The sequence below is a fragment of the Engystomops pustulosus genome, chromosome 4, assembly GCF_040894005.1.
Source record: "Engystomops pustulosus chromosome 4, aEngPut4.maternal, whole genome shotgun sequence".
NCBI classification, from domain to species: Eukaryota; Metazoa; Chordata; class Amphibia; order Anura; family Leptodactylidae; genus Engystomops; species Engystomops pustulosus.
The window spans coordinates 138992949-139137127 of NC_092414.1; the positions used below are offsets into that span (position 1 = coordinate 138992949).

General features: G+C 41.9%; 4 protein-coding genes and 1 long non-coding RNA gene across 5 annotated transcripts; 2 read left to right on the forward strand and 3 right to left on the reverse strand.

Annotated features, from left to right (window-relative positions):
- Positions 1-10242: 10242 nt before the first annotated feature.
- On the forward strand, positions 10243-67980 carry PSTPIP1 (proline-serine-threonine phosphatase interacting protein 1). The gene is made up of 15 exons (XM_072147689.1): positions 10243-10601; positions 27328-27428; positions 33062-33136; positions 34280-34314; positions 35237-35343; positions 39507-39569; positions 48806-48904; positions 53136-53181; positions 54159-54238; positions 54320-54418; positions 55594-55690; positions 60156-60249; positions 66224-66297; positions 66379-66482; positions 67507-67980. Exons 1-15 carry the CDS (start codon positions 10569-10571, stop codon positions 67636-67638), a joined length of 1239 nt encoding a protein of 412 aa, XP_072003790.1. The 5' UTR covers positions 10243-10568; the 3' UTR covers positions 67639-67980.
- Positions 67981-75791: 7811 nt separating this feature from the next.
- On the reverse strand, positions 75792-83307 carry TSPAN3 (tetraspanin 3). Its single transcript, XM_072147692.1, has 7 exons — positions 83150-83307; positions 81792-81983; positions 80739-80813; positions 79572-79673; positions 79318-79470; positions 79140-79223; positions 75792-77639 (listed from the first exon to the last, which is right to left on the reverse strand). Exons 1-7 carry the CDS (start codon positions 83210-83212, stop codon positions 77547-77549), a joined length of 762 nt encoding a protein of 253 aa, XP_072003793.1. The 5' UTR covers positions 83213-83307; the 3' UTR covers positions 75792-77546.
- Positions 82747-87189, forward strand: LOC140127251 (uncharacterized). The gene is made up of 3 exons (XR_011854970.1): positions 82747-82934; positions 85604-85682; positions 86541-87189. It is a non-coding gene; the product is annotated as an uncharacterized lncRNA (long non-coding RNA).
- Positions 87190-98963: 11774 nt separating this feature from the next.
- LOC140127249 (cholesterol 25-hydroxylase-like protein 1, member 2) lies at positions 98964-103368 on the reverse strand. Its single transcript, XM_072147691.1, has one exon. The coding sequence runs from the start codon at positions 103346-103348 to the stop codon at positions 102407-102409; it is 942 nt and encodes a 313-aa protein (XP_072003792.1). The 5' UTR covers positions 103349-103368; the 3' UTR covers positions 98964-102406.
- A 1384-nt stretch (positions 103369-104752) lies between these two features.
- LOC140128473 (cholesterol 25-hydroxylase-like protein 1, member 1) lies at positions 104753-105704 on the reverse strand. The gene has a single exon (XM_072150177.1). The coding sequence runs from the start codon at positions 105702-105704 to the stop codon at positions 104904-104906; it is 801 nt and encodes a 266-aa protein (XP_072006278.1). The 3' UTR covers positions 104753-104903.
- Positions 105705-144179: the final 38475 nt, after the last annotated feature.

Below are 144179 nucleotides of genomic sequence, written 5' to 3' on the forward strand. Positions count from 1 at the left end.
CTCATTGCGCAAAAAAAATGGCATCACATGGCCCAAATAACGAAAAAGCGAAAATTTTATAGCCTTCAAAAGGGGCCAATGAGGAATCTAAAATCCTGGCAGCTGCAGGTCCCTCCTTCCCTTCTGCGTCTCGCTGTGCGCCCATAAAACAAGTAATGGCCACATGTGGGGGGTCTTTGTACTCAGGAGAAATTGCAGAACAAATTGTATGGTGGGTTTTCTCTTTTTATATTTTGGAAATGTGTAAATTTTAGTGCTAAATGAACGTATAAGGGAACAATTTGACCATTCTAAATTTCACCTCCATTTTGATTCAATTACTATGAAGATCTCAAGGGGTTAACAATCTTCGTAAAAGCGGTTTCTGATAGCTTGAGGGGTGCAGATTTGAAAATGGGTTGGTTATATAGGGGGTTTTGATGCTAAATATGTAAAATTTCATTCAAAACTGTATTTATCCCCAAAATAGTCAATTCTGAAAATCCGTAAAAGCGATATTCTTTTTGTAAGCCGCGTGACATCAAAATAAATTATCCAGACATTTCAGAAATTATGAAAATGTAAAGTAGACAAATGGGAAATGTTATTCAGCAACTTATTTAGGTGGTAAATCTATCTGCCTGAAAACGCAATGATTTTGAATTTCGAAAATGGCAAATTTTTCAAAAAATTTATCATATTTTCTTTTTTTTTGTAAATAAACGCAAAACTTATCAGACAAAATTTACCACTAAAATGAAGTACAACATGTGGGGAAAAAACAATCTCAGAATCGTTTTGATAAGTAACAGTGTTCAAAAGTTATAACCATATAAAGCGACGCAGGTCAGAATCCAAAAAATCGGGCTGAGCCTTAAGCTACAAAATGGCTGCGTCCTTAAGGGGTTAAAGCCAACATATACTCTAATAGTTCAACTTACATTGAGAAACATTTATAAATATCTATTTACAACTTGTTTGTTCCTATACATATTTAATCTCACTGTAGTTTTTTGTACATTAATCTTTATAAAACAAATTCCTCAACCATACGTTGTTTATCCACTCTATTAATTTCATTCATAGACCACAATGCACCATTTTCCATACTAGCCAATCCTAATCTACGGTGGGGAATTCACACCATCCAATCCCCAGCCCCGCAGGCGACTCCTACAGCGCCTAAATTTCCATATTATAATTTGGGACTTGATACCTGTGTATCAATCCGACAGGGTGTCCTGTTTTGTTTGCATCATATTTTATCATTACAAAGATGTATTAAAAGGATTTATATATCCAAATTTTATTGTACTCATACGATATTACATCTAATCCTGTTGGGCTTTCCTTTCTCCCTGATGTACAGGGGTAGAGAATACAGCTCCACCACAGTGCCATAGTTTAATTCTATTGGGCCTTCATCTCTCCCTAATGTACAGGGGCAGAGAATACAGCTCCATTGCACTGTTAAAATTCCCACCCTATGTAAACCTCTGAAGAATACGGAAATATACAGTACTTTGATAACCTTATTATCTCTGATCTTTTCAGTGGACAATGTCAAACCTCCTTTAAAAAACATTTAAGTTCGAAGTCTATATTCAACCCCCCTGGTGTAAGTGTTCCCAATTTGTGTATCCAGAATCCCTCCCTTCTACTTAACTTAATATTAATATGTTCTCCTCGCCAATGTGCTGTAGTTTATGAGATATATAAATGAATATAATTTGAAATTTACACATGATGAAAATTCAGAGAGTATCCACTTTTTAGATCTAGAGTTATTTCGACAAGGAGACACAATTAAAAGTAGAAACAATTTCAAACCTGTAGACGTAAATAATTTTATTCAATTTGATAGTTTTATATGCACATTTTTATTGCTCTTTTGTATGTTTTTAACCTAAATAAATCCTGAGTGTTAAACTGTACTACGCTATCTGCGGGGGAATTTCTTCCAGCGATCCACCGCAACATATGTTGCATACGGAGGTCACAAGAAAAAAAACGCAGGAGTGTTGGTCTGAATAGCGGTATATTCTTATCGGAGGATTCAGGAATTTGTGCTGGAGGAGTGTGAACTGCTCTATTTTGTGAGTGACATATTGGAAGAGAAAGACACACGGAAGCAAGAGAATCGGGAGCTCCGGTCAGAACTTATGTTTTACTATTTGGGTTTACTGGATCAACCCATGACTGTTTGTAGCTCCATGAGAGAGGTGTGTAGCACATAGCTGTTAGTGTGATAACACACTGCTGTGCATTGAAAGAATGTGAGGCTCCCTGGGCTGATTTACGATACTACCTATTCCAGGGAAAGAGATATCTTTTGTTTCTGCGATGCCCATGTTATAATTTACTAACCGATGTACTATGGACATTACTTATTTATCCCTAACTAAGGAAGCCCAGGTCCAGCCCCAGTAAAAGTTTCTGTATAATGCTTTGTGACGCGAATAAAGCATCTCACATCTGCCTAGACTTGCTTGGTATCACTGCTCCACAGAGATTGATATATTATCACTTGTGGATTTTATTAGTAATTAGAGAACCTGAGGTCGTGTGAACAAGGGCAGTACTTGACAGCTGGTGCTGAAACCCGGGAACTACATTCGAGGAGTCGAGAGGGCCCCCGGACCGGCCATCAAAGGAGTGTTTTCTGGCCATTCACTGGATTGACTCAAGCTCGATCAACCCAACTGAACACGGTAAGTTCAATGATTTTTTGTAAATCTTTGTCTTACCTGTGACGTTGGTCCAGTGTTTGAGTTAGTTTCATTTCTAAGCCAACCTGAGGGCCGCGCCTAAGTGACAGGTCTCGAACTCTGCTGTGTAGCTCGAAGAATTTATACATTGTTATAGTGTCACTGCCAACCCAGGTTACTCTAAGCGTTCTCCCGACCGGGTGTGGTTATTGCTGCAGCGGTGGAAATATTGAGTTGTGTTCAGGTCTCATATAGCAGACACTGACCGTTATATTTTAATTTTGGGTGTATGGTTATGTAGGGAGGGATAGTGAGGAGTCTCAAGCATTGAAGAGTGAGTAGGGGCTTGGGGCTGGTTTTAAAGAGAGGAAGATTTTATGTGTTTTTCCTCCTTGAAACAAAGAAGAAAATATGGCGCAGATCAGCGTCCTGTTAAACTCCACCCCTTTATCCCATATCATTAGAAGGATGCATTAATGGAGTTAAACAGTTTCTCAAAAACTTAAAGTTAATTGACTATGACTTTACTCTATTGGCAGCCATAGAAGCTGGTTGAGGATAATAAACTTTGAAAATAGCTTTTTTAAATAGTTTCTTGAAATTCAAGAGTAGGAAATGTTAGTGATGTTGTTGAGGGTGAAATTTATGTAGAATGATGGAAAAGTGCAAAGATGACATGATGGAATATGAAGGCTGGTGGCATTGTGGTGGGAAAGCAGGTGCATAGAAAGAACTGTGTTCAGGTGTTATAGAGACAATTCTTGGAGTGGATAGTGCTGTTTGTTTTGTTTATGGTCCTCCTGTGGTTGGAAAAATTATTCCGACAAGGCAGTGGGCGGTAGAAGAAATGATTTTAAAATAACATCTGTAAGAAGGTATTCCCCTGTATTATTTTGTATTACCCCTGAGACTTGTGGTCCGACAGGGGGAGACAGGGGAAAGAGATATAGCTGCAGAGATAAGACAAGGACGGCAGCATTACAGCCCATAGCACAGTGTTATATTGTCTTGTCAGATAGAAGGTTAAAGGGGGAGACTATGAGATTCTCCTCCCACCCCCTTCCCCAACAGCAGAGAAAAGAAAAACTCTTTACAAAATCCATTTACATTTTCTCAAGTTAATAATAATTATAATAATTAGAACTGGTAACCATTAACATTAGAAATTATTTCAGTTGACTTGTGAGAAGTTCATTTGGTTTGCTTTATGAGCAAGTGTTGAGTACTAAAGGATTGTGGTTTATTGTTTCCTAACATTAAGTTCTGTGGAGTTATGTCCTTATCCACAAATGTAGGACAATTCTAGATTTATCTGCAGAAGTTGAAATACATTGGGGCTCACTTACTAAGGGTCCGAATTGAGCATTTTCGTCGGGTTTCCCGAATATTTCCAACTTGCGTCAAATTGCGCATGCGATCAGATCGTGGCGCATCGGCGCCGGTTTTTACGCAACAGAAATGGGGGGGTGTGGGCATCGGAAAACCCAACGGATTCAGGAAAACTGCAGAATTAAAAAAAAAAAAAACTTGTGTAGCAAGATCAGCACTTACATACACCGGGACGAAGAAGGTGAACTTCGGCGGACCTTGGCGCAGCAGCGACACCTGCTGGATATCGGGCGCACGACCTTAGTGAATTCCAGCAGACCCGAATCCTTATCGGACAACGCGCCGCTGGATCGCGACAGGACGGGTTAAGTAAACCATTGTCCCAAAAAGAAAGTGTATCCATCCAGATTGAGGATTTTCTGTTTACAGAAGTAGTGTCCTATGATTATAGAGCCAGTGGTCATCCCTTGATAAAGACCTGCTGCAGTTGAAATGCGCATCGGGGCTGCACGCCAGGTAATACTTTGTCCTCTTTTCTGTCAGTTTAGTGCTATCCTTGCCACCTTTTGCCGATTATTTGTTTATCACTGGTCGTTTGGTGTTTTTGTGACTCTGGGCTTATATCTATTGATAGCATTCATACACTTTTTACATCATTGCTATTTCAGCATTTATATGTATACTGGTTTTTGTATTGTGCTACTTCTGGCCATGCTACATCTGCTCTTCTGACTTTGTACTTCATTATTTATGCTACTCTCTTTATGTTTTGCTTATTCAGGACCTATTACCTGGCGTGCAATGTGTGTAATGTGATGTGATGCACTTATTTTATACATATATTTTATTATTTCCATTTATAATAAAGAAGTTATAATAAAGTTATTTTTGCAGCCTTATCTTCTTTTTCCTCTTTTTTTTGTTCTTCTTGAGTATTTTATGTTATCTCTTAAAGAGGCTCTTTTTTGCTTTTCTGGTATATATTATTGTCACATGACCTATAACATGCATCTTTTTTTTGGTTTATTTTATCCAGTGTCACACCTGTTCGCTCAAATTCTGTACCGTTTGTATTTTGGTCTTGGTGTGATTTCTTTGAGCTCACTTTGTGGATTTTATTAGTAATTAGAGGACCTAAGGTTGTGTGAACAAGGGTAGAACAGTTCAGGGCCGGATTAAAGGAGGGGCTCATGGGGCTCGAGCCCCGGGGGCCCCACCACTTTCACTTTTTAAGGGGCCCCCACCAATTTCCAACAGTCAGCAACTCAGCTCTGTGTGCAATGCACAGCGGCCCGTGGCCGCCCGCAATGCACATAGGGGTCTAGGATGACAGCTGTGGCATTGAGACACAGCTGCCTTTGTTGGGGGAGATCTTCGAGATCACCATTTTCTGCAGGGCACTGGCGGCTAAAGTCTACAGGGGGCTGGTGGCTGTATACTACAGGGGTCTGGCAGGCTATATACTACAGGGGTCTGGCAGGCTACATACTACAGGGGGCTGGCAGGCTATATACTACAGGGGGCTGGAAGGCTATATACCTCCAAAAACATTATTGGATGGGCCCCCACCGGTTTGCGCCCAGGGGCCCCCACCACCCTTAATCCGGCCTTGGTAGAACTTGACAAACCAATCCGCGAAATTGGATTGCTGATAAAGATGGATGGGGACAACATATGAACCAAAGTCAGGACACTTTAAAACGAGAACCAATCCCCAATCCTTTCTGTATAATTTGACAAGTACAGCATCTGGTTTTAATATTGACATACACTTCAAGAACACCTTTTTAATCTACTTGTATTCATTAAATAAATTACTTTTTCAGTATTGCACCCAGGCAGGGATACACCATGGCAGCTGTCATTAGTGGTAAACAGCAGATTGGGATCATCTCTGCCTATACTTATTCATGTAGCATTTACAGAAATGCAATTTACATTTAAGCCACAGGGTGTCCTCAGAGTAAAAAATTATAAAAAGCCCAATAAGTGGATTATCATTCAACCTCTTCTCCCGAGTCCTCCCAATTAGATGACTAGTCCATTATCTGATTTATCTATATCATCCAAACAAATCATCAAACAAATTGTTCTTAGCTTAAAAGATGCATCTGCTCTCCCTCCAGGACAATCCTCCACAACTCTTCCTCGAACCCGTCCCTCCAGCAAAACTAAGCAATCGTGGGAGAAGAGCCTTGGTGAGTGAGGTAAAAAATAACCCAAAGATCACTGCGGCCAAGCTCTAGAGATGCAGGAGGGAGGTGATAGAAAGTTCCACAAAGTCAACTATCACTGCAGCCCTCCACCAATTGGGGCTTTCTGGCAGTGTGTGCTGAAGGTAGCCTCTACTCAGTGCAAGACATATGACAGCCTGCAGACAGTTTACATAAAAACACATGAAGGGCTCCCAGACTATGAGAAATAAGGTTCTCTGGTCTGATGAGATGGAGATTGAACTTTTTGGTGTTATAGGGGTTTGCCCATGAAAGAAAGTTCTCAGATTTTAATCCCCTTTGTAATGCTTACACAATAAAGATAATTTTTGACCCCCTTACTTTAAAATGTTATTGCTGTTTTAGCTCCTATCACTCAATAATGGTCAGTGTAAAATTCCAGAGTCTCGGCAGAGACTCTCTTACAAGACACTTCATGATTCATCTGTACTTTGAGATGCTGTGTGTTGACAATGTGCTTAACTTATCAGGTTCCCGGATTTATATACACTTTTATTTTGCTTCTGAACATTCTACTAGCAAGTGACACATAGAAAAAGAGAGACAGATCAGAGAAGAGAGATAATTAGATTCATGAGATGGATATTAAACACAATGGGCCTTATTTACTAAGGGTCCCGCATTCCCGTCCGGTTCACCAACTTTTTTCGGGGATTTTGGCGCATCGGCACCGGCTTTCATGCAACAAAAAATGGGGGGGGGGGGCGGCCATCAGACGATCAGATGGATTCGGACGGAGCGCAGGATTTAACATTTAATTTGTGTTGCAAGACAATGCACTTACATGCACCAGGAAGAAGGTGAACTTTGCCTGAACAGAGCAGGGACACATGCAGGAAACTGGGCGCACGATCTTAGTGAATTGCGCCGGAGTCCTTGATCGTCAGACAACGCACAGTGGGGATTGCGACTGGACCGGTTAAGTAAATGTGCCCCATTGATACTGTCAGCTCTGCTAACTCACCTATAACACACAAAGAGTCAGATCTGTTATATGTCTCTGTTATATAAAAACCTTGTCTGTCCGTAGCTTGTAGAGTAAGCCTCTGCACTCTGCTTGCCAGCAGGAAGTGTCTTTGTCTGAGCTGGTCGACTAATGAATGATGCCAAGTATAGAGATATCCCAGATGAAAACCTCTTCCAGAGTGCTCTGGACCTCAGACAGGACCCAAGGTATAGCCTTCCAACAAGACAATGACCCTAAGCACAAAGCTAAAATTATAAAGCAGAGGCTTCAGAACACTTCTGTGACCATGACTGTATATACATATGCATCACAGGCATATACATACAAACACTATATATGCATTATTCACATATAAACACATATATTATACAGAATATATTTAAAGTAAAGAAAGTATTTCCCACTGGTGAAATAAAACACTTATTTACTTAGGAGTGGTGCTTCCCTGTCTTGAATATTTATATATTATACACACTGTCACGGCCATACCCACAATCCTCAGTGTGGATTGTGGGTACACCCGTGCCCTTTCATGTGGCGTGTCTCCCCGGTCCACAGACTCTTACCACGAGATTCTCTGACGGTTTGCCTAGCCGAACCGTGACACACACAAAGAACACATTTACAGTATATGCTACAGTTAAACATACACACCATATACACTTTACACACATGAATAAATATCCATGGTGTCTGTCACTTTACAGCAAAACATTGCACTATATTTCTTCACTATTCTCTGGCCCTCATGACACAATCTATGATACTCCATCCCTCCCATCCCCCCCATAGAAAAATTAAGATCTCTCACTCACATAACCCGGAACGAGCCCTCTCCATAGCCGGTAAGTCTTTACTGCATATTGCAGCAAAGGCTTACCGGTAACACCGCTAGCACCGATCACGGGTGTTTTCAAAAAGATGGCGAGGCATGTTACGGGGAGCGGCGATCCGTTGCCATGACATCTTTGGGTCTCACGAAGGCCCGAAGCTATCTCGTTTCAACCCATTCATTACAATGTGCTATTAGCACATTGTAATGAATGAGGAGTAAAATCCCCATATACAGGCGGTCCCCTACTTAAGAACACTCGACTTACATACAACCACTGGATATTGGTACTTCATTGTACTTTAGTCCTAGGCTACAATAATCAGCTATAACAGTTATCACAGGTGTCTGTAATGAAGCTTTAGTGTTAATCCTGATTCTTATGACAACCCAACATTTTTAAAATCCAATTGTCACAGGGACCAAAAAAGTTCGGGCTGGAGCTACAATGATAAAATATACAGTTCCGACTTACATACAAATTCAACTTAAGAACAAACCTACAGACCCTATCTTGAATGTAACCCAGGGACTGCTTGTACTGATATATTGTAGTATGGCAGTATATGGTAGGATCGATCAGACAACCTAGGGTTAAAGTACCCTAGGGAGTCTGAAAAATAGTAAAAGTGAAAATAAAAAAAAGTTTTAAAAAAATTATAATAAAAATACCTAAAAATTCAAATCACCCCCTTTTCCTAGAACTGATATAAATATTAATAAACTGTAAAAATCATAAACACATTAGGTATCGCCGCGTCCGAAAATGCCTGATCTATCAATATATAATAACGGTTTTTCACTGGCTTTAACCCCGTAACGGAAAATAGTGACCAAAGTCGAAAATGGTACTTTTTTGCCATTTTGAAAAATATAAAAAAAAATTATAAAAAGTGATCAAAAGGTCATACATTCCTAAAAATTATAGTAATGAAAACGCCATCTAAAGTTGCAAAAAATGATACCACCCACAGCTCCATACACCAAAGTATGAAAAAGTTATTGGTGCCAGAAGATGACAAAATCCCCCAAAAAAATTATGTACAGGAGGTTTTAATTTTTGTAAATGTATGAAAACATTATAAAACCTATACAAATTTGGTATCCCCGTAATCATAATGACCCAAAGAATAAAGTAGACATGTAATTTGTGGCGCACAGTGAAATCCGTAAGATCCAAGCCCACAAGAAAACGTCGCAAATGCGTTTTTTCACCATTTTCACTGCATTTGGAATTTTTTTCCCGCTTCTCTGTACACGGCATGGAATATAAAATAAGTCACTACGAAGTGCAATTTGTTACGCAGAAAATAAGCCATCACAGAGCTCTTTATGTGGAAAAATAAAAAAGTTACAGATTTTTGAAGGTGGTGAGTGAAAAACGGAAGTGAAAAAACTAAAAAGGGCCGGGTCGTTAAAGAGAACCTACCACCACGAATCTACCTATAAAGGTAGATCGGGTGGTAGGTGGATGTAAGGGACGTGAGGAGAGCTCTTTTTAGAGCTAATCCTCACGTCCCCGCTAACTTTTGGGAAACTTTATTAACCTAATATGTAAATTTAGTTATGCGGCTACTGGGGCGTGGAGTAGCCGTCACGAGGCTACACAGCGAGGCTACTCCACGCCCCAGTAGCCACATTACTCCTCCTACCCTGTTGTGTGCAGCTGGGACTGCTCAGCCGGCGTTCTGCGAACGCCATCATGTCGGGCGAGGGCGCACAGCTACGAGGAGCTGCGCGCCGGACACAACAGGGTAGGAGGAGTAATGTGGCTACTGGGGCGTGGAGTAGCTGCGCTGTGTAGCCTCGTGCCGGCTACTCCACGCCCCAGTAGCCGCATAACTAAATTTACATATTAGGTTAATAAAGTTTCCCAAAAGTTAGCAGGGACGTGAGGATTAGCTCTAAAAAGAGCTCTCCTCACGTCCCATACATCCACCTACCACCCGATCTACCTTTATAGGTAGATTCGTGGTGGTAGGTTCCCTTTAAGGGGATAAGGACACCAATAGTTACACTTCTATACTGAGCATTAATCTATAGGAAACTTGCTAAGCCTTCACCTTTGTGTATTTTACTTTACATCATTTCCGAGAACAGCGTAGATGTTTCTCATCCGCAAACACATCTCTCAGAAGTATAACTTCCTGTGTTACTCTACACTCTAACATTTAAGAGAACTGTAAGTTCTTGATAAACGCCACACCGGTTACCTTCTTTGAACCAAGCTGAAGTCTCTAAGCCTACCCATACTCATTGTGATATTATACATCAAGACATATGTTCTGCACGCTTCCTGTCAGATATTGCATGTTTCTTAAACTTCTTCTTTTTATGTAAGAGGCCAAATTTGTTGTCTCTAGTTTCAGTGCTGCAAACATTTTTGGCTGAATAGGAGAACCTACTGAAAATCTATTGAGTGTTTCTCAAATCCTTTTTTCTTCGGGTGACATGGCTTCAAGCTGAAATTAACCATCTACTGAGGATATAGCCACAGAATTTACTGTGTACTTGCAAGGATGGCAATGTTAAGGTTTAAAGATGCTTTCTGGGTAAGTGCAACTGTTTACTGTCATTTTAAGATTTATGAAAAAGACTTACCTTTATAAAAATAGAAACATATGCAAAACCATGAAGTATATTATGAGGCACATTTACTAAGACTAATGCAAACTGCAGTATGTGAAGTTTGCCTATGTATAGTGCAGATTGCACCAGATTCAGGATTTTTGGCACCTGTTTGTCATGAATCTTGCGATCTCTGCACTGCCCCAACAGAGTTCATCACTCTTTTTTTTATGCACCTTTAAAATGGGCCGTTAACTGTGGTGCACGGTCTGACTGAGCACCGAAACACCGCTCTAAGTGCAGGAATTTGTGTCTCCACAAAATGGTTATGCGCGACACAAATGTGTCTCGAACACTTCTTAAATACCGGTGCAAGCAGTTTGCACTACAAAGAATGTGCAAAGTCCGACAGAAAACTGGCGCACTGCCCTTAGTAAATGTGCCTCATACACATACAACTAACTGAGATTCACCTTAAAGGATTTGGGGCTGAGAGCTTGGCAAGCTTGGTCCTCAGTGTCCTGCAATACTTTAAGCATCTGTGCAGGTATTTGCACAGAGGTTACCATGTTATAAGGCACCATTGGCAGCATCTTCTGCAGGGCATTCGAATATAAAGAACATAGATCAATTAAGAAATCCTTAATGGTAGAGCTATCTGAAAAAAATAAGTATATTTATCAGTGAATGCAGTGTTTTTTTTTAGGTCCACCCACACAGTTGCGTTCTGGACAGATAAGCAGTACAGTGGATTTAATTTTGAGATTTTCATAAAATACCAGATAGTCACCAGACAATTTAATATAGTATTTAGGCTATGTACCCCTCCCTGTCATATAATATATACACTGGAGCAAAACTTAAATGTAATAAGTGTGAGGTTAAAGGTACAGACTTCTACATTTGTTGTGGACATGCCTTAAAATATTTTTTGGGATGTGGTACGCCTAAAATTGTCAGACATGTTTCTGAATATGGAAAGAGTAATTCTGGGAAGGACACTTCGTCTAAGAGGTACTAGGGTACAGAAAAATATTATACTAGAAGGATTTTTTTCTTGCAAAATTTATTTAAGTCAGGAGCTGATAAAGTTTGATAAAGTACCAACAATTAGAGAATGGGAGAACATGTTTGACTGGGTCAAAGACTACAAGAAATCGCGATATTTGGAAAATAATATGGTTTGGAAAGTAGAGAAATTGTGGATGATCAAGAGATCTGAGACCAAGAGTACTTTCTAAGAGGTTTTCATCGAGGATATCTCTGTACTTGGGCGCATTTATTTTTCTCTCAATTGTAACCAGTTGTCCTATCCCTGCAGCTGAAACTCCCCCCTACCCCCAATAGCATGATGCTGCCACCACCATGTTTCCCTGTTGGGATTGTATTTGGCAGGTGATGAGCAGTGCCTGGTTTTCTCCAAACATACAGCTTAGAATTAACACCATAAAGTTCAATCTTCATCTCATCAGACCAGAGAGTCCTATTTCTCATAGTCTGGGAGTCCTTCACTTGTTTTTTTGTAAATTGTCTGCACTGAGGAGAGGCTTCCATCAGCACACTCTGTCATAAAGCACCGGCTGGTGGAGGGCTACAGTGATAGTTGATGTTGTGGAACTTTCACCCATCTCCCTCCTGCATCTCTGGAGCTCATGTGTCCCTTTGGATTCTCATGTTCTCTGACATGCACTTGAGGCAGTGAGGTCTTATATAGACAAGTGTGTGTCTTTCCTAATCCACCTACTGTTCAGGTATTTATCCTTATATACATATATCTCTCAGTCATTGGGTGCTATGATGGCCAGTATGTTAAGTGTTTTTTTCCAGATTTAGAGTCTTGATGCCCAATTTTGATGGTCTATTTGTAGGAGGGCAACATGATTGATCCTTTGCACGTCTGGGTATAAATATATAATCAGATATAGAAGGGACAGAGCTTCTTTATCAAAATGTTTTATCTGTTTTATCAGCAAAACCAATCAGCTCAGGGATTAACCAAGATATGATCCTGCATCAGTGTAGCTACACTATGAAATCAAATAGTAGGTTTCCTTTAAGAGAAGCGGATATACTCACTCTTAAAGTTACTATCAGAAATACAAAGCTGTACATAAAAATGTTTTTTTTTTAGTACAACTTTAAAGGATGGATATCTCCGATTCTGTGCATCTAAACACAATCCATAAATCATATTAAAGGAGAGATTCTTCTGTTTAAAAAGTATGTCTTTTCTGGACGAGGCAAGTGCAAAGAGGACGTTTATAGCCATATGGCAGTAGTGAACAGGTTAAGCCAACACAAGGCTAAATTGCAACTTAACTCTCACAAAATGGTACAAGATAGCTTTCTGTGACAATCTGAGAGGAGAAAAAGGGGAACTAAAAACAAGTATGGGGGAACCAGTCAGAAAAAAAACAAAGCAAACAAATAGAGGTCAGGGTGGAAGGGTTTGCAGAGTTTCTATAGAGCCAGCTAACTCCATGGATAGGTAACTCCTGCTCAACCACATCTTGCTACTCTCAAGACATTCCAATGGTATTCCTGGAAAAAGATTTCCAAGTAACACTGCCAGAATTGGATGTCTAGGATGTACAGTCCATTCTTAGTGGCCCACCATTGCAAATCTTACCTGATAATATTTTGCAAATTTCTACCACCTGTAGTAGCTAGCTGCCTAGATCATACCTCAGTCAGTTATCATTCTGGGGGCCTTGTCAGCATGGTCGGACTGGGGGGCCTAGGGCCTTAAGTGCAACCTAGGCCTAGCATATAGCTAATAACTGAACCTAAAAATTAAAATCATCCCCCATCGCCAAGAAGTTATATGAATATAATTAAACAGTAAAAATCAAACATGTTAGGTATCGCAACGTCCGAAAATGTCTGATCTATCAAAATATAATAACGGAAAAGGCACCTTTTTCCCATTCATGAAAAATAAATTCAATAAAAATTGATCAAAAGGCTGTACAGTGATAAAAATTGTAGCATTGAAACATCATCAAAAGCCCCCCCTAAAATGACACCACCTACAGCTCCGTACACCACAGTATGAGAAAGCTATTAGTGCCAGAAAATGGCAAAATTAAGATTTTTTTTTTGGTACAGGAGGTTTTCAGTTTTGTGAATGTAAGAAAACATTATAAAACCTATATAAATCTGGTATCTCCGTGATCTCACCGACCCAGGGTATAAAACCTGTCATTTGGGCGCACAGTGAAAGACGTAAAATCCAAGCCCACTAGAAAATTGTGCAAATGCATTTTTAAATACCGACTAACTTACTACTAATTATTTTCATATTATAAACGGTTACTATGAAGTGCAATTTGTTAAACAGAAAACAAGCCCTCACACAGCTCTGTACATGGAAAAATAAAAAAAGGTTTAGATTTTTGTAGGTGGGGAGTAAAGAAATTAAAATGCAAAAACTAAAAAGGGCCTGGGTGGGAATGGGTTAATTATACACTATACAGTGGCATAACAAGACACCTGTGAGCCCTGATGTGAACTTTGGATTGGGACACCCATATATCTAAAATTGCGTTGCCACACACTCACTAATAACATGTCCCAGAAGCAGCCTCCCCTCAATAATAAAATGTCCCAGAAGCGGCCTCCCATCACTTATAACATGTCCACCAGTGGCCTCCCTTTACTAATAACATGTCCCAGAAGCAGTCTCCCCTCACTAATAACATGTCCAGCAGTGGCCTCCCTTTACTAATAACATGTCCCAGAAGCAGCCTCCTCTCACTACTAACATGTCCATCAGTGGCCTCCCTTTACTAATAACATGTCCCAGAAGCCACCTCCCCTCACTAATAACATGTCCAGTAGAGGCCTCCCCTCACTAATAACATATCCATTGACAGTCTCCTCGTGGAGTACCATACAGTAGTGGGGGCATAGACATGTCTGCACTATCCCAGTGCATATCTATAATGTCACACAGAGTGCACAGATATGCATGTGCCCGTGAACTCTAATAATCAGTTGTATGTGTGTTATCTTCCCGTAATGGACCAGCAGGTAGCGGGCTCCTTCTATCACGAGGCCTGATTGTTACGCCACTGACACTCTAACTACATATAGCGTAAGTATATACATATCATAGTGTATTTACACGTATAAGTACACCTTAATACAAATGTTTACAGTACACACTATATAGACATGAATACACACTGGACACACTATGTAGACATGAATACATGCTGTGCAGAAATAGAGAAAAACGGGGTCGAGTAGTGAGACGCGCTACATCCAAAGTGTAATATTGATTGTTTTTATTAGAATTGTGACTACGCGTTTCAACATCGTAATGGCGTCTTCATCAGGTCAAACACTGTAAGGTTGCATAATAAAAACAGAAGACAAAACAAAACATAACGTGTCATGGTTAGTGGTTGGTAAACATAAAGGACACAAGGTTTAATAAGCATAAACATAAAAGACACAAGGTTTAGTAAACCAAGGGTTAAAACCAAGCATAAGCATAAAAGACACAAGTTTTAGTAAACCAAGGGTTAAAACCAGGGTTAGAAGAGAGGAAATGTGTATATGCAAATGCAGAGGTAATCAATGTAGCATAGTAGATATGGGCAAGTGCAGGGAGATTGTGGTGGTAATTGATTTAAATAGTTTGAATGAAATTAGGCAGATAATTGATCAATTAGTTAATTAAATGAATTATATAATAAAATATAATAAAGAGATAAATAAATAATTATATACATAATTAATTAATAATAAATAATAAATAAATGAATTATTAGGTATATATATATATATATATATATATATATATATATATATATATAGGCAGGTAGTTAGTATATACAAAAATAAATAAATGAATAAATGGATGAATACCTGCAGGGAATCCTGCTGTATCTGTGGCAGATGCTGTGCTGCCTAGATGTCCGAACCTAGTGGGGGAGGTTACATTTAACAGTTGGAAACCATAATCATAGGTGTAGGTATAAATAGATAAATAAAAATGTATAAATATCCTCATTTTTGGCAAACCCAGGTATATAAATAGATAAATAAATGAAATATATAACAGGTAATTATAGATATACATAGATAAACATTGAACAATAAAACCATAAATATATATATAGTTGTAAATGTAAATATAAATATAGATATAAATGAATATATCCTGGCAGACCCAGGTATATGAATAAATAAATAGATATAAGATATGTAATTGTGTATGCGACATAATACATAATAATTAATAAATGAATAATTGAATAAATTAAAAATTGAATAAATTAAAAAAGGGGGTGGCAGCGGCGTGCATGCACCATAAGCAAAAAGACATTAAAATAGGCAGGGACAGTACAAAAATTATTATTATTATTAGGGGGTGGTCCGGAAATGTAACTAATGGAGTCCAGGAGAAGAGGAGATGTAAATGGGGGTTAGAATGATGTTTCGACCATATCATTTAGACCAGCGGGGGAATGGGTGTCCAATTTGTAAATCCAGTATGATTCTCGTTGGCGGAGTCTCTGGAATCTGTTGCTGGTGGTGGTGGGTATTTCTTCAATCGGGGTGATCCTGATGTCACTGAAGTCCTTGCCATGTTTGAGAGCGAAGTGTCTCAAAACGCTATGTTTCAGGTAGCCATTTGTGATGTTGGACCTGTGACTGTTCATTCGAATGTGTAGTTCCTGAGTAGTTCTACCAATGTACTGCAAATTGCATGGGCATTCCAGGAGATAAATGATAAAGGATGAGTGGCAATTGAGGAAGGAGAGGATTTCGAAAGACTCACCGGTAGTGGTTGAGATGAAAAGTTTTCTTTTGTGCTGGATGTTTGAGCAACATAGACATCTAGGTGTGCCACACTTGTAGGATCCTTTAAGCGTCAGGAAAGTGGTGGATTGGGTTTTGGTTGTCATTTTAAGTTTGCTGGGGGCGAGTATGTTGCGAAGGGTTCTGGCTCGTCTGAAAGTAACTGATGGTCGGTTGGGTAGGGAGAGTTTAAGGTGAGGATCACTGAGTAAAACAGGCCAATGTTCAGTCAGGATGCGTCTGATATTGCTGTGGCTGGTGTTGTATGTTGTAATGAAGTTGAGTGGGGGGGGGGGTTGTTGTTTGGTTGCTGGTGTGGTATTGGCTTTCTTGGTTGAAGGCATTGGTTCTGGGTGAGAGATAATGTTTTGGTGTATGCATCTTGTACTAGTTGTTTGGGGTAGTGTTTATCTTTGAACCGTTGTTTGAGAACTTTGGCCTGGCTGATGAAAGTGGTGGTGTCTGAGCAATTTTTACAGATGCGTTTGAATTGTCCATAGGGGATGTTGCGGAGCCATGGGGTGTGGTGTGCACTATGGAAATCCAGATAACTGTTGACATCTACGGATTTGAAATGTGTACTGGTGGAGAGGGTGCCTGTATTGCTGAGTTGAATTGTGAGGTCCAGAAAGTCGATTTGTGTAGTAGAAAAATTGTGGGTGAAGCTGAGGCCTGTATTATTGTTGTTCAGATAGTTGATGAATTCAGTGGCTGTGTCTATGTTGCCTTCCCAGATGAAGAACAGATCGTCTATATATCGGCGGAAGAAGATGATGTGGTTATGAAAGGGATTAGGGCCAAGGATGTGTTCTTGTTCGAAGGTACCCATATATAGATTTGCATACGATGGGGCGGATCTTGTGCCCATTGCGCAACCTTTAATCTGGCGGTAGATGTTATTTTCGAAAGAGAAAGAATTGTGATGGAGAATGAAGTTGATGCTTTTGAGAAGAAAGGCAGTCTGTGCTGGAGGCATCTTGGGATTTGATAATAGAAAGTTCTCAATGGATTTGGTTCCTAGGGCGTGTGGAATGTTGGAGTATAGTGCTGAAACGTCAGCTGTTAATAGTGACCAGGCTTTGCGGTTCCTTTGGGGGTCGGTGGGTCTATTGAGTAGTAGGAGTTCATTGATAAGTTGGGTTGAATCTTTCAGATAGGATGGTAACTGTAGGACGAAGGGTTGGAGGTGGAGGTCTATGTAATGTGACAGACTGCAAGTTAGAGAGTTAATACCAGAGATAATGGGGTGGCCAGGTGGGTTGGTAAGGGATTTATGGATCTAGGGGAGGTGATGAAAGAAGGGGAGGGGTGGGTTATTGACGGTAAGGAATTGTTTTTCTTTTTTGCTGAGCAAGTTTTGGGAGGAGGCTTGGTGAATCAGTTTGGTGTAAGTGGTGTAATCAGTTGGTAAGGGGTTTCTTGGTAGGGGTTCATAGAAGGATAGATCTGATAGGATATTGTATGCTTCAGCAATATAATCTGGACGGTCTTGGATTACGATGCCTCCTCCTTTGTCGGCTGGTCTTATGATAATGGTATCGTTGTCCTTGAGGGACTTAATTGCTCTTTTTTCTGTAAAGGAGAGGTTGTGATTGGTACCTTGGGGGTTTTTTTGAGGAAGTTTTTTGAGGTCGTCAAGGGCTACGTTATAAAAGGTGTCGATGGCTGGGCCCTTGTGGTGTAGGAGGTAGAAGTGGGAGGGAGGATGGACATGAACTGGTATGGGAGCAAGGGTCGTGGGGGAAAGGAGGGGTGACTCGGGAACTGGGGTGGTGGACATGCGTGTTTCGGTTTGGACAGATTGAGAGCGTGTTGTTGAGAGCGGAAGTGGGTGCTTGCAGCTAGGTTGTGAAAGTCTGGGTGGTCTTCATAGTGTAGAGATTATATTGATCTTTAGTGTTGCTTCCTTTTGGAGGTCACATCTTTTCAGTATAATGAGGTCGATCAGGTCTCGAGTGAGGGTCTCCAAACGGTCATTCCATTTCTCGTTGAAGAGTGTTTGGAAAGGGAGATTTTATGTATACTAAGAGACTTTTGGGATAATAGTTCTCTTTTAGGTAGAGTCGTAGGAAGTGGACATGGATACTATTGGAGGATTCCTTTTTCAATGATTCCTCCAAATCCAGGAAAAGGTTGGTCATTGACCTGGTGTCTTCTCTGGAAAAATGATTCGTAGTTGAGGGTTCGGTGGTGGTTCTTTGGTCCATCCATTGGTCAATGAGATGGTCCCTCTGTGCTTCTCGTGCAGCCAGAAACGAGAGCATTGTGTTTGTTGATGGGGTGATGGGGTTAATGTGCAATGGCAGCCACCGACGGAAGACGGTGCTCGATCCCTCGGCCGGCTGGTTCGGTAGAGCCCGCCCAAAGCCGGTATGGGTTGAAGAGGAGAAGAAAAAGTTGTGGGGGATTTTCTAGAGCCAGGTGCCAATTGGTATGCACAAAAAGGGGGAGGGAGGTATTGGAGTGGAGTTGCAGCATCAGGCCCCGGAGCTGGATGTGGATCTAGATGTAGTGTGCAGAAATAGAGAAAAACGGGGTCGAGTAGTGAGACGCGCTACATCCAAAGTGCAATATTGATGGTTTTTATTAGAATTGTGACTACGCGTTTCAACACCGTAATGGCGTCTTCATCAGGTCAAGCACTGTAAGGTTGCATAATAAAAACAGAGGACAAAACAAAACATAATGTGTCATAAAGGACACAAATATTACACTTTGGATGTAGCGCGTCTCACTACTCGACCCCGTTTTTCTCTATTTCTGCACACTACATCTGGATCCACATCCAGCTCCTGGGCCTGACGCTGCAACTCCACACCAATACCTCCCTGGCTCTAGAAAATCCCCCACAACTTTTTCTTCTCCTCTTGAATACATGCTGGACACACTATATAGACATGAAAACATGCTGGCCACACTCAGTGTTTGGAACCAAAGATCTCAAATTTGGACTCAAATCTGGTCTAATGTCCATTCCTTGTGTTCTTTAGCCCAAACAAGTCTCTTGTGCTTATTGCCTGTCCTTAGCATTGGTTTCCTAGCAGCTATTTTACCATGAAGGCCACTGTACACAGTCTTCTCTTACCAGTTGTTGTAGAGATGTGTCTGCTGCCAGAACTCTGTGTGGCATTGACCTAGTCTCTAATATGACCAGCTGTTAACCAGCGATTTCTGAGGCTGGTGACTGGGATGAACTTATCCTCCATAGCAGAGGTGACTCTTGGTCTTCCTTTCTCATCTGGGGTTTTTGCAACTCCACTTGGGGACACTTTCAAAGTTTTCCCAATTTTTGGACTGACTGACCTTCATGACTTAAAGTAATGATATTGTAAAAGTTGTATAGGGATTAGGCATATTTGGGGAATCTACCATCTGGATTTACTAAGTAGATGGTAGATTTCCTTTAAGTCTCTGTTAATGTATAACTGAGTCATACAGGGCTAGCCAGGATAAGTGAGTTGTAATATGCCGTACATATATCTGAAATTAGTTTACATATTGGGGGAGATTTATTAAAATTTGCGCTTTCTACACCATCTTAGTTTCCATATAGTCACATTTTGGAGCATGCATCATGCCTTGTACAGCTGTTTTATGGCTTACAAACTCTAGTTTGACACAGGTTTTAGCAGAAATCTATGCCAGACAAGACCTGGTGCTGGATTCATATGTGCTGAAATGACAGAGAGGCCAATACCTCTGAATAACTCCTGCGTGTGGCATACCACCACAGTGAGTGGGTCACTAATCTCTGTAGGTTACTAAGCCTAATATATATGTGACAGTGAATCTCCCGCAATGCTAAAACATCATTCCCATTATATAAGGGGTTGGCCTCATGTTTGGCCTCATGTTGACCTCATGTTTTTTGTAGTCTGTGTGTATGTGTAGGAAGTATGATTTTAGGTAATTTAGCAATACATATCTATTAAAATTTCCATACTTTCTCGATATGTAAAGTGAAGACTCCTGTCTTTTACCTCATCAGCCAGACATTCCTGACCATAAAATAAAGTGCGGTACGACCAGTGCTTGACAAATGGGGCAGATTTACTTACCCGGTCCATTCGCGATCCAGCGGCGCGTTCTCTGTAGAGAATTCGGGTCTTCCACTAAGGTAGTATGCCCAATGTCCACCAGGTGTGTCTGCGGCACTGAATTCCGTCGGGGGCTCACTGAACTTCACTAAGCCAGGCCGGGTGCAGGTAAGCGCGTGTCAAGCGTGTCAAGCGAATCCGACGGGTTTTCCGATGGCCAAGTCCCCCAATTTCACGTGCATGCCGGCGCCGATGTGCTACAATCCGATCGCGTGCGCCATAATCCTGGGGCAATTCAGGGAAAATTGTCGCAAAACGGTTAAATTCGGGTAACCCGACGTAAAAAACGCGTTTCGGACCACCAATGTCTCTTCAATTTCTTTTCTTATTCTTTATACATATAGACTTTTTTGTAATTTGTGAAACAATTCGACCAAAAAACTCCATAGCCCGATTTGCTATATATACTTTTAATATAAGACTTACTCACATAAAACAGATACAAAATGTGCATTTTACAAATCCATGAGGATGCCAGTCATTGCCCAACCCTGGGTTTGGCCTCACCGGTTCTTCCAGGGCATGCTGTCCAAAAAATGGCTGCAGATGGAAAGTCATGTGATTTTTAACTGGCGACTGCTGGTGGACAGATAAGATCACATGACCCTCCATCTGCAGCCATTTCATGGACAGGAATGTCGGGCTAAAAGACAGAAGGTTTCATTTTACATATCATAAAGCAGAGCAGAACTGGTCATAGATGTATATTGGTAAAAACTATTGGTAAACTAATATCCTGCCCCCCATACTTACACTCACATTACATAAAACAAGAGGTAAAGTGACCAACCCATTTAACGAAAGGGGACACCCCTGTATTCCTACACATCTGGGAGCATCTCTAAAGAGACTGCAGTTACCTTGCAGTCCGGGAAAATTAAACTGCATCCATCTCCATCAATCAACAACCTTTAGAAAGAGAGTCCTGTATAACCTGGTCACCCATTACCAACCTCAAATGGAGCCAACAGTCCATTGTCAAAGACCACGAGTCATTTGGATGCCATTTTGACAGGCATATGATAAACCCCACCACCACGGTGGATACATCAAGCGTTTTAGATCTCATGATGTATCCGTCAGGTGGCTGCACTGGCAGATAAAATTACCCCAGGTCCGACCTGGGGAAGTTTTGTGTAAAATCTTGCAAACATTCAGAAGTAAATTTTCGCAGGCTCATAGAAAGTGTGCAGGCACAGGTCAAGAAGCAGTGATAAATGTCCCCCTATGCCAGAAAGTAGAGTCAAATATATGATATATTCACATAACCATATATATATATTTAAACATTTACATGCAACTTCCTAAAACTTTATCCACTCAAACCAAAGAACAACCTCAGGCTGTATTTGTAAAACTCTTACACCAAGCATAGCATTGCCTCAGTCCCTTGGTTTCATGAGGTTTCTTTCAGGAAAGGCAGTGAAGCATTTAAAGTTTTGTTTGCAATTAGTTCTCTAACCAATCTAGCCAAGCATACAACCACGAGTAGGAGGTGTGGGATGAAGATTGGTTCAGTTAGTTAAGAGCAAGTATTGTGGAAAAAATGATATAGCTGTAATAAAACATAGATACGTGTAGAAAAGCAGGGACATAAACCTTTGCAAATACCTTTTCTACTCACATCCTTCTTGTTAAAAAACATGATTTGACCAAGGGGGGTAACTAAAGAATCCAGGGCTCTAGGGAAGGTGGATGCTTAGATAATGGCAGTTGGAGTCTCAATCCCATTTATGATGTTGATATGCCAACAACTCTTCAGTGATGTCATTCTTAATCTGTCGAAAGGCGCAATTTGTTGTGCAATTCATACAATTGCCTTTCCCAAGCATGATCAGGACTGGTGTGTTGTTTTGCGCAATTATTTGCACCCATGTAGGCGCAATAGTATAATAAATCGGGCGCAAACATCTGTAAAGAGGCGCAATGTAATGACAAATATGGTGCAACAACACACGGCGAATTGAGGTGTAACATTCCAAAAAAAACGCAAAATAGGCACAAAATAGCCATTACGCAGCAAAAAGGCACAAATACACCAACGGTAAGGGGAAAAAAATGATAAATGACCCCCTATAAACCTTGCAGCTACATATTTCTCTATGTCCTCAGTTACTGACCTCCTGCTATTTCTGATAGTAAAAGGTTAATAATATCCTAAACCAGCAGCAATGTTTGGCAGGTTATGCACAGAGTACGATTGAAGGATTTACAATGTCTAAATTACGAAATGTTAAAAGAGATTGAAGTGATGTACAGTGGATTAAAGACCCCAATGGGTTTGGTCACATCACAACTGCGACCACGGCAACCTTTATAGTTGTGCCGCTGGATTACACTGCCCTGTGGTCCTATGGTCTCTCACAAGTCTTTATTTCCCAAACGTGGCAGATTTGCAATACAAGTTTTGCTAAAATTCTGGAGCAATTTGTAATTTAAAAAATGTCTTAGTTTCGGCACCTGGGTGTTGGGCTTTACTAAAAGCAGACTGACGCACATGGCCGTTTTGCTTCATTAATCTCTATGGAGCTGAAAAGATTGGTGAGCACGGCAATCCTACAGACCCCTCATTTTCGTGATCTGTGGGGGTCTTAGCACTCTCCACGGGATAGGGCCTAACTTTAGTTCATGGGAACAGTTAGCACCTAAAAGAATGTGCAAAGTCCAACAGAAAACTGGCGTAAGGGCCTTAGTAAATGTGCCCCATATAATCTTAGACTATACATTCTAAACATGTGCCATGCTTCTCATTACTAGGTGCTAAGCTTGCCACATTTTAAGACTGTCCATGTCATTTTTAAACTGTATAACTATTAAACAACATCAACCCATTTACCCCATTGACTTAAATTCGCATGGGTTTTCAGCAACTGACATTGCCCAGGTATTACCTTGTTTTGGCCTTTGATCTTCAGGCTCAGTTCTAGGTCAGCTAAGATCTAGGTCATATTCTTTTGAAGACATTACTTTGCTTCAGGAGATTTTTCCACTGAATAAGAAATCTTAAAACACATTTTGTGGCAATTATAGGAAATCTACCATCGAAATCAAGCATGATAAACCAGCAACACTTACTTTTGCTTATTTGTTATCCATAGGCTCCATCCTTTTAAAATCCAAACTTATGCCAATGAGCCAGAAGGACTCTTGGAGTGTCACCAGAGCCCCTCTGTGCCGCAGCTTCACAGGCTGTTACACTGTCTCATCCTCTCTCCTGCTATCCCAGCACTTTGCCCTCCTTTTGCCTGATGTAATCTCAGAGCAGCAGAGGAAGTTTCAGCACACAGTGCGAGGGGAGAAGTGCTCCTTGCACACTGTAACAGCCTGTAATTCTGCATCACGTAGCTGCTTTGGTGAAATCCCCAGAGTGCTTCTGACTCAAGATATAATTTGAAACGTTGATTTTAGAAGGAAGGAGGCCATAACAAATATAAGAAGATTACCACATTCATGGTGCCTGGATCTATGAGTAAGTAGTGTCTCTGGTTTATCATGCTTCATTTTGATGGTAGATTTCTTTAAATGAACATTTTAGTAAGTGAATGACTTATACAATGACTCATGGTATAATGAGGAAGAGCAAAAAAACTAAGGAAACATGATGATTTAAATGGGCACAGGAAGGAGATGTTTATGGTGAAACATTTTCCTAGCTTGTGACATACATACATACAGTTTAGTAAATTGAGTTACCGTATCTCTACTGCGATATCAATACATATCTAATATATAAAGCTGAGTGTATGTGTGTGAGTGTATGTATGTATGTCCGCTAAAGGAATCTGCACCATTGCATTTACAATCACCAAATTTTGCACAGTTGTTGCCTGTGACTCAATACATGTCTTAGAGCATATTTTAAACCGAAATTTTCACCCTGCACTTTCCAAAATCTACTTATTAACCACCATATACAGGAGCCATTGTCTGCTGCTGCTGTGGCAGCTGGAAGCTGAGCCATAATTGGTTGCTGTTCTGTCACAGGTCATTAACCCCTTAAGGACGCAGGGTTTTTCCGCTCTTTTCTCGCTCTCCAACTTCAAAAATCAATAACTTTTTCATTTTTACGTGTACAGACCTGTGTGAGGGCTTATTTTGTGCGTAACAAATTTTACTTTCCCGTAATGTTATTTATTTTAACATGCCGTGTACTGCGAAGCTTAAAAAAAATTCCAAATGTGGAAAAACTGAAAAAACGTCACGTTCTTGTGGGCTCAGTTTTTTCGACTTTGACTGTGCACTCAAAATAACACGTCAGCTTTATTCTTTGGTTTGGTGTGATCGCGGTGATACCAAATTTATATAGGTTTTATTGTGTTTTAATACATTTTCAAAAATTAAACAAATGTGTACAAAACAGAAAAAATTTTTTGCCATCTTCTGACGCTAATAACTTTTTCATACTTTGGCGCACGGAGATGTGTGAGGAGTCATTTTTTGCGAAATGATGCAACGTTTTCATTGCTACCATTCTGAAGTCTGTGTGACATTTTAATCATTTTTTATTTAATTTTTTATGTGATGTAAAAAGGTGTAAAAGTCGCATTTCGGACATTTGGGCGCCATTTCCCGCCTCAGAGGTCACCGCCGGCCGTAAACGTTTTTATATTTTGATAGATCGGGCGTTTTGGGACGCGGCGATACCTAATATGTTTGTGATTTTTACTCTTTATTATGTTTTATATCCGTTCTAGGGAAAGAGGGGTGATTTGAACTTTTAATATTTTATAAATTTTTTTATTTTTTAAACTTTTTTTTTTCACTATTTTTTAGACCATCTAGGGTACATTAACCCTAGATGGTCAGATCATTCCTACCATATACTGCAATACTTCTGTATTGCAATATATGGCATTTTTGCACACTATACATTACAGGCTCATTGTAATGGATATGCAGAAGCCATGTATCCTCAGGTCAAACGAAGACCCGAGGCTACCATGGCAACCGATCGCCGCCCCCGATGACGTTCGGGGGCGCGGCGATCGTAACAAAGATGGCGTTTAAATGTCGCCGGCGACTTTGCAGGCGGCAACGGAGGGGTTATTAGCGGTGGGGGTTTTCTGCAATATGCAAAAACCCCCCCACCTTTGTATGAAGAGGACTTAGCCCGTGAGCCCTCTTCATACACTCCTTATACCTCTGCGCCGTAGAGCTACAGCGCAGAGCGTTAAGGGGTTAATATGAGCTCAGAGCTTTGATTGGTTACTATAGGCAATGAGTGGAAGCTGGCAATGTGTGAGATAAGCTGGATAGGGATACAGAGAGATGGGGCAGATTAATCAGAAGTGTCTGAGGTTAAACTGTTCCATTTGCCCATTAAAACCAATTTAGAGATCAGCTGTAATTTTATAAACAGCTGTGCTGAAACTTGAGCTCTGTTTGGTTGCCATGGGCAACTAGAGCAGTTCTGCTCTCAGACACTTGTGATAAATCTCTCCATAGACAAAGGGACAGTCAGAGACACAGATAGTCGCTGGAATGAAAGCGCCTGAGACCGACAGTCGCTGGACTGAGAGTACCCGAGACCAACAGTTGCTGGAATCAGAGTGCCCGAGACAGACAGTCGCTGGCATGAGAGTGCCCGAGACAGACAGTCGCTGGCATGAGAGTGCCCGAGACAGATAGTCGTTGGATTGAGAGTGCCTGAGACACACAGTCGCTGGAATGAGAGTGTCCGAAACAGACAGTCGCTGGAATGAGAGTGCCTGAGACAGACAGTAGCTGGAATGAGAGTGCCTGAAACAGACAGTAGCTGGAATGAGAGTGCCTGAGACAGACAGTCGCTGGTATGAGAATGCCCGAGACAGACAGTAGCTGGAATGAGAGTGCCCAAGACACACAGTCACTGGAATGAGAATGCCCGCGACACAGTCACTTAAAGAGACTATCAGAGACAGACACGGTCAGTGACAGAGACAGTCAGCGACAGTCTAAGACACTCTATAGATACATATAAAATATTTTGTTAACCCATTCTATTTTGTTACAGCTAAGAGCAGTTATTTACTATCCCGGGCAATGCCCACTGTACACTGCTCAAAAGAATAAAGGGAACACTTAAACAACACAATATAACACCAAGTAAATAAGACTTCTGCCAACTGTCCACTGTTAATCTCTATAGAGATTAATGGAGCAGAACTGTCATATACAACCGTCTGCTCCATTAGTCTGAGGAGCGCCAGGAGGTCAGATCCCAATTTTGTGATTTGCGGGGTCTCAGCACTGAGATCCCCACTGATCAGCAAGTTAGGCCCTATCCCATAGATAGGGCCTAATTTGCTTTTGTGGGAAAACCCCTGTAGTGTGTTTTTTTTTTTTTTTGTGGGTGACTCCAAAAAACAAGCACTCCACAAAAGAAAACAATTGGTGGCACTGGAGTTGTTTCTCTTACACTCATCATCACAAGAACATTGCAGGGAGAAAACAAAAATGAGTGCAAGTAATACTTTATCCAGAAATTGGCATTTAAGTCAGAAACTGGAATTAAAAAGCAAATGAGGCATTCACTTCTCACAGGGTATCTAACAAAACCCTCAGTGGTTTTAAGATACAACTTTTAGATACTTTCATCAAAGCTACAGATCACAATTGTAAAGTTCTCCTTTTACCATGTTGGAGAACTTATTTGCATATTTCTTCTTTAAACATTAATGCTAAATTCTACACTGATGCCAGTGGTTTGGGATATTGTCTTAAATAATCATATTAGTGGTAGATTTACTGATGCTATACATAAAGAATATACTCTTTGTTACACAAGTCAACTCATCTTTTTACATTTTTTCCCTACCTCTAGTGTACAGATTTGAGTCTGAATACGGGATATGAACTGATTTTTCAGAGACTACTGGATGGGAGGAGGTTTTGTAAGGATGTGGAGGATCTTCTGAAACAAAGGTAAGAATGAATATAACACAGTTAAGAAATAAACATGAGGATATTTATCAATCTGTTTACAAGAGAAATCTCTTGAAATTGGCAGCAATTATGCTAATGCCTTGCGTCCTGGTGTTAAAAAAAAATAGCTGGCCTGAGGACTATGGTAAAAAAAACCATATACTTACCTTCTCTTGTGCCCCTGTTGCCCCACGCCACCACCCGTCAATGCCGTGCCCCTGTTTGTTTACAAAGGCAGGCACTTTCTGCTCTGACAACTGGCACACCTACCCATTCCCTGCCGCCATACCTGATACAGCACTCTAGATACACCAACAACCACAGTAAAGGCACATTAAGCCAAAAAAAATAAACTATAAATACTGCAGAACAGCACTAAATACCAAACCAAACCAAATAATGCATTCAGGGCAGACAATAATAGTGCAGACTCCCCGGAACAGACAAATACTGGAGACTAAGTTGAAGACTTAAAATACTGGAGACCCCCAAAGCATAAAACTACAAATACTAGAGACCCCATAGTAGATAATATTACTGGTAACCTCAGAGCCAACAAAAAACAATTAAATACTCTTCTTTCCTGGTTCCTTTTCTCCTCCCTGCCACCACACTGCAGCTTCTTCTCAGTCGGCCCCTCTGCTCTGCGTCCCATGCTAGTTGTATGTGGTGGCATCAGGACCTGAGCTGAGCTACGCCAGGTGCAGGTGAGAACCCAAGAGCAGTACAGTACAGCTTACCGCTCCTGCATCCTCTCCTGCTCCTGGGGGCGCTTTGCTCTAGGTCCTGACCTCAACGCATACAACCGGTGTCAGGAATCGGGACACAGAGTAGGACAGCAGGAAAGTACCCAGGAGCAGTAAGGACATAGGGGCTCATTTACTAAGGGTCCAAACGCCGCACTTTTGTCGGGTTTCACAAATATTTACGATTTGTGGCAAATTGCCCCGGGATTTTGGCGCACGCGATCGGATTGTGGCGCATCGGCATCGGTATGCACGCGAAATCGGGGGGCTTGGCCGTCAGACAACCCGACGGATTCGGAAAAAACACGGAATTTAAACGAATTGTGTCGCAAGATCAAGCAGTCACATGCACCAGGAAGACGAAGGTGAACTCCGGCGGACCTCGGCGCAGCAGCAACACCTGCAGGAACTCGGGCGCACAATCTTAGCGAATCCTTGTCGGACAATGCACCGCGGGATCGCGACGGGTAAGTAAATGTGCCCCATAGAATAGGGCAGCAGGAGAGGACCCAGGAGCAGTAAGGACATAGAGTAGAGCAGCAGGAGAGGATCCAGGAGCAGTAAGGACATAGAGTAGGGCAGCAGGAAAGGACCCAGGAGCAGTAAGGACATAGAGTAGGGCAGCAGGAGAGAAAACGGGAGAAGTGAGGCTGCACTCACCACTACCCAGCCTCCGACATGATTCCTTCAGTTATGAAAGCACTTATTGGGCTCTGACTGTCAGAAGGGTGTGGATCGCAACGACAGCCTGCATGTGACCTGTTGCCGTTGGTTGTGCACCCCGGATAATCTTTTTAGTTAAGAAAAATGTGGCTGCACTCAGGATGCTCAGGAGTGAAGCTCCTGTGCTATAGATCAGAGGCAGGGCCGATTCTAGGGTTCTTGCTGTCTGAGGCGAAAATTAAAATGCTGCCCCCCCCCCCCCGGCCGCCCCAACACCGGACCTCCCCTGCTACCTGGATATGTTCGGCCCACTGAATTTCCACATTGTTAAAAAGTATTTACAACCTGTTAAAAAAAATGCTGACAACATTACTTAAAATTAGTAATTGGCATCACACGTGGTACCACTAGCCGGTCAGTGACACAGACAATAGTGCCATCTAGTACCTCACAGGTGACGATCTGCTCCATCAGTAAGACGACATCATTACATTTTCTCCCACCCAGTACTGTTGAATTTGCTGGCAGATATATATATGTATCTGTGTGTGTGTGTGTGTGTGTGTGTATGTGTATATGTGTGTGTGTGTATATGCTGTATCTACTGTTTGTATATGCAGCATTTGTGATATTTATCAGGGCTTCTATTTTGTACTACGTGGCGGTACTCTGTATGCATTTTATACTACTTGGTGGTACTCTGTGTCTATTTTATACTACATGGTGGTATGCTGTATGCATTTTATACTAAATGGCGGTATGCTGTATCCATTTTATACTACATGGCGGTATGCTGTATGCATTTTATACTACATAGCGATATGCTGTATGCATTTTATACTACATGGTGGCACACTGTATGCATTTTATACTACATGGCGGTACGCTGTATGCATTTTATACTATGCGACACGCTGTATGCATTTTGCATTGCTTTATTTTTACACCAAACCAATATGATGGATCTGTTCCTGACACTCCCTGATATATTACATATATGTGCGGGGGGGGGGGGGGAGGGGGGCGTCTCTCAATGGCTCGCCTCAGGCAGCAGACAGGCTAGGTACACCCCTGGAGATACAACATTACTTTTTACTATGTGGCAAGTCTATGCTGTATGATACCTCACTTGACGTTAAAGGGGTTTTCCCACAAATGAAAATTCTCACATGTCTATCCCCTAGTGATGTTAACACAATTAACATCATTTTAACCCCTTACTTTACATTTTTACTCGGTGTTATTGCTGTTTTAGCTCCTATCTCTCCCTTGGCTGGGTGTGGGCTGGGAATCTCTAAGCAGAAATATTATGAGTCTGACCCATCTAGTTTTGTGGGGTGACAACGTGATTAGATTATTAGGGTACAAGGTGTATATACAATTTCATCTGGCTTCTGAACATTGTACTAAAACACTGACACATAGAAAGACAGATGAGACAGATCAGAGATGCATGAGATTACACAGAGGCTGCCAGACAGAGGCCGACAGACTTTTACACTGTTACACTTTTAGCTTTAGCTACATCTTAGACCTGTGCCTGTGATCTGTTTCATCTGTAATCGGGGCTTCAGTGGATCCCACAGATATAGTAGAAAACTATAAAATAACAATAAAATGTAAAATGTGCATATCCCCAATCATCAGCTTCAGTGGCATTCAGCTGAAGCCATTTGTTGGCAGTGGCCACATGCTTTAGATAGATTTTCATAACCGCAGCCGAAACAAACACCAAAGCAAACCTACAAAGCTATGGTGAAGCAATGCCCAGGTAACTATATGCTCTTTAGGTACCTAATAACATTTCTACCACAATCACATCCATTAGCTGCTCCTCGTTAGTTTTTCGTTTAATCAAAACATCCTTTTAGCTAAAAAAAAAAAGTTTAAAAAAAAAGCATAAATGAAAGGGAATAAGCACCTCTCAAATGCATTAGAGGAGCTGCTTCACCTCCTTTTTTACACCACTTCAGGTTTTGGCTTCAAAAACTGCATCAGAAAACCCAAATTCTAAGAAGATGCATTCATCTTCATGGATGTCATTGACCTGTCTGTCATTGCAAAGCCTTTCTAAAAGGAGTACAATTACAGCTGGAGGATTCGCATAGGTCTATACAGTTGTCAGCTGCCCATACTTGTAAATTCTGCCTTTGTGACAGTCGCTTGCCTGCCCTAAGCCAGCTGCATATTACGGAACCACACTTGGCAACAAAGTAAACATAGAAACCCTTTCCTTACCAGGCCCTTTTCAATTTTTGTGTTTATGGTTTTTCCTCCCCTCTTTCCACTAGCCATATCTTTTTTTATTTTGACAGAGACATATGCAGACTTTTTATCTAAATAATTATCTAAATAGTGCTTTCTAGGGGCACCATTTTATATTTTGTTCACAGTACAGGGAAGCTAAAAAAATTGAAATGCAGTGCACTATTTTATTACGGGCTTTGTTTTTACATATTTTCCTGCGCAGTCCAAATAACATCACAATCACTGAGATACCAAATTTATACAGGTTTTATTATGTTTTAATCGTAAGATACAATTAAAATATTTTGGCCCAGAAAATATCTTTGTTTTGTCATATTCTGACATCAGTAACTTTTTCATACTTCAGTGTAAGGTGTCATTTTTTGTGGGACAAGCTGACATTTTCATTGATACAATTTTGGGGACTGTATGACCTTTTGATCATTTTTTATTTAAATGTTTATTTGAAAAAGTGGTGATACTGATATTTAGTGCTATTTTCCGTTACGGGGTTCCACCGTAAATATTTTTATATTTTGATAGATCAGAAATTGTGAGACGTGTGGATACCTAACATGTTTATAATTTTACTTGTTTGTTAATTTTTATATGTGTATAAGAGTTCTATAACCCTAGGGGTCTGATCACTCATATAATATACTGCATTACAACTGTATTGCAATACATTGGGAATATACTGCCTCTGCCACACTGTAATATACTAAAGATGTCCTAAAGACACATATAGGAGCTTTTCACAGGCTTCCAGTCATTGTGCAGATCAGCACCCTCTAACAACATCGAGAGGGGCACCGAATACCTTTGAAAAGTCACCCTACCACTGGCCCTACATTGACAATTTGTCAATCAAAGTTAGTGTGTTAAAGACTTCTACCTCTGAATTCTTCTCTCACTCCGATCCTTGGCAATCCAGAATTCACCCCTGGTCATGAAGACTTGGTCTTCAAGCAGTGGAGAGGGGCTGGAAGGTTGAGTGCAGAACATTTCATAAAAAAATTAAATTGTATTACAATCCAAGACCTGGGTGAGCTGACTGAACCTTGCCTTCTGGGAGTGTGGAGAACCGGTCAGCTAAAACATTACCTAACTTCATTGCCCCCTTGTGAACACTATGAAAAAGAGAAGACCACCTTTGAATGTCTGTGTGGTAATATAAATGGCTTGTTACACATCTTGTCTCTGACTAACTTATGTCTTCTGATAATCCCACATGACTGGGGTCCTCTATACCTCGGACAATAGGAGGAGGTCCTCAACATCTCATTGACAACCCAGCAAAAGGATAGGATTTTCGAATGTTGTCATTACGCAACTATCAGCTTGCGCTACCAAGAGACGGGCTACAAACTGTTAGCAAGGTGGTATAGAGTACCTACCAGGCTACACACAATTCTCCCACAAGTCCCTGACACGTGCTGGTGATGTGGTGAGAAGGAGAGATCATTTCTATACATATTTTGATCCTGTAGAATACTTTCTCCTTTCTGGGAAGGTTTCGAGAGAGTTATGTCTCTACTGTGTGGAGAGTCTTTTAGGATAGAGCTCCCTCTCTTTCTCCTCCACCACTGTGACATGTCCATACTGTCTCTGGTCCATTTCCTCATCATTGCTGCAAGGGCCTGCATTCTGTTACTCTGGAAACAAACTGTACCACCAACTATGGCAATGTGGACAGCGAAAGTTAACGATTTGATATACATGAAACCTACAAAAGGTTTCACAAAACATGGTTACCCTGGATACAATTTAAACAGACTCCTGCGTATAGAGAGCTATTGTGAAATCTAAGGTGATATATTTTTCTCCTGAGCAAGACATACCCATCCAGTATCAGACCCTGATACTACTCTGCCTGATAAAATTGGTAGATTTAAGTTAACACTGTATTTCTAGGAGTAAATGTCTGACATTATTTCCAACCGAAATGAATGTATGTAACCTCTCTGTTGTTATCAGGGCAATTGCAGAAGAAAAATATGGAAAAGAATTAATTCAAATTGCAAGGAAGGCTTCAGGACTAACAGAAATCAAGTAAGAACTGAAACAACATGATCATTTTTGGTCATTTATGAGTTAGGTCAAATGCTGTGTTTATAGGTTTTGTGAAAAGGAGGCTAGAACACCACTGTGTCTGAAGATCTCCTGCTTAGATTGTAACATCCATGGCAGTGTCTTTCTCTGTCCGCAGAACATTTCTTATTTTGTTTTTGCATAACATTCCTACTGTGAACTGTGCTTTATGTTGTTGGCTGTGTTTGATGTCTAATGTATCACCAAGTTTCCAGTGATCACCCAGTGATCTAGGGAGGGATTGTCTTTATGGTTGTCCCATATTGCTTAGGATACACAGAGGCAAGAAGGCAGGTGACAGTTTGGGGGCTCAATTTAGTAAGCTGAGTTTAGAGATCACTTTTCTGTCTGTCTTCACAGAGTCCTAGTCCCCATTACATAGATACTTCATGTAGGAAATATGGTAATTTCACTGAATGGCCATTAAACTAGTTGTACCAAAGGATAGGGAATAACAGTTTAATGAGTGAGGATCCAACTGCTGGGACTCCCTCCAATTACCAGAAGAGACCTCTGCTGACTATGAGAGGGGTGCTGTTTGGGGTCTATGAGGGGTCCTGTTTGATTAATTGAATTGAAGAGAATGTTAAAGCATGCATCCTGGCGCTCTGTTCAATACTTTGGTCGTGTCGGAAATTCCTAAGTACAGCAGAACATCTCTGGCGCTCCCATTCACTGTCTAAGACATTAATTAGTTTACTGTCTATTAAGGGAATGTTCACAAATTTTAGATTTTTCTAAGGCAAATTTGGCAAACATCTAAATGAGTAACTCAATAAGGATCTTAATGGGTACTCAGACTCTGTTACAATAATGGTCTCCATCGTCCTCCTGAAGACTCATTACTACAACTGTTAAGGAATTAACAATTATCAGAACACTCCAGGAAACGGCTTTATACTGATTCCACAACTACCAATGAAAGCACAATTTTAAAACCAATACCACATATTTACCATCAACCTTTCGTTGATATTGGCTACCCTGGGCTGTACCTAGGTACACAATTTGAAATAAATATGTAACAGAAGATAAAGTGTCTGCATACTAATATATATATTTGAACAATAATTAATTATAATGACTTGTATATCTTTGTTCCAGCAAACTACGGGAATCCTTTGAAATTTTAAAACAACGTAAGTAAACTTATAAACATATTTTTTTCTTTAAATCCCAAAATGTCTTAGAAGTGCATGAATTAAATTTGTTTTCCAGGACATAACTGATGACCTATTACCAGGATAGGTTATCAATATCATACTGGGGTGGACCACCTCTACAGATCAGCTGTTTGAAAGACTTCAGCACACACTGCGGTCTCTAAAAAGCATTGTACAGTGGCTATGCTTGGTAATTGAATGGGCTTATGAAGGGGAAGCAGTGCCCCCGGGATCAGTTGCCAGTTGTTGGACGACCACCAGTTTAGTATTGATGACCTATTTAAATGATAGGTTATCAATATTTTAATTCCCCAAAAAACTATGATAATAAAGTAGAGTATGAGTAGCAACATAGGCAGGCAAGTATGTCTCTATTCATAAAGCTCTTTTCTGTCAAGTTTCTGTTTCCCTTTGATGTTTAGAATTGTACATAATACTGATTTACTCACAGAAAATAGTGAAATTATAGGAAAATTACAAATCAATGGTCCAGATATATGAAAACAGTTGAAAACTGCCTTCGTAAACTTTTCCTCACTAATGTGCAGTTTGTGCCAGATAGTCCAATGGTAAATATGGTCTGTTTTCAGAATCTGTCGAATCACAATAATAAATGTACAGTTTTCTAAAGGTTAATAAATACATATAAAAGCTCCAAAGAACTTCTTTTTTAGTACATACATAGACAAAAAAGCTACACAGTCACAATGATATATCTGGGCCACTGGATTTCTTTGTTATGAAAGTGTCTAAAATTAAAATAGCCATTGTGAATGGTTTGCTATGGAAATGTTGTATACAAATGTGTCTAATCTAAGAAACTGTAAATTTAAGAGACTGTAAATTTGAACATTGCCATCTGCAGCCTTACCACAATATATCCTTGATTTTCTCATAGAAATTGAGAGTATTGGAAACTCCCATATACAGCTTGCAGCAACATTGAGAGAAGAGGTTCACAGTTTGGAAGACTTCAGGCAAAGGCAGAAGGAGCTCAGGAAAAAGGTGAATGTTACGTAAATGGGCATCACACATGGAAATTACATATCAAAACATTCCCGTCCAGAGGAGTTCACAGAAAGTGCATTGTCCGACAATAATGCACTGTGCCGCGATTTACTAAGATCGTGCGCCTGGTATCCTGCATGTGTTGCTCAGGTCCGACAAAGTGCACCTTCTTCTTCCTGGTGCATGTAAGTGCTTGGTCCTGAAACACAATTTGAAAGTTAAATCCCGCGCTCAGTCCGAATAAGTCGGATCGTCCAATGGCACGCCCCCCAATTTCTGTCGCATGAAAGGCAGCGCAGCTGCGCCAAAATCTGATTGTGTGCGACACAATGCCCTATTAAATACCTGCCCGAACATGGCGGAAAGTCCGACAAAAGTGCGTCCGCGGACCATTAGTAAATAAGCCCCACCATGTTTAAAGTCACAGCAGAAATGCTATTCTGTCTTCTTTCCACTCATCCGGCACCATCCCAGTGTTTCCTTACAAAGAGTGCAGCTATGACATGACTTTATACACCACATTACCATTGTACTGAACTACTGGCCTTTGCAATCATGTAAGAGAAATACATTGAACATGAGACATTCACATGTTTTATACAAAGTAACAATATAAAAATCAGCTCTGTATAAACAAACCCAGGTAAATTGGAACACCTACTTCAGAGTCACGCCTCCAAATCACTCTTACTAGACCTTGATAGGGTCACAAAACAAGAGTTCTGGTGCCAGCCCACATAACCTATGACCTGCAAATGTATCCAACAACTCATCGGCGTGAACCTCCCCAAACAATGGACAGTGGTCATATGGTTGGCCAGATTAACTGGTTGAAAGAAATCAAATGACCCAAAGGGGTCACGTGACTTCCTTAAAATGGTGGATGTAAAAAGGCTGACAGACTGGATAAAAGGGATTTGGGCACAGAGGAAGGAAAAGCAGAAGAAAGGGAACCACTGCTCCAGATACCTTTACGAGCAGCATAACACTTGGAATAACATACCACTAATATAAATCCATGTTTATATAAAATAAATAGATGAATAGTGAAAGATTAGCACAATAAATACATGCTTGAACAGTCACATCCAGACGCAAGATAAGCCCCAGTATCCCCCCAGTCATGTGCCATATACAGCTGGGCTAGTGACTTGCTGCTAGGTGTTACAGTGTACAATGCACAATCCATCCAGAAAGTCTTCAGATTGTTTCACTGTTTTCACATTTTGTTAACTTGTGCTAAAGTAAAAATTTCAAAATCATGTTTTAACTCATCATTTTGCATTTAATATGCCACATAATGAGAATGTGAACACAGTATTTTGGAAATTTTTGACAATTTACTTAAAACACAATACTAACATTTTACATGTACAGTATTTCAAATTTTTGTTATCTTAACATTAGCTCTGGAGCCTCCCATTTATCATGATCATCCAGGTACTTTTTATCACCTGCCCAATACCATCCCTACAGTAAGGGAAATTGCTCATAGAGTTGTAACCTCTCTATCCTTTATAGGTGGAAATGGCAACATGCTTACCAGATGTAGCTGTGCAATGTTAAGGTACAACTCTAATTGAGGCATGGGTTTAGGGGTGTGTATTGCTGCCCACACATCAGATCACAGTTGCCACACTGGTCTGGATCACCAGTAATGAAGGAATGGTATTGGAACTCACCGATATCTAGAAGATGGTAGAATAGGATGAATCGATTTTATGTTATGGGAACATGTTCATTTTTATAGGCCGTACCAGGGCATCCTCTCACTAGGGATAGCCTGGGACCGTTCTTGTAAGGGCGGAAGCTAATTTTGGGGTGCTAGGGTGAATGGATGATAGGGTGTACCATGGGCAGTGCTGACATCTGAATCCTGATGAGTTGGACCTACCAATGTGATTCTCCCCATACACTTTTCATTCTACCGGTTTTAACTCCCTACCTTGGCTATCACTGGATGGGTAAGATCCAACCTTTCTTCTACCTTCAGTTGTGTATTTACTAATAGATTGGTTCATTAGATCAGTGATTTTCAATCAGTGTGCCGTGGCACACTAGTGTGCCGCGACACATGGTCGGGTGTGCCGCGGGGAAAGTTCCCCAAACTTTGGTGCCCCCTGTGTTTTGTTTCCCGGCAATGCGCAGCGATGCGCAGTCACGGCTTCTTACAATGTAGGAGACGTGTACAATAACACATGTGCAAGCTTTGAACCTCGCGCGACAAAATGACGTCACCGAGGCCGGCGCATCATCCTGAGAGCGGAAAGACTCTCACATTTGCCCACCGCCAAGGTAATGCCCACCAATAATGCTGACTATATGAGCTTTTGCCTGAGTATATGAACTGTTGGCAGAATACTCAGCATATGAGCTGGTACTTTTAGTACTCCAGAAGTATACTGCATATAACAATGAGAAATGTAAAATGAGAAATACTATAGTCATGAGGCTGGAGTACTACAAGTACCAGCCCATATGCTGAGTGTATGAGCTGGCACTTGTACTCTGGCCTCATAGCTCATAGTACTTCTCATTGTACCCCTTTATTTTGCAGTATATGAGCCACGTAATAATCAGCACCATATACTAAAAACAGGAAGAAACTGAGAACTGTTGAGGAAGAGCTTTGTGTGTGTCTTTCCACCATTCCTGCCAGGATATCCCTTTTGTGTTTCACAATGAGTGAATAAAATAAATTTAGAATCTATATTATTAACTATATGTATAATATGACTGTATTAGTGTCATTTTGTGCTATTTTGGTTGGTGGTGTGCACCAGGATTTTCTAAGTATAAAAAGTGTGCCGCGGATCAAAAAAGGTTGAAAATCACTGCATTAGATCACCCACATGAACAGTATACTATATGCTTCTTAATGGTTTGTACTCAATGGGGCACATTTACTTACCCGGTCCAGTCGCGATCCTGCGGCTGGGTTCTCCGACGCTGATTCGGGTTCTGCCTCGATTCACTAAGGTCCGTGCGCCGATATTCACCATGTTCCGCTGCTGCGCCGAGGTCCGCCGAAGTTCACCTGCTTTTTTCTGGTGTATGTGAGTGCTTGATCTTGCGACACAAATGGCTTTTTAAATTCCGCTGGTTTTTCCGAATCCTTCGGGTTGTCCGGTGGCCACGCCCCCCGATTTCTGTCGCGCGAAAGTCGGAGCGATTGCGACAAAAATCGATCGCGTGCGCCACAATCCCGTGAAATACAGCGCAAAGCGGAAATATTCGGGAAAAACCCGACGGATTCGCGGCTGCGGACCCTTAGTAAATGTGCCCCAATGTGTTTTTAATTTGCATATAATAAAATATTTTATAGTAGCCTATTAATTATTAAAGGGAAATGGACCATTCTCATACAAACTTCAATAAAGTTGATTTATCCTATTCCACAATCTTCTTGCTCACGGATGGCGCTATCCCATCCACTTATCCCTTCACCCCTACAGTAAACATAGAGGTGGCAGCATCATTCTGTGGGGTGTGTATCAGTGGCCCTGGTGGTGCAGGTACTTCCATATTGTATGTATTTTTTCAAATGAGAAGAATAAAAAAAGGGTGTTTTTAACTTCACCTTACACGTGCTGGAGACATCTGTCTGATTCTATTTGAAGTTGGAAGCAGCCAGAAAAGAAAACCAACAGATATTGTTACTTCTGTTATTTCATATCTCCTAAGGCTAGTACATTGTGAAAATTTCCTGCAGTGATAGGTTTTGATCTGTTAGGGACCTACTGTATATTAGTCACAGTTAGAATTCTGTGATACATAATTACCATTTCATTGTGCTTCTACTTAAAACATGGTTTTGTTCTGTTCTCTGCTAAAAATCACATTTTAGTAACTCACAGACAGATACAGTATTAGTAAAAAAAAAAAAAAGCTATTATCACAGAAAACTCATTGTTGTTCACATAAATACCAACTAAGAATATTGGTGAAGGCTGTTGCTCTCTTCATTGACTGTGTATATTGGCTTAATGCTTTCTATTACTGAGCACCAGCATGTCTTAGCCTGTGACCACTACTCCTATAAGCATACGGCCATGGGGAAATTTACCATAAAGAAAAATATTGATGAGTTTTGTTTGTGCCACCCTCACTACAAATATCTTCATTCTTTAGCTAATAACATTGTAATTTTTCCCACACAGTATGAAAATGCTATGGAGCGATTTCAGAAGAATAAAGTGACCATGTACAAGAAGACAGTTGATGTGAGTTCTATTAGGAAACTTTACAACAGGGCAGGTCATGAAAGCAGAATGGTTATTGTACAGCATTTGCAAACTGTTCTGTATACTCTAAATCAAAGATCACCTGTCTCCAGGAATATGATTCTTAGCTGTTGACAGGTTCCAGTAGTCTATGCTATGCTGCCTTTGTCAGCATTCAGAATACTGCCACTACTGTTTGAAACTTTATTTCACATTACCTGTCTCCCTGACAGCAACATCTAGTGCGTCCCTGGCCGATGGTAGGGCCGGGACAGCATTTTTTGTCTTAGTCTCCTGGATACATTTTTCCTCTCTTCCTCACTCATCCAGCTCCCTCCCGGGACTCACCACTCGCTGCTGGCAGGGGGCCAGGTAATGTGAAATAAAGTTTTATAAATTAGTGGCAATATTCAGAATGTTAACCAAAGGTTTTTTAAAATCAGTTTTTTCTGCTCTGCTTCTCAGTGTGGATGGCTTGTTTTGGTCATTTATTTTGTAGAGCCCCACAATATGCAGCAGCATTTGCTAATGGCTTTGTGCTAAGTATCTATAGGGTTCAAAGCAATAAGATACCAGAACGGTATGTAAGGTACATGAGTGTAATGCATGCTTTTATTTTTTAGGCAATAGAATAAAATATAAAACTTACATTTTCAGCATTTCATAATAATAATAATAATCTTTATTTAGCGCTCTACAAATCATAGGGGACATATACAAATAAAATACTACATTACATAGTACAAGCAGACTTATGGATAAATATAGGAGTCAGGGCCCTGCTCTCAAGAGCTTAGAGTCTAAGGCTACATTCACATGGACGTATGAAAACGGCCGTATCCGTACCGTACCGTACCGCTTTTTTACTGATTACATACGGCCACATTCATTTCAATGGACAATACGTCTGACCATTTATATTGCCGTTGTTAACTCCGTTCCGTACCGTACCGTATACTGGCCGTATAAAAATATAGAGCATGTCCTATTTTCTCCCGTATTTCAGTGCCGTATGCCCTAGAAGTCTATGGGGACGTATAAAATACGGGTTACATACGTGATGCATACGGATGAAAAACGTCACGTATATACGGCCCGTAAATACTGGACTGGAGAAATCATACGGTCGTGTGAATGTAGCCTAAGAATGAGGGGATGAATACAAGAGCTTATATTCTATGAGGATAAAGGGGGTGACACAAGAGGTATAAGAGCTTGTATAATGGTCCAGTCATTTTATGACTGACCGTATTAACGTTACCCAACCAAAGTGTACCCCACTCCCCCTTTCCCAAAAACCAACACAACTACAACTCTTGGGATAAAAAACAGGGGGTCGGCCACAGCTTTATTATTTACATAACAGATTAAATGACCTGTGGGAAGAACCCTGACCCTTACCCTAACTTCACCTTGCATGCCTGGCCCCGCCTCCGCGGGGGCATGTCCTAGTTGTTCCGTCAGGTGATTTAACTAACCGCCGAGAGGGTCAAGATTCCACCACAGGCCAAGCTGTGACTACCAACAACAAACATGAATAACGCAATAACAAAGATCAAAGAATAAAAATTAACAAAAACCAATAAAATACAATATTAACATAGGGAGGGTGGGTGGGATCTCTTGAGCGCGGAGCAGTCAAAGAGGCTGGCTAGCTCCGCGCTCAAGAATAAATATCCTGGCCCGCTGCCCCCCAGTGGCCAGCGGAACTCACTGGCCACCAATGAAAATTTAACATCGGAGGAAAGGGGAGGGGGAGAGCAGGAGGGACCGTGCCCCTTAAAGGAGCCAGAGCACGGCCAGTCCTGCAGCCCCCCCGCTTATACAGCCTGCGGGCTGAGCAGACTGACCGTATTAACGTTACCCAACCAAAGTGTACCCCACTCCCCCTTTCCCAAAAACCAACACAACTACAACTCTTGGGATAAAAAACAGGGGGTCGGCCACAGCTTTATTATTTACATAACAGATTAAATGACCTGTGGGAAGAACCCTGACCCTTACCCTAACTTCACCTTGCATGCCTGGCCCCGCCTCCGCGGGGGCATGTCCTAGTTGTTCCGTCAGGTGATTTAACTAACCGCCGAGAGGGTCAAGATTCCACCACAGGCCACTAGGAGAACAGTGTAACCCTACACTGTGCTCCGACCCCCACACAAGAGGAATAAGGCCCTCTCGATGGCGTCCTGCAAACCAGAAAGGAAAATATCCAGGCCGATGTCATTGAGGTGAACACCGTCCTCCCTCATGAGGCCTGCATTATCTCCCTCCAGCTGCCGATGCCTAACCACTACCCCACACCTGGACCTAACAAAACACGCAACCCTCATATTCAGCATCCTCCTCGCCCTTTCGATGGATTCGGGGTTACGGGCACCATTCCAGATTCCTCGCGGCACGATCTCCGACCACACCACCACCAAGTCCTGGAAGAAGGCTGCAAACCGCTCAAAGTCCGACTTCATAACCGAAATCAATTCCGCCAGACGTGTTGAATACATGTCGTTCCCTCCGGCATGCACCACAAGCACCGTCGGACCCGGGGAAGACTTGCTGATCGCCACCACCTCAGGAAGCACTTGCAGCCATTTCAGGCCCCTGATTCCCCTCCAGGACAGGTCCGCATTGGTGAACCCCAAGTTTAAACCTCCCGGCCGAACTGCTGCTCGCCGAGCCGCCCAATATATATAGGAGTGGCCGACCAGCCAAACCCTAGGCCGGGGAAAACCTAAAAAGAAAAAACAATTAGTCCAACAACAAGTTTGGGCGAACATAACGCCTGAAACAATCAGATTTCCATCTGCCAATACGCATTATATCCCCGTCCGAAAGCCCAGCAGCATCAGCTGCCGTTGCAGCGCCTATCCGAAATGAATGTGTCCCAAATTCCGCCGCCGGGACACCCGCCAGGGACAACACTCTCCTAAACAACGAAGTGAATTGAAACTTGGTCAGCGGAGACCCATCCTGATGGCACAAAAAGGCTTGAGCTGAGGGGCGCTGCGCAATAAAACTACCCAGTAAATGAACCGGACAAAATGGGCCACCTACTTTTCCAACCGACAACCAACACCCCGAGCCATATATGTCTGTCTTAGATCGTTTAATAAACACCTTGACAAACTCCCCAACTAGCAGAACATCTCCCTCCCCAAGGCCAGCCTGAACTCGTCCGGAAACAGCCACTAACTCGCTAACTCGCATGGCGCAAAAGAACGCTAACACGAAACTGCACTGAAGCAATAAAATCTCAAACGGTGAAGAGCATACATCCACCGCGACCGCGCATAAGCGTTGCAGCAATGCAAAGGAAATAGGTCTACGGGAATCCCTGCGCACCGGCTCCTTGCCCCAACCCCGCAGCAGCAAAAGAACCTGAACATCTTTAGTAACATCCTGAATACCCCACAGTTTAAAAACAAAAGAAACCCCGGCCAATCGTTTTTTAACTGCCGTGAACGATAGACTCTGTGCACGTAGGCAGGACAGGTAGCGCAATGTAGTAGACTTAGCTACTGTTACCCGATCCCCTCGTTCCTCTGACAGCAAGCTGTACCACTCGCCCCACGCCTTACCATGGCTGTTCCAGGTGCTCTCCGCCAATGAGGATTGGATCAACGGTGTCAACTGTTCACCACCAGGTCCCACAGGAAGGGGGGGCAGGGGTACCCCTCCGGGTCCGCCAGGGGGTGGAAATCCCTGAAACGCTGTAGCTGAAAACGAGATAACACGTCAGCAACCACATTAAACTCGCCAGGAACATGCCTAGCCCTGAAGACTATATTCAACTGCAAACATTGCAGAACCAAATGCCTAAGCAGGGCAAGAACCTGTAAAGAACTGGAGGTGAGACCATTCAGGGCCCGGACCGTACTTTCGTTGTCCGACCAAAAACGAATCCGTTTATTTGCCATCTCATGACCCCAAAGTTCCACAGCCACCACAATTGGAAAGAGCTCTAGCAAGGTCAAATTCTTTGTGAAATCCCTCTCCAACCACTGCGGCGGCCACCGCTCCGCTGACCACTGCTTACCAAAAATGGCACCGTACCCCACCGATCCTGCCGCGTCCGTAAATAACTGTAAGTCAGCGTTGTCAATCTCGTGTTCAAGAAGTGCTGACACACCAGTATAATCCGTCAAAAAGGACCTCCAGACCCGCAAATCGTCTTTCAGAACCACCGTCAAACGTATATGATGATATGGCTTCGAAACACCGGCCGTAGCCAGCGACAACCTCCTAGCAAAAACTCTACCCATGGGAAAAATTCTACACGCAAAGGCCAATTGGCCCAGCACAGACTGCAGTCGCTGCAAGGTCACTTTATCGGACAAAAGGCACAAGTCAATGTCACCCCGCAAACGTTCCAATTTATCAGCAGGGAGGCTGAGGGTCATTTCTTCTGAATCAATCAAAATACCCAGGAAGGTCAGGCGGTGAGTGGGACCCTCCGTCTTCTCTGCTGACAAGGGAACACCGAAAAAATCTGCGAAGTGACGGAACATGTTCAATAGTCTCAAGCACTCGTGAGAGTCCTTCGGACCCACAAACAAAAAATCATCCAAATAATGAATGACCCAATTCGAACCAGCCTCTAAACGAAGAACCCATTCCAAAAAACTGCTAAACATTTCAAAAAACCTACAGGATATAGAGCAACCCATGGGAAGGCACATGTCCACAAAGAAAGAATCGTTAATTCTGCAACCCAGTAGATGAAAACAGGACGGATGCACCGGGAGGAGGCGGAAAGCCGACTCAATGTCCGACTTAGCCATAAGGGCCCCCGGACCGGCTTTATTCAACAGGAGAACCGCTTTGTCAAAAGAAGTGTAAGAAACAGCCACCTCCTCCTGGGGAATACCATCATTGACTGAGTCACCCTCCAGATACGACAAATGGTGTATCAGGCGAAACTTACCCGACTCTTTCTTTGGGACCAAACCAAGCGGAGAGACCCGCAAATTATCAAAAGGCGGCAACAAAAAGGGGCCCGCCATCCTGCCCAACTCAACCTCCTTTAACAATTTTTCCTCCACCAGTGACTCGTTGTCCCTAACCGATTTAAGATTGTTTGACAACATCAGACCTTCACGCGGTACAAACGGAATCACAAAACCAAAGGTAAAACCGTCAAGCAGCACTTTTGCCTCCTGCTTCAGGTGGTAACTGTCTAACCACGGCCGCATCCTTTGCACCCGAACCGGAGTCCTCCCCCCTGACAGCTGTGGAAGATTTCGCAGGGGTTCTCTGCCTTTTAAAGCACCGGAGCGCGGAATGGGCCCCGCCACAAATGGAGCATTCGTGCTTGAACTTACAGGATGCAAAGAAGCGGCAGTGGCCTTCGTTAAACAACCAACAGGATCCCGGACGCTTGGAAGCCGCCCCGGACTGCGAGCCCGAGACGGCTCCCGAAGGAAAGGGACCCTGAGGCTTCTGTGTCATCATAAACTGAATCCAAACATCAGTCGCTTTAGTCGCCCATCCAACCTCCGGACTCGCCGCTAAGCGACGCCGAAACTCCTCGTCATACCTCCACCAAGCTGAACCTCCATGCAATTTATGCGCAGTATATATAGTATCCAAATACACAAACATATCCTGCGCACAGGCAGGCTTCTGTCGCACAATGATACTAGACATAACAGCAAAAGCTTGAAGCCAGTTGCCAAAGGTCCTTGCGACCTTAGGCTTCTTGTCATCACCCTTCTCAAAACGCTTCTCCTTATCTACTGTCAACTGATCAGGAGATAACAATGACCAAATATCAATATACTCAAAATTAACGATTTTCTCCCGGAGGTCAGCAGCCACCCGCGTGCCCAAAGGAGCTACGCCACAAAACAAGGAATCTCTAAAAAGCATCCCTGCTGACCCCGGGGCCTGCACAGGCAGCAACGATGTCGCCCCTGGGGAAGTCCCGGAGGCACCAGCCTCCATTCTTGCCACAACCGCCTTAAGGGCGCCCACAACATCATCACCAGCAATAACAGACTTTTTCCATGCGGTCTCACAGGACAACTCACCCGCTGGAGGAACGACCTGCTGCAGAACAACAGGAGGAGGAGGCGCCATGGGTGCGCTAGGCAACGCTGAGGATGGGACCGTTGGCGGTACCCTCGCCTCTTCTACCCCATGAGGTGGAGAAGAGTGTTGCCGTCTCCGCGACCGCCTCTCTCTGGAGCGGGTGTGGCCACCGCTGGACGAGGATGAAGAGCGCCTGGAATATGTCCGGCCCCAGCTGGATCTACCAGACCGCCTACTGTCTCTGTCACGAGACCTGGACCGCTTACGGCTCACCCAAGTGGAGCGGGAAAAGGAACGCTGTGCGGCCGAGGCCCAGCCCCCGAGCGGTACCCGCGCTGCAGAAATTCCGAACAGCTGCAGGCCACGCTGGAGTGGCTATGACCCCTGTCGCGCCGGTCCCGCGGAGCGCCGGCCGCCGAAACAGCGTGCCGGCGGTCCGCGGGTTCATCACTATCGACCTCGTCACCCGCCAAGGCAGGACCCGAGGGGTAGGAGGGGGGCGGGGGGGTGAATGTGGGCGAAGGGGGGTGTGTGGTGCTTGGTGCAAACGGTGGCTGCTGAGCCACCGCACTATGTGACATGTGTGTGTCGGAAGCGGGGGCTGTGTCAGTGTGTGGTGTTTGCACTGTATTACTGCTGGCACCCAGCCCAAACCACCTAGCTAAACGACCAGGCTGTTTGGGCAGGGAACCAGCAGGGGGAGCAGCTGTAACCTGAGCTGCGCCTGGAGGCACAGCCAGGTTAACTGGGTGAGGAGACGCAGGAGCAGGCGTGCCCTGCATCTCCTCCCCACGCGGGGACATTGTCACTGCCGGCGTCGGCCCGCCTGCTGCGGCCGACGCACGGCTACTGGCCTTAGCAGAGCGCGACATGCGCTCTGCCGGCCGCGGAGCCCAGGCAGGGTTCCGAGACGGAGCCCGCGCTCGGCTCCGAGTCTTGATGGGGGAGGGACTAAGCCTGCACGGCGCACGACCGCGCCGTGCAGGCCGGGCAGCAGGAGGATCGGGCACCGGAGGAGCCGACACGGGGAGAGAGGGAGCCGGCTGGGACAGCAATGGAGTTAGCCAGCCGGAGCCCTCTCTCCTCAGCTTCTCCTCAAGCAGGGCCATCAAAGCGGGGTCCGCCATAGTACTTGCGGGTCCAGGAATCTCTTGAGCGCGGAGCAGTCAAAGAGGCTGGCTAGCTCCGCGCTCAAGAATAAATATCCTGGCCCGCTGCCCCCCAGTGGCCAGCGGAACTCACTGGCCACCAATGAAAATTTAACATCGGAGGAAAGGGGAGGGGGAGAGCAGGAGGGACCGTGCCCCTTAAAGGAGCCAGAGCACGGCCAGTCCTGCAGCCCCCCCGCTTATACAGGCTGCGGGCTGAGCAATAAGGGAACAGAATAAATCAATTTAATAAATAAAAATGAACCGGTCATCAGCCACCATCTTATATATAAAGTCCAAAGTCAATAGGACTACAGAGAAGCCTGGAGCTTGGTATACATCTGGTGTTTGCTGGATAACAGATGGGAGGAGGATGGGAGAAGGATGGGTGAGTAAAGTAAGTGAGTTGAAATTTCATGCAGTTAGCGAGTGTGATAGGTCTGCCTAAAGAGATGGGTTTTAAGAGCATGTTTGAAAGTTTGGAATTAGTCTGATAGTCCAGGGAAGGGTATTTTAGAGAATTGGTGCAGCTTGAGAGACATCTTGTAGACATACAAGAGAGGTTTGAATTAAGGTAGAGATTAATCTAACATCACTGGCAGAGCTTTGTGGATGAGGGATATTATTTTAAACTGTATACGGAAGGAGACGGGCAGCCAGTGCAGTGACTGGGACAGACTGGTCTGAAAGTCAAGCCTGACTTAGATTGGAGAGAGTTTAGAGAATGGAAGACTGATTAGTAAGAAGTTATAGTAGTCTAGTCGAGGTGAATCAGAGCAACAGTTAGCATTTTAGAGGTTTTGATGTTTCTGAGATGCATGTGGCAAGAGCGAGCAGGAGATTGAATATGCGGTGCAAAGGAGCACAACTCCAAGACAGCGGGCCCACTGCCTCGGTGTTATAGTAATCCTACATACCAAGATGGACAATCACTAGTGTTCTGGAGTAAGGCAGGGGTGACGTTACATGTAGAAGTATATAGCTGGGTATCATCAGCATAAAGATCATACTAGAAACCAAATCTGCTGATGGTTTGTCCGATGGGGGCAGTATAGAGGGAGAAGAGAAAAGGACGTAGGACTGAGCCCTAAGGAACCCCGACACTGAGAGGAAGATGAGAAGAGAAAGATCCAGAAAAGGAGACACTGAAAGTGCGGTCAGAGAGATAGAAAGAAAACCAAGAGAGTGCAGTGTCCTTTAGGACAATACAGCAAAGCACCCTTAGGAGGAGCTAGTAGTCCACAGTATGAAACTCTGCTAAAAAGATCCAGAAGAATGAGGAGCGAATAGTCACCTTTGAATTTAGAGGTGAGGAGATTATTGGAGACTTTAGAAAGAGCAGTTTTGGTGGAGTGCATAGTATGAAAACCAGATCGTTAGATGAGGGAGTAGATGAAAGATAATGGGTTAGAAGAGAATAGACCAGGCATTCCAGGAGTTTGGAGATGAAAAGGAGATTAGAGACTGGGCGGTAGTTAATAGCACTGGGGTAACAATTGCATGCTTGAAAAAAGAGGGGATGACACCAGAAGAGATATCCGATGTATATAAGGTATATAGCAGAGCTGTGTATGTTATGGCTGTGATAGTAGTGCTGAGATTATCATTTGCAATATGCATCTCATGGATCTCATCATCTCTCTCTATATGTCAGATACTAGTAAAATCATCAGAAGCTAAATGAAAGTGTATATAAACCTGTACCCTGATAATCTCACCACATTGTCAGCTCACAGAACTAGTGGATTCACTTTGTAATTTTATACTGACCATCACTGAGTTATTGGAGCTAAAACAGCAATAAAACTCAGTAAGATTGTAAAGTAAGGGGCTAAAATGATCTTTATTGTGTAAAAAATCATTATGGGATTGAAATCTGAGAATTTTCTTTCATGGGCAAACCCCTTCAATTCACAGGATATGTAATACTATGGAGAAATAACCTCACTTTATGGCACGGGCACCAGCAGTTTAGATGCAATAAATTACACTTGTCTTACAAATGTATCTTTGTAACTGTTTGTATCTTGACATTTATACAATCTTTCATTTCCTATCTAGTCAAAGAAAAATTATGAGCAGAAGTGCAGAGAGGCAGATGAAGCTCAAATAAGTTTTGAACGTGTGACTATAGCTGGAAATCCAAAGCAGGTGGAAAAGGTAAAGGATATGTGTTTTAGTCACTAATGGCTCAAATTGCACTATAGAATAATACACAGAACAATATGGGTAGAACAAAACAAGTTTCTATTGAAATCTGCACATACTTCCATTTAAAGGTATTGTTGCTATTGTTAATTTATGCTTTTTGCGTTCCTTAGTATTTTGTATAATGAATACATTACATTTTTGTTTCGATAGAACGTAAAAAAATGCAATAAATTGCGTAGATTGTTCTGGGTTCTCCATCTTCTGTGCTAGTGGTTAAGCTTTTACTCCATAAGAAATAGATTATCCTTTGGCCAAGCCTTGGTATAAAATAAGCTCATGCCCGACAGAGGCCCATGTTCTGGCTCGAAACGCATTGCCAACAATAAAATGTTGCTGGAGTGTATTGAGACTTGAACCTCAAGTGGCTTTCGCAGGACACTCTACTGGCATATGACCCATTAGCCACTGTTTCTTTTAACTAGTTCACAGTTTGTCAACAGAGCATGCTTGGTAGACAAACAGGTAAAGGAAGCGGTATGAAGCAGCACTCCAGAAAGTAATGAAAAGTGAAGTATTTATTCCACCATCAATGCGACGTTTCGCCTTGAATGTATAAAGGCATTTTCAAGTAATTTTCATACTTGAAAATTCCTTTATAGATAAGGCGAAACGTCGCATTGATGGTGGAATAAATACTTCACTTTTCATTACTTTCTGGAGTGCTGCTTCATACCGCTTTCTTTACCTGCATTTAGTGGGTCATGTCAGACCCGCTTTGAAGACCTGCACCTGACCTCCGCACGGTGCCGTTCCAACTTCTCTCTTTTTGCCTTGGTAGACAAACTGTATGGGGCATATGGTGTGAGCAATTGTGAAAAAATACCTTTAGAAAGCAGTCCAAAACCATTCTTAGTATACTCCTCCTGATTGGAGGATCCTGGTCCATACTGCAATATTTTGTGATATCTTCAATAATTCTGATATTCACAAACACCCTTGGCATTTTTCATGTTTTGCTACTTCGAACCATTTGGATTTCTTTTCTTTTTATTGTGAAACAACAAATAGGACAGAATAACAGAAAACACATTATACACAACTATTCACCCTATATACTTTATAGATAAAGCCATATTCTGTGGCAATTACAGCAATCTGTAATACAGATACTCAATAACATTACATATATTTTTTAGTTGGCCCCAGGTTGTGAAGGACCTAGGTTAGAATAACTACTTTATAATCTTTGTGCATTAAGATTTGCTATGTATTTGCTAATCTCAATTCTGTGGACATAGCAAACTTCAGGGTTTTAGACATTCAGCTTTTGGTTCCTATTTACAGTTCCCAAAAATGTGTTATTTCCTTTTGTCCAATTTCCTTAACGTTATAGATTTTCTTACCATAAATGAATACCTCCTTGTTGACGGTTTCTTAAAAATGTTCTCAGTCTCTAATGTGCCTGAGAAATTACAACTTTCTCTTGTATATTACCATTATACAGGCAGTTCCCGGACTTAAAGGACATCTATCACCAGATCAAGATTTGTAAACCAAGCACACCGACATACTGGTGTGCGCCCCCACTGGCAGGATCTGCTCTTCTTTTAGATTCTTACACCCTTGTTTTTAAGAAAAAAAGGCTTTTAAAACTATGCAAATGAGCCTGAGGGGCTCCAGTCTCGATAGGAGTTAATGAAGCCTGGAACCCTCAGACTCATTTGCATAATTTTTAAAGCTTAAACCCTTTTTTCTTAAAAACAAGGGCATAAGAAGCTAAAAGAACAGTAGATTCTGCCAAAAGGGGACCACACCAGTAGGTCTGTATGTTTGTTTTACAATCCCTGATCTGGTGATAGATGTCCTTTAAGAATACCCGACTTACAGAAGATCCCTAGTTAGACGGACCCCTCTGCCCCCTGTGACCTCTGGTGAAGTTTCTGAATGCTTTACTTTAGCCCCAGGCTGGAATGATCATCTGCAAGGTGTCTGCAATGAAGCTTTATCTCTTGTCAGCCCAAATTTTTTTTAACTCTTATTGTCACAGGGACCAAAAAAATAATTTGTCTGAAGTTACAATTATAAAATATACCTGATCCAACTTTCATACAAATTCAACTTAAAGGACATCTACCACCAAATCTGGTGGTAGACTGTCACCAATGTCATGCTCATTACCTTAGGGGTTAAGTGGTGCCAGTTTTCTCATCTTCGCAGTATTGCAGCAACACCTGCCTTCCGCAGCCGGCTGGAGACCAGCCTGGTTTCATTGCACAGCGGCACTGGCCTCCAGTGTCACCGGCTGTCTGCAGCCCTTGCGGGTGGTACAAAGAAAATTTTTTTATGAAGGATAATTGATTAGCGGACTGAGCCAGGCCTCCATCTCCATTCCAACTGAGCGCCTCCAGGTCATTAGCATATTTTTATAAAGTTGTTTCATCATGTAAAGAACGCTCCGGAAGATAAGAAAACCAGTGCCACATAACCTCCAGGTAACAAAGCATGACATTGTTGACAGTCTGCCACCAGTAAATCTGGTAGTAAATGCCCTTTAAGAACAAACCTAAAGAACATACATATCCCAGGGACTACCTGTACTTCAAAACTACAGGCTATCTTGAAATATTCCTCTAAACTTCTTCCAAATCTTCTTGTATATTTGTTTTTGTCTGTTATTATATATGCATATTTCAAACCTGCCTTCACGATCTGCTGTGTCTTTTATACATTTAAAGAGAACCTGCCATTTAAATAAGTCCACCCAAAATAAATAGTTAATTAAAAACTATAATTTATAGTAATATGGTAATGTATCCAGTATATGCAATGTACTGGATCCAGTATATGCAGTGTCCACTGCACTGCCTCCTTGTTCCTGATTAACAAGTCACTGCTAGGATATGCTGCTGTATGGAATATTACGTAGATGTCCATGGAGGCATGTTTTTATTTCATGAGATCAGATAAATACATGGGGTATACCTTTCAAATGCAATTGGGTAAAGGACTTTAAATGACATCACCCTGGTCATGACATGTTGAGAAGTTTTAGCTAAGGGAAGGATGCAAGGTAGTTAAGAGGGGGCTACCTGTCGCTAGCTGTATTTGTGAAAAGTGCTTTGGCGGGCATGTAACAACCCTTGCTCTCCATGGCGAGATTGATCAGAAGTGTCTAAGAGCAGAACAGTTCTAGTTGCTCATGGAAACCAATCAGAACTCAGCTTTCATTTTATTAACAGCTGTGGTAAAATGAAAGCTGAGATCTGAATAGTTCTGCTCTCTGATACTTCTGATATATCTCCACCCGTATGTCTAAAGTTAAAAGAACATGTTTTGTCTTTAGTTCAGCAGCGCAAATCCTTTATATACGTAAAATTGACTGGTAGATTTCCTGGTAGATAAACCGTCATTGCTCATGTGTATAGACTGAGGCAAGATTCAGGTTAACAAAATAACACATTCTTTAATTTACTGTTATTAACAAAAATACAGCATTTCATAGAAGTAATTCCAACCTGTGGTTATGATTTTGGTTGCCCCTGGTTTGGACCGTAAAATCTTCTGACTATGGTCAGATTCTTCTCATGAATAGCTTCTCTTCTCTGCATAGCTGCAGTGCTCTCTGCTTCCTGCCTCTCCCCCCTTCATTACATGACCAGCTCAGACACACTTATGCTACAAGCTACAGAGAGATAAGGTCTTTATCTGAGGGAGGCATATAGCGGAGCTGACTGTGTGTGTGTTGTAGGTTAGTAAGCAGAGCTGAGAGTGTCATCGTGTTTTATAAACATGTCATGGATCTCATCATCTCTCATCTCTGACCTTTCTCATCTCTCTTTTTCTATGTGTCAGATAGTAGTAGAATGTTCAAAAGCTAAATAAAGGTGTAGATAAACCCTAATAATCTAAGCACATTGTCAGCACACAGCATTTCATAAATGTCACAGTGGAATAACAATCACAAAATATTCCTAACCCCAGGCATGAATAGGATCCTGTATATAAAGAACAGGAGATGCTTTAAGGCCAAGTCACAGACCCAGGGAGTAAGTGGAGGACATAAAATTCAGTACCCTGCCTATGACTAACATTAGTTTACAGTGGACAGGAACATGTATAGTACTAAGGTCCAGATAGATTACTTTTTGTAGTATAAATGTACTGATAGATCACATGCTATAGCACCATCATATACACTGTAAAGAATGAAAGGAACAATAATTCTTGTTTTAAATTTCAGATTCAGAACAAAGTGAAACATTGTAAAGAAGCTGCTCAGGATGCAGGTACATACAATGATGTTAGTCTCTCTGCTGAGAAGTTGTAATTATCTTACATTCATAAGTAATTGTAAAAAAAAGTATTTAAATAAATTACCTGGGTGAATGAGCCCATGAAATTATAAAAGTAGGAGTCCATGTTCAAAAGATTCTTAAAAGAAATATAAATTCACAATGATTAGAAGCTATTTAATAAAATAAAAGGGGGCGTCAGATGCACAATTAAACATACTCATTTACTAAGGGCCCCGGGGACTGCACTTTCATCGGACATCCAGACGATTTCCATTTTGCGCCGCTGGGACAGAAATTTAAAAAGTATTTTTGGCGCACGCGATCGGATTTTGGAGCAATCATGACGGCTTTCATGCGACACAAATCAGGGGGCAGGCCTTTGGACGATCCAACGGATTCGGACAAACCGTGGGATTTAACTTCAAAATTGTGTCGCAAGCCATGCACTTACATACACCGGGAAGAAGAAGGTGAACTCTGGTGGACCTGAGCGGGGAAGCGACACATACAGGATACCGGGCTCACGATCTTCATGAATCGCGGCAGAGTTCATCCTCGTCGTCCGGACAGTCCGGATCAGGGATCGCGCAGGGACCGGGTAAGTAAATGTGCACCACTGAGCTTTTCTATTAATTGTTAAAGTCACTGAACTGTGACATGTCACCTTTTGTGTAACTAGATATGGCTTCACCATCCACCTTGCATTTCTCAATTGTGAATTAGACTTTTCTATAGTACATATAATTTGTCAACCTTGACTTTTTGATTGAAACCAGTTTGTGATGCCAATACATATAAAACCCAATAGCAAGTTGTGGTGGCACAGCAGAAAACTAACAAAAAGACATATGCAATAATACAACATATTATAGCAGTTTAGTACACTTTAATCTTTTTGTCTGTAATTGTTGTCATTTCACAGTAGTTACCTGGCACAAATACATTTGTTTCTGTTTGATATTATCTAGACCGATCATACTTGCAGAATATTACTTTACTGGAAAAAGCTCGACTAGAATGGGAGACGGAACATGTTAACACCTGTGAGGTACTTCCACTTCATTGTACAGCAGCATTGTGCCTGTATGCTCGCGTGTGCCATGCATCAATTATGTATTGTGTACTTCAGGCCTTCGAACAGCAGGAGAAAGACCGGATCACTATTTTACGCAATTCCCTGTGGGTTCATTCCAACCAGTTTTCCATGCAGTGTGTGAAGGATGATGAGGTAACAGCAGCATAATGTTATTACATCACACTCCACTGTCTAAGCCTTCTCATAGAAAAGCAACAGTTGTCCTCCAGAAAGCCTGGTAGATTTTCTAAGTTATTTGTATTTTTTAGATGGTTTGGGGAAATTAGCATGTTTATGATTTAGGCCTAGCAATGTTATTATAGAAGGTTTAGTAATTATAAATAGCAGACCACCTTCCAACCTCTGGGTTGAAGAAAGAGGGACAAATTTTTTTTGCGTAATGAACCACATCCCTTTCCCACCCCCCTAGTATGCCTACACAGTATAATAACTAGAATAATGGCTTACACAGTATATTCTCACCAATGCCCCATTCCCCCTCCCCTCCTATTATGGTCCATTTCTCTGCTCCTTCTCTTAGTATCGACCAGTCTTTGCTCCCCCTCCCCTTTCATTGTTCCCCATTTCTCTGCTCCCCTTCCTTATTATGACCGTTATCTGCTCCCCCACCTATTGTGCGCCCCTCTCTGCTCCCCTTCCTTATTGTGCCCCCTCTCCGCTTTCCTTCCTTATTATGCCTCCCTCTCTGCTCCCCTTCTTGTTGTCCCCCTCTCTGCTCCTCCTCTTATTATGCCCATTATCTACTCCCCCTCTTATTAAGCCCATTATCTACTCCCCTCTTATTATTCACTCCCATTGACCCGCTCCCTCCGCCTTGTCATCTTTGAGCAGGACTGTGGAGAAACATTGGAAAGGTAAATAAAGTTTTTTGTTTTTTTTTTTTTAAAAAAAAGGTTACCTCCGTACAACACAATTTTAATATCACAGCAGCTTACCTCCATACAACACAACTGTGCTATCCCACCAGCTTACCTCCATACAACACAACTGTGATATCCCACCAGCTTACCTCCATACAACACAACTGTGCTATCCCACCAGCTTACCTCTATACAACACAACTGTGATATCCCACCAGCTTACCTCCATAATACACAACTGTGATATCCCACCAGCTTACCTCCATAATACACAACTGTGATATCCCACCAGCTTATCTCTATACAACACAATTATGATATCCCACCAGCTTACCTCCATACAACACAATTGACATTACACCAGATGGAAACATTTTGGAAAATGTGCATCCTGCTAATGGTAATTCAAACAAATATTTTAAATTCCATTTTCTTCTGTCATTCTAGATGCTGGAAGTTGTCAGACAGAGCCTGGAACAATGTGATGTCGAGGCAGAACTGAATCTATTCATTCAAGCCAAAACCACAGGACGGATCCCACCTGGTAATAATATTAATTAGTATATATTCATATTCTGTCATTGAAGTAAACATTAAGGGTCAGTTTTCTATCTTACTATGCACATGTATTTATGAAGTGTTTGCGCTAGTTTTCTGTTGCGGCTGCACAGTGTCCGCTACTCCACAAAACTCCACAAAAAGGGGCGTTCCGTTGCAGAGTTGGAACGGGCGCCACTTTTATTACACGTAGAAACAGTAGTGACCGCACACCATGTATGGGTGGTGCTCAATGTAGGATTCTCAGTCCATCCATAATCCACATAGAGAACATGGCACCCACCAAACTGGTTTTCTTTAATTTTTTTATTTTTAGCTTTTTCAACGTATAATTCACACAGTGGAGCCTTCACCGTAGAAATTGAACAAAAGTTATATACAGATCAGAGGTAATATACGACGTTTCGGTCATCACGACCTTTGTCAAGCATGATCTGGCAATGTCTGCAGTAGTAGGTAGGAGAGTGGTGAGGCTGCCACTTTTATTACAGTGACTACAGCGACTGGACATATTGAAGACAAAGACAGATTACTGAAGATAGAGTGCGCTAGTATTCAATTATCTGGTGCACTCTGCACATTGTGCAGTTTGTCTCACTAATGATAAATGTGGCCCTTTGACATTTTGGTGCCCAAGGCAGACAAGTAATTTTGCAACTTAGAACTACAGGATTTATATAGTACAGGGCCTAGTAATATAGCAATGTAGCACGAGACCCCCCCCCCCCCCCTTACTGATATAGTACAGGGCCTCTTCTTTGCGTCCCCTCTATGACACTGGAGTAGCCAATGATATCATTGCTTAGTTGACGGCACTGTCTTGGTCTCACAGAGGGTGCTGGCTGGGTTAACATTGTGCTGCCTGCATCCAGTAATCAGTCTTAAAGATGGACATACCATTTTAGCATAGTGTCCAAATCATTCTATTCTGAAAGAAACACTGAACTCTAAACAGAGTTGTTTCAATTTCATTTTAGAACATAACAGGGCTAGAACAGAACAGATTTGGCTAGGTAAGAGGCCATGGAACCTCAGCAAAGTATGCATTTACTATAACGCTCTGAACAGGGAGCTCAATTTCTGACATTTACATGGAGGAGTCAGACAAGATAGCTATTCAGCCAATCTTAAGTAAATGGCCAGGTTACAGTAGATGTATAGAAATATTAAATCCTTCCCGACGTGTGCCGTAATAGTGCAGGTTTGCACTGAAATTATTCTAGATCCCCACCCTTTTTTTCTTTTTATGGTTTAGTCCATAAGCCAAACCCATTTTTAGATGAAAAAATATTATAAGACCCTGTCTAACTTTCAGAGAAACATTTGAAACTTCACCTAGCTTAGCTATCTATGCAATTTGTGGTAGGATCATTACTGCCTTCAGGAATTCAGGGCAAACACACAATCAAAATTCGTGACCCCTAAATATATATATATATATATATATATATATATATATATATATATATCTATCCAAAGAAGAGGCAGCATTCCAATATTGGTGAAAGACAAGGTAAATCTTTATTCCATAGCGTAGTTTCAGTGATATAACACACCTTTCTCGAGCATATATATATCTTGCTCTAGAACACATGAATAAACAATGCTGGAGGATATTGCAGGAAGCAGAACATTCTCCACTGCTTCTCCAGTCACACATGGTCAGTGTGAACAGGCTCTTGTCTGTGGAGAGCACAGGGTTCCATTTTGCTCATTCTGGTGTTTTCTGGCAAATGCCAAACACTGTGCACAGTATTAGGCCCCTTTCACACTTGCGTTTTTCACACACGTTTTCTACGCGTGCTTTTGACGTGCAGAACTTGCATTGTACTCTGACCCATTGTAATCAATGGGTCTTTTCAGACTTGCATTTTTTTTCACGCACAAATCTCGACATGCTCTACTTTTGCAAGTCACGCGCGTGAAAAACGCACCATACAAGTCTATGGAGATGCATCAAAAACGCATTGCACTCTGAGACACTTGCAAGTGCAATGCGTTTTTCACGCATCAATTGCCATAGAAAAGATAGAGCTCAGTCCTGAGTCCATTTCACGCGCATTTTCTGCGCGTGAAAAACGCATTGAAATTGCATTGAAATTGCATCGATAACGTGCGTGAAAAACTGAGACACTGAACAAACTCTGACTGAAAACTGATTGCACTCTGATGCAAAATGTGCGTTTTTCACTGACCAAAAACTGATCGCACCCTGATCAAACTCTGACGTGATCTGCAACGCAAATGTGGAAGGGGCATTAGGCCTCTTGCACACTAGCGTTGCGTTTCACGTCAGGGTGCAATGCGTGAAAAACTGACGTTTTTGCTGCGTTTTTGTTTCATTTTTGTTCGCGTTTTTTTGCGTTTTCGGTGCGTTTTTCACGCGCGTTTTTTTAAGTCAATGGGACTTTTTCAAAGGGACCAAGGTTCGGGAATAAAATGTTTTATTTAATTGAAAAATAATGTCTTCTGATAAGTTGCAAACATCTGCGATCTATTCTTCACTGTTCCGCGCGCGTATATTATCTCCCGACAAGTTAGCAGATGTGAAGAACATTGAAGAATAGAATAAAACCAGTGAACACAGTGAAAACAGTGACCACAGGATCATTTAAGAGAAAAACACAGTGCAGAACACAGTGCAGAATAGATTACAGATGTTCGGCACATCTGCTTACTTGTCGGGAGATACGCGCGGAGCGGTGCGAACAAAATAGCATGTGAAGAACAATATATATGTGTGAAGAAGACATTGCAGATGTATGGAAACATCTGCAATGTGTTCTTTACACACATATATATTGTTCTTCACATGCTATTTTGTTCGCACCGCTCCGCGCGTATCTCCCGACAAGTAAGCAGATGTGCCGAACATCTGTAATCTATTCTGCACTGTGTTCTGCACTGTGTTTTTCTCTTAAATGATCCTGTGGTCACTGTTTTCACTGTGTTCACTGGTTTTATTCTATTCTTCACTGTTCTTCATTGTGTTTTTTTAATTAAATGATCGTTCGCGAGCAGGGGAAATACTGTTATACTGGTCACCTAGCAACCCTTACGTTTAAAACGCATTGCACTCGCATTGCACTTGCAATGATTGCGAGTGCAATGCGTTCTTGATGCATCTCCATAGACTTGAATGGGGCGTGAAAATTGCGCGTGACTCGCAAAAATAGAGCATGCTGCGATTTTGACGCGCGTGCAAACGAACGCAAGCACGCGCGTTGAAAACCACGCAAATGGAGAAAGACCCATTGAATACAATGGGACAGAGTGCAATGCGAGTTCTGAGCGTCAAATGCACGCGCAGAACTCGCGCGTGAAAAACGCCAGTGGAGAAGGGGCCTTAGGCTTTAACCACATCACTGACTTGTGGATGTTGGGCCCTCATACCGTCTTCATGGAGTCTCCATGTTCTTTACACTGTGTTGACAAACCGAGCTTATGTCCTTCCTTGCCACAGCTTGCCATCCTGGATGAGCTGCAGTAACTTCTGTGGGTTGTAGACACCACCTCTTGATACCTCCAGGGTTGAGAGCAATGGCAAAATGCAAAAGTGACCAAAACAACAGTCAAAAAGGATGTGAACAGATAAATTGTGCAGTGGTCACCACCTACAGAACCATCTTGCTAATTGCAATCATTTCTACAACAACAACATTTGCACAACAGCAGGAGATACTGATTCACAATCTGTGATGGCAGTTATGGCTCATAACTGGACAGATTGATTTCACAAAAGTGTGATTGACCTGGAGTGACATTTTGTTGTTTATTATTTTGAGGAGTGTATATAAACTTTGTGTCTGCCTGATTGGACTGTCCCAAAAAATAAAAGGATGTAACAACAGAGGTGGATGGCTCTGTAAATGTAAAACTAAAAATTATATAATACAGTAGTGTGAAACCTCCTTCAATTATTAGTCCTAATTGTACATCCGCAAGGAAACCTTATACGCATGGAAGTGAGGAAAAAACATCATAATACTATAACACTGTAATTGGTGAGAAAAGTGTCCACTTTAAAATCCCCTAAGGGCTAATAATAATTAACTAAGTTCCTTTGCTGTCACTAGTTTTGCAGGGTCAACTAATGCAGACCCATGATCTTGGTCTCTGCAACCCTCTCCTTCTTGCATATCCAGTCAATATAAGTAAAGGCAGAGCACACAATAACCACTGTCTTGTTTCAAAACCTTTTAAGATAGAAGAAATGAGCCGCTATCTATAGCTTCATCTTATACATGTTTTCTGTACAGAATCCTTGCATCTCCATTAGAAATGAATGGAGTGGTGGTTACATTTGCACACCCCTGCTCCATCTAGTAACTTGAGGACCCTGTTTTGTTACTGCTGCAAGTCTCAGCTTTCAGATATAAATTCATAACCTGTGAATAGAAAAACACTTTTATATGAAAAAACCTGCTATCATATTTTTTGTTTCTCTCCAGGGCCGGTGTTGTATGAGAGCTATAATACTGATTTTCCTTCAGGAAATGGTAATGGAATTACCCCCTTTGCAAACAGCAATAAAATGCTAAAAAGGTAAGATTGGTATGAATTTATGAAGTAGTATTATTATAAATTATGATTATAGCTTCAACAAAGATATAGTATGTTTTTTTTACTACTTGTAAAAACATTGATTTCAAAGCAGATGAAATAATTTTCTGCGACTTTTCCTAATATAGGTGCATGCACTAAGGAAAGTGCACAACAATCCTAAAAGCAGATTTTATCCCTTAAAATGAACGTTTGTGGATGTAAGGCTACAACACCATGTCACAGCCCTCAGTTTTAGGGATAAGTCTTGAAAGCCAGAGGAACAGTTAACAGCGGCAGTAGACAGTTGGCTTCTGCCAATGTTCAGGGTGCTTCTTACATTGATGTAACTCTGCTGATGTAGCCCAACCCTTAATAAAATGTGCCAAAATATGTTATAAATTGGAGAGAAAATGAGTGTTCATGTGTATTACAGCGACCACAATGTGAATTGGGTCACACTGGAAGCTGTTTTCCATGTGTTGGTCTCTTGGAAGACCTGGTACAGGACTCTAATTGCTGGAGTGAAGACAGAAGTGTGATCACTGCTCCTGACCAAAGCTTCCACATTACAAAGGGTCTGACAATGCACCAGGTGTGCAATCCCTGGGTGTGGAGCAGTCAGAAGTTGCTCTCTCTACCTGGAGACACAGAGGCTGGACTGTGTGAGAGCCACACATGAGTGACACAGGGTTACTGAACATATGTTTCATGCTGGCAGGGAGAAGCCCTCCAGTGGCTAGTGAGGGCCGCCAAGTGTTTAGTTAGAGCCGGACTATGTTTGATACTGCTATTTTTTGCTGGAATAAATGCCCTGTTTTAACTTGAATCCTGCTGTCCATGAGAGCTCATTGCCGACCCCCACATTTGAGCTGAACCCCTACAATATGTACAGCATTATTCCATCACCATTTCAGATGCAGAGGGTGCATGTATTTCTGTTATGCATTTTACTTCTATATTCAGCTGACAGGCTGGAGGGAGGCACACTTCAAACGCCTGTATCTCCTATACCCTGCCACCTAGAAACACCTTCCCTTTTAATATAATATAAGGATTGATGTTTGGATGTTTAACATCCACTCTTCATCCGCTCTTAATATCCACTCTTAAAGTTACAATCGGAACTAAAAAGCTGTACATAAAAATGTATTCTAAATATTTATAATATAAATATAAAATACAACTTTAAGAGTTCTGTTAGCCCCTTCCCAACGTGCACCATAATAGTACGGCATGCGTCGGCTGCGGGTGCTTGGAGGGGACTCACGGGTTGAGCCCTCTCCACGGGTTGAGCCCTCTCAATGTGCGATTCGCACATTGTAATGAATGAGGAGTAAAATCCTCATATGCTGTCATTCTGTAATATGGCAGTATATGGTAGGATCAATCAGACAAGCTAGGGATAAAGAACACTAGGGGGTCTGAAAAATAGTAAAAATAAAAAAAGTTTAAAATATATATACTGTATATACTCAAGTATAAGCCGACCCAAGTATAAACCCTAATTTTACCACAAAAACCTGGGAAAACCTATTGACTCGAGTATAAGCCAAGGGTGGGAAATGCATTGGTCACAGCACCCCCAGTATATAGCCTGCCGGACCCTGCCCCATAGTATATAGATAGCACCTGTCCCCCAGTATATAGCCTGCCAGCCCCCTGCCCCAGTATATAGCCAGCAGCGGGGGAAGCCAGAAAGGTGAGTTTTGATATATTTTTTTACTCGAGTATAAGCCGAGTTTGGGTTTTCAGCACATTTTTTTTGTGCTGAAAAACTAGGCTTATACTCAAGTATATATGGTATATTAAAAAGCCCTAAAAATTCAAATCGCCCCCCTTTCCCTAGAAGTCACATAAATAAACAGTAAAAATAATAAACAGATTAGGTATCGCTGCATCCCAAAATGCCAAATCTATTAAACGATTTTTCTCCGCATTTAACCCCGTACCACACAAAATAGCGCCCAAAGTTGAAAATGGCACTTTTTTTGGCCGTTTTGAAAAATATTAAAAATTCAATAAAAAGTGAACAAAAGGCCATACAGTCCTAAAAATAAAAGCATTGAAAACATCATCAGAAGTTGCAAAAAATGACACACCTACAGCTCCGTGCACCAAAGATGGAAAAAGTTATTAGCAGCAGAAGATGTCAAAATTAAAAAAAAAAAAATTGTACAGGAGGTTTTAATTTTTGTTAATGTCGGAAAACATTATAAGATCTATATAAATGTGGTATCCCCATCACCATACGACCCAAAGAATAAAGTAGACATGTCATTTGGGGTGCACAGTGAAAGCCGTAAAATCCAAGCCCACATGAAAGCGTTGCAAATGCGTTTTTTTCACCAATTTCATTACATTTGGAATGTTTTTCCCACTTCCCAGTACAGGACATGGAATATTAAAAACCATCACTATGAAGTGCAATTTGTTACACAGAAAACAAGTTGTCACACAGCTCTTTACATGGAAAATTTAAAAAGTTATAGATTTTTGATGGTGGGGTTTGCCCATGAAAGAAAATTTTCAAATTTCAACCCCCTAGTGATGTTTACACAATGAAGATAATTTTAACTCCTCACTATACAATTTTACTCAGTTACCCTTATCTGCGCGTTCCCCGATCCGGAGTGTCCGTCGAGAATGAACTCTGCCGTGATTCACTTACAGTCATGGCCATAAGTTTTGAGAATGACACAAATGTTATATTTTCACATGATCTGTTGCCCTCTGGTGTTTGTCAGATGGCAGAAATACAAGTGCAATGATATTATGAGTAACAAAAGCTTTTATTGACAGTTAGAATGAGTTAATGCAGCAAGTCAATATTTGCAGTGTTGACCCTTCTTCTTCAGGACCTCCGCAATTCTCCCTGGCAGCTCTCAATCAACTTCTGGACCAAATCCTGACTGATCGCCGTCCATTCTTACACAATCAATGCTTGCATTTTGTCACAATTTGTTGGTTTTTGTTTGTCCACCCGTCTCTTGATGATTGACCACAAATTCTCAATGGGATTAAGATCTGGGGAGTTTCCAGGCCATGGACCCAAAATCTCTGTTTTGATCCCTGAGCCATTTAGTTATCACCTTTGCTTAATGGCAAGGTGCTCCATCATGCTGGAAAAGGCATTGTTGATCACCAAACTGCTCTTGGACGGTTGGGGGAAGTTGCTCTTGGAGGACATTCTGGTACCATTCTTTATTCGTGGATGTGTTTTTAGCCAAGACTGCGAGAGAGCCGATTCCCTTGGCTGAGAAGCAACCCCACACATGAATGGTTGCAGGATACTTTACAGTTGGCATGAGAAAAGACTGGTGGTATCGCTCACCTTGTCTTCTCCGAACAAGCTGTTTTCCAGATGTTCAGAAAGGGGATTAATCAGAGAAAATGACTTTACCCCAGTCTTCAGCAGTCTACTTCCTGTACCTTTTGCAGAATATCAGTCTGTCCCTGATGCTTTTTCTGGAGAGAAGTGGCTTCTTTGCTGCCCTCCTTGACACTAGGCCTTGCTCCAAGAGTTTCCGCCTCACATTGCGTGCAGATGCACTCACACCTGCCTGCTGCCATTCCTGAGAAAGCTCTGCACTGCTGGTAGCCCGATCCCGAAGCTGAAACACTTTTAAGAGATGGTCCTGGAGCTTGCTGTTCCTTCTTGGGTGACCTGGTGCCTTTTTAGCAACAATGGAACCTCTCTCCTTGAATTCCTTGATGATGCGATAGATTGTTGACTGAGGTGCAATCTTTCTAGCTGCGATACTCTTCCCTGTTAGGGCAGTTTTGTGCAGTGCAATGATGACTGCATGTGTTTCTTTAGAGATAACCATGGTTAACAGAAGAGAAATAATGATGCCAAGCACCAGCCTCCTTTTAAAGTGTCCAGTGGTGTGATTCTTACTTAATCATGACAGATTGCTCTCCAGTCCTGTCCTCAACACCCACATCTGTGTTACTGGAGCAATCACTGAAACTATGCTAGCTGCTCCTTTTAAGGCAGGCCTGCAATGAAGTTGAAATGTGTTTTGGGGGAAAAAGTTAATTTTCTAGGCAAATATTGACTTTGCAATTAATTGCTGTTAAGCTGATCACTCTTTATAACATTCTGGAGTCTATGCAAATTGCCATTATAAAACCTGATGCAGTAGACTTTGTAAAAATGAACATTTGTATCATTTTTAAAATTTCTGGCCATGACTGTACACTGTGCGCCCATTGTGCCCATTGTGCTTCTCAGGTCTGCCAGAGTTCACCATCTTCTTCGCGATGCATGTAAGCGCTTGGGCTTGCGACACAATTTTAAAGTTAAATCCTGCACTCAGTCCAACCCCCCCCCCCCCCCCCGATTTCTGTCGCATAAAAGCCGGCGCGGATGCACCAAAATCCGATCGGCACAATAGCGCGAGCCCAGGAAACGGTGTTGGAAACCCTGACGGAAATGAGGACCCTTAGTAAATAAACCGCATTAGTGCAGATTTATCAGGCTGTCTGAAAGTCAGAATATTTCTAGTTGCCCATGGCAACCAATCGCAGCTCCCTTTTAAACTGTTCACGAGCACCGGTAAAATGAAAGCTGAGCTTTAATTGGTTGCCATGGGCAACTAGAAATATTCTGACTTTCAGACAGCTTGATAAATCTGCCCCTATGTGATCCCTCTAGTGTTGTGAACTGACAATGTGGTTAGATTACCAGGTACAGGTTTATATACACTTTCATTTATCTTCTGAACATTCACTAGTATCTGATACATAGAAAGAGAGAGATGAGACAGATCAGAGATGAGAGAAGATGACATCCATGAGATACATATTACACATGCTTTTCTCAGCTCTACTATTACAGGCATAACATACTGTATACAGCTCTGCTAAATTTCACCTATAAAACATACTTTCTGATCTGCTGTGTCTCCACTGGAGAAAGATATTATCTGTCTGTAGCTGTATTCTCCTCACAAGCTGCCAGCAGTGAGTGCGTGTGAGCTCCTCCTGGAATGCAAGGGTGTGGGCCGCTGCAGGGAGCACAGAAATGCTCAGCTCCACAGCGTCATACAAGATGTCTGCCGACTCTTAACTCAGAAGATCTAGGGTCGGAAATCAGGGGCAACTGAAATTGTGTACAGCAGGACTGATAGAAATAGGCAAGAATTATGTCTGTGAAATGCTGTATTTTTGTTAATAACAGTGAATTAGAGAATATGTTATTTTGTTATCCTGAGTATATTTAAGAAACTTAAGTATCCACAAACAATCCATGTAACATTTAAAGGGGAGATTCTCCTATTTAATATTACACCACAATGATGTTTCTTGCTACAAGGGGTTTAGAAGATACTGTATAGCCATTTGAAGTTGGTTACTGTCATGACATTTATAAACATCCTTTCTGCATGGGGCATTTGCAAATAGAGCGTATATAACCATATGGCAGTCATAAAGGGGTTAATAAGCCAGCACGGTTTTTAGCTCTCCATGTGATTTTAAATTGAGTAGAAACGGAGAGGGGTAATACGGTTATCCCCAGCCGGTTGTACAAAGCCTCCAAATGTCCATGCTGGGTGTCTTGTGCATGTAGTTTGAATCCTTTAAAATCGACCGTGGAACAACTCTGTGGCTTGGAAGGTTCCTGCCAGCTACACAAGGCTTTGGATAGACCAGATCCAAAAAATAGTGCAATACTGTTGTTTTTATATAGATTAAAATTCTTAATTCTAAAAACAATATTTTTTATGATGGCCTTTTTAATTTTTTTTTTACTTTTGTGAGTATTTAGAATAAAGAATTTTAATCTTTATTGCAACAACAATATTGCACTATTCTTTGGATCCGACCTATCCACAGTGAACTGGCAACACGGTGTAGCAGAGTTGTCTGGCAGAGTGCATTAAAATAGTGATTGGAGATACAAATGCAAATTGGCAACAAAGTCCCTTTACGTTATTGACTGAAAGGTCTAACATTCTGTGATTACTTTCAGAATATCTAACCTCATTCATGGTTGTGGTGGAAGTACCAAAGACCTTTCAGAAGTGAATGACACTCCACCTGCAGGTGAGGTCAGGAGAGAATTTATTTCAGAAAAAAACAAAAAGCACAAATGTTTCTTGATTTAACCATCATTTACATTAACAGGGGATTCAGAATATGCCAGTGTACCCATAGTTCCTAGGGAAGAGCCCAGTGAGCTGGACACAGGATTTCAAGACTACACTGTGATGTATGATTATATTGCCCAGGTAAGGGATCTGAGCAAGCCGAATGGTTAGTGTTTTATATTTACCCCTGATAATAATTTCAAATCCCAGGATGCTTCTACAGCTACTTTACTATAACTTTATAGGAAACAGCAACCCAGCTATTAACACATATACTGATTAGGTTATTTTAAGGAATATCCAGAATTAATAGAGTCATTTACATGTCACTGAACAGTCACTGATTCTATGATGAACATGATCAGAACAACCTCTAAAACAGGATACCCAAGCTCAGGGTTGGTGTTAGGGGGCAGCAAACTGAGCATTTGCCCAGGGCCACCTATCCTAAAGGGGGCCCCTGTGTGTGGACTTTTGTGGGCAGAGGATGAATCTCCTGTAAATCTATATAAAACTATATCATCTTTCATATTTCTCTTTATAGATCATAAATCTACCATCTCTTACAGTCCCATATTACAGATTGTCTTACCATACTACTGTATAATATAAAGTATTATTTTTGTGCAGGGCTAAAGGAGCCTCCTTCTGACTGTGACTGTTCATAAAATAGTTTTATTGTGGAACCATAACTGATTTAATGAGCCATTCGCAGTTTCACCGTAAAGAATAGTCAGTACTTAGACATACATGGCTTAATCTTTAAAACAAGCGTATACTACTGGCAGGATATTTTAGTTTTGCAGAGGGCCCCATCTTGTCTAAAAGCCTCTCTGCCTGGGCTAAGAAAGGTGTATCATAAACCTCAACTTACTAATATTAAAGCAAAATCCATATCTCACTGCCGTGGAATGAGACAAGGAAAGGGTTCTGTCTGACATTTTAATATGGATGCATATTATTCTCCAAACATTTCGGTTTATCTAGCATCAAAGTAAAAGTGTTTGTCTAATTAGTTAAATAATTAGTGATTATAATTATTGAGATCCATTTCTCTGACACATGGATGGTAAAGTTTAGACAGGAAAAAAAATATTTTTCATCCATAATAATGCTTTTTTTTTTGTATTGCCGTTCTCACAGTGACACTATGTGATTCTTTCAGAGCACTGATGAGCTGGATATTATTGCTGGAGATGTGGTCCGGGTGATAGAGGAAGGAGAAGATGGATGGTGGACAGTGGAGAAAGATGGAGAGACTGGTCTTGTACCTGGGTCCTACCTTAATACACTTTAGAATGTTAGGCTCATTTCCAGGTACAGATAAAATTATATGGTGCCAAGAGGTACTGTGTTATTTTATATCAATGTTTCATGTGCAGGTAGATGTTTATTCATTGTAAATCTAAACTGGAAATTATATTATGAAGAAGAACTGCAGCTTTCTCTGAGCGTTCCAGATAAATATTTCCTACACAGAAACATACTTGTTATATGTAAACTACCGTATTTTCCGGACTATAAGGCGCACTTAAAAGCCTTGGATTTCCGTGGAAATCCAAAGTGCGCCTTATAGTCCGGTGCGCCCTATCTATGGCACAGGGCACAGGGCAGCGCACCATACTTACATAGGTCCCCGCTACCGGAGACCGGAGATCTCCAGCGGGAACTGCAGACCACGCGGCATGAACAACTTCTGCCGCGTGGTCTGCAGTTCCCGCTGGAGATCTGCTGTCTCCGGTAGCGGGGACCTATGTAAGTATGGTCCGTTGCCCTCCTCCACCTCCCCCTCACCTTCCCCGCTCACCTTCCCCGCGTTCCCCGTCGCGTCTCGGCGACATATATAAGACGCATCGGACTAATGCGCCTTATAGTCCGGTGCGGCTTATAAGTCGCAAAATACGGTATACATCAAAGTGTAAATTGCATAAGATCTTCAATATATGAAATATCAGAAGCCCAAATATGTTAAAAGAAATCTTCCATCAGAATTATTGTTGGTAGACCCCAAACACCAACATGTGTGCTGGTTGTATTGTCCTGGCCACTACTACAGGCAGAGAGCTGGTAACATCAGCCGGCTCTCTGCAAATCTCATGACTTGGGTTTCTTTGCAGAGCTGCAGTACTAATCAAGATTATATTGCACATGAGCAAGAGTTGCAGAGAGCTGAGTGATGTCACTGTCTCTTTGCCAAAGGCGGGACATGGTGACGGAGTGGAGGAGAAAATAAATTAATAGATGGTAGACCACACAGGGGCTCCATTGAAGCCCCTATAGCCCCTCAGGCTCATTTACATATTTTCTAAAACTCTTTTTTTTCTCTAAATTGTGGGCATAGCTGGATATAAAAAACGCAGCATAGGACTCCATTTTATCGGACGAACATGTAAGTGTTGGGCATTTACCATTAGCTGGTAAATTTACTTTAACTAAAAACTGCATTGACACTGGTTAATTAAGAGGAATGTTTTATCAAAAAATTATCAATTGCTTCTACAAAGTTTATGTGTTAAACATATTTTTGGAAATAAAACAATTTTTATTTTATAATTTTGTTATGATAATCATGTTCATATCTACCGTAAATTAGATTTAATCTTTTAAAAGTCTTATAAAAAAAACTTGACACTTCCTGTCCTATAGAGACTACTTTTCTACAGTTATGTCATGTATGGACCTGGTGCATATCCTGCACACATGCACATTCAGATTTAGCCCCTGAGCACATCGCTGATGTAGTGAAACATGTCGGGGGACTATTTCTTGTTCCATTACAATCAACAGAGGAGCCCATTATTATAACTTCAACAAACTAGAGCAGCCTATTCACAATTAGTAATAGGAGGAATGTGACCGTTCTCTGAGTATTACTATATAGACAAGCAGTCAATAAAGGCAATAGTTTACATAATTTAATGTTGCAGCAAGTCGATTAGCTGTGAACGGCTTCACGATTGGTTGTTTCTGAGGTTTCCTTACACCGAGTGGCACAGATATATCCCACTGTAGGCTTTTACAGTGGTATACATGGCCCTGGGACCCCTCTTCGCAAAGAAGTGCTGAAGAACAGCAGCAGTGGTGTCCTCCCTCCTGCTGAGTGACGTATCAGCTCAGTGGCTGGGGCAATACGCCGCTTCCGCTCCCCATAGTATTCTCTTATCTCCGATGAGCCTACACGTTGCGGATGTAGCTTGCTACGTCTTTCCATCCTGCTTTTTTCAATGGATGCATCATATATTCATCAGACAGAGGCAACAACTATGTCTCCATCTGCCATTATATGTTAATGTATACAATCAGCATTTACGTCAGGGGCTTTCTCAATTCCAAACGAGATGTGAACCAAGTCTAAGTCCTTAGGGTCTCCCTTTTTGGTTTTGTGCTAAAGAAAATCTACCATTTGATTTCATGCATTATGAACCAAACATACCTTGAGAATGCTGTATCTACACTGATGCCGAAGGATATCATGTTTAATCCCTGAGTTGCTGAAAAAACTATTCTAAAATTCAGGACCTTGGGAAAGCACTCATACAAAGCAGCTGGGGGATGGTGCAGCAATTGATTATTATGCCTGGCAGGGAGAACATGGATTGCACCATCCTCTGGTGCAGTGCATAACTAATGTGAAGGGAAAAGCGTGGAGTCCGGGCACAGAGCTTCATTATCATAATTTTATAATTTTTTTTTTCAGCAAAACCACTCAGCTCAGAGAGTAAACAAAATATGATTCTGCATCAGTGTAGCTACAGCATTCTCAAGGTATGTGTTTGGTTCATGCTGCATGAAATCAAATGGTAGATTTTCTTTAAGTTTTCAACCAACCAAATGGTCTGCACTTCATATATGTGAAGGACAGTCACTGTCACAAACTGATACAATATACCATGTATAGATTCAGTTTATGCCTCTTAGAAATTCTGGAGTATGTTTTTATCAAATCATCTATTTTTTTTCACAATGTTTTCATTGTAGGGGGATGGGGTGGTCCACAGTTGGAAACTAGGCATGCACAACAGCAGTAAAGATGCTTGTATGTCTGTTTTTTAACCACCAATAAAAATATAGATAAAAATTCAGCATGTCCATCTCACGATGCATGTATCTATCCAGGAACTCCCACAGGCAAATGGCAATGGGTAATACGATTTAGGCTTATGCCAGAATCTACCAAAAAATGTTTAACAAACAAAAAAATATTCCTAAAATTAATACCTTTCCTTTTTTAACATTCCAAAATCCAGCTCATTGCTCATTCTCATAACATGCCATTAGTCCTGAAATACCACAGTAATGCCAATTAGATGTGAAGGGTGGAGATGATAGATGTCGGCTTTATGAATTGCAGTTAGAACCCTTTTCCAAATCTTCCAGCAAAAAAAGGTGTGTAGACCGAACACTACGTAACATTTCAAGTCTTTATTTCACCTGCGCTGAGAGCAGTTTCTGAGTAGGAAATAGATACGTGAATGTGACACACTAAATAAATGTTGATAAAGGGCGAGTTTCAAAGAAAATGCCTCCAGCTATGAACTTTATACTTTTACACATCAAGGCTTAACAACACTACATACTAGTGGAGTCCTGGTTGATACAATAATAATGGTCAAACATGTAAAACTAGAACATGTAAAAGCTGTATAATAGGAAATACATATATTGAGACAAAAAAATACAGGCACACTTGGAGCAGATTTCACCATCGGCGATACATTTTTGTAATGTTTCAGACGTTATATGGATTTAAAAATCTGCAGTGTTCCTTACACCCACTGCAGATTTTTAAATCCATATAACGTCTGTTTCATTACAAAAATATATCGCAAATGGTGAAATCTGCTCCAAAGCTGCTTGTAATGTGTGTATTTTGCATTTTTGAATTAGTTTACATTAATGTAAATTTTTGGTCACAATTTATATGTAACCTCTACATTATATGTTTTACACATACCATTATATCCCATCAAAAAGTTAAACTTAGCATTTTCAAAATATTCAGATTTACAAATCCAGACATCTGACCTACAACAGGTTTTTCATGGTTTTTTTTATACATAAAATATATTAATATCTAATTTTTATTGAAAGTTTTAACTATATTTCATCCACCATTTACTCTAGCCTTTTGCCCATTTTTATACACTATTCCTTTTTTCCTGATGGTCTTGAGATGTTCTGTCTTACAAGTGCCTGAATCTTGGGAAACCAGAGACCTATGACCTGCATCTGCTGCTTAGGCAGAAGTCTTCACCAGATATAACAAAAGTACATGTCAAGAGAGTTTGTGTGGAACCCCCAAGCTCCATAGAAAAGCAAACTGATAACAATAGAATTGTGCCTTGTTTTCAAAGAGTACAACATAGCATTCCCAAACACTAATGTAGTACAAGAAGCTGTTGCGACGGGCATAATGCAGCTGACTTCCACTGGAACATTCGAGATTTTAAGAAGATAAATCCATAAAACGTAATGAGATTTTTTTTGTCTTTTACCATCATTTATACATTTATTTTCAATATGATAGTTTGATCATTTTAATTCAAATATTTATGGTCGGAAAAAGTGGATGGAAAAATCGCTATTTTCTGTTACAGTGTTCATTGCCAGAAGTAATCATTTTTATATTTTGATAGAATGGGCATTTTAGGATGTGGCGACGCCTAACATGTTTCCACGGGATATGATGTACACAGGTCAGATGGAGGCAAAAAGGGTACCAGTATATGTCTGTGTATACACCAGGAGCTTTCCAGGATCATACAAAAAAACTAGGTCATAATTATTTTACATACACATCAAGAAGTGCTATGTTTTCACAGTGCCATCACGACTGCAAAATGTTCTTCAGCTGAGTACACCCATGAAGAGATCTCAAAATCTTTATTTAACACTTTTTTATATTATATTTATTTTCCAATAAATTTAAGGTAAGATATTCTCAATAAAAGGATTTATATGGAAGTAAAAAAAAACCAATCCAGCTCTAGATAGCCTTCTGGTTTGGTTCGTCTAGTAATCTATTTCTGGAGTGCAGAGATTCAATTGCACAAATGGACCTAAAATGAAGAAGGGGTCTACTAATATTGATTTTAAAGAAACATAGCACAAAAGAATAAAAGGTTAGAAAAAAAAAGTATGGAATGTAATAAAATCTGAAAATTCAAGTGAAATGCAACTTGTATAAACAAGCTTATAATATAAATAGTAAAAATACTATGAGGAGTTAGCAAAATACGTGATCAAAATGTGAAAAGGAAAAAAGTGAACCTCTTTCACTGTTTGAGAAATGACACAAGGAGTTTCGGCCAAAAAAACTTCTCTATCAATTAATAGCAATAGGACTATTTGCTGCATACAAGGCAATTTTAGGCCAGAGTCTGATCAGAGAGCGATCAGGGTTTGGTCAGTGAAAAATTGACATTTTTCATCAGAGTTCAATCAGTTTTCAGTCAGAGTTTGTTCAGTGTCTAACTTTTTCACGTTTTTTTTTTTTGTTATTTTCAATGCGTTTTTCACACGCAGATAACGTGTGTGAAAAGGACTCAGGACTGAGCTCTATCTTTTCTATGGCAATTGATCAGTGAAAAATGCAGTGCACTTGCATTGGACTTGCATGTGTCTCAGAGTGCAATGCGTTTTTGATGAATGGCCATAGACTTGTATGGTGCGTTTTTCATGGATGTGACTTGCAAAAGTAGAGCATCTTTTTGTGTGTGTGTGAAAAAAAAAATGCAAGCCTGAAAAAACCTGTTGATTACAACGGGCCAGAGTGCAAAGCAAGTTCTGCACGTCAAAAGCACGTGCAGAACATGTGCGTGAAAAACTCAAGTGTGAAAGGGGCCTTACTCCAATGGCAAGAAAGAGAATTTAAGCCAAGCATTTGAAACACACATGGATACCATAACAGTTAAGGGGGGGTGGGGGAGCTGTAAACGACGGGATTATGTTGATCACTCCCCCCTCATTTAACTTCTTTTGCTTACTTTTTTACAGTTAAACTGATTGATTATGTTTATAGTTTAAAGAAATAAAGAGTTGTAAAAAAAAGGAACGTGAATCGCTATAGGCCCATGGGAAGACCCCGTAGGCTTATACACAGATATTATGATTCTATATATCCATATCCTTTCCTCATGCTATTTCCCTGATCATTGGATTTGGGTCCTACTTTGGCCAACTAGTCAACATGTCCAAATCTTTCTTCATTCCCCTGGGTCCCTCCCTGTCGAATGGTCCAAATGTAATTGAAGTGTCAAGGTACTTACAAAATTAAAGTATCAAAACCTTTAATTCCTGGTGCTGGCCACCAGCACCAGGAAGCACATCATTATACAGCCTCACATCATTATACAGGCTGTCAGTCAAGCACTGGGGGTGTGGCTGTGCCTCCCACTCATGAATAGAGTGGACAGCTTGAATATGCTAATGCTTCATTGGACATTTCACAGGTCATTTGCATACAGCTTTAGGACCTCATTGCTTAGGTTTACAGGCATATAGAGGGATAATAAAGGGATAGAGGCAATGCTCTCTAATGGCAGTTTATGAAAATATATTTAGTTTAGGGGGGTTATTCTGCATGACGGGTTCTCTTTTAAATGAATTAGTCTTCCAAAATGTTTATATATACATGCAGCACAAACACTCACTCACTGGAGTAGGTCCAGATCTCAATAGTCTCTCCAAAATGCAGTGTCCTAGAGGCGGTGGGTACAGCTCATCCTGCCTTCTATCATTACTACGATGCAGGAGGAGTGGATGCAGGTCAGGAGTTGCCCAACTCAGAACACCACCTACAATCCTATCTATGCATTATGGCTGATGCTAGGCAGGTTTGGAAGGGTGCTAAATCGTCCTCTAACTTCTCAGAAATGATAGCCGAGACCCCACTCTTGGCAAAATTCAACTCCCGACATTTACAGACACTAGAATGTTCTGCTCTATGGGGCGGTAAAAGGATAAAGACTTTTTTTTTGTAGGTGACTACATAATGATCTTGACATTTAGGAGTTGTGTGTTGTTCTCTAATTTTGATCTCCATTGTATAAACCCATCTCATTAGACATAAGCTAGAAGTCACATCACTATCGGTACTAGACAGCTTTAAAGCTAATGTCGCCACTCTGGATGAAGAATCAACTACAGCATGACCTTGAGGTAGTGTTAACCCATCTCATCATATTCTTTGATTAGCATATATAGGACCCCCAGGGGACTTATTGTGGCTTTACACTGGAGAACAAGGCTAGAGAACAATGTATGATCTAATTTATGTATGTTTTAATTTAATCTCCATTAATCAACATTTGAAGAATTCTTTGTGCTACTAGAACAGTGTTTGACAAAATAACCAAAGTATATGAACTTGAAACCTTTATTTTGCAAAAAAAAAAATGTGATGATCATAGTTAGAGAAGAACAATGACTTCCACAGTTCTGTGACTGTTGTGGGTTTCTTGGCCATAACCAAGGATTTTTCAGAAGTGTTTTTTATTGTTTTTCAATCAGTACTCACCCTTACATTGTTTTAATATTTTCTGTTTCAAGGAACTGACTTATCCGTTTTGTTGAGGGATAGGGGGCATTGTCCTGCATGAAAAGTGCTGGCTGATTAAGCGATAAAGGAACTAATTGTTGAAGAAGGTTCTGATACACATGTGCATTCATGTAGCTGTATGAGAGATGCAACTCCTGCTGCATTTCCCAAACTATGACACTTTCTCCACCACCTTTCACTGACTTTTTACACACTTTGGGTTCACTCTTTCCCTAGTTTGTCGAAGAACATTTTTCCCATCTGACCCAATTAAATTAAACCTGCTTTCTTGACAAAAAACGGTGTGCCATTTCTCCTCTATCCACACGACATGCCCCTCAGCAAAAGCAAGTCTGGCCTTTCGATTCTTTCTGCCAATGAGATGTTTCTTTGAGTCCAAATGCTCCTAAAGTTTGTGAACAGTATGAGGAGACAGCAAACAATTCCAGTTGCAGCGTTGAAACGATTACCCATGGAGATTCTCCACATTATCCTGTCCTCTCTTGCATTTGTCTTTCAAGGGTGACTTGAATGAGTTTATAAAATGCAATATTCCAGAAACTCTGCCCCCAGATTTAGAACTGCAATAAATAGTTTACACATCAGTACTAAAATAGTTATAGCTATATAATATGGGGAAAGCATCCCCTTATACCTTCTTTATTCATTTACTTTTCCATCGTAAAATGCACTCACAATAGGGTTGCAGGAAAGATTCCAGAGTCTTTAATGTTATCAAATTTCCTCCCTAACCCCACAGCAATGTACCCATGCATTGTAGTTCAATAAGCTTGTGGTCTTCATATTGTGCCTTGAATTGTCTTTTTGCACAGTTTTTTTTTTTTGTCATGTCCTCCTAAGAATGTACTTGATATCTCAGGCACTTTTTAATACAAAAAACAAAACAAAAAGGTACTTGTAAATTTTATTGAATCAGTCACTATTTACAGGTAAAGTTCCAGTTACAGAATTGTTGGTTGTTCTAAGTGGAGACAACACTAAACTTCTAAATATAGACGATTGCAAACAAAGTGATTTTTTTATGTAAAAGACTTAAAAAGGCTGTCAACAATGCTGTCCAAAATTAGAAAAACATGGATACTTTGTTCCACAAATAGCACCACTTCTGTCCACTAGTTTGCTATACTCCATCTCAGCCCCATAAACTACAATAGGGATGCACTCCAATACCATATGCAACCTATGGAACAGGCATGTATCTGGTTTTGGAAGAAAGCAGCAATGTTTCTCTATAGTTTGACAACCCCTTTCAAGCAGACTACTTGTGTAAAAAATAAAAAGTTACATTGCATCATTTTCAGATTGTGTATGAAGCCAGGAACCCCACACAGTGTGTAGGGGCTGGGTTGGAAGAACAAGCTCCCTCCCATCTGTAGTGTGTGTGCTACTGTAATGTTCTAAAAACAATTCACTTCCCAAAATTTCCACTACATAATTCAGTCTCATTGGAGAGCAGAAAACTTGCTCCATAAATGTATTCTTATCAGTCATGATGGTTTTCAAAGAAACCGTCAAGACAATAAAAGGAATCATTCAGGTGTTTGTTATACGTTAATAAACAATGACATGAATGGATATCTCATTTACACCTTTGGATATGGGAAGCAGCAATATGTGCAGAGGTAAGTTTATGCTGATAGTTCTTGCTGGAGCTGTTTATGCTTCCTTTCTGGGACATCAATACTACAGTAGGATTTACAAGAAATGGACTTATGATACAATTTGACATAGTTGTAAAGTGACCAAAGCACTGCCTTTACCTCCATATATGGCAGTGATGGCGAACCTTTTAGAGCCAGAGTGCCCAAATTTTAACCAAAAGCCACTTATTTATTGCAAAGTGCCAGCGCAGCAACTTATTTCTCCTTGTTCTTTGACAACTTTCAATCGTTCAGCCTCCTAAAGACACCAACCCAGTTGAAAGAAGGAAGGCAAATTCCCCTATCATTGTAGGAAGATTCTGTAGGAATATTCTGTGAGTCCTGTCTGGTGAACCTCATGCTGGGGTAATGTCCTGGGTGCCCACAGAAAGGGCTCCGAGTGCCGCCTCTGGCACCAGTGCCATAGGTTCGCCACCACTGATATATGGGATGTGTAAAAGTTACTATACATGAGCACTATTTGGAAAATACTGGCCATGCTTGCTGCACAAGTCTGTCCACAGAGTACAGTATAATAATACAACCGTGTATAGGATGCAGGCAAGTAATAACCTCTCTACAGCCAAAAAGGAAGAAGATAACGCCAAACAGCAACATGTTCTTAAGACATTGCTCAGCGAGTTGTATCAGGCTTCCTGGTACAAATTGAATTTGTACCAATGCTACAATTCTGGTACAAACTGAATTCTGAGCAATGCTACAATTACTATGTTGCCTTTACTTTATTAATATTCTTATAGCAAAAGACACCAGCTGCTAATGCTAAAACCTACAAACCTGCACAAAAAAAGAAAAACAAACCCTATTAAAGTGACAGGTGGAAGGTAGAGAACAGTCCAGTGGCAGGTTACCCACTGTTAGCTCATAGCTGAGGATCAGCATTGTAAAATCTAGGTGGACAAGGAGAGTCTTATTCCAGAATGGATTCCTTGGGAATAAGGGCTGAAGGACCCAAAGCACAGGGGGCAAGGTGACCAGGAAGGTTTATGCATAGGTTCCACCAGTAATAAGAAGTTCATAGGCTGGATCACGAGTTCTTCTACAGAGCACAATACACGCACACAGCATACCCAGGAGCTAAGAAAGGAAGCAAACACAAGACATATAATCTGTTAAAGAGAAGTTAAAAGCATTTTGTGGAACAATAATATTAAAGTATAAAATAATGCCCAGACAGATCTAGGATTCAACAACACAAACCCAGCAAACACTGAACACAGCAGTCATCTAGAAGCAATAGTACTATCAGTCCGCCCTTCCCCCCTGTACATATAAGAAGAGAATCGCGATAGATTGTAAGCTCATGCGGACAGTACCCTCATCCTATTGTTTCATCGGATCATGTTGTTACTCGAATGTCTCATTTTATTTGTTTATTTACCCCTTGGAAAACGCTGCAGAAAATGATGACGATACAGAAATAGAGATTGCAATCCCCATGATAGAACAATTATAATGTCTCTCCTCTTAGCGCTCCCCATGTCAGTGGGAAGTGTCCACATGCTGTAGATATACAAAACATTTTTTCTCTAGCAAATTATTAAAATGAAATTGTGGATTGTATATAGTAAGGATATACTACATCTTCCAGAGGTCAACTAGGTATGGAAGATGTCACAAATTAGCTGTGTATGGCTGAAAGTGACCAACAATTTGAAGTATTTGGTTAAGTATGTGAATAGTTATTGTATGAAGCCTGAATGGCACTATATAACAAAGGTTACATTCTATTAATACAACAAACCAAACCTGTTGTTCGGGTTCTCAAGCAAGTACAGTTATGCGTGCTAGTCATTGTACAGCATAAATACATCTGGTTGGTCATTTTCTGGCTGCATATTTGCTTAATGGGTTGAGAACTTGAAAGCATCCAACACCTGGTAAAGCAGCAAGTTTATGTGCATAGAAATAAAATAAATTCATCCCATGCATGACCAGCTGATCATCTAATGTGTGTATTGGGTCCTCTCCCACACCAGATATTGGATCAGGTCTTCGGGAGATAAGCCACTGTAAAGGAGCTAGTAGGAATCCAGTATGCATGTGCATGGGGAAATGGGTTCATTTGTCCAAAACTCTCTAAACATTCAGTCAACAGCTAGCTGACAGTGTATAGCAGCCTATTAATTATGATGGAAAAAAAGCCAACAAGTAAATAGTAAATGAACAGAAAGGGTACATTCACAAGGCCCCTCCATAGAAAACAGCAGCGCACAGCTGCACATTTGGGGAAGGATAGAGCATGCTCTATCTTTTCCCGGTGTGCATCGCGGAAAGGTGCCATGTACTACGCCGTGCCGCCATTGCCGTCGATAGGGACTTATATACATCCCCACAGAGCCGTCTGAATGAGCCCTAAATGATCACCATCAGAAGTTTATGGTAGAATCTATCAAGTCAATCAATGAATAATATAAAAAAAGGAATAGGACCTGGCGAGAGGCCTTCGAAAAGCTTTAAGTAAAATTCTCTGTATAAATAAAGCTATATATGTGACCAATTATATATTGTACCAGGTAAGATCTAGTCATTTCTAAATAATTGTAAGGAGTTATCCATAGCATAAGAAAATATTACCTGTATCGCAGCAAATGCCAGTGCAGCCCATATTACATACATCATTATTTCTTGCAATTTTTCCACCACCAGTGCCTCACAGCCCTAGAAACAAATATCACAAAATGGTTTTATAAAACTATATATTTCTATTACACCACAAGCAAAGTGTACAATTTTTCTGGTGTAAGTGTCTTACCTCAGAGTACAGATCTCCAGGTCTGCTCATGATGCCTGTGCAGTTAAAAACACTATCTCGGCAGCAACTTAACGGGACACTGTTATTCTTTGATTTATTATACCATGGTGTTTTCTCCCAGTCTGAATAGTTGTGAATCCCACAACAGTGAAGCTGAAAACAGACAGACAATTGTCCAGTTAACATGTAGCCAAGTAGAAGTAATTTCTTCAACACATGTATAAGAGAAATAATAGAATGATAATAAGTCTCACCTGTCTCTGAACATAATCAATGGCCCGACTTGCAGAATCAGAGGACACGCCATTATACTGATTGAATACATTGGTAATGCTCTTGTCAACTTCATCTTCAACCTTTAAAAAAAAAAATGATATAGTATTAGCTCTGCATTATGTGAACATGGATGTGCACGGTTTCTCCCTCAGGGCTCATTCTGACGGGCGTTTTTGAGGGCCATATGCTACCCTTTTTTTTGCGGATGGCATACTGACCCATTGATTCCTATGGGTCTGCGCACACATCCAGTCTGAATTTAGAAATAAACTATTAAGACAGAGAAATTGAGAAATGGTGCAATAGAAGAATATCATTAGTGACTAGGCCCTTTTTCTGTCAAAAGCCATAACACTTATTTTTCCATGTAAAGAGCTGTGTGGCGGCTTGTTTTCTATATAACAAATTGCACTTCATAGTGACGGTATTTAATATTCCAATCCACAAACTGGGAAAATAAAATTCAAAAATGTGGTGAAATTGGTTAAAAAATGCATTTGCGTTTTCTTGTGGGCTTGGATTTTACGGCTTTCAAATAATACATCTACTTTATTAAGTGGGTCGGTGTGATCACGGAGATACAATATTTGTACAGGCTTTATAATGTTTTCATACATTTACAAAAGAATTTAAAAAAAAATCTTTATTTCGCCATGTTCTGACGCCGATAAATTTTTCATACTTTTTTCCGACTTTTGATCACTTTTTATTGAATTTTAAAATGTTTCCTGCTGACCACTATTTTCTGTTACGGGGTTAAACGCTGTGAAAATACATTATTATATTTTGAAAGATCAGACATTTTGGGACATGGCGATACCCAACATGGTTCTGATTTTTACGGTTTATATCAGTTCTAGGGAAAGGGGGCAATTAGAATTTTTGTAGGTTGGCAATTTTTTAAAAAAATCTGGTAACAATAACATGATTATGAAGAAAGCTAACTTGTACAAGTGCTAGTAACAGGATTTAGTGATCTTTCTTACAGCAGCCTTAGGCCAACCTCACATGTAAGGGGGGGGAGGGGGGGTGCACCACTCACGCAACGAGGACAATAAACAAATATACTAAGATTTTATGAATTATGGATAACGTGGATTTTTTTTTTTTTTTTTAAAGGTGACAATAACATATCTAACAGTTACCTTTGCTCTGTAGATGTATCCAAGAACAACAACGACAACTTCAGTCACAAAAACCAAAAGCAGGATGATCACAAACTGACAAAAGAAAAAAAAAGTAACAGTTTATATATATTATACATACACTGTAAACTCTGACTAGATTCATCACTATAGGTGGCTGCTGCTATACAGGTACAGCGATCATGGATTGATGAGTAGTTGTGCGATTTCTGAATGGTAGGCAAAGATAGGATGCAAAGCATGGCTCACAACACAGAATACATTTTCATAATCATGAGCAACAGCTACACGAAGCAGCAACCAATCATGAGGGTCTCAGTCATCCCTCCGTTATTCCTTTTAAATGTGGTCCAAACAATTATGAGACTGCACACTGACACATCTTATTCTAATGTGGAAAATCTTAAAACCAGTGTGCAGTCTGAGTAATGGGTCCATGTGCTGTCCTATTCTATTCTGTCAGGGGGGATTCATATATGTAACATTGAACAACCTGTGGATTAATTAACAATCTTGCAAAGAAACCTATAGCACAGAGCACATGGAAGGTTTACCTATCCAGCTTTTAGACCCCCTGCATTGTCCTGCTGCATAAATTTGTTAGTGCTTCTGTGTCTGTTTCTAAATGAATGAATAAATGCCTTTCGCAATGTAAACACAAAGATAAAAGTTCCTGGACAAAGTAATCCCTACACAATCTAAATATCAGCAGGGCGATTATCTCGGCTCATCTTATGTCCTAGAGACATGTCTGGCAAGTATTCTGCCCTCTTATATGCAAATGTGAGTAAATAAGATAACCCCAGGCCCTGTGTTTGGAAGCTTTGTGGCCCTATCACACAAGCTGATAAGCACCATCTCCTATCACACAGATCTTCCCATTCAGCCATGAACCATTGTCATCAGCACAACTCCCTGTACATACAAGAAATCATCTGCTGATACAATTAAAACTGGAAGGGAATGAGAGACTGGAATAAACTGGCTTTCTGGAAAATTCAAAAAAATTGCTCTCTACTTGTACACTTCCAGCAGCCGTCAATATTCACTTACTGTTGCAAGGCCACAGCGACTTTCTCGGATGGTAGCACAACAACCGATGAGGCCAATGATGAACAGGAGAGCGCCTGCTGCTATTATTATAACGCCAGGAATCAGGGTGTAGACATCTTCAAAAAAGTGGTCGTAGTCATCATAGGTGATGAAGACATAAGCCCCCACGTAACACAGGATCCCTGCTGCAGCCTGGAACAGAGAGAAACAGTTGGTAACAAAGTCTCACAATACTGTACAGTGGTTTTCTATCCTCCATGTATAGATTATTAGCCATCACAGGCAGGGTCCTCCTTCCACTTGTTCCACATCTCAGTAGTTTTTGTACTTTATGTAGTGTATATGACCCCTCACTGAAATAATACTGAAGAGAAGGCTGACAAGCCAGAAGGGACGTCTCCAGCACTTAGAGCATGGAGCGCTGGGAAGCCTATTACTGTTTTCTAGTCCCCCCAACAGCAGCATCCACCAGACATGTCTCACAATGTACATCCTGTAAAGTAACATGTGAGGCCAAGTTCACACCCGCGCTCATCAGGTTACACAACCACTGAACAGCCTGGAATAACGGATGTAGAAAGGTCTATTACAGTCTATGGGGAAACCTGAGAGCTTCCATCCAGCTTCCAGTACACTCCTCTTAGGTAGAGTGTGAACTGAGCCCTTAGTTGTATCCCCTAGACTCCTGTAAGTCAGTGCTCACATTACATGACTCCTTACCTCTGCATATAGAGTGAATGCAATGTGCCACATGCCTTACTTTATTATCCAGGACTTGTGATGGAATTCTTATCCGAGTCTCCTAGTGAACACAATGGGGGAGATTTATCAGAAGTTTCTGAGGTAAAACTGTTCTAGTTGTCTATGGTAACCAATCAGAGCTCTGCTTTAATTTTATAAACAGCTGCGGGAAAATGAAAGCTGAGCTCTGATTGGTTTCCATGGGCAACTAGAGAAGTTATGCTCCAAGAGACTTATGATAAATCCACCCCAATATGTCAGACTCCTAACTAAGCAGACACATCCCAGCCCCGCGTCCTGTCCAGCCGCCTACCAGGGACAGGTCTATTCAATCTCTTCTGGGAAAAGAGCGAGAACTATTGAACAACAATGATGAAAACCACAACCCAGGCCGATGCTGAGGTAAAGTAACGGGAGATGGCGGAGGAGCCGATCCCTGTGCGACGCCTCAACTATCCATTAAGAATTCCCCGCACTAGAAAGGACCGCGCCACACAAGTGGTTAATCCCCCGGGTAGGACAGCGACGGCAGCTGCTCCGTCACATCTCACTACCGCAGCGGTACCGCGCCCCCTACCCAGTGTCTCCCTAGGTGCCCCCGCACCGCGCGCTCTTACCCAGAAGATGAGGTTCAGAAAGACCAGGACGGTCTTAGACGAGATCACCTCGCACTGCCCCATCTCTCCGCTCACAAGATGGCGGTCCCGCTGTGTGACGCAGCTCCCGGCTCCTGGGCTCCCCAGGCAACCACTGCCACGCCCACAGCTGCGCACGGCCGTAACGTGATACCGCTCCGTAGCCGCCCACGTGAGATAAGCGCGCCTCCATCTTTGTGTAGGGAAACAGATTATACAGATATGTGTGTTGTCCCAGTTACCGCGCTCTCATGTTATACACTGAGGGGGTCACACGAGAGATCAGCATTGGGGGATGAACCCTACAGGGACTGGGTCTCGTGCTTCTTTATTGTCTGAACATTAGCCTCAGCCTATTTTGGAGGGAGGCCACTTTTGGGCTTGTTTGATTTATCTTAGAGTGTGTTGAATTAGGCACAAGGGTTTATTTTCTGATTTGTTTTTTTAAAGCTCAAATCTTTTTTCTATGCTATCAGGGGAGTGGATTTTTTTTTAATGAGAAAATTAGCCAATTTTGCCGCCTTTTCACACAGTTGTGTCTTTTTAAAAGAACAACAGTTGGGTTCCATGTATAAATCAGGCACAGAACTAGAAAACTCGGTTCCAGCGAACTTTGCTAGGTGGGGGAAAGAGTTGCAAATCCACCAATGTACCCCAAAAAATAGCAAAAAGAAGTGAAAAAAAGTAAGTCTTCCATAGTGAATACTTATCACGAGTTTGTCACTTTAACCCCTTACCGACATGTAACGTAACTGTACATCGCACGTTGGCTGCAGCATATTGCAGCAGACACCCACTGGTAATACCAGTATCAACCTTAACCCTTTGAGGGTGTGGTCACACGTAGCGCCTATGCTGCCATCTTGGCTGAGATCTGTCGCCATGACAGCTTCGTGTCTTTATGATGATGTATAAAATCCCCATATACTGCCATACTGTAGCATGGCAGTATATGGTAAGATCAATCAAAGAACCTAGGGTTAGAGTACCCTAGAAGGTCTAAAAAAGAATGTAAACAATTTAAAAAGACCTAAAATTTAATTTCTTCGAACGCACTTACTGTCCACACTATGAATACATCATCTACTTATCTTCAATATCTTCGCACTTTTTGTGAGTGGTAGATTTCCTTTAAAGAAACTGCATTTGAATATGCCACCATATTCTGAGAGCTATAATGTTTTTACTCCTCAAACAAAAGAGGATTATTAGGGCTTGTTTATTGCGGGAAAAGGTAACGGTTAGATTGGTACTATTAAAGGGTACATCTGACTTTTTGATTGCTTTCTATTTTATATTTTTGGGAGGTAGGAAACACTGAAATTGCAATTTTGAATTAGTTTTTTATTTTTTAATACCCTTCACAATATGGGTATAATAATGTAATATTTACTTGATGCTCCCCTTAGCTTTGATTTCTGCAGTTATGATGAAGAAGTTGAGCAGATCAGAGGCATCAATGTTTAATTGGGGAAGGGCGAGTCTGGCTTAAGGACCAATGACTTGTTTGGAAGTAACCGCAGCTGCGGCTCCCATACATAACACATAGCCTGGCCATAAATGATAAATCCTGGATAAGCCTTTTATCTATGGGCTCTGCTTGAGATTTTATTATTACCTAGGTGCTGCAGTTCATGAGGGATAAGAATATACTGTATATACTCAAGTATAAGCCAACCCGAGTATAAGCAGAGGCCCCTAATTTTACCACCAAAAACTGGAAAAACCTATTGACTCGAGTATAAACCGAGGGTTGGAAATGCATTGGTCACAACCCCCCCCCCCCTAGTATATAGCCAGCAAGCCCCCAGTAGTATACAGCCTGCCAGCCCTTAGTAGTATACAGCCAGCCTGCCCCCTGTAGTATACAGCCAGCCTGCCCCCTGTAGTATACAGTCAGCCTGCCCCATGTAGTATACAGCCAGCCTGCCCCATGTAGCATACAGCCATCTCCCTATATTATACAGCCAGACCACCCAACACTTAAAGAAAATAAACGCATATACTTACCCTCCGGTGGCCCCGTTACCCAGCACAGCTCCCCTATGTCGGCAGAGACGTGGACATGCGCTCTGCCGGCAGGCGCATACTATGATGCAGCCGCTGATGACGTCATAGTATGCGGCGGCCATCAGATAACATGGCCGCGTCTTTGCCGGCTATAACAGAAGACCAAAGAAAGAAGAGGAGCTGCGGTGAAGACAGAAGAGGAGGCGCGTCGACCTCGGGGAGCCGTGCTGAGCATCGGGGCCGCCAGAGGGTGAGTATATAAGTTTATGTTTTTATTGATTCGTGTATAAGCTGAGGTGAGGTTTTTCAGCACATTTTTTGTGCTGAAAAACTTGGCTTATACACGAGTATATATGGTATCTAGCTGACCTGGAAACAAAAATTTATGATTCATTCATGCAAATTTTTTTCTCTTTATTATTTTAGCATGAGTGGGAAACTTTAATTTTCCCTGCAGGGAGCTGCATGAGTGTGGAGAAGATCGTGCAGTTGTGCAGGGAGCCAGGTATTGTAAAACATAGTATTATAAACTTTTGAAATCATTCAGAATGCTGAAAAAGGCATTTTGAATATCAGCATAGCATAGGCTATAAGAACCTGCCACCAGCTCAATAGGAAAGCACAAAGATCCAGCAGGGTGTGCAGGGAGAGGCAAGGTTAAATAGGATTTTGGGTAAGGCAGCGCCAATCAATGGCGTGCTGGCCCTTTAAATCTTCTGAAGCCAGTGCGCGCACCCTAGAAGATGGGGACACGCGCATGGCCGTGGTCCTGGAAGCAGGAGCGAGGACGGTTGAGCAGCTGTGGCGCGGAACAGGGGCACATGGAGGTGCACGGGTGAGACCTAAGACATGGGTAGCAGGACTACCTTTGACACTGGTGACAGGTTCGCTTAAATTTTTTTAATCCATGTGATAAAAACAGAATACTGACTATTTATTAGTACAGCAAACTTTTTTAATAGTATTTTTTGTTTTTAAAAAGAGTTGAGATCTATGGACATATACCTGATTTTACTAATAAATACATTGATTGTTAAGGCATTTACATTTAAAACAGAGCTTACTTTTCTTGACTACCACAATTTATAAAAAAAATTGAACCCCAGAGTTGATATATTCATCATTTCACACCTGAAATCCCAAAGTTAATTCAGAAAGTTATGTTAATTCAAAAACCAAAAGACTTCCCCTAGATTTTAGACCCAATATCAGAACCTTAGAGGAAATCTACCATCAAAATCAAGCATGATAAACCAGGGGCATTTACTCATAGATCCAGGAACTCTGACTGGTAATCTTCATCTTCTTCTATTTTTCATCCATGGCCTCCTTCCTTCTAAAATTAACTTTTAATTTTAAATAGGGTGCAGGAAGAATGGTGAAATGGTGTAACAACCTGTGAATCTGCAGCATGGAAGTCCTCTGGTAACATTACTCCCTAGAACCCTGCTGGGCCACTAGCGCAGTGAGCCCTAATTCTGAGCCCACCAAACAGTCCCTGTCTGCTTATTGGGTCAACCCTAAAAGATAGGCAGTAACTAGTCGCCGGCCCCTGCCTGCACAAAAGTGTGAACATGTAACAAGACACAAACAAATAACACAAAGATGTTTGACAATCCGGATCAAAACAAGATAGCAAGTAAAGTACAATATTGAATTGACAGGAGAATAGTTCAGTACATAAGCCAGTATCGAAAAACTAGAAGTACAGATGAATGTCAAGAAAACCACCAACAGAAAGCTAGCAGAAAAAAAACTGTTCAACCAGCAACACAGGGCTCTGTAGGTGAGAGAGCCTTAACCCTTGTTGGACTTCAGCAGCCCAGCAAATAGAGCACTGTTCAGACTGTCAACAGAAAGCACCAAATGGAATTCAGCACATTCTTAACCTGGCAACACAAACTACAGAAGACACAGGGCATAAAGATCATTACCAGAGACCCTTGTACACTGCTAAGAGCCATATCCTTTCAATGAAAAGTATTATAATTCTAAATCACCATGGATAATAACAGGAGCTAGTGGTTTAGGATTAGGCAAGACAGAAGAAATGTATTTTTTCATTGCAGGGCAACTGCAATCTAAATGAAACAGGATTTATAATCTCGGCGATCACATATGGACCCACGTAGTGGAGGGAAAATTTTCCAGGGCAAGTATGAAAAAAGTAAGCCTTCCCAGCACTCAGAAAATGTAACAAAGTAGAAATATCTTTATTCAAACATATGAAAATTTGTGCACATACAAATAAGGAAAAGGTAGGCGGACCCATGTTTTCACGAGAAGTTACATCTTGATCTTAGTCATGGTCCATGATCCTGACCATTGTTGCAAAAACTGAGATAAGGCATCAACATTCTTTGTGTCAGGATTATATGTGATGACAAATTCAAAACAAGTAAAAAACAATGCCCAATGAGCCTGCCTGGGAGATTATCTTTCAGTATTATCTAGATACAGTAAAGTCTTATGGTCAAATAATCAATGTAATTTGGTGTTTGGCCCCTTCTAGGAAGTGTCTCCATTCCTCAAACTCCCACTTTATTGCCAAATGTTCACGGTTGCCAACATCATAATTACTTTCTTTAAAAAAAGGCCAAAGGGTGAAGGTTGGTAAGGGATTCAGGAACCTGGGAAAAAGAGCTCCCACTCCAACCTTCTAAGCATCAACCTCTACAACAGAAGATTGATAAAAAAAGAATCAGGCAAAATCAAGACTTTCGCATTCATAAAGCTCTCTCTTTCCCTGTATGAACACTGACTGGCCAATTGGTTTTATCAGCATCTTTCATAGTAAGATCTGTCTACAGCTTAGATAGTACAGAAAAACATTTAATGCATTTTTGATGCTAGTTAAAAACTCATGAATAGTGGGTTGTTCCCAGTTCTTAATAGAAATGAAATGTTGTATATGTGTGGCCTAGGAGGAGTAAGGATAAGGATATCATCCAAATAAACAACAAAATACTGACTCCGCAGATCCCAGAACACATCATTAACTAACTGTTGGAAGACAGCAGGAGCATTTCACAAGCCAAATGGCATCACAACATATTCAAAATGTCAGGAGTATTGAACTAAGTCTTCCTTTCATCTCCCTCCCTGATCCAAATCAGATAGGGGGCCCCAAGAAGATTGATCTTGGAGAACCAATGGGCACCTACTATCTTACTGAACATGTCGGGGATCAATTGATGAGGATATTGGTTTTTCACAGTAGTTTTATTGAGCTCACAAAATAATAAAGTGAAGCAGCACTCTGATGAAAAAAAATAATTCCCTTTATTCCACCATGTATAACAGGAAATGTTTCGCCTTCTTTATGAAGGCATTATCAAGAAACAATGTGAGTGTATACCAAACATTTATAGTAATATAGTGATTTTGACATCATCAATCAATATAGTATAAACTTGTAACCCCTTACTGACACGTGTAGTAGTACGTCGGCTGCGGGTGAATGATGAGGGCTCACAGGCTGAGCCTCCATAGCCAGTAAGTCATTGCAGCATATTGCAGCAAACACTTACCAGTAACACTCGCGGTGATAGCATTGATTATGGGTGATAATCCGTCCGTCGCCATCTTGGTGAAGATCGCCACTCCCCATGATGTCATTCAAATCACCCCCCTTTCCCTAGAAGTCATATAAATAAACAGTAAAAATTATAAACACGTTAGGTATCGTTGCGTCCCAAAATTCCCGATCTATCAATATATAATAACTTGCAAGCAACAGACGTCAAATGCATGAATAAAATTATGGGTAGCAAAAGCCGTAGGGGCAGCAGAATCGAATAGAAGAGGGGGAGTTCTCCTATTGGTAAATAGAAGGTCAGCGGTCACAGTAAAATCACACTTTATATCAGATGATAACAGAATCCTACATGCAGTACCAGGCGTGCCAGCTGGGGAAATTAGCATTTACAATGTATATGCGCCCAATACTGATCAAAGCCAATTCTATCAATCCCTCCTGGAACGACTGACCATAGACGCACTCTATCAACTGATCGTAGCAGGGGACTTCAATCAGGTTGTGAACCCTATAGAAGATAGGTCATGCACAAATATAGCGACCTTGACCCATACAGATAGATACAGAACCATCGATACTTTTTTTCCAGGGTGCACCACACCTGGCCAGGTTGGATCATTTACTTGTCAATATTGCTGTAGGAGATAAACTGCTTTCGGCAGACATTGAGCAGCAAGTAATATCTGACCATGCCCCAGTCTTTGTGACAGTGGCATATGCTTTCAAGCCATGCTCAGACTATCTGTGGAAATTTCCAATGTATTTAGCCAAGGACAACTCCTTTCTGCAGTTACTAAGAGGGTGGTGGACAGAGTATGAACACTATAACATTGACACAAAAGATGGGTCAGCTATATACTGGGAGGCGGCCAAAACAGTCCTTAGAGACCAGATATCAAACCATTTAGCGACCGTAAAAAGACGCAACACCGGATATTATTATACCAGCAGTGAATCACTAAGGAAAGCTTACATGCAATACTTACTCCGTCACAAACCAATCTTACACTATGGATGGAAGCTAGTCAAAGATACGAGGCCATACTAGAAAAACATGAGCAATTTAGGCACACTAGAGCTACAGGGAACCTCTTTCAATTTGGTAAGAAATCTGGGCTCATCTTGGCCAACCTAGCGCTGGTTCAGAGACCCCCAAACCCCATGCTAAGACCGGAGCTTTGCAAGAAGAGGTGCAGAAAGTACTTCAAATATTACGCAAGTTCCTTACAGAGCTGTACAGTGACACTGAAAACTATGACCGCGAAAGAGAACAGAATACTTAAATAAGTTAAATTTACCCAAGATAACCGAAGAGCACAGGGCAACGTTAAATGCGGATGTAACGCCAGAAGAGCTAGCAGCAGCCATAGCTGAACTGGATACCGGCAAAGTATCGGGACCAGATGGCTTTCCAGCAGAAGCCTTCAAGGGAAATCTCAAATATCCCCAACATTGGTAAACTTCTTTAATGCCCTTCTCCTTAGCACCCCGATGGCACCCTCCTCAAACCTACCGTACATACACATTCTGACAAAGTTAGGAAGAGACCCGCAGGCCCCAAGCTCCTACCACCCCATCTCACTAATAGACCAAACTAATAAGTAGCCCACAAGTTGGATTCGTCAAGAAACGAGTACTAGCGACATTAGACACGGTGAAAAGCCAGCCACCGACAGCGGGCAGAGAGTCCTAGTGGCATTAGATGCAGAAAAGACTTCGGACAATGTCCGCTGGTGGTGGCTGGACCAAGTCTTAGACAGATATGGGATAAAAGGGGCATTCAGAACATTGGTGACCACATTGTATACGGACCTGCAGGTGGCAATTTTTCACCTCGAGAAATATATCAGACAGGTTCAAATTACAGAGGAGGACTCAGCAAGGGTGCCCACTATTACCCCTACTATTGGACCTGGCATTGGAACCATTGGCACAAATGCTGCGGCACCCAGAAATTAACCCAGGCATCGAAGTAGGGAGGGAAAGGGTGACGAATGCACTGTTTGCGGATGACATACTCTTATTTGTATCAGTCCCCGTCAAATATATCCCCAAAATATTAACATACCTAGGCAACTTCAGGAACCTCTGCGGCTTCAAAATTAACAAGACAAAAAGAGAAATCTTGCATTTAGACCCATTGGTATTCTCAGCGCAGGCAACACCTAGGACTACATATTGCAAGAGAAAGCAACAAATACTTAGGTATAAGTATTGGAAAACACCAAGCACTCTTTATAGACTAAACTACCCCCGCCCCATCATAAAAAAATCAAGGCAGAACTGACCAGGTGGAAATCTCTGCTGTTAAATATAGCAGGAAGAGTACAGCTGATCAAAATGATCAGTTTTGCCAGGTTACTTTATCCGCTGCAGACGTTGCCCCTGTTGATAAAAACTAGCTACATCAGAGAAATAAATAATGCTTTCACATATTTTGTCTGGCAGGGCAAAAAGCATTGTATCTCCTTACAGAGACTAGTAGTGCAAAAACACAAGGGAGGCCTCAGGAGGCCTCAACTTCCCTGACATTCGCAGATATAACTTGGCGTGCCTTGCCCGACACATAATAGATTGGATGCATAACACAGATTACTATTCCAACTGCAAATTAGAGCAAGTGTTATTGCAGTCTTGTGGCCTAGTAGTAGCATAGCATATACCTTACGCCAGTGATGGTGAACCTTTTAGCGAGCGAGTGCCCAAACTGCAACCCCAAATCTACGCTACCCCAAATCTCCCTTGTTTATCGCGAGGTGCCAACCAAAAATTAAAGCAGTAACTTATTGCTCCCTGTTCTTCAACAACGTTCAATCATACTGACCTCCTGTGGACAGCAACACAGTAGAAAAGGGGGGGGGGGGGATTTGCATCATTTTGCATCAATTCAGCTCTATCTATACATTCTCCCTCTTCCTATAGTACGTATCACTTTAAAATATGACTGAAAGCATGAACTGCAGGAAAATTCTTTGAGTCCTGTCTGGTGTCCTGGGGAAATGGCCCGGGTGCCCACAGAAAGAGCTCAGAGTTCCGCCTCTGGCACCCATGCCATAGGTTTGCCACCACTGCCTTACGCAAAACTCCCACAGACAGCAAAACAGTCAATACTGTTAAGGGATACAATTGCAGTATGCAAAATCATACGGAAAAAATTTAAACAGTCTTTCCAGCTACCCAAACACCTCACCCTTTGGGACAATTTCTGCTGAGAGCAGACTATTTCGGACATGGCAAGACTGCCGCATAACCACCATGCGGCACATCCTGCATCCCAGTGAGCCCAGAATAAAAACACTAGAGGAATTAAGAGAATTTAGTGGGGAGACAAGTATACCCCCATGCCCAGATTCACACATACTGCACATCAAAACTAAGAAACTTAGCAGGAGAATAAATGCCAAATAAATTTGATCAGATTCTAGGTAGCTGTACATTTAAACGATTCATTTCCCTCCTCTACTTACTAATAAACCCCAAAGAGAAATACCCAGAAGGAGGACTTGCCTTCCCATATTGGGAGAGAAGGCTTGGGGGCAAATGAGATCTCAGCTCGAATCCTACAGGGATGAACGAGCATAAGGAGACACGTAATTAGTGAAACATGGAGATATTGGAAGGAAATCCAATAATTCCTGTGGATTTCTTACCTTTGCAACCATTGACTTTCCTCTTCCATTCCCCGTCTCCACTTGAGGAGGAGGGGGATTTACACCTATCCCCTATCATTCATATACTCCTATTGATAGCAAAAAGCTGCTTATTGGACCACTGGCTAGTGGTGACACTGCCAGCGGTCAGTGAAGTAATGTTGCACACGAAAACACACTTAAATATTGACAAAATGGAGGCGGAAATGTTGGGTGACAGGCGAGTGAAAACTTTCTTTCGCATATGGAAAGAATTCATAACGATTAATTTGACTTACTGGGAAAATTTATGATGTTAACAAATTAAAGAAAAGAATATAACAAACGTATAATCAAAAATGAAAAATGTTTATTATGTATCATGAATGTTAATCACCCAAGAAAAAACTAATTTGGAAAAAAAAAGAAAGAAATGAAACATTAGGCACTCAATGAGGATGTATTTGAAAGAGACAACTTAAAAACAAGACTCAACCCCACCCCCACAGGTATGGGTTCGGGTTCTGCTTGTGGGCCCCTACAACTGATGACCTCACCCCTGGCCATTCCTAACTCCGCCCTCTGATTACTCTGTTCCCGAACTTCAACTCTATCTGTGTCCTCCATTGGTGTAGAAGCAGTGGGATAATCGCGAATTCTTGTGTAGTGCAATACCCCAACTCCATGTCATGTGGGTATGGGAGGGCGTAGTGGGGCGCTGCCGCAGCTGGAATGGGCGGCATGGGCCGTTCCCACCCCGTGCCTGCATTCTTTTGCAAAAATTTGCTGACTGTTACGCAAAACTACGACAGGTCCGCTATCATGATAAATTATAAATCTTTCCCATTGAGTGTATCTGCCGCTATGTGCAGCAGGAAGGCAGGCACAATATCACATATCACTTCACCATCCTTCCTGCATAATAGAGAGGCATACTCCACTCTACACAATGCACTTTCCAGGTAATTCTTCCTGTACCCTCTCTTACTTTCCCATCTTTTGAGGTTCACACCCTCAGACTTTTCCTCCCATTCTCTCTTTGTGTGGCTGTAGTATACTGTCCTCCGGGCTCACCCTATCAGTTCCTTGTCCACTTCACCTCTTGGCTCTCTCACTTTCTATCCTGTGACATTCCAACCATCATCATGGGAGACTTCAACATCCCAATTAACACTCACATTTCCCCTTCTGCCTCTCAGCTCTTAGTACTAAGTACTTCTCAAGTCAAGTCAACTAATTCTCCCACTCATAATGAGGAAAACATCCTTGACTTGGTCTTCTCCCAACTTTCTTCAATATCTAATTTTACCAATTCTTCCTTTCCACTTTCAGACCATCACCTCCTTTCTTTTACTTTCAATAATCCTTCACCTTCTCTGAATCCTATCACTCATCGCCCATACCAAAACCCACGTGCAATAGATGCTCACCAGAAACCTTACAGTCCAAATCTGGCTACTAACCACTATAATCATACTGTCAGAAGCACGCTAGATGGCACCACTCACTATCCGAAATTTTTAACACAGACGCATGCAAACTTGGCCCACCGAACAAACTTGTTTCCTTTGGCAGTGCTCCAGGATTGCCGAACGTCTGTGGAGAAAATCGTGCACATCTGCAGACTTTTTACATTTCAAACTTTTGCTAAAAACCTATAACTCTGCCCTTCACCTTGCTAAACAGGTCTATTTTACTAATCTAATATTGTCTCTCTCTAACAACCCTAAAAGGCTCTTTGATACTCTTCACTCCTTACTAACACCAAAGGTGCAGCCACCTGTCACAGACCATGGCCCTGGAGATCTGGTCACCTACTTTAAGGATAAAATTGATTGCATTCGTCACTAAATAATTTCTCAATCCACTCACCCCACTAATCCCCCTCCCTCCAGTACCGTAACTTGATCACTCTCTTCCTTTGAGCCAGTCACAGAAGAATAACTGTCCAGGCTCCTTTCCTCTGCTCGACCCACTACCTGCATCAGTAACCCCATCCCCTCACATCTCGTACAGTCTCTCTCCCCAGAAGTCACTTCTCACCTCATTCAAATCTTCAACCTCTCTCTTCTGGTGTCGTCCCCTCTTCTTTCAAGCATGTTGTTACCCCCTTACTAAAGAAACCTTCAGTGGACCTATCCAATGCTACTAACTACAGACCAGTTTTTAACCTCCCTTTCATCTCCAAACGCCCGGCCTATTCTCGACTGATCCGCTATCTCTCAGCTAACTCCCTCCTTGACCCCCTACAATCTGGTTTCTGCTCTATGCACTCCACTGAAACTGCTTTTTCTAAAGTATCTAATGATCTCCTCACTGCTAAATCCAAAGGTGACTATTCGCTCCTCATTCTTTTGGATCTATCGGCTGCATTCAATACTGTGGACCACCAGCTCCTCCTCAGGATGCTTCGCTCCATTGGTCTAAAGGACACTGCACTCTCTTGGTTTTCTTCCTATCTCTCTGACCGCACTTTCAGCGTCAACTTTTCTGGATCTTTCTCTTCTCATCTTCCTCTCAGTGTCGGGGTTCCTCAGGGCTCAGTTTTAGGTCCTCTTCTCTTCTCTCTCTATACTGCCCCCATTGGACAAACCATCAGCAGATTTGGTTTCCAGTATCATCTCTATGCTGATGACACCCAGCTATATACTTCTGCATGTAACATCACCCAACTTAATCTTTCTAAGACTGAACTTCTTTCCACCATCTACTAACTTACCTAACTTTGACCTCTCCATCTCGGTATGTGGAATTACTATAGCACCGAGGCAGCAGGCCCACTGTCTTGGGGTTGTGCTGGACTCTGACCTCTCTTTTTCAATGTATATTCAATCTATTGCTCACTCTTGCCGCATGCATCTCAGAAACACCTCCAGAATCCGACTATTTCTGAGAATTGAAACTTCTAAAATGCTAACTGTTGCACTTATTCACTCTTGACTAGACTACTATATCTCCCTACTGATTTGTCTTCCACTCACTAAACTCTATCCTCTACAATCTATTCTTAATGCAGCAGCCAGGCTCGTCTTTCAGACCAAACGCTACATGGATGCCTCCAGTTTGTGCCAATCACTGCACTGGCTGCCTGTCTCCTTCCGTATTCACTTCAAAATATTAACCCTCATCCACAAAGCTCTTAATAATGCTTCACCTCCCTATCTCTCTTCTCTCATCTCAGTCTATCGCCCTTCCCGTGCTCTTTAATCTGCCAGTGATATTTGATTAATCTCTACCTTAATTCGAACCCCCCATGCACATCTCCGGGACTTCTCCTGAATTGCTCAAATTTCCTGGAAAGCCCTTCCCCGGACTCTCAGACTAATACCCACCCTCCAAATCTTCACACATGCTTTTAAAACCCATCTCTTTAGGCAGACCTATCATACTTGCTAAATTAAATGTCAACTCTCCCTTTACTAATCCATCCTATGTCCTATCTCCTGTCTGTTATCCAGCAAACAGCAGACATATACCAAGATCCAGGCTTCTCTGCAGTCTTTTTTCACCTTGGACCCTGTAAATAAGATTGCAGCTGATGGCTGGTTCAAGCAGCAGAATTTTTATTTATTAAATTATTTTATATTGTTCCCTTATAAATAATGACTGGACCATTATACAAGCTCTTTTTCCTCTTGTGTCAACACCCTCATCCTCATAGACTGCAAGCTCTTGCGAGCAGGGCCCTCACTCCTATTGTTCCATATGACTGTTTGTACTCTGTAATGTAATATTATATTTGTATATGTCCCCTATGATTTGTAAAGCGATTTGATGGCGCTATATAAACAAAGATTATTATTATAACAGCTACATACAGCAGCAGAGAAGAAAGAAGAGAGGAGAGCTACTGGGGAATGTAAAAAAGCTGAGTATTTGTTATGTTATAATTAAACTGTAAAGAGGAGATGGAGGGCAGACTTAAAGGGGGGAGATATGGGGAGCCACAAAAATAGTGTGTACTATAAGTGGGAAGAGATTAGAGGGGCCACAAATGAGAGGGGAATTGGAGGGCCATGAGATGAGAGGGGGCCACAATAATAGGGGAAGATGAGAGGGGGCCAAAAATAAGGGGCAGATTAGGGGGTCCATTAGAGGAGATGAGAGGTGGCAACAATAAGAGGGAGAGATTAGAGGGTTTCCACAATATAGGGAGATGAGGAACCACAATATAAGGAGAAGATGAGAGGGGCCAAAATATGAGACAGAGTATAGAGGGCCATGATATGAGAGGTGGCCAAAATATGAGATGGCAGTCACAAGTAGCACTTGCATTGCATTTACAAACACAATTCAAATGCCCGGGGGTGGGGCTCTATAAATAATGACTGGACCATTATACAAGCTCTTTTTCCTCTTGTGTCAACACCCTCATCCTCATAGACTGCAAGCTTTTTCGAGCAGGGCCATCACTCCTATTGTTCCATATGACTGTTTGTACTCTGTAATGTAATATTATATTTGTATATGTCCCCTATGATTTGTAAAGCGATTTGAATAATAAAGATTATTATTATAATAGCTACATACAGCAGCAGAGAAGAAAGAAGAGAGGAGAGCTACTGGGGAATGTAAAAAAGCTGAGTATTTGTTATGTTTTAATTAAACTGTAGAGGAGATGGAGGGCACACTTAAAGGGGGGAGATATGGAGAGCCACAAAAATAGTGGGTACTATAAGAGGGAAGAGATTAGAGGGGCCACAAATGAGGGGGGAATTGGAGGGCCATGAGATGAGAGGGGGCCACAATAATAGGGGAAGATGAGAGGGTGCCACAATAAGAGGGGAAGATGAGAGGGGGCCAAAAATAAGGGGCAGATTAGGGGGTCCATTAGAGGAGATGAGAGGTGGCAACAATAAGAGGGAGAGATTAGAGGGTTTCCACAATATATGGAGATGAGGAACCACAATATAAGGAGGGGATGAGAGGGGCCAAAATATGAGAGAGAGTATAGAGGGCCATGATATGAGAGGTGGCCAAAATATGAGATGGCAGTCACAAGTAGCACTTGCATTGCATTTACAAACACAATTCATATGCCCGTGGTGGGGCTCTGCCTGATCGCATCCGCGTTTTCAGTGAGACGCATGTAATTGGTAACCAGCATCCAGTGTTTTGCATTTAAACAATGTAAGACAGTAGGTGTTCATTATTGTTTGCATGCTTTTCTATGGATTTGGGGGATTTGGCTTGTTTTCTAAAGGCAATGCAAACGCCACGTGTGAACATGGATTAAGAGGTTGTGTCTCATACTGAACCTCACCAGTGGGTTTATAACACCTTAAACAAATACAGCGGGGCTTCCTGCTGATACCCTAATGGTAAATATTGAAGGTACGGTAAGTTACAGAACTTACTATCCAAATTGTTGTTCTATGACTGCAAACAGCTCAATTCAGAACAGTGTGGTTTTTGGCAGGTCTGCCATCAAAATATATCAGGAGGGTATGTGTGCCTATAGGTATATAAGAGGTACACCAAATATGTGTAGCTTAACTGCCACTGGAATATATATATATATGTAGTGGAGGGTAATGAAGCCAATTCTGAATAATAGTAGTATAGTATAGTATTGATTTGAAACATGTACAGAGGACACCCCATAAAGCAGCGATGGTGAACCTTTTAGAGACCAAGTGCTCAAACTACAAGCTAAATCCACTTATTTAGCGTGAAGTGCCTACATGGCTTTTTAAGCAGTAACTTATTGCTACCTGTTCTTCTACTTCTTTCAATCGTATCAGCCCCCTGAGGCCACCAATACAATTGAAAGAAGGAGGGCAAATTCATACTCTCATTATAGCTTCTCTCCAGGGTCTCTCTATAGAGGAAGAATGGTGGGTCCAGCAGGAAGACCTCCAAAGATATTGCCGTTCTGTCAACACCTTCTCACTTTTCCTGCAGTTCCAAACAGCCAATGAAGTGTCACTTTGAAATAGCATTTAGAGCAGCATCTCTTAAGTTGCCTGGGACTGCAGGAAGATTTGGTGGATTTGGTCATATTTGGTGAACTGGGGCAATGGTCTGAGTGCCCACAGAAATGGCTCCGAGTGGCACCCGTGCCATAGGTTCGTCACCACTGCCATAAAGGATACATTACAAAAAAAAGGCAAAGTGTAATTGTTCATTTAACCCTTTGGGAGCAGTTGTTCCCAGTTACCACCCCTTTTGTGGGTGTTGTCACCTAGGCAATCTCCTATTTCCTATAGAGTTCCCTGTAAGTATTGCATACATATTCTAAGCCACACTTACATAGGGCTTTTTATATTACTCTTTTACAGTTAATGTAGTCCCTTATAATGAAAGCCTTACCTGTCACATTGATGATGAAGGTTCTACATCAATGTCCCACACTTGGAAAAACCATTAAGTTTCTTGTCCAGCAGTATGCCTGTTGCTTTAGGGGCCTTATAATGACTTTTGACCAGCCTGGCTTAGAAAGCCCATGTTTTTCTGTATGACACTAGTACTAGTAGGACCTGAAATATTGGGTAGGCCAATATCTTTCCAGCACTGCTCTGACCTAAACATCTCCATTCTTAGTATTTTTCCATTTTAAATGGCATCTTAAAAAAACTGAGTTTTCTCATATCAATCTGAAAAGTATTTATTAGCCAAGAAAACTGAATGGACATCAGCACACACAATTACTTTTATCAATAAATTGTGCAGAATAATCCATCACCATTAACATCTACATGATTATCATTTATAAGAAAGTACATTTGGTATAAAATTCTTAGAATCATCCTGTTTTATTGGTGGATATTTAACAAGGGAATGCATGTGCATATTCCATGATAATTGTATGCAATAAGCATTTAAATAATTGTCACTAATAATGTTTTGGTCCTCCAGACCCAAACTTTCCAAAGTTATAATCTTTATTAAGGTTTGACCTGTGTTCAAGGTGAGAATTGACAACCTATCATTGGGATGAGCAATGAAGTTAAAAAACACTGAAATGCTCCTTTAAAACATACCTCTTTCTACTTTCTATATGAAATTGTCTTTGGCATAACATAAATGTGAAAAAATACCCAACCTACCCCCATTCTAAAATTTTCTACAGCACCTCCATACATGTTCCAACATATTACAGTTTTTGTATTAACCTGATACTGACCACTTTTAGATGGCCACTTTTAGATTAGGTGTGTGTCCTAATGCTGCAGCAACATTTGTGGAATTCCTGCAGATTCTCAGATTGGGTCCCTAACAACCAGAGACCCTGAAGATAAGACAAAAGCAGGTTTTTTTAACTTCCTTTGCTTGCTCCGTAGTGCATGGGGGCCGCAAGACCAATAATATTATATATTAGAATGGCCATAACACAGTAGGGAATTAATTTATGATATTCTTTTTTGTGGTAAAAATTAAATAAAAATAACTTACCTACGTTGCAACAGTTTTGTAATGTTAACCCCAAGGGCATGTTCACGCGTTCCGCTAGCGCCGCTTTGATAACGCGACGCTAGCGCACCGGGGGCGGAGTTTGGGGCGATCGCATATGCGTTTCCAGAGAAACGCATGCGATCGGGTTATTAATCGCCCCATAACGCGACGCTAGCGGAACGTGTGAACGCGCCCCAAATAAAACAAAAAATCTTTATTAATTAGTTATGGGGTTTTGCAACTTCGCAAATAAATTTTACAATTCTGTATCAATTCCTCATTATTTTCTAGATCTCTGCTTCCTGTCATTCAAAAAGTAGCTTTGTTGCTTACTTCCTGTAGATAAGCACTGGTCCCAGGTCATGTAATTTTACACAGGTGCACAGTTCCTCATAACAAACAGCTCTATTTATTCTCTGTGATATAATGAGCCATGCACCTGTGTGACATCACATGACCATTGACTGGCTTTTATCCACAAAAAGTAAACAATGAGACTTCCTATAGAATATAGACAGCAAGCAGAGATCTAAAAGGCGTGACAAATTGATTCAGAAAGTATTTAAGAAAATTGTATAACTTTTCATAATACCTAACATTTATTTGCTGAAAGTGGACAATTGCTTTAACTCGTCCCTGACTGCCCACTGGCTTTAGCCATCTGCAGGCGCTGATCCCGACGTCTTTAGACATTGCTGAAGTTTGTCCTGCTCCCACGCTTATCACAGGACTGGTGCAGCCAGAGACCCTTGGGAGAAGGCAGAAGCAGTTAATAATCGCTTCTACCTTCTCCTTTCTTCACTGCATAGCGCTATACAGTGAATGCAGTAGCCAGTGCTGTCAATAGTTAATCAGAGCTGCTGGGTCTAATCATACACAGTACAGCTTTGATCAGACATTTCCCCCCACGGGTGGTCGTTTCCCTCTGTAACTTGTAAATGGAAAAAAATAAAAAACTGTGGAAATGTACCCCAGGGGTCTTTTATGTCCTCATGTGGGACATATAAAGTTAAAAAAAAAACATTCACACATAACATTCTAATAAATATATACACATAAACATTGATATTCCCCAATAAAATAAAAAACAATCCCTCTTTACACTATAGACTTTACATATTATATATCAAAATGACCGTCACACACTGGGGAATTAATTTATAATGGTCATTTTGAGTTAATTTGAAAACGGAAAAATATTTACTATACATTCCAAAAAAAATAATCTTTTTCTTCGGTTTTTGCAATATTATACCCCCAAAAAATAAAAATTAAAAAAGGTCCTTTAAAATTTTGAACTATCCTTATGTGTCACAAAAAAAATAGTGCACAAATGTATAAGTTATTGCACAAAAAAAAAAATAATAACCCTTAGACCATTAAATATGAAAATTCATTAAAAATGCCCCGGTGAAAAAGGGGTTAAACTACTATGTCCACAAATTTCCCCCTATTTATGTAGACTTATTGTTTGATCACAATCAAGTTTTAAGATACGTACCTAAACAAACCCAAATTGTATAAGGCCTTTCATGAACTTTGCTGACAGGCAGATTCATATTTTCAGACTGTAAAATTATTATAAATACAACATGCATATACTGTACATACTGTACATTTTTCTTAATTGAAAATAAAGTTCCTGTTTTATAGTAGCGTGTAGACTGTACATAAAGTAATATCCAATTACATCAAACAGCTGTTTCGGTTAGTAGTCAGCACAGAGACATCATATTCTCTGTGTAATGTGTTTTTCAATACAAGAAAAAAAATATTGCATATTTTGGAACATGCTGCAGGATTATTATACTTCACTGATTAAAGGAGAACATGTAACCACTGTCCCTGTTAGTCACTGTAGCAGATACACAATTACATTTGGGTGTACTTTGGCGCTGCTATTTAACTTTGGCTATGAAACTTAATACTTCTCATTTACACATGGATGCAATGCTTTTACCAGTTATAGTATTTTATTTGTTGAAAAATGTTTTACTTGACACTATATATCCCTGAACAACTGAGTGTTGTAATTTTTGTTACAACAATACTCATTAGGAAGGTGTATATATTCACTGTACTGTTTGTACAATGTGAACAATCCCAGATATTAACTTACATGTTTTTTTCTAAAAGATAATGTAATATTGTAACACCACAAAAGAAACAAGAAAAATTCTGTGTCCTCACTGATTAAGGAAGTTTCTATTGGTAAGAACAGACTCTTTCATTGCGTATTCATTGCGTATATTTCTTTACAATCACATTTACTATTGTGGTCATCATGATGTTTGGCAATGAAAATATTTATGACATTATTCACACATAATATTATTTAGCTGTTCATATAGATATGCCTGAAAAACCACAAATCAACACTTGTTTTCTTGCATCCCTTCTATAGGTCACTGAAAAGATAAAAGCAGTGTAGGACCGCAACAGAAAATTCACACACTGTTCGAGCTGATCAGTAGCCAAAAACCTGAACCACATTGTAAGTCTTTGTTTCTGATATATTGAAAACTCAATTTATCATAAATGATCACCCCAGTGTTACAAAATACACATGTTCTCATTTACAACCTGAAAAATACTCACTGAAAAATAGCAATAAACACATTAGTATCAAATATAGAATTGTGTAGCTCTCTGTACATGGTGTATAGTTTAAATTCTCCTTTCTTCAGCAACCCTATTTGTTGGCGGGACACTTTCATCATAAAGGTTATCCTCCTTTTTACTAGCACAACAAGTTTTATTAGGCATAGCAACCTCCAGTATACCCTTGACAGGATAGAAGTCAGCATGCGTGCCAAAGATTTTGTCCCAATGTGTAAAGTGGGGGGCATAGTTGCTCATGGGTTTTTGGTGGTGTAAATCATGCTTTATTGGCCCCCCATATATCCCAAAAGGTATCAAGCGTGAAGTGGACCAGGGGAAATCATAACCACAGTGGTCTTCTACAGAGACATACACATGAAAGACCATAAATATCCAGGTTGTGAGAATATGGCACCTGAAGATTATAGGGTTTATTGTGGTCCAGAATCCAACAGTCACCAGTTCCCAGCCCCCAAGACACTGCGTGGCTAAGGAAAAAGGAGCCATGTATTCATGATGAATGGCATGAAATGTTTTGTACAGCCACCTGTTCCTGTGATGGATCATGTGCCAGATAAAATACTGAAAGTCAAATAAAAGAAGGCTTGCCATCACGCCAAACACTACATCCAAAATGCTTGGAGCATCTTCTGGCAATGGGCATGGAGGTCTCCAGTACCACTGGGCAACAGAAGCTGGGAAGATAAAGAACATGTGGTTGTATAGAGTCACTCCGAGGCAATGTAGAATCATTGGTCCAGTTGGATTTCTGTCCTGTTGGATCTTATACTTGTGAATAAAAGGCCACCTTCTGCCCATGATGTTGAATAGAAGGTAAGGTATGCAAAAGACAAGGTAGCATGATACAGTAAGGACTACAGGAAAGAGTGGAGACCTAAGAGTATCAGAAAAATGAAGCTGCAGGTAGTCCCACAATGGCTGCAGAAGTAGTTTGCTCTGAAGGTATGTGTCCAAAACATGGGACAGGCAGGAGAAGGCTTCCATCATCAGAACCAGCTAAGCTATAATCTTCAAGGGAAATGCTGCCTAAGATCTTCCTTTTTATTATTCATTTGGATGGCGCTGAGCTGACTCCCCCTCCCATTCAGCAGCTTTCACAAACCCAACAATTCAGACCCTTTCCAGCTCCCTGACAACACAGCCTGGATCCAGGAGGATAATGTGACTGCTTTAAAGGGACCACAATGGACAATCAACGGCATATAGTTAAAGCACGGAAACATGTTAGTGGCATCGCATGTGTGATAAAACGCACATCCATTAAAAATATTTGCATCTGTAGTAATTGTCATTCCTAACAAAATAGAGGTTTAATCCTATTGACATGAAGTAGTGTAAAAAAAGTAGTATTATATTACCATTGAATTATTTACCTGCTGAAACTGAGCACTGCAACAGGACTTTGTACTGTAGACTTCAGTGTAAGAAATATATTGTGTGAAATTTAAATACACAAATGATGTATTCTACAAACTATGATTAGTAAAAAAAAACATCACTTCCAGACATGAGTTTACTGAATTATTTTCTCATTTAATGCTGTGTTTTTGGCAGCATTGGTTTATGTATGGTACCTTTCCTGCATCCTGCCTATGAAATGTATGGTGTAATGTCCCTCTGTTATTCCTCCTACCAATTTATAAGTAAGTCAACAACAGTTAAAGGAACACTCCAGTCACAGCCATTTCATTGAATTATACATTGGGAGTGATGGGAGGAGCATGACTCTAGACTCTGCATTATTCACTAAATTAGCTTTGACTGGAGTGTTCCTTTAACAGTTGCTGGTGTATCCCTGCACAGTCATACATTGTCTAAACAGTCGTACCACCAGTCGTAGCAGATATATTCCTTTAACAAAAATCTTAACACCCATTTGTCAATTTACTCATAAAAATTGACATGCCCTCTGCTTAATTATGTTAGAAAAGTAGTTATTTTACACATTTGTCATGTGTTACCATTATCATAGGGGAGCATCCCACACAGTGTGACAACACTGACAATGCTAGACTATACCAGGGGCACACCTCAACCAGCAAACACCTAGTTATCAGTTCACTAATTTATCATATAAGATGCTTGTATACATTGTTATATTAGGGGGAACACAACCATTTACTAAAAAAAACCACATCAGGCAAAGTCCACATCAGCAGTGATCCGAACTGTCTGAGACAGCTACTTATCTACGAAAGACATTACCTAACCTTCTATTTTCCAGTGCAGTATGAATGATTTGTGTTATTAAAAAAGCTATTTTATACTGTATAGAATAAATATTCACTTAATGTGATAATAATAACAGTTAAGAATCACATACTGACCTGAATAGGATGTGAGAACACAGCACTAGATTGCACAGATGATACTGTATCCATCTGTGTGGGAGGATCTGAATGAAATCCACAGAGGAATATTTATTAATGTAAAAGCACATTCATAAGATCACATCCTAAGTGTACAAGTTTCCTTTTGGTCTACTCGTAAAGGCTAATACAGGCTAAATACACAAAATAAATAAATAAAGCAACCTTTGTTTTTATAATGAAAGTTCACCAAGAGAGGAAGCAGTTCCACAAATTAAGTCCCAGTGTCGAAAAAATGGGGCAAAGTTTGTTCCTGGTTTCTGATGATGCAAGTCATGGGCTAGAGCCCCCCCATATAAGCCAAGGGGGAATATATGGTGAAGGGACCAGGGAAAACTGTATCCTATGTGATCATCAACAGACATCCAAACACTAAGCAGGTTACAGATCCATGATGTTAATGGATGACATCCTAATCGGTTGGGATTTATAGTGCTCCAAAAGCCAACGGCCATCAACTCAAAGCCACTTAGGTGCTGGCTAGACCACGAAAATGGTGCAACATACTCATGGTGAACAGCGTGGACCCTTTTGTATAGCCAGTGGTTTTTATGGTGCAGAAAATGCCATATAAAATATTGGAAGTCAAACAAAAGCAGACATCCTAAGACCTCTCCTAGAAGAGTAAAAACTGAAGGAGCACTTACTGGCAAAGGTACAGGTGGCATCCACAGCCAATTCAGAAACACATTTGGAAAGACATATATCACATGGTTACACACAGCTTTCCAAAGACAGAAAATCATCATATTTATTGTCGGTCTTCTGTTCTTCTGAATTTTATATTGATAAAAAAATTGGCATCGATCTCCCAGCATGTCTATAACGGCAAATGGCAAACTGAAGCACAGATATCCAGAAAATGCAAGCAAGACTGGGAAAACAGGACTATTTACTGGACCAGCAAATTCTGTAAGGATGTATTCCCAAAATGGCTGGAGAAGAAAATGTTGCCTGGAAGTAGATGAGTTCATTCTGAAATTTGTGTTTAGAAGCGCTCACTGCCCAATATATCTAACAACTAATCCACTAATCCATAGATTTTCTTTTTTGATCTAGTGGAACAATCCCATTATGTAATGACAAAATAAGCAATTGTTCGTTGGCAGATTATTTTCTAAGAAGGAGATAAAATGTCTTTGAAAGCTGAAAGCTGGAAAAGGATACGAATCCAGAAATAAACATAGCTCATTCACCTTATTCAGGTCACGTTTATCCAGCTGATATGAGAGTAAAGATGTAAAACATCTGATGTGAAATATCAAATGGCAGTATTAAACAGTGTACAATGGGCAAAATCAGCTCAGCTTATACCAAAAGGATCCTTATTTATAGCAGAAGCATTTACACTTAAACTGTTATAAGAAAATACATTAGATAAGTAGAACAAGTCACACCTTTCTCCGAAAAATCTAAACATTTTGTGTAAAAAGTTAAAGGCAATTTTAGACACTAAACCACCCATAGGTCCTTATGGACTAGTGATGTAGTGTCCCAAATCACCCTGTTTTAGGTCTCTCTATACTTACTTAGAGATGAGTGTGATGAGACCTATCACATCCATCTCTGGTGCTTCCCGCTCCTGCAAAGTAATTCAATGAAGTCGGAGCTTCGCTGCATAAGCGTTGTACCCTCAGGCACACATCCCAGTGAAGCTAGGGTGTAGTACACCGGCTTCATTGTATGACTGTGCAGGCGCCATGAGTTCTGGACTGAAGTAAGTATGCAAGTTTTTTAGGGAAAAACTAAAGGGCAATTTAGGACTCTAAACCCCAGGTCCAAAAGGACCTGTGGTTAGTTAAGTGTCCCAAACTTCCCTGACAGGTTGTCTTTAAAGGGATTGCAAAATTAGTGTAGCTTGCTGACCAGGACCAACTCCCTAGAGACTCTGCTAAAGGTGATGGTTGATACTCAGGACCTTTAGTCAACTGGCATAAGGTGCCTCTTTCTTTAGTAGACAGCATTGACACCACCCAGATCTCCTAGTCCTCTAACCTGATGAATGTAGAACAGTTTGTGTATTTGTGGGTAGTGATCCACAGGGAGGTGTCTACATTTGATGCCCATAATATTTTTCCCACTATGCAGTATGCAACAATGAAACTCTGTTTCTATTGGGCTCTGGCCCACCAAGACTTGCCAGGGAAACATTGAGGGTGCCAGTTGACTTTGGTGGTCTGGCAATTCCCCACATGCATGCATATTACCATATAGTACAATTAACTTATGCAATGTGGTGAATTAGGACTGGCACCAATAATCCTGCTGTTGTTCTAGGGGCACCCTACTGGGGTCATATGAAGCCATGACTAACTTTGTGATGGTATGGTACAGAGTGGTGGATTGTCATTGTGATGAAACAAAGTCATGGTCGGCAGTCACCCCCTTCATAAATGCTTTTGACTTCTGGGCCAGTAAAGGGGGTTAAATACCTTGTGCAGCTTTATCAAGATGGGCCCTTAAATTGTTTGCAGGAGTTTAATATGACCGCAATGGCCATTTACAGGTTTCCCCATCTCCATTATGCTCTCGGTGGACAGTTTGCAGGGGAATGTCTGAAGCTTGAGCATGGACCTTTGATAACTATTGTGTGCAATAAGGACCTCACAGAATCTACCTCTGCTTTCTAAAAGCAAAACATTAAGTGTATCTTATCCCCTGATAGCTCAGACAAATGCATAGACTCCCCTCTGACATTCACACTAGATGTTGACAGGCTATTGGCACCATTTTCAACATGGTTTTGGAGTGACCCTCAATTCAGGCTTTTTGGATGGACATCCATCCTATATGAATGTAGTTGGATCTTCCTTGTTTCTGCTTCCCTCGGGTGTCTATCCTGTGACTAGTCAATGGCGTACTCCAATTTACATATGATCTTTGTTAACTAAAAGCCCCCAAAGGTTTCCACCTTAACTTGGTACATTGCCTTGATAAATGCAGACCTCTGTGACTATAAACTTACTTACGCTGTTAGGCACTCTGGATCAGTTATCATTGATCTGGGATGTGTGGATTTGGCACTCCCTTTCAGCCACAGCACAGCCCATCACTGCCAACCTGTTTATATACTGTTAGAGATTTTATCCAGGGCTCCAACAACCCTCCCTCAGTTGTAAGGTGATCTCCAAATTATATGAGTCTTTGTTCCCAGCGCTGGGATGAAACAGCACAGAAAGACACATACATGTCATAAGCTGCGCTCAATCACACTTTACTAAAATACTATAGGTTAGCATGAATATACTTTGAGCACCTGCCCTTAAGTTACTTTCCCAAAATAATGCTGATGAACTCTGTTTATCGTTTCTTTTAAAAAGCACTGTTCTCAAGGGAACAGGATCTTATTGCTAAATGTACTGTAAAGGCTCCCCACTAGTCAAAACGTGACCTTCATGCAGGAGCTGCAGAGTAAGACAGAAGTCAAAGACAAGCAGGTAGATTACACAGGATGGTGACTGAATCATGAAATGAATGACAGTGAACAAAATGGTGTCTGGTCAACAAAATGGCCTCTCAAGATAAATATATATCTCTCACAATACGGAGGCCGACAGCCATTCGCCTGCTACAGTAGGGGTTTCAGGCTTGCGACTGTTTATATAGTTTATATAGACAGAGGTCAGCAGTGAAGTGGGGGTACCACAGAAGCATCGGAGGAGATATCAGCTCTTTATTATTTTCTTACCTCCCCCCTTGAACCATGTATAAAAGAACCAATTTTGAATTCTATTCATGAGTTGTTTTTTTTATTTAAATAGAATTTTAAAAAATCAATAATAAAGTTTGATGGTGTAAAGAAGCATGTGGTACAGTATACCAATAATTAGGCTACAAAGTGTTGCTCAAATAGTCTGCTGAAACAATATTGATCCCACTTAGGGCATAATATCACAAGGAAGATGAGTTTTGGAGGCCACTACTGTATATTCATGAGAGTTTGCTGTAGAAAATATGCCCATATGCCTTTGGATTTGTGCCCTCTTTTTCATCAGCATCATCATTCTAGAAACATATTTGGTATTTATAACAAAGCATAAAATTTTTTTTACAGAAAATGATTTACTCACCCCCATTAAAAGAATGATTGTCATTGGGAGATAAATGATTTAGGGAAAAAGTAATTTATACAGACAAAAGGTTTTTATTTTTATTCCATTCAGGTTAGCTGTTAGAATATGATGATGATTAATAGACTAGTAAATTCATTCTGGCTCCTACGATAAAGCAGTTCTCATTTTCTGAATCACTTGCTGGCACTGCATAAAGATACATCCACTCAAAAGCTGTTGTTCCATTTGCATAATGATTTTTAATCTCTTTATTCAAAGGTGATGCCTTATTTGCTAAAACACAGAATCTGGACAGCATAGGAGGGGCATGGCAAACTTTTACGCCATTACTCCATTCATAAATAATATAAAGTCAGTTCCCTGCTTGTTGCATGAGCCGGTACCTGCAGCCCATTAAGTTTGCACTGTTAATCTAGCATATAGCAAGTCATGGGCTGTTACATGAGTGTCATTGGCACTCCCGTGATCCATATCACGGATCACAGGTGCACCCGTGCCCCGCTCTGCGTTGCAGGCCCCGCTCCCATGGACTTACCTCTCCAGGTTCCCACTCCCGTCCAGACTAGTCCCCGCTCCCCAGGGCGCGCACGGCCAGCGCACAGGTGATTGGCGCTGGCCACTTCCGGGTCTGCATTTAATGCATTGGCTCCCATCATTCCCTGCCGGATCTTCAAGCCATTCCTGTGAAGAGAAAGCCCTCCTGCGAATACGCGTTCCTGCGTATTCCAAGCGTTCCTGTGTGTCTCAAGCATTCCTGTGTGTCTCCAGCGTTCCTGTTTGTTCCCGTATATCCTGCGTTCCAGTTCCTCCTCCTGTGTTTCCGTGGTCCTGCTCCTGCATTCCTGATCCTTGTGCCAGTACGTTCCTGTGTTCCTGATCCATGTGCCAGCTCCTTTGTTCCTAGTCCTAATGTGCCTTCCTATTCTGTTTTCCAGCTCTCACCGCGAGTACGGACTGTCTCCTGTATTACTACCTTTGCTGCCACTGCCGGCTAGTCGCACCTGTGGAAACGACCTGGTGGTACCCCGCCGCAGCAAGACCATCCTGCTTTGTGGTGGGCTCTGGTGAAGACCAGGTGCCACTAGACTCCGGTCCCAGGTATCGGCTAGTACCATCTCCCGCGTTGGTCCAGAGGGTCCACAGACTCTGAGCCCTGACAGTAAGATCCGGCCATGGACCCTGCCAAGGAGCCACGTCAGATACTGGCTGAACTTTCCAGTGTTAAAGCCTAGACTAAAACTATCTATGCCTGATACATACGATGGCGATCCCAAACTGTGCAGAGGATTCAAACAGTGCTCCCTGCATATTGAGCTAATGCCATCTCAGTTTGTCACCGAGCGCTCCAAGGTGGCATTCATCATCAGCCTTCTCTCCCGGAAGGCCGTGGCCTAAGCTACTCCTCTGTGGAACAGGAACGATCCAGTTATGGCCACCCTTACTACTTTCCTGGCGGAGTTCCGGTCCGTGTTTGAGGAACCCGCACAAGCCTCCTCAGCAGAAACAGCACTACTGAACCTATGCCAATGAGACTCATCTGTGGGTGAATACACTGTCAAGTTCTGCACCTTGACGTCTGAACTCTCTTGGAACGACGTGGCCTTTTCTGCGACCTTTAAAAAGGGACTGTCCTCACGGGTCAAAGATGCACTGGCTGCCCGTGATCTGCCGAATACTCTAAGTGGTGTTATCATCTTGGCCACTCGGAAAGACGTGCGGCTCTTGGAACGAAGCGAAGAGTTGCGGCACAAGTGACCTCTAGACCAGCTTTCACGTCTGCCTCGGTTGGCTGCGGTCTTCCAAAAGCCGCTCCAGCCTCTCGTCGCACAGTCTGCAGGTGAACCTATGCATGTTAACAGAGTCCAACTCACGCCTGATGAACATCCAGACGTTTTCAAGACATGCCAGTGCTGTGACAGTCCCAAGCACCTCATCAGGACTTCCCAGTCCATCCCCAACGTCCAGGAAAGGCCAGCACCTAGGGCTTCTTGGAGAAGCGTTCCAGTGCTCCTCAGTGTCGATACCCGCTCTCCCGTGCAAATCTCAACATTCCTGGACACTGGTTCCTGGAACTTTGTAGATGCCGCTCTGGTCTCCCGGCATCACATTCCGGTGGTTCCCCTCAGGTCATCCCTAGTCATTTCTTCAGTAAGCAGACAGCCTCTTTCCAATCCGATCTGGTACCGCATGGAACCTATCCGACTTCAAGTTGCAGTCCTACACCAAGAAAGACTGGCTTTCTATTTCCTGCCTCGCTCCACATCAGCTCTTCTTCTGGGTCTTCCTTGGCTTCAATTCCATGCTCTTGGCCTCAATTGGAAGACTGGTCAGATCCTGCGTTGGGGTCCTGAATGCCAATCTCGATTGTTACCGGGACTTTGCAGATGTTTTTTCTAAGAAACAAGCAGAGACTTTGCCACCGCATCGTCCATATGATTGCCCCATGGATCTCCTTCCGGGTGCCAATCTTCCCAGAGGCTGTGTATATTCAAGACCTTTTCCCAGCTGAGAAAAATGATTCAATTGGAGACAGAGAGCTGTTGGCCATCAAACTTGCTCTGGAAGAATGGCGGTATGTTCTGGAAGGAGCTCTCTCTCCCATTAGTGTTTACACTGACCACAAGAACTTACTGTACCTCCAGACAGCCCAGCGCCCAGCCCAGGTCATCTGTCTGACAAGAATGTCAAGGCTGATGCCCTGTCCCGTGCTTCAGATGTTGTTGGAGAAGAACCAGTTCTTCGGCACATAATTTTTCCTGAACAGCTTGTTGTTGCAGCTCTGGTGGATCTTCGGTAGCTACCTCCCATATGTTAGACATAAGACATATGTTAGACCTGCTCTCCAGAAGAGGATTCTGTCTTGGGGACATTCTTCTCATGTGGTTGGGCACCCTGGGGTGCAACGCTCCTTGGGCCTCATCTCCCGCTACTACTGGTGGCCAGACCTAGTCAAAGATGTTCGGGAGTTTGTGGGATCCTGCTCCTCCTGTGCCCACAACAAAGCCTCTCGCCTCAAACTGCCTTGAATGTTACTTATGTTGCTGATACCTCTCCAGGTTCCCACTCACGTCTGGATTAGGCCCCTGAGAGCGGGCCCGTTCCTTAGGGCGCACGCGGTGGTACGTCAAGATTTAAAGGGCCAGCGGACAGGTGATTGGCGCTGGCCACTTCCGGGTCTGCATTTAATCCGGTGGCTCCCATCATTCCCCCCTGGATCTTCAAGCCATTCCTCTGAAGAGAAAGCCCTCCTGTGTATTTCAAGTGTTCCTGTGTATTCCAAGCGTTCCTGTGTGTCTCCAGCGTTCCTGTGTGCCTCTGTGTATCCTGCGTTCCAGTTCCTCCTCCTGTGTTCCCGTGGTTCGGCTCCTGCGTTCCTGATCCGTGTACCAGTCCGTTCCTGTGTTCCTTATCCGTGTGCCAGCTCCTGTGTTCCTGACGTGAGTCCTAGTGTGCCTTCCTGTGCTGTTTTCCCGCTTTCACCGCGGGTACCGTCTGTCTCCTATATTGCTACCGTGGCTGCCACCGCGGGCTAGTCGCACCTGTGGAACGACCTGGTGGTACCAAGACCAGGTGCCACTAGACTCCGGTCCCAGGTGTCGGCTAGTACCATCTCCCGAGGTGGTCCAGAGGGTCCACTGACTCTGAGCCCTGACAATTAGATTAGCCAGACAAGGCCTTAGAAGGGCACCAATTCAGCAGCAGCAACATTATCTGCCACTTGTTTATAAGCAGAAATCCGAAGAGAACTGTGAGTACACCTGCAGTGTACTGGTGGGCATGTTTCAGACCAAACTGTCAGAAAGAGACTCCATGAGGGAGGCAGCCCTGATGTTTTATACTAGGAGCAGTGCTTACATGTCAGCATCATGCAACATTTGCCAAAGTGCACCACAAATCGCAGGCCTACCACTTGCATCTAATTCCCTTCACTGGCAGGAGCATCTTTTCTTAGGGAAAGCTGGGTGCGAGTTTGAGCTAATTTTGTGTGCAGGTGTTGCTGGAGGTGGAGGTTGCTGAATATTGCAGTCCTACTCTTTGTCTTTGCTTTTGCTATATCTTTGCTATTCTTTGTATCTTCCCTCAGCTATATTTATCCATTATTCTTTCGCTAAACAATTCTGTGCCTAACCGCCATCTTAGATTTGATTTGGTTTTGTCTGACTTTGCTATTACCTGTTGTTTGTCCCTTGGTGTCTTGTCTTTCCCGATGTGACCCTGCCTTCTCTTACTTTGACTAGTGTTTGGTTTCGCTTGACATTATTTTGTGTACTTGTGTGAACACTGGTTTATCTCTGGTTTCCTGTTACCTGTCTGCTCCACCATTGAGCAGCTGCCAGACAAAGTAAGTTCCCCTCTCACTTTGCAGGGTCTCTCAGGGTCTGTTAGCAGGTTCCTGATACCTGGTTCACCCCCAGAAAGCTGGTATGTAGTTGTTCTGTTTGCTGGACAGGTTTGTGACAGCTCGCATATAAAATATTTGAAGAAGATACCATACATGATTTATTTCAAGTGATGTTGTTATGCTTTTCGCTCACTGGCACCCAATTCACCAATATCTCAATATCACCAAATTTTGCACAGTCGTTGCCTGTGACTCAGGGAACGTCACAGACCATGCTTTGAGCCAACATTTTCAACCCGCACCTTCCAAAATCCACTTATTAACCACCATATACAGGAACAATTGTCTGCTGCTGCTGTGGCAGTTGGAAGCTGAGCCATAATTGGTTGCTGTTCTGCTACAGGTCATTAATATGAGCTCTGAGCTGTGATTGATTACTATAGGCAATGAGTAGAAGACACTTATGCATATAAACAGCTGTGCAAAAATTAAACTTGAGCTCTGATTGGTTGCCATGGGCAAGTAGAGCAGTTATGCTCTCAGACACTTCTGATAAACCTCCCCATAGACAAAGCGAGAGTCAGGGACAGAGACAGTCACTGGAATGAGAGTGCCAGCGAAAGACAGTCACTGGAATGAGAGTGCCAGCGACAGACAGTCACCAAAATAGACTGCCAGCCACAGGCAGTCACTGAAAGAGACTGCCAGAGACAGTCACTGAAAGACACTGCCAGCGACAGACAGTCACCGAAAGAGACTGCCAGCAACAGACAGTCACCAAAAGAGATTGCCGGCAACAGACAGCCACCAATAGAGACTGCCAGCGACAGTCACTGAAAGAGACTGCCAGCAACAAACAGTCACTGAAAGGGACTGCCAGTGACAGACAGTCACCAAAAGGGACTGCCAGGGACAGTCAAAAAAGTTTTTAAAAAGGGACGGTCAATGATAGACAGTCAGAGACAGTCTGAGACAGTCTATAGATACATATAAAATATTTTTTGTTAACCCATTCTATTTTGTTGTAGCTAAGAGCAGTTATTTACTATCCAGGGGAACACAGGGAGCTACAGCTAGTATAAAATTGTAAAAAACATTAGGAAAAGTGATTTGGTAAAAATGCCTCCATCTGCCAGTATGAGTCTATGGTTACTCAGTTTATATGTTGGGAGCTTTCCTGGCATATATGCTGAGTGTATAAAAAAAAACATGATGTTAACCTAGCTTTAGCTATCTTGCATGACACAAATGTGTCACAAAGTCCTCACCTTCCAAAGGCCATGACTTTTTTTATTTTGCCGTCTACTGGTACAATTTAATATTCTATGCAATGTTCTGGGACGGTGGAAAAATATTTCATATGCAGTTGAATTTACAAAAAAACATATTTAACCATTTTCTTTTTTCTTTTTTTTTTACCTTTCATTGGGTGGTCCAGAGGACACATCATGTTTATTTTTTGGGTCAGTTCTGTCACGTAAATACATAAATGTATAGGTTGGTTATCTTTTAGTACCTTTTGAAAAAAATAGCTGTTTTGCCATATTCTGAAATCCATATCTTTTACACACTTCTGTGTACAGACCGGAGTAAAGATTTTATTATTTGTATAATTTTATCTACTACCAGGATGAAGCATTGTAAACCAAGCACACTGACCAAGAGCCTGAAGCCCCTCAGGATCACTTGCATAAGCTTTAAAGCTTTAAAGTATAACTGTAAAATTACTGATAAAAAATAGTTTTAGCATAGTTGGCCAACAATTCGATAACGAATACCTGTATCATGCTTCTGGCTTCTTCCTATCCTGAGGTATAGGGCTAATAGATATATGAGGCTATCTGTAAAGCACTCTCAGCTTCTCTTGAAGGAGGCGGGACTTCCTGGTTGTGATATCAGCTATGGGCAATAATGCCAATAGCACTCAGGGCATTGATGTGAATGTGTACAAACAGCTCAGCCAATCAGGATACAGAATCAGTGTCCCCCCTTGTACAGAGATGCAAATGTCTGTTGAATTTGTTTTAGGGTTGTTTTTAGAAATTTTTTTAGGATGTATGTGAATTTTTGTATTTAAACACCAGAGATTGCATCAAACGCCATGCCCCGGAAGAAGCCTGAGGAGGCGAAACCTAGGTCTGGCAAGGTGTTTGGTGTTTTTAACACTGTTTTTATATTTTTCTTTGTGAGCATATTCAATAAACTATTCTTTCTTTTACCGGGGTGATCTACACTATCTGTCCACAATCCTTAACACCAGAAGTGACATCGGACATGGAGGTGAGACGGGGTCCAGTCTTAGATCCAGTGGAGGTCTTCCATTTTTTTTCCAAAAGAAGGTTGTGAGACTGTTCATTGATATTTATGGTCGTGGTTTTAATATAGAGTAGAGCACTGATATTTTTGACTATTGTGATTTCTTGGCTTTGTGGGAGTAAGCCTTCTCTCCTAATTTGCGACTTAATTTCCATTCTTCTGAAAATTCTCTGTTGATGTATCCGGCGTTTCACGGCCTTGGACACCCAAGTAAGTTGTTATATGATGCTTTGGTGTATTTTTCCCAACATTGCGTGACTTAAGCGTTGCGTTATATCTCGCTAAAAAAAGAACGCAAAAACGGTGTCTATGCAAAGATTTGCAGAAATTATACACCAAGAAGCTACATACAATCACTGATAAATCTCCCTCATTGACATCTTAACTCCAGTCACACTGCTGTTATGCAAAATAAGTGTTTAGAGCAAACATCCAAAAGTGACGTTTCGGTCAGGAAATGGACCTTCATCAGACTCTATGAATATATTATGGGCGAGAATCAGAAACAAGCAGGTTCAAATTAGGATGTGAAGAGACAGGCACAGGTCTGTCATTAGCATATGTCTATTTGCATGCCTGTTAGTTATAATACACTCCACTACATAAATTCACTTTAAAGGGGTTATCCGGGTTTAAAAATTTTTTTATGGCCGGGCTGGGGAGGGCTATTTAAACACAATAAACATGTACTTACCTCCGGTCCGCGATGTGGACGGCTCCTCCCATCCGTCCCTATCTCTCAGCGTTGTAAGCGCTGGGAGATGGTGCGCATGGGAGCTTCCGGCCGGCTGGAAGCTCCCTGTGCGCCCTTGTACTGAAACCGGCGCACGGAGAAGACGGGCCGCGGCGCGGGACATCAGCGGCACCGGAGGAGGTAAGTACATGTTTATTGTGTTTAAATAGCCCTTCCCAGCCCGTCCATAAACATTTTTTTAAACCCGGATAACCCCTTTAATAAAGTGCAACATAAAATAATATTGAGTTCCCACAGAATAAGTTGTAAAAAAAGGGTAAAAAAAAAACCCACCTTGCAAACTAAAAAAAAGATAAACCCAAAATTGGTAACAAAAAAAACATCAAGATTGTCATAATAAAAACAAACCCAAAGATAGCAAAGCAGAAGATAAAGGGGCTTATTCACTAAGGGTTGCGCTGCTCACTTTCATCGGACTATGCAACGTTTTCGGGTTTCGCGCAGCTTTGACAAGTATTTAACAGGTATTTGCGCTGAAATTGTGTCACACGCAATGTTTTTTTGGCGCAGCTGCCCTCGCTTCCACGCGACAGAAAACGTGGGGCGTGCCGTCGGACAATCCAACTGATTCGTACAGAGCACAGGATTTAACTTTCAAATTATGTTGCAAGATAATGCACTTACATGCACCAGGAAGAAGAAGGTGAACTCTATCGGACCTGAGTGGGGAAGCGACACATGCAGGATATTGAGCACACGATCTTAGTGAATAGCGGCAGAGTGCATTATAGTCGGACAAAGTGAACTCCTCAGACCGGGAAAGTAAATGTGCCCCATTGAATTGTATTTTGGGTGCAATGACATGTTGTGAAAATGTGAAAAAACATACAAATTTGGTGCCTCCAGAATGTTTCTGATCCAGGGCACATTATAATTTTAATGTTATTTAAAATGTTAAGAAAAGCATCAGAATTACATTTATCAATTACCACCTCTTTTTACCATTACCATTTCACATTCTTATTTCACTTTTTCAATTTCACAGATTTTTTTATACAAAGTTCAAATCCTTTCCTTCTTTCACCTTTCATGATTTCCACCTGGACATAAAATAACTGCCTTTTGGTAGTGGACGGATAATGACATTTACTAGAAACGAAAACAGATATATTGGACAAATATTATCCACACTGTAATGAAATCTTTGGAGGGACAAAATATTGTATAATTTAACATCTCTGCAAGTTACCTCTACACCAGCAGGGTCTATGTGTATGTCTAACCCCTTAGGTCTAACTCCTTAGTCATAGTGTTTTATACTTTATTCATTTATTAGTTTCAACAAGATTTTATTGAACTAAAAGCATAACCGTGCCTTACAATAGGTCATGGCATAACATATGCCCCTCGCAGGGGGATCTCATAGAAGTGATTTTAGAGTGATGCATAACTAGCTACTGTATTAAACAAACTGAACAAGTGAATGGGGGAGGGCAAAGGGTTGGGTGGGGGTGGGGGGGTTGGATTAACCTGAGAATGAGTTAGTACAAGATCAGTATAGGTGGTCGCTAAAGGTGAGCGTGGTAACAATTATTGGTGAGCCATGTGTAATCAACCAATGTCCTTAAGAAGACAAAGTCAGAGCCCTCTCAAGGGTAGGTGAACCCTGATACTTTATTCAATTCTTAAAGGAACTCTACCACTGGTAGTTTATAGTTGTTTTCAACCTTTTTGCTGCTGGGTAGTCCGTAGCAGGGTGAATACAAGCATACGTTTATTAGGAGTTCTGCTCCTGTAGTCTGGTTAAAAATTAACACCTTAAAGGACATCTGCCACCAGGATGAAGAATTGTAAACTAAGTACACTGACACACTGATGTGTGCCCCTCCCCCCATCTTCTGCTCTTCTCTAAGCTTCTTCTGCTCTTGTTTTTAATAAATAAAGGTTTGTAAAATTAGGCAAATGAACATTATAACTATGTCTGACTGCTTTCTGCATTAGCAGTTGTACTGTAAGGACTCCCAAACTACATTATATTACCACATAAATTACTGAAATCACAGTGTTTCAGCATGGGCAGAATAAAGTAGCTGGGAGGGTCCCTAGAAACAACCAAACAATACTCATAATTTAATAGCACTCTTACATACCAGTTTTTATCTATTTTCCTGGATTTACTTCTTCTGTTACAGGAGAAGGATATTTTATTATGTCTTATATCAACTGCAATACTTCAAATAGAGTGTCAAATAATGTGCAGAGAATCTTTAGGGATTTTTTGCGCACCAAAACCTGGGCAGAAACCTGACCCTGATTGACAATATACTGAATAGTTTCTGCGAGAGACTACCCAAATATGCCCTGCATGGCAGAGTTCCAAGTTCCAAAACCACCACTGAGCAAACGGCTTGTCTCAGTTTTGCCAAAAACATCTTGATGATGCCCAACATCTTTGGGAGTTTGTGGACTGACAAGATAAAAGTTATGTTGGAATAATATACATATAATATATTATATTCTATTATTTAACCCCTTCCCGACGCGGGCCGAGCCCTCTCCATAGCCGGTAAGTCTTTGCTGCATATTGCAGCAAAGGCTTACCGGTAACACCCGCGATCTGTGCTAGCACCGATCGCGGGTGTTTTCACCGTGATCGCCGCCGGCAGTGCTGCCGGCGGCTTCAAAGAGATGGCGTCGCATGGGCGCCGCCATCTTGTCGTGGATCGCTGCTCCCCGATGACGTCACGGGGAGCGGCGATCCATCGCCATGGTAACCTCGGGTGTTCCGAATACCCGAGGCTACTTCGTTTTAACCCATGCATTACAATGTGCTAATTGCACATTGTAATGCATGGGGAGTAAAATCCACATATACTGCCATACTGTAGTATGGCAGTATATGATAGGATCGATCAGACTACCTAGAGTACCCTAGCCCCTTAACGACTTGGCCTTTTTTAGTTTTTTCACTTCCATTTTTCACTCACCAACTTCAAAAATCTATAACTTTTTTATTTTTCCACATAAAGAGCTGTGTTATGGCTTATTTTCTGCGTAACAAATTGCACTTCATAGTGATGATATTTAATATTCTATGGCGTGTACTGGGAAGCGGGAAAAAAATTCCAAATGCAGTGAAAATGGTGAAAAACCACATTTGTGACGTTTTCTTGTGGGCTTGGATTTTGCAGCTTTTACTCTGCGTCCCAAATGACATGTCTACTTTATTCTTTGGGTCGGTACGATCACGTGGATACCAAATTTGTATAGGTTTTATAATGTTTTCATACATTTAAAAAAATTTAAACCTCCTGTACAAAATATTTTTTTTTTATTTTGCCATCTTCTGGGACAATAACTTTTTCATACTTTGGTGTACGGAGCTGTGGATAGTGTCATTTTTTGCGAATTTTGATGGCGTTTTCATTACTATAATTTTTGGGACTGTGCGACCTTTTGATCACTTTTTATTAATTTTTTTATATTTTTCAAAATGGCAAAAAAATGCCATTTTCGACTTTGGACACTATTTTCCGTTACGGGGTTAAACGTAGTGAAAAAACATTATCATATTTTGATAGATCGGGCATTTTCAGACGCGGCGATACCTAATGTGTTTATGATTTTTACTGTTTATTTATTTTTATATCAGTTCTAGGGAAAGGGGGGTGATTTGAATTTTTAGGTTTTTTTATTATAATTTTTTTTTTTAACTTTTTTTTATTTTTACTTTTACTATTTTTCAGACTCCCTAGGGTACTCTAACCCTAGGTAGTCTGATCGATCCTATCATATACTGCCATACTAAAGTATGGCAGTATATGTGGATTTTACTCCCCATGCATTACAATGTGCAATTAGCACATTGTAATGCATGGGTTAAAACGAAGTAGCCTCGGGTATTCGGAACACCCGAGGTTACCATGGCGACGGATCGCCGCTCCCCGTGACATCATCGGGGAGCAGCGATCCACGACAAGATGGCGGCGCCCATGCGGCGCCATCTCTTTGAAGCCGCCGGCAGCACTGCCGGCGGCGATCGAGGTGAAAACACCCGCGATCGGTGCTAGTACGGCGCGCATCGGGAAGGGGCTAGGGAGTCTGAAAAATAGTAAAAGTAAAAATAAAAAAAAGTTTAAAAAAATAAAATTATAATAAAAAAACCTAAAAATTCAAATCACCCCCCTTTCCCTAGAACTGATATAAAAATAAATAAACAGTAAAAATCATAAACACATTAGGAATCGCCGCGTCCGAAAATGCCCGATCTATCAAAATATGATAATGTTTTTTCACTACGTTTAACCCCGTAACGGAAAATAGCGTCCAAATTCGAAAATGGCATTTTTTGCCATTTTGAAAAATATAAAAAAATTAATAAAAAGTGATCAAAAGGTCGCACAGTCCCAAAAATTATAGTAATGAAAACGCCATCAAAATTCACAAAAAATGACACTATCCACAGCTCCGTACACCAAAGTATGAAATAGTTATTGGCCCCAGAAGATGGCAAAATAAAAAAAAAATATTTTGTACAGGAGGTTTTAATTTTTTTAAATGTATGAAAACATTATAAATCCTATACAAATTTGGTATCCACATGATCGTACCGACTCAAAGAATAAAGTAGACATGTCATTTGGGACGCAGAGTGAAAGCTGTAAAATCCAAGCCCACAAGAAAACGTCACAAATGTGGTTTTTCACCATTTTCACTGCATTTGGAATTTTTTCCCGCTTCCCAGTACACGCCATGGAATATTAAATACCGTCACTATGAAGTGCAATTTGTTACGCAGAAAATAAGCCATAACACAGCTCTTTATGTGGAAAAATAAAAAAAGTTATAGATTTTTGAAGTTGGTGAGTGAAAAATGGAAGTGAAAAAACTAAAAAAGGCCAAGTCGTTAAGGGGTTAAAGGGGTATTCCTATGACAATTCTTAAATGTACTCAGGGTAACAAAGTAACACATTCTCTTTTTCTAAATGTTATTAACAAAAATACATTATTCCACAGATATAATTCCAATCTGTCTCTATGTACACAATTTTGGTTGAACCTGGACTCGACCCTGGATCTTCTGACTTTAGTGTTGGCAGACATATTGGGCACATTTACTAAAGACTTTGTGTCAGTTTTCTATCGGACTTTGCACATTCTTTCTAGTGTAAACTGCTTGCACAGATATTTAAGAAGTGTCTGCACCACAAATGTGTCACACGCAACCATTTAGTGGTGCAGCTGCTCTAGCCTCAATGCGACACAAATTAGAGGGCGCTCCGCCGCTCAGTCAGACCGCGCGCTGGATTTAACATACAAAGCCTGTTGCACGCCCTATGTTAAAGGTGCACCACAAAAAAGTTGGTGAACTCTGTCGGGCAAGGAAGCAAAAGATTAATGATTGGAAATGGTACGGTATGGTGCACAATAGGGCCATTCAATGGATGAGCTTATTGCCCATATGCTACCCGTATATACGGCCACTTATGTTCGTGTAAATGCAGCTTTAGGCTCCATGCACACTGATGTATGGGCTACAGTCAGGCGAGCATAAGGGAGGTTCTCTGGAGAGGAGGAAGGAAGAGAGCTGCTCACCCCTCCCCTCTACGTAGGAAATAGTGCCGCATGGCCGTCCTTATGGCCAAAGATAGAGCATGCAAATTAATCTTTATTTATTTAGCTCCTTAAACAGTCGTATCAAACAATAGAAGTGAGGGCCCTGCTCACAAGAGCTTACAGTCTATAAGGATGTGACACAAGAGGTATAAGAGCTTGTATAATGGTCCAGCCATTTTAATAAGCGTATGTTTATCAAACTGAAATGCACTTTGGCTGTGCAACAGGACAATGATCCAAAAAGCACCAGCCACCTAGAAAAACAAAATTAAGACTTTGGAGTGGCCTTGCCACAGTTTTGACCTTAATCTGACTCAGATTCTGTGGCATGACCTTATTAATATGTTTTATGCACTAAAACCATCCAATGTGGTCAAATTACAATAGTTCGGTAAAGATGAGTGGCCAAAATTCCTCCAGAATGTTGTAAAAAAACTCAACAGCAGTTATTGCAAATACTTGATTGCAGTTGTTGCTCCAAAGGGTGGTCGAGCCAATTATTAGGTTTAGGGGGCAATTACTTTTTCACACATATAATGATAATGACCTTTATATAAAAACTACATTTTGTGTTTACTTCTGTTATGTTTGTCCCACATGACCGCTGCATGTAAGGAGAATGTAAACGTTATTTGGACCCCTCCATGGCGCTTACTAGGGAGTCCGCTTCTCGAATGGCAGCCCCGGGGTCTGGCAGTGGCCTGGGGTTGCACAATGTTCCTCGTGAGCCGGGTCCCTGACTCCTGGCAGAACCTGGCTGCAACATACTGAATGACACTGTGTGAACGATCAGAGCATTGCTTGTTCAAGCTAACCTGTAAAAAAAAAATGTTAAAACTCTTAATAAAGTCTTTTTAATAAAAATAATTAATTAAATAAAGTGAATGTCCCATAAACACCAACATTCCCTATAGACATTTAGTAAAAAAACACAAAATCAAGAACCCCCCCATATTTGGTATTGCTGCGTCTGTAACAATCTGTACAATAAATCAGTAAAATTATTGGACCGGATCGGTGAATGTCGTGAAAATAAAATTCAAAAAACTTTAACTTTATTAATGAGGTATCACCGTAATCGTAGTGATCTATAGAATAAAGATATTATGTTATTTTTATGGTTTTGTGTACGGCCCCAAAAAAAAAAAAAAGAAAGGAAACCAAAATAGACGATTTTCTTTTTTCCATACATTCAAGAGTTAATAAAATCTCATCAATAAGCTAAAGACCCACTACAATGAAGCATTTGTAAAGTGCATCTCATGTCACAGAAAATAAGCCTTTATTTGTCCAAATTGTAAAAAAAAAATAAAGATTGTATAGTCATTAAAAAGTCACAATGCAAACCTGCTGTGAATGGTGCACCTTCCATTCAATGCCCTGGTGCTTTCCCATACAGCAGTTTACCACCACATATGGGGTAATTTTTTGAAAAACACATTCATTTAGCCAAAAAAATTAAATTGTAAGGGGTTAAATTTGTTTGATGAGCTGAAACATTTAAGTTTGAAAAGGATTAAGAAATCAGGAAGGGGGCAAATACTTTTTTACACCACTGTATTAAATTGTGACCTTGTACTACCACTAATATGTGAAAGAAAAATTCAATTCCCTCAGAATTTTTTTTTAAATTACAAATTGTTATTTCTGTATTCTTACAGCAATACATTTAATGCAATTAAATTAATAGCAGTGTATTAATCTTTCTGAATAAATGTGAAACTAATTATCCACACAACAATATCTGTTAGAATGCAGATGGTTCTAATTAATTTTGGCCAAATAGAATTAATTCTCTGTCAGTTATCTTTCTCTAATTAGCTTTCTAAGATCAAAAGGGAAAACAGGGTCACACAGAATAGGGAGCATTGTGTACAAATCACTAAAGCTGCAATAAGTTTGTAAATCTGAAGAGAGGCATGTGAAATCCATAACACCAAGATTATCCTGGAAATACAGAACCCCCCCCCCAGTAAACTTTGGAATATGAAAGGTAAAAATATTTCAGGGATTACTTACTTCCTGAATTAAGAAACATCTCATGGGAACCATAAAGGAGAGCAACTCACCTATCAGACTTACAATCAGATATCCCTTCATGCTAACACCAGGTGCAGGCCCTCGGAATGCTTCAGGAAACATGGAATTTAGAAATATTTAATGGAATATGTTGTAGTTTCTAAAGAGCATTTCTAGGACCAGGATTTTGATGGTGTCTCTTTTCAACAGATTTGTTGTGGTCTCTGACAATCAGCTGAGACCCTATATTCTCAACAAAAATTCAGATTCAATTGTTTATTGTGAAGTGAACAGCCAATTACCTAGTCTATGCTGTCTAGAGATGAGCGAACACTAAAATGCTCGGGTACTCGTTATTCGAGACGAACTTTTCCCGATGCTCGAGTGCTCGTCTCGAATAACGAACCCCATTGAAGTCAATGGGAGACTCGAGCATTTTTCAAGGGGACCAAGGCTCTGCACAGGGAAGCTTGGCCAAACACCTGGGAACCTCAGAAAAGGATGGAAACACCACGGAAATGGACAGGAAACAGCAGGGGCAGCATGCATGGATGCCTCTGAGGCTGCTTAATCGCACCATTATGCCGAAATTATGGGCAACAGCATGGCCATGACAGAGTGACAGAATGAAGCTAGATAGCATGTAAAACATCCAATAATTGACCCTGACACTATAGGGGACGGCATGCAGAGGCAGAGGCAGCGGCAGCAGGCTAGAGAGTGGCATGGCGACATACCCTAATTGGACTCAGGCTTCAAACCAATGGGTGTCAGAGAGGAACCAAAGGAGGTGAGCAAGAAGCGCTCAAATAATATCGGTACATGATAAAAGTTTGCCAGTATATTTTGTGGATTACACAGCAGGGTGGCGACAAAGTTAACATGGAAGCCATGAAAACAACCCAAAATTCTGCCTGACACAGCTCGTTTGATAAGGGGACCATGTATGCTTACAGTTCATGCCAGTCGCTGCACTGGCTGCCAGTCTCCTTTCGAATACAGTTTAAAATAATAATAACCCTCATCCATAAAGCTCTGTATAATGCTGCACCCCCCTACCTCTCCTCTCTTATCTCAGTCTATCGCCCAACCCGTGCTCTTAGATCCGCCAGTGATCTTAGATTAACCTCTACCCTAGTGCGGACCTCCCACTCGCGTCTCCAAGACTTCTCTAGAGCTGCACCAATTCTATGGAATGCTCTGCCCTGGACTATCAGACTAATACCTAACCTCCAAAGTTTCAAACGTGCTCTTAAAACCCATTTCTTTAGGCAAGCCTATAACACTCATTAACTGCATGAAGTTTTAACTCTTCTACTAACCCGTCCTGTGTCGTCCTCCCATCTGTTATCCAGCAACCAACAGGCACCAGACTTCTCTGCAGTCCCATTCACCCTGGACCTGGTATATAAGATGACGGCTGAGTGGTTCAAGCGACAGCAATTCCATTTATTATATTTTGTTCTATTCCCTAAGAAGAATGGCTTGACCGTTAAATATTCTTTTACCTCGTGTTACCCCATCATCTTCATAAACCGTAAGCTCTGGCGAGCAGGGACCTCACTCCTGTTGTTCCATACAAATGTTGTGCTCTGTTACAATACATTTGTATTTGTTTCCTATGATTTGTAAAGCGCTACGGAATATGATGGCGCTATATAAATAAAGATTATTATTATTATTATTATTATGGAGGCAGTGAACTAGTAGTAGATTAAAGGTGCTGCAACTATGTTAGTTGGATCTTGGGATGGAGCTGGCGCTCTGCAGCCAGGCGAGCTTTTGCCAATCCAAGCCCCTGTCTCTAGGCTACTCCCCAAACAGCACTTCTAAGAACCTTTTGTATAAGATCAAGTGTAGTAGCGTTCTTATAAGTTTAGGATATGGCGGGTGAGGGGAATGTAAACAGATGCGCAAGAAGCGCTGAAATAATATCCCTAAATGGTAAAAGTTTGCAAGTATATTTTGTGGATTACACAGCAGGGTGGCGACAAAGTTAACAACTTTGATGTGGAATGCCCTGTAATAGCTCTTGGGCGGTGTGCCTTTTATCGCCTAGGCTCAGCAGTTTCAGCACCGCCTGCTGTCGCTTAGCGACGGCACTGCTGCTGTGCCTAGAGCTACCGACTGATGGCGCCATGCCCACGGATGGTAATTCGGAGGAGGAGGAGGTGGAGGAGGGGTGGGAGGAGGTATAGTAGGCCTTTGAGACCTGGACCGAGGTAGGCCCCGCAATTCTCTGCGTCGGCAGTATATGACCAGCCCCAGGGTCAGACTCGGTCCCAGCCTGCACCAAGTTAAGTGTAGTAGCGTTCTTATAAGTTTGGGATATGGCGGGTGAGGGGAATGTAAACAGATGCGCAAGAAGCGCATGATGCGCATGGAGCTGGCGCTCCGCTGCCAGGCGAGCTTTCGCCAATTCAAGCCCCTGTCTCTAGGCTACTCCCCAAACAGCACTTCTAAGAACCTTTTGTATAAGATCAAGTGTAGTAGCGTTCTTATAAGTTTAGGATATGCCGGGTGAGGGGAATGTAAACAGATGCGCAAGAAGCGCATGATGCGCATGGAGCTGGCGCTCCGCTGCCAGGCGAGCTTTCGCCAATTCAAGCCCCTGTCTCTAGGCTACTCCCCAAACAGCACTTCTAAGAACCTTTTGTATAAGATCAAGTGTAGTAGCGTTCTTATAAGTTTAGGATATGCCGGGTGAGGGGAATGTAAACAGATGCGCAAGAAGCGCATGATGCGCATGGAGCTGGCGCTCCGCTGCCAGGCGAGCTTTCGCCAATTCAAGCCCCTGTCTCTAGGCTACTCCCCAAACAGCACTTCTAAGAACCTTTTGTATAAGATCAAGTGTAGTAGCGTTCTTATAAGTTTAGGATATGCCGGGTGAGGGGAATGTAAACAGATGCGCAAGAAGCGCATGATGCGCATGGAGCTGGCGCTCCGCTGCCAGGCGAGCTTTCGCCAATTCAAGCCCCTGTCTCTAGGCTACTCCCCAAACAGCACTTCTAAGAACCTTTTGTATAAGATCAAGTGTAGTAGCGTTCTTATAAGTTTAGGATATGCCGGGTGAGGGGAATGTAAACAGATGCGCAAGAAGCGCATGATGCGCATGGAGCTGGCGCTCCGCTGCCAGGCGAGCTTTCGCCAATTCAAGCCCCTGTCTCTAGGCTACTCCCCAAACAGCACTTCTAAGAACCTTTTGTATAAGATCAAGTGTAGTAGCGTTCTTATAAGTTTAGGATATGCCGGGTGAGGGGAATGTAAACAGATGCGCAAGAAGCGCATGATGCGCATGGAGCTGGCGCTCCGCTGCCAGGCGAGCTTTCGCCAATTCAAGCCCCTGTCTCTAGGCTACTCCCCAAACAGCACTTCTAAGAACCTTTTGTATAAGATCAAGTGTAGTAGCGTTCTTATAAGTTTAGGATATGCCGGGTGAGGGGAATGTAAACAGATGCGCAAGAAGCGCATGATGCGCATGGAGCTGGCGCTCCGCTGCCAGGCGAGCTTTCGCCAATTCAAGCCCCTGTCTCTAGGCTACTCCCCAAACAGCACTTCTAAGAACCTTTTGTATAAGATCAAGTGTAGTAGCGTTCTTATAAGTTTAGGATATGCCGGGTGAGGGGAATGTAAACAGATGCGCAAGAAGCGCTGAAATAATATCCCTAAATGGTAAAAGTTTGCCAGTATATTTTGTGGATAACACAGCAGGGTGGCGACAAAGTTAACAACTTTGATGTGGAATCCATGAAAACAACCCAAATTTCTGCCTGACACACCTCGTTTGATAAAGGGACGATGTATGGAGGCAGCTATATGGACGACTTTTGGAGGTAGCAATGGAGACAACGTGTGGAGGCTGCTATGGAGACAATTTAATTTGGATAGTGCCTGTATGTGGCAGTCCCAAACATTTTTCAAACCAGAGGAGCAGGTAGGTGGCCCTCCAGTAAAATGGAATAGATTGAGTGCCTGTATGTGGCAGTCCCAAAAATGTTTCAAACCAGAGGAGCAGGTAGGTGGCCCTGCAGTAAAATGGAATAGATTGAGTGCCTGTATGTGGCAGTCCCAAAAATGTTTCAAACCAGAGGAGCAGGTAGGTGGCCCTGCAGTAAAATGGAATAGATTGAGTGCCTGTATGTGGCAGTCCCAAAAATTTTTCAAACCAGAGGAGCAGGTAGGTGGCCCTCCAGTAAAATGGAATAGATTGAGTGCCTGTATGTGGCAGTCCCAAAAATGTTTCAAACCAGAGGAGCAGGTAGGTGGCCCTGCAGTAAAATGGAATAGATTGAGTGCCTGTATGTGGCACTCACAAAAATTGTTTCAAACAGAGGACCGGGTAGGTGGCCCTCCAGAAAAATTAAATGCATGAAGTACTATAGCAAGAGCCAGTGGGCCCTGTCAAAAAATAGCCATTTTCCTCTGCTTTACTGTACAAAGAGGAGGAGAAGGAGGAAAATGAGGAGGAGGAGGAGTGGATCAATTATTCAGGTTGAGCTTCCTTCACCTGGTGGAGATTGGAAATTCTGAGAAATCCAGCCTTTATTCATTTTAATAAGCGTCAGCCTGTCAGCGCTGTCAGTCGACAGGCGTGTACGCTTATCGGTGATGATGCCACCAGCTGCACTGAAAACCCGCTCGGACAAGACGCTAGCGGCAGGGCAGGCAAGAACCTCCAAGGCGTACAGCGCCAGTTCGTGCCACATGTCCAGCTTTGAAACCCAGTAGTTGTAGGGAGCTGTGTGATCATTTAGGACGATGGTATGGTCAGCTACGTACTCCCTCACCATCTTTCTGTAAAGATCAGCCCTACTCTGCCGAGACTGGGGACAGGTGACAGTGTCTTGCTGGGGTGACATAAAGCTGGCAAAAGCCTTGTAAAGCGTACCCTTGCCAGTGCTGGACAAGCTGCCTGCTCGCCTACTCTCCCTCGCTACTTGTCCCGCAGAACTACGCACTCTGCCGCTAGCGCTGTCAGAAGGGAAATACTGTTTCAGCTTGTGCACCAGGGCCTGCTGGTATTCATGCATTCTCACACTCCTTTCCTCTGCAGGGATGAGAGTGGAAAGATTTTGCTTGTACCGTGGGTCCAGGAGAGTGAACACCCAGTAATCGGTGCTGGAATAAATTCTTTGAACGCGAGGGTCACGGGATAGGCAGCCTAGCATGAAATCTGCCATATGCGCCAGAGTACCAACGCGTAAGAATTCACTCCCCTCACTGGCCTGACTGTCCATTTCCTCCTCCTCCAACTCCTCCAACTCCTCTTCTTCTGCCCATACACGCTGAACAGTAAAGGACTCAACAATGGTCCCCTCTTGTGTCTCACCAACATTCTCCTCCTCTTCCTCCTCATCCTCCTCCACCTCCACCTCCTCCGATATGCGCTGAGAAACAGACCTGAGGGTGCTTTGGCTATCAACAAGGGAATATTCTTCCCCTGTCTCTTGTGACGAGCGCAAAGCTTCCGACTTCATGCTGACCAGAGAGTTTTTCAACAGGCCAAGCAGCGGGATGGTGAGGCTGATGATGGCGGCATCGCCACTGACCATCTGTGTTGACTCCTCAAAGTTACTCAGCACCTGACAGATATCAGACATCCACGTCCACTCCTCATTGTAGACTTGAGGAAGCTGACTGACCTGACTACCAGTTCTGGTGGAAGTTGACATCTGGCAGTCTACAATCGCTCTGCGCTGCTGGTAAACTCTGGATAACATGGTCAGTGTTGAATTCCACCTCGTGGGCACGTCGCACAACAGTCGGTGAGCGGGCAGTTGGAGGCGGCGCTGCGCTGCCCTGAGAGTGGCAGCATCTGGGCTGGACTTCCTGAAATGCGCACAGATGCGGCGCACCTTCGTGAGCAAATCAGACAGATTGGGGTATGTCTTGAGGAAACGCTGAACTATCAGATTTAACACATGGGCCAGGCATGGCACATGTGTCAGTCTGCCGAGTTGCAGAGCCGCCACCAGGTTACGGCCGTTGTCACACACAACCATTCCCGGCTTGAGGTTCAGCGGTGCCAGCCACAGATCAGTCTGCGCCGTGATGCCCTGTAATAGCTCTTGGGCGGTGTGCCTTTTGTCGCCTAGGCTCAGCAGTTTGAGCACCGCTTGCTGTCGCTTAGCGACGGCACTGCTGCTGTGCCTAGAGCTACCGACTGATGGCGCCGTGCCCACGGATGGTAGTTCAGAGGAGGAGGTGGAGGAGGGGTGGGAGGAGGAGGAGGCATAGTAGGCCTGAAACACCTGGACCGAGGTAGGCCCCGCAATCCTCGGCGTCGGCAGTATATGAGCAGCCCCAGTGTCAGACTCGGTCCCAGCCTCCACCAAGTTAACCCAATGTGCCGTCAGCGATATATAGTGGCCCTGCCCGGCAGCACTCGTCCACGTGTCCGTGGTCAGGTGGACCTTGTCAGAAACGGCGTTGGTCAGGGCACGGATGATGTTGTCTGACACGTGCTGGTGCAGGGCTGGGACGGCACATCGGGAAAAGTAGTGGCGGCTGGGGACCGAATACCGAGGGGCGGCCGCCGCCATGAGGTTGCGAAAGGCCTCGGTCTCTACTAGCCTATAGGGGAGCATCTCCAGGCTAAGCAATCTGGAGATGTGCACATTAAGGAGGGGGAAGGAGCAGTGGTGTGCACGGCCGGAGGTGAACGGGCTTGTTGCCACTGAGTGGGGTGTTTAGCATTCATATGCCTGCGCATACTGGTGGTAGTTAAGCTAGTAGTGGTGGAACCCCTGCTGAGCCTGGTTTGGCAAATGTTGCACACCACAGTCCGTCGGTCATCCGGTGTTTCCTTAAAGAACCTCCAGACTTCTGAAGATCTAGCCCTCGCCGCAGGAGCCCTCGCCACGGGAGCTTCACTAGTTGACACATTTGGCGCTGATGCACCAGCTCTGGCCCTGCCTCTCCGTCTGGCCCCACCACTGCCTCTTCCAACCTGTTCTGGTCGAGGACTCTCCTCCGTCTCAGAAGCACTGTGTTCACCCGGCCTCTCAACCCAGCTTGGGTCTGTCACCTCATCATCCTCCGATCCCTCAGTCTGCTCCCCCCTCGGACTTCCTGCCCTGACAACAACTTCCCCACTGTCTGACAACCGTGTCTCCTCATCGTCGGACACCTCTTTACACACTTCCACTACGTCAAGAAGGTCATCATCACCCACAGACTGTGACTGTTGGAAAACCTGGGCATCGGAAAATTGCTCAGCAGCAACCGGACAAGTGGTTTGTGACTGTGGGAAGGGTCCAGAAAACAGTTCCTCAGAGTATGCCGGTTCAAATGCCAAATTTTCCTGGGAGGGGGCAGACTGGGGGGGAGGAGGCTGAGGTGCAGGAGCTGGAGGAGTGGCGATTTCGGTGACATGGGTGGACTGCGTGGAAGACTGACTGGTGGTGGACAAATTGCTCGAAGCATTGTCAGCAATCCACGACATCACCTGTTCGCACTGTTCTGGCCTCAACAGTGCTCTACCACGAGTCCCAGTAACTTCAGACATGAACCTAGGGAGTGTAGCTCTGCGGCGTTCCCCTGCTCCCTCATCAGCAGGTGGTGTCTCACCCCGCCCAGGACCACGGCCTCTGACCCCTGCAGTAGTTGGACGCCCACGTCCCCGCCCTCGTCCTCTACCCCTAGCCCTCGGGTTAAACATTTTTAAAATGAGAGTTATAACTTTATTTTTTTTTTTACTTTTTTTTGTTTTTTTTTGTGTTTTTTTTTTTTTTTTGTGTTTTTTGTTTTTTTTTGAGTTTTTAAAACCAAACAATGCTATCCTATTGCTATGGCTATTTTCTAGCCAAGTATCAAAGCACACTACTATGCCAGATGAGATGACACTGAGTTATTGCCTAATAGAAATCCAACCCCTACTAAATTTTCCCACTTCGGTCTTTGCTATGGATATGTGCGTCACTAAGCGCAGAACACAGCGGTCGCAAGTCTCACTACAAATTGCTCAGAATTGGCTAGTACATGCACTGCAGAAAGTACAGCCACCAGCAGATCAACCAGAAATCAAATATATAGAACGCTACTGTATGCGTAAGTAAGCTCTTTGTATTCTCCTATGGCTATTTTCTAGCCAAGTATCAAAGCACACTACTATGCCAGATGAGATGACACTGAGTTAGTGCCTAATTGAAATCCAACCCCTACTAAATTTTCCCACTTCGGTCTTTGCTATGGATATGTGCGTCACTAAGCGCAGAACACAGCGGTCGCAAGTCTCACTACAAATTGCTCAGAATTGGCTAGTACATGCACTGCAGAAAGTACAGCCACCAGCAGATCAACCAGAAATCAAATATATAGAACGCTACTGTATGCGTAAGTAAGCTCTTTGTATTCTCCTATGGCTATTTTCTAGCCAAGTATCAAAGCACACTACTATGCCAGATGAGATGACACTGAGTTAGTGCCTAATTGAAATCCAACCCCTACTAAATTTTCCCACTTCGGTCTTTGCTATGGATATGTGCGTCACTAAGCGCAGAACACAGCGGTCGCAAGTCTCACTACAAATTGCTCAGAATTGGCTAGTACATGCACTGCAGAAAGTACAGCCACCAGCAGATCAACCAGAAATCAAATATATAGAACGCTACTGTATGCGTAAGTAAGCTCTTTGTATTCTCCTATGGCTATTTTCTAGCCAAGTATCAAAGCACACTACTATGCCAGATGAGATGACACTGAGTTAGTGCCTAATTGAAATCCAACCCCTACTAAATTTTCCCACTTCGGTCTTTGCTATGGATATGTGCGTCACTAAGCGCAGAACACAGCGGTCGCAAGTCTCACTACAAATTGCTCAGAATTGGCTAGTACATGCACTGCAGAAAGTACAGCCACCAGCAGATCAACCAGAAATCAAATATATAGAACGCTACTGTATGCGTAAGTAAGCTCTTTGTATTCTCCTATGGCTATTTTCTAGCCAAGTATCAAAGCACACTACTATGCCAGATGAGATGACACTGAGTTAGTGCCTAATTGAAATCCAACCCCTACTAAATTTTCCCACTTCGGTCTTTGCTATGGATATGTGCGTCACTAAGCGCAGAACACAGCGGTCGCAAGTCTCACTACAAATTGCTCAGAATTGGCTAGTACATGCACTGCAGAAAGTACAGCCACCAGCAGATCAACCAGAAATCAAATATATAGAACGCTACTGTATGCGTAAGTAAGCTCTTTGTATTCTCCTATGGCTATTTTCTAGCCAAGTATCAAAGCACACTACTATGCCAGATGAGATGACACTGAGTTAGTGCCTAATTGAAATCCAACCCCTACTAAATTTTCCCACTTCGGTCTTTGCTATGGATATGTGCGTCACTAAGCGCAGAACACAGCGGTCGCAAGTCTCACTACAAATTGCTCAGAATTGGCTAGTACATGCACTGCAGAAAGTACAGCCACCAGCAGATCAACCAGAAATCAAATATATAGAACGCTACTGTATGCGTAAGTAAGCTCTTTGTATTCTCCTATGGCTATTTTCTAGCCAAGTATCAAAGCACACTACTATGCCAGATGAGATGACACTGAGTTAGTGCCTAATTGAAATCCAACCCCTACTAAATTTTCCCACTTCGGTCTTTGCTATGGATATGTGCGTCACTAAGCGCAGAACACAGCGGTCGCAAGTCTCACTACAAATTGCTCAGAATTGGCTAGTACATGCACTGCAGAAAGTACAGCCACCAGCAGATCAACCAGAAATCAAATATATAGAACGCTACTGTATGCGTAAGTAAGCTCTTTGTATTCTCCTATGGCTATTTTCTAGCCAAGTATCAAAGCACACTACTATGCCAGATGAGATGACACTGAGTTAGTGCCTAATTGAAATCCAACCCCTACTAAATTTTCCCACTTCGGTCTTTGCTATGGATATGTGTGCCACTAAGAGCTAAACACAACGGTAGCAAGTCCCCCTGCTAATTCCTCACAAAATGGTACTAGATGCAAATTAAAATAAAAAAAGTAGAACGTTATTGTAGCCCTAAGAAGGGCTGTTGGGTTCTTTGAGAATCACTCCTGCCTAACAGTAAGCTAATAGAACACCCTAACGCTTTCCCTGACCAGCAGCAGCTCTCTCCCTAGCGGCATCCAGACACAGAATGATCCGAGCAGCGCGGGCAGCGGCTAGTCTATCCCAGGGTCACCTGATCTGGCCAGCCAACCACTGCTATCGACGTGTAAGGGTACCACGTCATGCTGGGTGGAGTGCAGAGTCTCCTGGCTTGTGATTGGCTCTGTTTCTGGCCGCCAAAAAGCAAAACGGCGGGAGCTGCCATTTTCTCGAGCGGGCGAAGTATTCGTCCGAGCAACGAGCAGTTTCGAGTACCCTAATGCTCGACCGAGCATCAAGCTCGGACGAGCATGTTCGCTCATCTCTAATGCTGTCCTCAATCACTGTCAGCAGGACTTGCAAGGGACAAAAGGCAAGATTAGTCTTCAGCATCTCATGCCACCAATGCAGCAAGCAGTAGGAGATGGTGGCATTTGCAACACCACCGTCCGCCATAGAAAGAGAACAAGGTTGTCAGATCATGCTGCCTATATAGTCACAGTGGCCCCACACTACTCCAAAGTCACAGTGTTTCCACAGTAAATCATAGTCAGGCCATGCTGCTACCCTACTTTTGTCTCTGACAGTAGTCCCAAGCTCCAGCACCTGCTAATCACCTGTGTGGCAATGCTATACTGCTGCCTAAAAGTTTCTTGTTGCTTGAGCTCAGCATCATGTTCCTCCTCTGATAATAATATTATTATTCATATTATATTTCGATTTTTCCTTCTTGCCTTTCTTCCAGCTCTGCCAGTGCCCTATTTTTTGTTTTACCTGTCTCTTCAAAAATCATGTTATTAAACAGATTCATATTTTGTGTGGGTAGGACAGCCCAATTGAGAGTATTTCTCCACTAGAACTACCATATTTTTCGGACTATAAGGCACACAAAAATTCTTTTGATTTTCTCAGAAATCAAAGGTGCGCCTTATAGTCCAGTGTGCCTTATATATGAACCGTACTTACAGACAACAGATGCCTTGAACTGTGCACAGGTCTGCCACCTGCTGGTCATTCATCCTTATAATCAGGTGCGCCTTATAATCCGGTGCGCCTTATATATGAACCTAGACGTTTTAGCAGGCATTTATTGATGGTGCGCCTTATACTACGGTGCGCCTTATAGTCCAAAAAAAATCGGTAATAAAACTTTATTTATATAGCGTCATCATATATATGCAGTATTTTACAGACATCACAGAGTAATACCATGGTCATATGAAACAAAAGGAATAAGGGCCTTCCTTGCAAGAGCTTACAATCTATGAGGAGAAAGTGGCGACACAGTAGGTATAAGCGCTTGTACAATTGTCCAGCCATTCTTATTGGGCATCAGAATAAATAGAAAAAAATTTATTAATTGGTAAATAATGCTGTTTTATGAACCAGTCATCAGTTGCCATCTTATATACAGAGTCTAAGGTGCATAGTACTGCAGAGTAGTCTGTATATTGGTAGGAGAGGTAGCTAGGTGCTGCGAAGTGCAGCGCTTTGTGGATGAGGGTGATTCATTTAAATTGTATTCGCAAGGAGACAGGCAACGAGTGTTTAGACAGCCTGGCTGCTGCATTAAAAAGGTTTGCCCATGAAAGAAAGTCTGTAAAATTATAAAGATAATTTTTAAAGATCACAATAAAGATAATTTTGAACCCTCTTACTTTAGAATTTTACTCAGTTTTAATGATGTTTTAGCTCCTGTAACTCAGTGATGGTCAGTGTAAAATTCCAGGGACTCCAGGGGCAGGGACTCTCTAAAGCAGACACTTCATGATCCCTCTGTCCTATGAAATGATGTAGGCTGACAATATGATTAAATTATCAGGGTTCAGGGTTTATCTGCACTTTCATTTAGTAGTATCTGACACATAGGAAAAGAAAGATGAGACAGATAAGAAATGAGAGATTATGAGATCCATGAGATGGATATAACACACAATGACACTTGGCTATAACAGACTGTCAGCTTTGCTACATGCCTGCTCCCCCTGATATAAAGAAAGACCTTATCTTACCTGTAGCTTGTAGAGTAAGTCTGTGCACACTGCTTGCTGGCAGGAAGTGTCAGTGTGTATCCGTGTGTGAGCTTGTCTTGTAATGGAGGAGGAGGACACAGGCCACACTGCATTGTGCAGACATGAGAAGCTATTTGTGAGAAGAATCTGCCCTATGTGACCATAGAAGATAGTAGATTTATGGTCGGATCCCGGGGCAACCAAAATTGAATACACCAGGAATGATAGATACAGGCTGGAATTGTATCTGTGAAATACTGTATAACAGTGAATTAGAGAATGTGTTATTTTGTTATCCGGAGTATATTTAAGAATCTTGTCTTTTTGGGAATACTCCTTTAATAATAGATTGTTGTGAAATGTGAAGCATTTGGAGTGTGAATGATAATTACATCAATTAGAATGTGACAATGTGGCCTATTAAGTTTCTAATAAGGACTATACAAAATGGAGTAAAACCTTGTCCTTTGTCTCATCCATGATGTGATCACGCAGTGTTAAAAGCGAGAATCACGCGCGGCACAAGGCAATAACAAGTCCTCTGCACATACCAGCGCGTGATCATTGATACATATGTTACAAAATGATGATGTGACAGTATCTAGTACGAATAATGCCTTTGTTGATTTCATGTTCATATATGATACAAAATGATGATGCAGCAGTATCTAATACAGATAATGCCTTTGTTTATGAAATGTTATAAAAGCAAGGGGATTCTGACAGGGGGCAGGGACTTTCCAGACGTGGCACTGTCCCTCATAGACGCCTGATGGGTAAAATTAGGGCTATTGGTTTGGCAGAAATCATTTGCAATTGGATTGAAAACTGGCTGAAGGATCGTATCCAGAGAGTTGTGGTCAATGATTCCTACTCGGAATGGTCACCAGTTATGAGTGGTGTACCTCAGGGTTCTGTGCTTGGCCCACTACTATTTAATATATTTATTAATGATATAGAGGTAGGAATTAATAGCACTGTGTCTATTTTTGCAGATGACACCAAACTGTGTAGTGTAATACAGTCTATGGAGGATGTTCATAGGCTGCAGGGTGACTTGGACAAACTGAATGTTTGGTCATCCACTTGGCAAATGAGGTTTAATGTGGATAAATGTAATGTTATGCACCTGGGGGCCAATAATCCAAAGGCAAAATATGTCCTTGGGGGAGTAAATCTGGGAGAGTCCCTTGTTGAGAAGGACCTGGGGGTACTAGTAGATCATAAATTGAATAACAGCATGCAATGTCAATCAGCTGCCTCTAAAGCCAGTAGGATCTTGTCATGTATCAAAAGTGGAATGGACTCTCGTGATAGGGATGTAATATTACCACTATACAAGGCACTGGTTCGGCCACACCTGGAATATGCTGTGCAGTTCTGGGCACCGGTCCATAAAAAGGATGCCCTGGAGCTGGAGAGGGTTCAACGTAGAGCCACAAAACTGATAAGGGGTATGGAGGGTATTAGTTATGAGGAAAGATTAAAACAACTAAATTTATTTAGTCTGGAAAAGAGACGACTACGAGGGGACATGATTAATTTATATAAATATATGAATGGTCCATACAAAAAATATGGTGGTAAGTTGTTCCAGATTAAATCAAATCAAAAGACGAGGGGGCACTGCCTCCGTTTGGAGAAACCAAGGTTTAATCACCAGAGGCGACAGGGCTTTTTTACTATGAGAACGGTCAATCTGTGGAATAGCCTGCCTCAGGCGCTGGTCACAGCAGGGACAGCGGATAGCTTCAAGAAGGGTCTAGATGCCTTTTTACAGCTAAATAACATTGATTGTTATGCTATATAGGATTGTTTCCCCTAAATCCCTTCCTCATCCAATCCCTACCCTTCCTTGGTTGAACTTGATGGACAAGTGTCTTTTTTCAACCGTATAAACTATGAAACTATGACAAGTGGACGCACTTCTGTCTGTGATGCAAGCCGGGAAACTGCCTTCCTCTGTTGAGGTCCCCCGATAGGGAAGTGATGCTACAATATCCGGTAAATATATTGATGTTTGCTTCTCATGATTATAAGAATTAAGTGATAAGGATATAATTATATGGTTTTATGTAATTTTTAATAATAAAGTATTACTGTTTTAGTAATCCCAATCTGTGTGTTGGTAAGCGCTTTGTATGTTTGGGTACCGACCGCACTTAGCTGACTCAGTAATACAATTGTAGAGTAGAGAGTTTAGTAAGTGGAACTCCGATTAGTAGGGAGTTACAGTACTCCAGATAAGAATGAACCAGAGCAACAATTAGCAGTTTCAATTGCAAGAAAATGGCAGATTCAGAAAAAATATTTGAGGTGGATGTGGCAAGTGATACCAGGAAGGGAGGAAGAGAGATCCAGAAAAAAGGACAATGAAAGTGCAGTCAAAAAGATAGGAATAAAACAGAATAGTGTCTGTCAGGCCAATAGAATGATGGATCTTGAGGAATGGCTGCTTGTACACTGTATCAAATGCTGCAGAAAGATATAGAAGAATGAGAATACAATAGTTGCACAAAACTCGCAGTGTGTGCTTGCGAAATATCCAGCCCGAATGCTCAGAGACTGGAACTGAACTGACATGCCGAGTTCAGTTCCGGTTGGACTATCTGGAACTGAATGCATATGATGCGAGTTTGATTCAAGTGAGTTGCATCAAATTCGCTTGTGGGCAATAGGCCTTGCAGTTCTAGAGCACCCGGGATTCCCTCATGACTACTCTGTCACAGGAGCTCCTGCGACCCATGTTTTGGGTCGCAGACACACCCGTGTACCTCTGTGTGGCCATACCTCATCACGGCAGGTACAGGCTTACTTACCCATCCACGCTCCAGCAACAGCTCCTGCAGTCTGGTGCGCACATGAAATTTGAAATGTGAAATTTAAAGTGCCAGCGTGACGCTAATTGACGCTGGCCGGCCACTGCCTTGTTATATAGCCTAGAGGGTAGTAGTGAAAACAAGAAGCGCTCATAAGGTAATATTGTAAGGTAGTGTATAAATTATATAGTTGAGTCGTTTGCTCACCTGGTCGGGTTGTGCTCAACAAGGCACAACTCCAGTATTAGTGTGCAATATCGAAGGTCAGTGGCTGCCGGTGCTTCAATGTGGTCTCCAAACACAGGGGACTAGGCCGGTTGGAGTCTGAGAATCACTCCGGACACATGCTTCTCTAACATCCGGAGACTGAAGTTTCTTTTCACTTGAAAAAGGGGATCTTTATTCCCCGAAACGCGTTGTGATGCTTTGTGACCCTTATCATATATTTCAATAAACCCTTTTGAAACAATTCCATATCCGGTCTCATTGTGCGCCTCCCGCTTCGACCTTCCCCAACGTGATTGTTATATAGCCTGCCTCTTCCTTTGACTCTTGCCGGGTCTTTGTGCCTTGTTGCCTTTGAGAAAGCGTGTTTTTGAGACTCTTGTGATTTACCTGTTGTGACTTCTGCTTCTTTTCTTGACCTCGATTCTCTGCCATCTGCCTTGACCTTCTGCTATGCTCCTGACTCCGATCCTGTCCGCCTGTCCTGACCTCCCTCCTTTCTACGTCTGTGATTCTGCCTACTGTATCTGTAGCTCGTCTTGGCCACTACAGCAAGCAAGTTGAGCCTGTGGTGTGACCTGGTGGTATCCTGTCGCAGCAAGTCCAACCCGCTTTCCAGCAGGCTCTGGTGTAAACTAGGTGCCACTTAGACTCCAGTCCAAGGTGTCGGCTACGTCATTGCTTGCGGTGGTTCAGTGGGTCCACCACCTCCGATCCTGACTCTATGCAACCTGTGTGCGTTTGTCCGATACAAGGGCTTTAGATACAATAAGTGATGCAACAAGGGTTATCCCTTGTCCCCCCTTCTTTTTCTACTGGGCTTGGAGACTCTATCCGTCCTAATCCATGACATAGATGTAAGTTGCTTCAATTCATCACAAACTATGTTTGTTTATGGACAACTTGATCTCCCTCCCTAACCTCCTCTCAGAATCGTCCAGGTTTGAGTCTGTGCATGGCGTGGCCTTGTTGTTAATGCCCTGAACATAACATTTCCCCCCAAGTTGGTTTAACATTTTAAATCCACTTTCCCATTCAAGTGCTCATCAGGACAAATGGACTATACGTGTGCCCGCCCCTTTGCTTGCACCAGATATATTAAGAAGATACTGCCTTTTAGCATATCTGGTGGATGGCCGGTCATTCTTTGTAAAATTACGCTATAACTTGTCTCAGGAAGTGGCGCAGGCAATAGATATTATGCAAGCATGGAGCATCCCCTCACTACACTGGCCCACACTGTGGCTCGGCACAGCCCACTACATGCCCCTCCATGCCAAGTGGTGTAAGGGGGAGAAATATTCACAATTCCTGGCCATTACATGCCTTGATAAATCCTGTCCAATGTTTCTTCCTAAGGTATGGGCCTTCCTGACCATATATGAAAAATAACACAATGTCCTTGTGCTTTTCATGGAATAGTATCATCCCCAGAGTAGTGAGAACCACCATATAATGCCATCACCATACATTCTCTTATTTGTGGAAAACCCTTGAAAAAATTCTGCAAGCCTTATCTTGTTGCACCTGCTACTACTCCCCCTTTTATATACTCTATTGTTCCCTCCTGGTCTGGCCCTGTACAGATACTATATAATTTTTTCTTCATGGATGGTATGTCCATTACAGGTATCTCCTGTTTAATCTATTTGATATGTATTACTTAAAGAATGTACATGCAGTCTTCGCTTTGTTCATTGATGTGTCATAGTAAAATAGTTTTTGCTTTACACGACATACCTTCTACTGGAATGTGAATAGTGTATTGGTTACTACTTTTATTAGCGCTCTGTTACAAGGGTGCAGTGTGTTGAAACAAAAATACTAAAAGAATACTTCAACATTCAACAAGTGAGATTGACAATGTAGAGAATGCATTGGTACATGTGCATAGAGTACTGAATTAGCAGTAGTCACAAAATGTCTGCAGGGAAAGGTCAAGTACAGCTCATCATTGACAACTATTAGCCAGTCCTGCTACTGTAGTAGATGAGGCGGATGTTGTAAGCTGACAAAATCTAACTCTGACAGTTGGCTAGTTACTCATTTGTGCTACTGACTACACTTCATTTAATGTACGATAACTGTCTCTATGCATTTAGCCCAAGCCTTTTAGGGCTTGTCAGGAGTGATGATAAGAACTGGTAGCACAGAAGTGTGTGTGGACCAAGGGAAAAGAAAAATGTCAGCGTCCTAATGATGGGCGTCAGCAATGTAGAACTACTACATGATGCCCACCATCAGGGCGCCAGCATTTTTCTTTTCTCTAGTCCACACACCCTTTAGTCAGCCTCCTCTACATACAGTAGCAGGGTTGGCTTATTGTGGTCGATGATAAACTGTACTTGGTCTCCCTCTGCAGACATTACAGGACTACTGCATGGTGCATGCAAACATTGTCACTATTATAAGTTACGTTTTCAATTCACCTCCCCAATACAATATTCAGTTATCCTCCCTGTAAGCGATAATAAGGTGTATACCAAAGTGCTCTTTGTCACTCCATAAAATGTCTATTGGACTGGTATGTGGAAACAAAGGCTAAAGGGGTTTTCCGAATGTTGAAAAACATGGCCACTTTCTTCCATGGTCTTCCTGATTTTTCAGCTTTAACTAAAATTTCCATTTTGTCAATCTAAGGCTCCAATCACACAAAGGTAAGCTAACCCAAGCTGCGCACACAGCCGGGTGCAGGAGGGGTGAGTGCCCCTCACCTCTCCTCATTGAAAGCTGAGTGACTGCACCTCTAATTGTTTGTCCGTTTCACAAGACCAGTGGTTCTCAACATTTCTAATGCTGTGACCCTGCAATACAGTTCCTCATGTTGCGGTGACCCAAAACCATGTTCGAGAATATAACTACTATAATACTACCCAGCATAAACCAAAAAACAAAGTTGGTGTGTCATAAGGCAAGGTATGGAATATTAGAACAAATCTTTATTGGGTTAACATATTTAGCATACAAAAAACTCACAATTAAAATCAATTAAAAAGTACTACGTACATACAAGAAATGCAAGGTTGGTTACACAGGTAAGCGTAAACCAACAAAACCCCCTCACACATGAAATGTAACACTTCCAGAGTAATCTGTAGACACCTGACTGTGTGTGCTAATCGGTCCAAAATGTAGACAAGGCAATGGATACAATCAAAGTATATAACATAGAAGGGTAAGTAGGTGTTGTATAAAGCCTAAATACTTTACACTGCACACGGAACCATGGTGTTCCAGTCGGTAGAAGAGAGATCAAGGAGTTAAGTCATGAAATGGAGGTGGAGGGGGTAAAGGGCTCCCCACACGTTCCATCTCCTACCAGAACTTCTACCCCTGAGGAAGTCTCCTGGTAGGAGACGGAACGCGTGGGGAGCCCTTTACCCCCTCCACCTCCATTTCATGACTTAACTCCTTGATCTCTCTTCTACCGACTGGAACACCATGGTTCCGTGTGCAGTGTAATGTATTTAGGCTTTATACAACACCTACTTACCCTTCTATGTTATATACTTTGATTGTATCCATTGCCTTGTCTACATTTGGGACCGATTAGCACACACAGTCAGGTGTCTACAGATTACTCTGGAAGTGTTACATTTCATGTGTGAGGGGGTTTTGTTGATTTACGCTTATCTGTGTAACCAACCTTGCATTTCTTGTATGTACGTAGTACTTTTTAATTGATTTTAATTGTGAGTTTTTTGTATGCTAAATATGTTAACCCAATAAAGATTTGTTCTAATATTCCATACCTTGCCTTATGACACACCATGTTTTTTGGTTTATGCTATATTGTTTAGGGTATGTCGGCAACAGTTACACTTGATTGGGCTGTGCTAGGTCACTTTTGTCTTGTTTATCACTATAATACTACCCCCTATGTACAGGAATATAACTACTATAATACTGCCACCTATGTACAGGAATATAACTACTATAATACTGCCCCCTATTTACAAGAATATAACTATTATAATACTGCCCCCTATGTACAAGAATATAACTACTATAATACTGCCCCCTATGTACAAGAATATAACTACTATAATACTGCCCCTATGTACAAGAATATAAACTACTATAATACTGCTCCCTATGTACAAGAATATAACTACTATAATACTGCCCCCTATGTACAAGAATATAACTACTATAATACCTTCCCCTATGTACAGAAATATATCTACTATAATACTGCCCCCTGTGTACAAGAATATAACTATTATAATGCTGCCCCCTATGTACAAGCATATAACTACTATAATACTGCCCCCTATGTACAAGAATATAACTACTATGTACAGCAGCCGGACAGGTCCTCAAGGAGTGTGTGATTACTGCACACTTGTTTTATTCAGTTTTTGGCGCGAACCGCTGCAAAAACGGAATAGAATCGTGACCCCTGTGTTTTGGTCGTTTAGCAGTATTGTATATCTGTCTCCGCTGACACTCTACTTTAAAGAAGACCTGTCGAAAAACACATGGGTGACAGATTAGTCTCTGTAAAGGGAGCCTGTCACCATATTTGCACATATACAGCCAGTGACAGGTTCTTATAGAGCTCTTATAACTGACTGAACCCCTTCTTTTAGCTAAAAATTGTTGTGCTTACATCCACGTAAATCACCTTTTATCTTATATTACCTGGCATGTATCTGACCACATGAAGTCACAGCTGCCTCCATGGACTTCTACTCCTCCCCATCTTCCATGGAGGCTGCTGGGATTTCATGTAATCACATACATGGTGTACAGTTTGCTATTCTTAGAAAGCTGAAGGACCTGCAATGATGTCAATGGTCACATATCATTAAGGTAACTCAAGACACTGTGTAAAAAAATTGGCACAGTATTTCCCATCTGTACATAGAGCTCTACAGGTCTGTAGTTGAATATTAGCAAATACAAAGGGGCAGAGCAGTGATTTGAAGAGACATAGAGCTGTCAGAATAATGGGGCATGGTTCACTGCCTACCTGAGAGAGAGGATACCAGACATGAGTCACAAAGCTAATTTGCATATCAGAAAAAAGTCTGTAATTAAGCTACAGTATCCCACAGGCAGCTAATTTTAGGTGATATGGAGAGTACCTGTAACCCTTTATTAGCAAGCGTTGTTTGTCAGGGTGGTCAAAATCGGGTGACAAATTTAGAACTTGAATGTACACAATTATTTTCTCCTTGAAAGTCACTATTGTACATTTTACTGTCATTTCAGATAATCATCTCTTGGGGAATGTCTCACCTAGC

What these genes read in the sequence shown, in the direction of transcription:
- PSTPIP1 (XM_072147689.1), top strand. Translation starts at nt 10,569, where the DNA reads ATGGCAATGTTAAGGTTTAAAGATGCTTTCTGG. An exon ending in TCAGGACTAACAGAAATCAA is followed by an intron (nt 33,137 to 34,279) that starts GTAAGAACTGAA and finishes TCTTTGTTCCAG; the next exon opens with CAAACTACGGGAATCCTTTG. An exon ending in TGTACAAGAAGACAGTTGAT is followed by an intron (nt 39,570 to 48,805) that starts GTGAGTTCTATT and finishes TTTCCTATCTAG; the next exon opens with TCAAAGAAAAATTATGAGCA.
- LOC140128473 (XM_072150177.1), bottom strand. Translation starts at nt 105,704, where the DNA reads ATGAACTCATCTACTTCCAGGCAACATTTTCTTCTCCAGCCATTTTGG.
- TSPAN3 (XM_072147692.1), bottom strand. Translation starts at nt 83,212, where the DNA reads ATGGGGCAGTGCGAGGTGATCTCGTCTAAGACCGTCCTGGTCTTTCTG. An exon ending in GATACATCTACAGAGCAAAG is followed by an intron (nt 79,674 to 80,738) that starts GTAACTGTTAGA and finishes TTTTTTTTAAAG; the next exon opens with GTTGAAGATGAAGTTGACAA. An exon ending in TGGCATTTGCTGCGATACAG is followed by an intron (nt 77,640 to 79,139) that starts GTAATATTTTCT and finishes TTCCTTTCTTAG; the next exon opens with CTCCTGGGTATGCTGTGTGC.
- LOC140127249 (XM_072147691.1), bottom strand. Translation starts at nt 103,348, where the DNA reads ATGATGGAAGCCTTCTCCTGCCTGTCCCATGTTTTGGACACATACCTT.